The 140,167-nt window shown below is 36.9% G+C and overlaps 5 protein-coding genes across 14 annotated transcripts in view; 4 read left to right on the top strand and 1 right to left on the bottom strand.

Annotated features, from left to right (window-relative positions):
• LOC121383949 (prominin-1-A-like) overlaps positions 1-12,242 on the top strand; it is a 58,611-nt gene extending 46,369 nt beyond the window's left edge. For 3 of the 10 annotated variants that reach the window (XM_041514058.1, XM_041514057.1, XM_041514063.1), the window contains 7 exons: positions 646-726; positions 1,642-1,710; positions 2,928-3,020; positions 4,011-4,150; positions 10,388-10,406; positions 11,245-11,273; positions 11,993-12,242. In XM_041514058.1, coding sequence (XP_041369992.1) covers positions 646-726; positions 1,642-1,710; positions 2,928-3,020; positions 4,011-4,150; positions 10,388-10,406; positions 11,245-11,273; positions 11,993-12,116 — 555 coding nt within the window. In that variant the 3' untranslated portion in view covers positions 12,117-12,242. Of the gene's footprint in view, positions 1-645; positions 727-1,641; positions 1,711-2,927; positions 3,021-4,010; positions 4,151-10,387; positions 10,421-11,244; positions 11,275-11,992 lie in introns of those variants that run through there. The other 7 variants (XR_005959312.1, XM_041514061.1, XR_005959314.1 and 4 more) reach the window with 7 other exon arrangements.
• An 11,019-nt stretch (positions 12,243-23,261) lies between these two features.
• Positions 23,262-38,421, top strand: LOC121383710 (prominin-1-A-like). The gene is made up of 9 exons (XM_041513804.1): positions 23,262-23,378; positions 25,841-26,120; positions 31,424-31,479; positions 31,956-32,161; positions 34,852-34,972; positions 35,657-35,723; positions 36,244-36,336; positions 36,893-36,978; positions 38,338-38,421. The coding sequence occupies exons 1-9, from the start codon at positions 23,373-23,375 to the stop codon at positions 38,419-38,421; spliced, it is 999 nt and encodes a 332-aa protein (XP_041369738.1). The 5' UTR covers positions 23,262-23,372.
• Positions 38,422-38,999: 578 nt separating this feature from the next.
• Positions 39,000-61,178, top strand: LOC121384805 (prominin-1-like). The gene is made up of 18 exons (XM_041515392.1): positions 39,000-39,048; positions 39,466-39,551; positions 40,054-40,136; positions 40,559-40,711; positions 41,043-41,169; positions 46,010-46,101; positions 47,632-47,728; positions 47,928-48,062; positions 49,381-49,416; positions 50,478-50,498; positions 51,206-51,259; positions 52,783-52,863; positions 55,050-55,118; positions 55,874-55,966; positions 58,432-58,577; positions 59,733-59,765; positions 60,179-60,207; positions 60,925-61,178. Exons 1-18 carry the CDS (start codon positions 39,003-39,005, stop codon positions 60,939-60,941), a joined length of 1,398 nt encoding a protein of 465 aa, XP_041371326.1. The 5' UTR covers positions 39,000-39,002; the 3' UTR covers positions 60,942-61,178.
• A 578-nt stretch (positions 61,179-61,756) lies between these two features.
• On the bottom strand, positions 61,757-97,379 carry LOC121384538 (serine-rich adhesin for platelets-like). The gene is made up of 9 exons (XM_041514969.1): positions 97,333-97,379; positions 93,657-93,793; positions 92,841-92,884; positions 74,006-74,186; positions 71,461-71,720; positions 68,953-69,237; positions 65,650-66,639; positions 64,860-65,039; positions 61,757-62,599 (listed from the first exon to the last, which is right to left on the bottom strand). The coding sequence occupies exons 3-9, from the start codon at positions 92,881-92,883 to the stop codon at positions 61,860-61,862; spliced, it is 2,679 nt and encodes an 892-aa protein (XP_041370903.1). The 5' UTR covers position 92,884; positions 93,657-93,793; positions 97,333-97,379; the 3' UTR covers positions 61,757-61,859.
• A 9,140-nt stretch (positions 97,380-106,519) lies between these two features.
• Positions 106,520-140,167, top strand: part of LOC121384810 (glutamate carboxypeptidase 2-like) — a 42,471-nt gene continuing 8,823 nt past the window's right edge. Inside the window, exons 1-6 of the mRNA XM_041515401.1 lie at positions 106,520-107,088; positions 134,445-134,733; positions 135,579-135,704; positions 136,487-136,673; positions 136,827-136,923; positions 137,834-137,923. Coding sequence (XP_041371335.1) covers positions 106,727-107,088; positions 134,445-134,733; positions 135,579-135,704; positions 136,487-136,673; positions 136,827-136,923; positions 137,834-137,923 — 1,151 coding nt within the window. The 5' untranslated portion in view covers positions 106,520-106,726. The remainder of the gene's footprint in view (positions 107,089-134,444; positions 134,734-135,578; positions 135,705-136,486; positions 136,674-136,826; positions 136,924-137,833; positions 137,924-140,167) is intronic.

Here is a 140,167-nt window from a genome sequence, read left to right as displayed (position 1 = left end):
AATGTGATCATAACTAGGACATTCTAATAAAAAATGAAATTCGTCTTCAACTTTGTTTAAATTACAATATAAGCAAATTTGTTCCTGTCTTTCTTTGTTACTGTACCTTCTCGTTTCTATCGCTAACAAGAGGGCTGATAATCTAAGTTTTGTCAAGAGTATACGATTACAATTAGGAATATATTTTTGTAAATAGTACTGCAAACATAAATGATCAACAATATATTTATATAAAATACATTTTGGTAACATACTCCATAAAATTTGCTTCACCTGATCAAAAATACGTGTTTCAATTAATGACAACAAGACTTTATCGTTTTCATGTGACCGACGTATCCACAAATTACGAAACCCTAATAGCACAATCTTATTCTTCAAAAACGTCACCCAATTAAATGTTTTTATTGCATTGTCTTCAGACAGATTATAAAGTACAGAATATGCTTCTTTTAAAATACAGTTGTTTGTTGTAAGTAATTTAAACCAGTACTTGATCATGCGAAAGAAACGTGTATATTCCATAGGAATTCATAAACAGTTTAAACCTAAACAGTTTAAATGATATCATATATCAATTTATTACCCATAATCGATCTTAATTTGTATCAGTTAAACTGATATCGCATAGTTCATTGCTTACAGAAAGGACTGAATGACCTGACCGCGAAATTAACAAAGCTGGACACAGATTTGCCCAAAAAGGCAGGGAAATACATCAAGGCAGTGAGTACACATTGTACATTTAACGAATATGGAAAATTTAAGGGAAAGAAGCACATCGTATTTTGCTTATGTACATTACATAATGTCACTTGTTATTATTAGAACATAGGCCATCTTTCAGATTTGTACAGTATACTAGTATTTAATGTGAATAATGTCACACACGTGTGTGTTCTAGTTACTAAGTATATATATTTGGTTCAACTGTCGTTATACTGCCTCGCCACTTCATGTATGTTCATGTTTAAATACTGTCGAACCGTGCAAAATTGATTTGAGTTACGTGTATAAAAGAGTCACACAAAACTATTTAACGAAAATATTTCAGACATGTTTGGTATTTAGTGGCCTTGTGTAGACATTTTCATTTTAAATGATAAATAAGAATATATATTTTAAAACCATTCTTAATTACACCCCAAAATTTACGTATTGTAGTGTAACCTCTTGGTGTCATTTGATAAAACCGAATATATTATTGAGTAAAACATGGTTTAGGGTCTTGATAATTTGAACAAAAAGTATTCTCCACTTTTTTTTTTCAATTAATATATTTCTGATTAGCAACTATTTTAATCTCATCGGCATAGAAACTAAGATATATGACAATTGCACAGTAAACATATATTGACCATGGTAAATTTAAATACGATTTTGAAAATTCTTTAAATTGCATAACACTTTTATTTTAAAAGAATTAATAAACCGGTTCAACTTGAAGAATTAAATATGAAATCTTAGTTGTTATAAAAACAATACATGTATTTACTAAGTTTATTTTTTCCCCTAACACGACAATAAAATATGTTTTAAGCTACTATTGTGTTTTAATTTGCTTTAAGAGTTAGCAACACTGTATACGAACAGTCCTTATATCTGCAGAATAAGATAAAATGTGTTGTCTGCTTTTTCCAGTCTGTTGATTTGTTTACCAGGCACATCTTTGAAATCTTCGAATCGTTTATTAATGACACCATGCATCACGTAAGTTATACAAATTCTAAAATGTATATAATAAAAAAAAAAAAACTATGTAATAACCATCCTGCACATTATTGTCAGTAAAGAAATATTTTATGACAAACCAGATAACACAGTCCGAGTTAGACCTCGCTGTGTGAGCAGAGCTATCATTCTGGATCCCCGTTACTACTTCAACGAGAGTGATTTGTAACTCCCCTTAGCATGTGAGTTATTTTAAATGGTACATGAACGGATTAAATATCGGCGTCTGTGGTGTAGTGATTAAGCCATCGGACATAATGCTGCTAGGTACTGGCTTCGTCCCTCGCTACCGGCTTCCGCCCAGAGTGAGTTTAGCGACTCAATGATTAGGTGTAAAGCCACTACACAGACTTCTCTCTCACTAGGGGGCAGATCTAGCTCAGTCGGTTGAGTGCTCGCTTGAGGTGTTTGCGTCGCTGGATCGAACCACTTCGGTAGGTCGGTTTTTTCTTGTTCCAGACTATGCACCACAACTGGACAAAGGCCGTGGTATGTGCTTTCCTGTCTGTGGGAAACTGCATATAACAGATCTCTTGCTGCATTAGGGAAAATGTAGCGTGTTTCCTCCGATGACTACGTGTCAGAATTACCAAATGTTCGACATCCAATAGCCGATGATCAATTAACCAATGTGCTCCAATCGTGTCAAAACAAAAACATGTCTCTCACTAACCACTAAACCTCTCCTGGACAGAAAGTCCAGATAGCTGAGGTGTGTGCCCGGGACAGCGTGCTTGAACCGTAATTGTATATAAGCGCGAACATAACTATAAATGAGTGAATAATTAAATTAAATGCCAATGCTCAGTAACGAGGAATGTGGCAATATCTTAAATGGCTCCACATAATCTAAGTTCGATTTTGTTGAATTTGTTGAATTAATTTGTGCACAATGTTAATCAAATTTATTTAATTAACCCGCATACTTCAATGCATTATGTTAGCTAGATGTTTGATTACTGAGATGATTTGTTAGTCAGTTTGCATGTTCACATGTTCAGTTTGCAGGTATAAAAAATAATTCCTTTATCAAGCAAACACACTTTTCAAACCAAGAAATTTGTTAGTAGCTTACGATAAATACGTTAAACGTAACAATGCATCATATGTAATTAGATAGTCATACATCATGCCATGTAATGTTAAAATCTGTCTTAACCAAACCATGACACTTTGTGTTTTTAAATATTCCCCAGCTGCATACTGACCTGGGTAACTGTCGACCAATCTGGTCTGTGTACAATGTCCTGGCCCTGGAAACAGTGTGTCACGGAATCGTGGATCCTCTGGTGAGTTTGTCGTACTGTCAAATATACCCAAATAACTATACATAGGCGTACAGGCTCCCATTTTTCTAGAGGGGCAATCTGGTTTTTGCCTGAATTAAACGAAGAAAACATTTATTCATATTAGCATTGCTACCAAACAGTTATATAGGGTTGCAAACGAATCACTACGCATTTTTCCATTGATTACAAATAATTGTGATGGTAAAATGATGGAAATACATGGTAAAAAGGTCTCAGATGAGCATTTTTGCTCGAATTTTGGTTTTGTTCCAGGATTAGGGGGACAGTTGGCCCCCGCCCCCTGCCTCATATGCTTATGTAACTATACCACCATACTATCGAACGAGCAGTCCTACAAAACTGAAATTATTACCCATATGGTTAAAAATATCTTCGTACATATCAAAGTGATATGTCCCACTTCGATTGGTGCACTACAACCTTACATGAAGTAGAAGGTAAACCAAACGAGTTGCGTAATATAAATTAAGATATATTATGGGTACTAAATAGGATATTAAATTCGCTCACCATTTCATATTGTGTTTATGTCCGTCTTAAAATAGTTTTCATTGCAACTTGCTGAAGCTCGTGACAACTGAAAATTATAATGGGTGTTTTATTGCTTCTCGTGTTTATTTCTGACTCTGGATATTGGATACTGTCCGATAAAGCTGGGTGTTTCGGTTCTTTCATTTGGAGTATAATATATTCTCATACGCCCATAAACTACTATTTTGCGCATATATTTTAAAACAGTTCTGAAGATTTAAACACACATTGAGGTGTGTAAAGAAACACGGTACATTAGTGCAGAACATTCCAATTGTAATTCTTCAAAATCTCAGTCTTTCTAATCCATGCAAATGTGTTTCTATAAATTGTATTAGATTAATCGTTATAAAAAGAATGAACAGTAGTTATGTTTATATGTACCTGTTTTATTATTATTATAACAACCCCTGATCACGTGATTATTATTCACAACAGAATGGCTTCTGGTTGGCTCTAGGTTGGACGATTTTCTTTGGTTTACCATCTTTGGTATTCTCCGTGAAACTTGCAAAGCACTTGAGACGGATGAAATATGTGGACGAGTTTACTACTACGAGACCTGGAGAAAGGTCGATGTATGTATTATTATGTCATATATTGAGTGATTAAAAATAAAAAAGTCCCACATTATGTAGCTGAATAGCGAAAAAACGTATGCAAGGCAGAACATTTAACTTTTGCACAAAACGAGTGTATTAATGGCAGTATGCCCATCTTGATAAATTGCTTAAATTTAAAATGGAGTATGATACAAAACGGAATGTCAAAAATGCCTACTCAACGTTTACAGTACGTATTAAAGACGATTGTCGACTAGCATAACAATTTTCGTTTCCAAAGGCCCATGGAATTTATTGTTAGAATGAGATAAAACTTCTTTATTTCTTCGAGTGTTTTGTTTGTTTCGAGTGTTTCCACTGTAAGCACTTCTACCGGTGAACGTGTTCGCAAGACCGCCAACGACTTTCTAGGGTAGATACTCCAATTTTTAATCATCCATACGGGGGGGGGGGGGGGGGGGGGGGGGGGGGGATGTTTTTTCGAATACGTAAGGACATACGTTTTATCCTAGAATAAAAATATTTCTATTGTTTGGTATATAATTAAATTGCCATTACTTTAATTACAACATAACGAAATCCCATTGGTCCAGACGTACACACACAGCATTTGTGAAACTTCTCAATGGTATTTTTGCATATTAATTTCCTTTCATGCACCATTTTAAAAGTAAGAAATATATCACAATAAAATGTCTATCACAAACACACTACAAAATAAACTGGTCTTATTTAGAATTTCATTGGTCTACATTGTATACTTTATCTGCATTAAACTGAGGGACGTGTTTAATCACTCGATATATCTACTAGTATGTATGGTTTATGCATCTACTAATATTGCATTCCTGCTATAATATCAGTGTAACATACTGTATTATTAGCAAGAATTGCCTTTTGGATTAAAGTTGTAACACACACGCATATATATATGCATACGGATAGAAAATCCTTCTGTGTTGCTGACACCGCTCTTGCAAAGTAGCAAGGGGGCTTAAAAGGACATTCCTGAGTTTGCTTCATTGTAAGATGTTTCCGATTAATAAAATATTTCTGCGATTAAACTTACATATTAAATATATTTTCTTGTTTAGGATATCAGTGTCTGTATATTCAATATGTTTCTGGTCGTCTTAATATTTGTAAGAAGCCCAAACTGGATTTTCTCTTCAAAAAAATTCGTACGTACTAAAAAATTATATTTTAGGAAATAAAAGGAATTTATCCTAGTACAAATATTAGAACGACCAGAAACACGTTTAATATACAGCCACTAATATTTTATGCAGAAAAATATATTTGATATGTAATTACAATAGTTAAAAAATCTCTGTTAGTCGATAACATCTTTAAAATTGCAGCAAACTCAGGAATGTCCCTTTAAGATAATATATATTTTTGAAAAAGAAAAAGTCAGAAGCCTCACTGAAATGTCATATATCCCTCTTTAATTCAAATATTCGCCTGTCCAGGCTTCATCAGAAAAATCTGTCGACAACAATAAAAAACACGCACATAAAATCACTAGCAAAAACAGAGTTAAAGCTGTAACTAAAATAATAAATAATATTCTTAAGTCTATATAAGAAAAGGACATACAAATAAAGTAACTTAGATAAAACAGCAGTCATCAAGCCATCGAGGAGTGAGTAAAGCTGAACTAAAAGGCCTGTCACACCTAGCCGATTTGGCTCGCCGGAGCTATACCGGAGCACAAATTTGGCGATTTTCGAGGATCGGTACTAGTACTGCAGCGCAACGGTATCACGTCGCTAAGAACGGTAGTACATCGTCAGGACATCGTCAGGACATCGTCAGAACATCGGCGAAAAAATTAGCAACGGCAGGCGACGGTATAGTTTTGAACATGCTAAAACATTTCTGCCGTTGCGCTGCCGGAGCGAGCAACGGGACTACAACGGCAGTACAACGGCAGTACTCCGGTATGGCTTCGTTAATGTCGGTAGAGCACCTGTAGCGTCCCGTAATGGATCGGCGGCTCTCCGGTGGCCTCAATGTGTACCGTACTGGTACAGATGTGATACCGTAGTCCTGCCGATGTACTACCGTTCTTAGCGATGTGATACCGTACTACTACCGTACTAATACCATAGTACTACCGTACTGCTACCGTTGTGCATTTTGCATATAAATAGGGGCACAGACTACCAGCCCGTCATTCCTTCATTTGTCACCGAGGATGGCGGACCTGTGGCTACACGATTATCAAATAGCCGTGCTCCAACTGCTGGACGCTCTCCTATAGGGCGGAGAGGAGGGGGGTGTCCGGGTCTTCCTGGGGACGCCGCTGCTTGCGTGAAGAGGTAGGGGTAGGGGTGTCCAGCCCCACGGTGGCAGCTCCAACCTCAGCACAGGCAGCCTCAGCAGCTTTGAGGTCACCAGCATGAGCCTCAGTGGTAGCCTTCAACTGCAAAGACAAATGTAGAAAATCATAATTAAAATGAATGCAAACATTAATGCAATAATGGACATTTGATTGTCATAAAATGTTGAAAATCAGAACTAAAATGAATGCAAAAAATATGTCACTGTCATGATATTGAATTAAAATTGTAGTATACTTACACTTTTCATGGGCGCAGCCTTGGTGCGCTGGTCCACCTTCCAGAACTTGAACCGCTCCAGAAGCCAGGACTCCATTTCAGTCAAGCGTTGCGCACCAGAGCCACTCTTGGTCTTGAGGAGCTTGGTGTGTGTGTCACGGGCAGAGGTGTACCAGGTGAAAATGGTCTCGTACGACTTTCCCATGAGGGCAGCCTGGTCCTCCCACAGCTTCTTCTTCTTGTCCCGGCACTTGTAGTCCATCATGAGTGTGTTCCACAGGATGGGGTTGTCCTCCAGCCAGTCCACCATCTGGTTCTCCTCCTGGAGTGTCAGGCTGCTAGTGTTCTTTTGAGTGCCTGCCTTCCTCTTGGCCTTGGAGGAGACGGAAGCAACTGTAGAGGTGGAGGCGGCGGTGGAGGTCACTGAGGCGTTGGAGCCCGCTGAAGATTGGGAGGCCACTGAGGAGGACCGGGACTCAGGAGAAGGTTCACGGGAGGAGTCATGAGGAGGACTAGGCGATCTTGGGGCAGGTTCATCTGGTTCATCAGCAGCAGCGTTAGCCAGGGGACCAGGGGCTTGGGGTGTTGGTGAAGTGTTCTTGCCACGACCTCGTCGGCCCTTGGGAGACTTGGGAGCCGGCTTCGCTTTCTTCTTAGGAGGTGACTTAGCAGGTCCCTTCCACTTGGATGGCATGACCTGAACGTAGTAGTTGTAGTAGTATTAGTCACTGTTGTCAGCTCGGCGTCAACGGCAGGAATGGTGAGGTTCTCCAAGCGGGGCCCATATTTATTCAGATTGGTCACGTAGCCGTGGCGACACTTCGGTATCACATCGGTAGCACTTCGGTAGTTCATCGGCAGTACAACGGCAGCGCCTCGGTATAACATCGGCGGCGCATCGGTAACATTAAGGGACAGAAAAGTGGTATTCGGTAGCACATCGGCTCTTACATCGGTAGGACAACGGTAGAACAACGGGAACGCCGGTACTACATCGGTATTGCTACGGCCAACTGTGATTTTTCAAGTGCTTTCTCGACGGGGCTCTGCCGATTTTCTCGCCGTTGTTAATTGTGTGCTCCGGTTTAGTCCCGGCGAGGTACATCGGTAGTGTGTGACAGGCCCTTAAGACTGCAGAACAAATTTCTGGTCAAAGATTAAATTTATTGTAAAACTAAACCTACTATTTATATGTTTGTGTGTATGTATGTGTGTGCGTGCATCTGAAGACCACAGCTAGATTTTATGTCTTAATTGTTGCCCCAGGCTGTCTAGTGATCCTAGTTTTCCTATGGTTTTTATCCTATTTTTCCTACCTTTTCTTCAAAATACCTAGATTTTCCTAATTTTTTATTTTAAAATGCCGCAACTTGCTGATCAAATATACACATTGCATTATTATAAAAGTCAATAGTTATGGGATTTATATATATCTCCCCATTTGCGGCACCATATAATCTCAACATTTTAAATTTACACCAATGTGAGAGAAAATTTAATTTCTGGCACTCACATATTACCGTTACCATGTGGAAGTAGTGTTTCTCCTTCAATAGTCAGGTGAAGCTGTCTGCTGATTACTGGAGTTGTAGCACTACTAGTTTGATCCTGTACATGAGTTTTGAGTTATTGTCTTGATCTCACATTAATTTTTGTGTTTTTGCTTCTCATTTTTCTGTGCTGTTTTTGTGGAATTTAAGCCTCAAAATATCCACATCACTCCTTATAAGCAGTTGGTGTCAAATTTCACAATATTTATAATTTTCCACCTAAATTTACATAAAGAAGACCCAGACGATATGTGGTTATGTAAAACATTATTTGAACACACGAAAAGGCTATATAGTAAACAAAATCTTTGTAGCACTGCAGTCAGTTATCAAGAGTGTTACAATGCTAATTTGCTGCCGTACAATGATAGCACTGCTTGCAGCTATTTCCATTACTTTATATATTTTACATTAATATGCTTTCTGTTTTAGCCGAATATGAAAAATAGTTAACAGATGATATTTTTCTATTACGTTTATGTAACTGAAATATATTGTATCTAAAAAAATAAGGGCTAGTAACAGGCTACAATTTCAGTATAATTTGTAAATTGTTTTGTTAGCTGTTTATGATTTCTTCAGATATTCAGACGCTAACCATTTTTCCAATGTATAATTTGTATGTATCACTTTTATAATACATTATGAAAATTTAAATGAATCGTGTCAATCTGATTTAGTCTGCTGCAAGCTAGGTGCATCAACATGACTGTACATATAAATATATATATATACACAGTGTATAACAATTTCAAATATGTTATTTTGGATGGAACACAAAATACAGGTTACCGTATAAACTAAGCACCACATGAAAAATGTTCTCAATAATACCTCGTTTTGGATTTTACACTTTCATTGACCCAATATGAGCATGCTATTACGTACCGTTTCAATTCTACCTTTGTCCTATTTTTTCCTTCTACTTTCCTTATTTTTGGTCTATTTTTTCTATATTTTCATTTCTTCATTTGTCCAACTTTTCCATAAGGGTGTGCTGGAAAGCCTGTTACTCACTAAACGCTCATTTGAACTTCATTTCACATCAATACATTTTAGCAACACTGCATTAAAGTATGATATACTGTATAGTGAATCGGTCATTGCAGGGTTGTAACTAAATTTGAATAAAACAATGTTTCATATTTCAAACAATGAAAAATCCTAAATATATATCACTGGTTTAAATCAGCCACACAAGGAGATACAAATCATATAGGGATTGCCACTTTTCATGTAATCTAACAGTATATCAAACTAGAAATTTATATGATTAACTGCATTTCCCCAAGTTTTGTGAAAATTATATTCAAATTTGTTTTTGCCCACAAGCTTTGGCTGCTTATTAATGATTTATAATAGTTTCGTACCTAATGACACTGTTGTAGAAATCATTAACTGACGGACACCAAATGAACATTAGATTCGACTGTAGATTTTAATATTTGGCTGAGTAGGTGAACCATGTCTAACGTACTGTAGAATTCTAAGGAAACAAGTTAGGACAGATAATTATTCCAACACACAATCATTAATTACCGGTCTCGGTGGTGTCGTGGTTTAGCCATCGAACATAAGATTGGTAGGTACAGGGTTCGCAGCTCGGTACCGGCTCCCACCCAGAGTGAGTTTTAACAACTCAGTAGGTAGGTATAAGACTACTACACCCTCTTCTCTATCACTAACAACTAACCACTAACCTAGTCTCCTGGTCAAACATCACAGATGCTTATATCCAATTAAGTTTAAAGCACGCGGCCCTGGACTAACACCACAGCTGTCTGGTCTGTCTGACCAGGACAGTGAGTTAGTGGTTAGTGGTTAGTGAGAGAGAAGAGGGTGTAGTGGTCTTACACCTACCCACTGAGTCGTTAAAACTCGCTCTGGGTGAGAGTCGGTACCAGGCTGCAAACCCTGTACCTACCAGCCTTATATTCGATGGCTTAACCACGACACCGCCGATGCTGGATCTACAGATAAAACATTTCTTGATTATCAACCTTCCACATATCACTCTCTTCGTTCGTGTCTGTTGTAGCTGCTTTCTACAGATAAAACATTTCTTGATATGATTTCACTTTGTTTTTCATTTTCACATCCACGTGATTGATATTTGACACTGATATAATTGTTTTCAGGTCTGTCAATTCTTCTAAGGTAAAACCATTTGCGTGAGTGTTCTCATTTACCAATTCAGGCACGGATCCAGTGGGGTCGAGAGGGTCCGGATTCCCCTTTCTCAGAACATCAATTTGTTTGACTTATTTTAATGGCACTCTCAAATATTTGTTTATTTAATTAGTTGCATATGAACCCAACCCCTGCACAAAATTCTGGATCCGTGCCTGTTATTGGCTCTTTTTTACCAATTCCATCCAAACATTTTATTGTAATTTTTACGTGATACTGACTTTTATTCTAATTTTTAATATTACTTATAAGTAATATTTGTATTTTTGCACAGATCATTACACTGTTTTTATTTGACTCTTGAATTTTTATATTATGTTGATCATTACATTATTTGTTTGCATTTACCATAGTTTGACACCCAATTGCCGGTGTATTGTTCGTGCTGGGTTGTCGTTAAATATTCATTCATTCATCCATTAATTAATTAATTAATTCATTAATTCATTCATTCATTCATTCTTTTTAAAGATAGTTGTCTTAACTATTAAATATATATACTTGGTAAATGCTGCTCTTTCAGAAATTATTATATGAATTAAAATATAAACTACGAAAACAAAATGTATCACATTCAAATTCATATTATGTTTTCCAAGAAACAGGTCAAGAAATATGTTGACAAAACTATGACACGACTACAAGATCAATGCAATCACACACGCACTCGCATACGCAACTGGCTGCTTAATATTACGACACGTGAATTATGGAACTACACTGACTGATGCTGCTTGTGTTTTAGGGTTTTTACGAAATGCTGAGCCATGTTTGAGAATAATTGTAATGATACGTTTTTTTTCAGCAACAAAGTAGAACATCAAGATTTACAAGGTACGTCAACAAAGTATACACGATTACAATTCTACTGATAATTGCAACAATAGCAGTAGTTATACGTGATGTAGATATAGGATGTGAGTAGGGGTAATAATCATATTATTATTTTTCGTTAGCGGATATGTCGAATATATTAAATATAGCACAAATATTGAATTTGTTTTAACTGTTTTCTGTTTTAAAAAAGTCTGTTTCGTACAGAGAACAAGTTTTAACTTTCTGCATAGATGATAGATCATATTTTGTTCTGAGCTATTATCCACACCACCACTTGTATGTCTCAACTCCCTCCACGAATGCAGTCGTTGTGCAATTCCCTGAAACCAACTGACACCCTTTTCCTCTGCCACTAATAAAGTATAGTAAGTGCTTACAAGTACCTCTTAAGTATTCTAGTAGTAAGCCCTGAACACTCTTTGAAGTGGTCAGACTAAGCCGACAGCTAAACATGATGGGAAGTGTCAGATGTGTGCTACGGATGGCCACAAGAAACAAACACCTATCTTGGTAGTGGACAGCGAAATAAAGTTGAAAGATAGGAGGAGCTGCAAGATCGGGAAGAAATAAGACGTTGTTCAGAATAAGGAAATGAAAGGCGGCAGACGGATAAAGAAATATTTTTTAAAGTTTCAGTTTACTGCAATAGTTCTTATCATTACGTTATATAATTTGTGAATTCTATTGTCAGCTTTATTTTTCAACTTCTGTTTCAGGCAGCATCTTACCCTAATTGCAGGGACCAGAGACGCACAAGGCGTGATTTGTTATATTCGAGAAACCATCCGTACAAATGACTTAACTCATTTAACTCCATCTAAAACAGATACTTCTGTTTGATGTGTGCATTTTTATATTTCATGCTAGACGTTTCAATATATTATATGTTTGTTATCTCTGCCATATTTTATTTTGTAATTTCCATTTATGAAGATATGATTTGTAAATAAAGTGTTATTTTTTTAATCAGCATTCATGCGTTTGAAGGGACAATATTTGAATTTAAAACACACGATGAATTTGTATATCACTTCTAATATAGGTGGCCATAGCCAAATAAAGTATCATCGTAGTGTGTTATCATATGTATTTATCATTTGACACACAGAGCTGGAACCCGATGGGCTGATGGAAAGAAATAAGGGATCGTAAAAATACACAATAACATCAACTAGTGACTGAAACGAAAACTCTCATCCATAGCATCAGGGCTCCCGTTCCACGAAGCGATGTTAGCACTACTATCGCTGTAAATACATTGTACCTACCATCGCGACCTTAATTTTGTTGTACGATCGCCTGCCCGTTCTACCATGCGGCGTAGCTTACTATCGTCGTAAATTACTGTGGAAATTTATAATAGGTACGAGGCAGTTGTAAGCCACTAACGTAGCTGTCAAATGGCAGTTAAATGATGAGTTGATCATTTTCTAAGAAGGATACTAACTTTTTGTGTAAAAATGGATCTAATATATCAAATACCTTTTATGAAACTGCGTTGGATGAAAAACATTCTAGGCCATACGACCTTCACATGAAAATACGGGAGATAACTCACATGTCTTATGCATTCGGCAATTATCGCTTAGCAAATAAACTGACAAAGTTACTTCATGGATGTCCGATTCAAGGAATACATCCAAGATGTTCCAAAACGTCGGTAAGCAATTTATTATTTAACTAATTCGCATTTCTGCGCAAAGAGGATCTTAATCATTAAAGGGGCACTTACGACTACAGTAAGGTTGCTTTGTGGAACGGCTGTAACGTTTACGATGCCAGTTGTAAAACGCACCTTAAGTCACTACAATTAACCTTAGCTACAATTCTTTCGAGGAACGGGGCCCAGGAAGCTAACGATGTTACTGATATTCAATCCCATATCACAGACATTCAGTGAAACGCACAGCTTTGGATTTTATACAGATATTACTATGCTACATATAGTAATGAATTAAATGTCTATAATATCACGTGCTTGCATGTGTTCCCTTATTATTTCTATACTTCTTTATAGAGCATCAATGTATGAATTTTTTGACTGGGAGCTTCAAGACGAGTTCATCATATAGCAGAATAAAACTCAGTGTAGCTTTTGGGATATATTAAAGGGACAGTGTTTAGTTTACAGCCATTGTAAACTGTTTCCGACCAATAGAGCCTTTTGATGACGTAACATACAGATTAAATACATTTTCTTATTTAGAATATCAGTGTCTGTATTTACAAGATGTTTGTTGTTGTCCTAATGCTTGTAGTAGCCCAAACCAGATTTTACCTCCCAATAATTTCGTACGTACAAAAAAATATATATCACGAATTAAAGTTAAAACTGAGTGCTACAAACATTAGTATACGACGGCAAACGCATTCGATATACAGGCACTGGTATTCTAAACAAGAAAATGTATTTAGCATGAAATAGTTGTCGCCAACAAGGCTCTGTTCTCGCAAACATCTTACAATAGCTGCAAACTCAGGACAGTCCCTTTAAACATATGAAGTGTCATCTTATTGATACAATTAAAGCACACATATAAGTGACTGGACAGGACAATATTATACAGAAAGAAATTGGCGAAAGTTGGAAAAGACGTCACCTATATATACTTTACTACTTTGAAAACACATCATACATGTTCAGTTGCTATTGCTATCACGTGTGTGATGCTGGTGTAATACACGCAATAACCCTAACCCCGACATGCAATTTTAAGATTATTTGTTGCCCACAAAAAAACAAATCGACAAGTTATACAACATCAGTTAAATATATATTTTGTTTCTTCTCGTATCCTTTTTACAACTACAACTCTGACTGGAGCATTTCCCATGCATTTCATTATATTTCATGGGGAAGATTACAAATCTCCAATGCATTTCATTATATTTAATGGGGAAGATTACACATCTCGTGATAATGATGACCGGCGATATACTGGATACAACTGTTGAGCAATAACGTCATAATTATGATTAATTTATGATTAATTATTTATCTTCAGTTCCGTCCAGACTGTCTATCTATGAAATTGAACTACCGAACGAAATGCTGAAGTTAGATAATTAGGAAATGTCTTATATTCAGCTGGTGCATACCATGACATATCCTGTTGGTGAATGAGCATCGAAATGGGAGAGTACAATTTCAAGTTTCGATTTTAATCTCTGTAACGGCAGAATTTGAGTAATGCTTTGCTCACTTTACTGGTGAGTCCCTGGTTTTTCTCTTAATGATTCAAGGGATTTTCTCTTTGACGACCAAAGGGTTTCTCTCTCTGATAATTCCACGTGTGTCTCTCACTGGTACTAATTAGGTCAGGCACTGACTCTACCCTTTCCGTGGTCAGTTTTGAATATTCTGATGATTATGTCGGCGAAATTCTGCAAGTCTAAAACGACAAACGTCAACAAGAAGATAATGAGGATGGCGATACCAATGCCACCAACGGCCGCTGCCGAGATTCTTGGATCGAACGCGGTCGTGTATTTCCGTTTGAAAGCTGAATACGACCATTTTATGGGCGATCTGCTTGACGTAGTCCTGTTGTTGTTTTCGCGTCTTGTTCATCACACACGAACACTGACACTTGGTTGACCCAACTGTGTTTCTTACCTCTGGAACTAGTGAGAAGAAAACAACACCACGTTATTGGAATGCATTGGTCTAGGATTGCTTGTGCTATCTGGATTATCACAGGTTTTTCAAAAGCATTTGAGTAACAACATGTCTGAGATATGGAGGATGAAAATTGGAGATAAACAGTGTTTCTATGTTATAACAAACAAGACAGTATAGATTAAAAATGATGGTTTTGAAGAAAAAAAAGTATTTAGTATCATTAGCCGCTGATGTTGCTAAATTACAGTTAATACTAATCTAAAATAGAAAACGTATTTTTTTTTTAAATTTAAAAACAATTATATTCTTGTTGGTGCATCACACTATGTAACTAGCAGATATAAAGGTCATTTTCAAAATCAAGATGGCGGCTATTGTAAAATGAAAAGTCATATATTTTCAGAGATCTGGAGATGTTTATGCAAAGCTATGATATAATTAATCTGCTACCCCGATCCTATAAACTTAAATCCCGCGAGCGGAAAAAACACATTGTTGTGTTCCTCGTCTGTTCTCTATCAGATTACGGTTCACTTCATCATGCGTCTTAGAGGGGGCACAGGCAAAAAACTATCATTAGGCTATTGATGATACGTGGCCTCCTATTTACAAACATTTTAATGCACCGTATATAAGTGTTTCGCCTATATTTACGGTTACATTTTGTTTACCGTTTAAGGTGCGAGACGTAGCCCAGTAGTAACGCACTCACCTGATGCACGGTCAGATCGATCCCCGTCGGTCGGCCTGTTGGGATATTTCTCGTTCTAGCTAGTGCTAGTTCTAGCTGGTATATTGACGGCCGTGGTATGTGTTGTCCTATTAGAGGGATAGTGCATACAAAAGATCCCTTGCTACTAATGGGAAAACGTAGAGGGATTCATCTCTAAAACTATATGTCAAAATTACCAAATGTTTGACATCCAAAACCTGATGATGAATAAATCAATGTGCTCTAATGGTGGCTTGCTTAAATTATAACTTGTGGCAAGTGCAATGCATTTCTGATCAGCGTGGTCTTTATAAAAGTTCCAGATGGATTGTAAATGACACACAATAGGTAGATATTTAGTTTAACATGCCCATATACCACTATGGTTTCGAACACGTCCATCCCGAGTCCTGCCTCCGATAAGATCGGTGGCCTGACTCGGGATGAGGGGGGTGGGGGCGGGGGTAGAGTTGAAAATGGGCAGAATTTTGAAAATAGCAATTAGTATAAAAGTTAATCGAATTTTTAAAAAATAATAATAATAAAACGTTACAAGCCAAAAATGAAAATAATTGACTGCTCGGCCGAATATTTATATAATTTGGAGCATTTTAGAAGGACAGTCCAAAATAAATAAGAGAAAGAAGAGAGGATCAGACTATTTAATAATATTAGAAAAGAAAGTAATTTCGACATAAAATTTTGAACGGTCTAAAAGTTTAAAGTCCAATCTATATGTCCACGTGGGTGACCTCATTAAGGCCGTGTGGGTGCACAGCTTATAGGGACAAGATGGGTTGCATCCCGTCAAGAAAACCCCTATATTGACAGTCATTAGACGTTGAAGGTGTAGTGTTGTGCTGAAATACAGATCTTGAGAAGCCGGATCCGTCTGAACGAGAATATCAGACGGGTATAGTCCAGTCGTCATGGGTTGGTATAGCGGTGCGGACGGGCCCGACTTCGGAGGATACGAGATGGTATCACTATAAAGCAAAGTAAAGTCTAGAAAAGAGTAGTAGGGGCCGACCCCGCTTCCTATTTCTTCTTAGAGTGGGGTGGTCAAGGACAGTGCTGCTAGGACAGGCTCGGACATGTAGAGACCAAACGCGAACAACCGTGGCGTTCTGCAGAATGGCCGTCATACGAGTGACGAAAAAACAAGTCGACATAGTCGGAAATTGTGTCTTTAACAATTCCTCGAGCTCATTTCTCTTCCTATTGTGGCGGATTACCACTAACCAAGAATAGTAATATAGCCATGTAATTAGTTACATCACATTAATCACATAAACTTGAAACTAGGTGTAATTCTTATTATAGCACACTTTGCTGTTAGGCACTTGTTAGACTAATTGTTAGATTGCATGGACTTGCATGTCCAGAAGCAGGCAATGTATACTATACATGCCTTTGTAATAAAAATAAATTCTTCGTTTAGCTAATCTTGTAGTTCTATCAACACCTGTCGACGAAGACAAGAAAGGAGATGTTGCAGACGTCTGTTGTTGGCGAGGTAGATGCTGCTATATCGGTGGTTGTGTTCGTTGAATCCACAATATGTTGAGTTAAATTATCATCAGATGCTGGGGTTGTAATTGTAAACATTTCTACGTGTATGGTTAACGTGGATTCTGCAAGCATTCAACTTCCAGAATAATCTTTTATGAAAACGGCAATACAAAGAAGGTAGAAATGACAAGCATGCATTTTGCTTTAAAAAATATGTATTTTATAATAAAAATATTTGGAAAATATATTTGACCAAAAAAGAAAAAAGAGAAGAAACAGCCAAATACACATGTATGTATGTATGTATTTATGTATGTATGTATGTATATATGCGTATATGTAAATGTAAATATAATAATAATAATAATAATAATAATAATAATAATAATAACACGTAACTGTTTTGGTTAATTTCATATAGGGACAATCAACCAAGGCCGACCCCCATTACATGAACCAGCATGTGCGAAAACTAATATAAGTTGTAGAAGCATCACTAGGGGTTTATGGATTTTTATACCCTGTCTATGTTCTTGTGCCCCGAGTCGAGTCGGTCATATTCACAGAAATGTTCATAAAAATAAGATTAAAACGAGCAAAGAAACAGAAAGCTAGATTGAACTTATAAACATGGCATATTTCTTAATTGGCTTACCTTTTTACAATTTTCAAAGACTGTAATTTGAAAGAAAACTTAATTTTTAAAAACTAATTTTGTCTGTTCTCAGCTGTACTGATATCTATAGTCCATCCAACAGGGAACGCCTTTTTTATACTATGGAATTAAAACAAATTATTTATTTTTTGAGCCGATTGTTTTCTAAATTGCATACAAAAATTGTATTTGGTTTTTTATTTTGATATTTTCAAAACACATTTACTTTTCTTCTTACGTCAAACCAAACTTAAATTATTTACAAACCATTTTTGTAGGATGATGGGATGGACTACAGTTATTGATGAAGTCACGTGCTTGTGACGGCGTCTGATAGCACAATTCTGTTCACAGATACTTGCCAAACATATATGGTCCTTATATGTTTTAACGTAAATATTTTTTCTGGATGTCTGTTTATATATTTATTAAAACTCGAGTGCAACTTATATTTTTAATTAAACAATTTAACCATTATAACCATTTATTTTCTAAACTTATAACACGGTTGCAAGATATCAGAATGTTATATTCGTTTTCCACAAATATTATCTGTTAACATTGGTTCTCGAAGACTCCCTTTTGTAATTTGCTTTAAAATATTTAAATCATTTTAATAAATTATTATAAGTACCTAAATACCTGAACAACATACATGGTTTGATAAAACACTGACAAGTTTTGCGTTGAAAAGCTTTGGCTGTAAGCTATACCACTAAACGTTTTACTCACCGAAACAGTTAACAATATTTACTGGTGATGCATTCTGCAGTTTTCGACACACGTGCGATAAATTTTGTTACATATCGGCCAGTTTAGTGCTCATTTGAAGAGTAGAAATAGTAATAAAAAGGTAGCTGTTTGGAAAACAACTGTTTGTTTATAAATAATATTGTTATGATTTAGAATCGAATGATTATGCTCACTGAAACCTGTCTTCCTATGATACATATTTCCGAGCAGAATTATTTTAGTCCAAGAAATATAGTGAAAGACCCATTAAAAATTGCAAACGTTTTTGTTTTCCACTGTATTCAACTCTGTATTCAACTATGTATGTAATACAAAATATCATATTAAAAAAATGTAGAGCAATATAATTAGTGAACCAATCTTAAATTCAACGTTGAAAATATGCTATGTAAAATAAGGGAACACTCACATTTTTATTTTAAGTTTCTATATTCATTATGAGAATAACTTTAATAGTGTTCGAAAATTAATGTGAATTATAATTCAAAGAAAGTATGTATGTGTTATTGTAAACAGTTTTAAAGGGACATTCCTGAGTTTCCTGCATTGTAAGATGTTTCCGACTAATAAGATATTTCTACAATTAGACTTACATATTAAATATATTTTCTTGTTTAGAATATCAGTGTCTGTGTATTCAATGAGTTTCTGGTCGTCTTAATATTTGTAAGAAGCCTAAACTGAATTTTGTCTTCAAATAATTTGGTACATCCGAAAAAAAAAATATTTCAGAAAATAAAATAAATTTGACCTACTACAAATATTAGAACGATCAGAAACATGTTTAATATACAGCCACTAATATGTTATGCAGAAAAATATATTTGATATGTAATTACATTCTCCGTTAGTCAATAACATCTTAAAAATTGCAGCAAACTCAGGAATGTCCCTTTAATATGCAGTGTTAGAAAACATATCGTATACTCTACCTGCTACCTGCTGTGATTGCAATTTCATTCTCAATATCTATTATTTCACGTGCAATATGCCTTACTGGCTTCAGTGATATAGTGGTTGAGTCATTGGTCTAAAGGCTGGTCGATGCAGAGTTCGCACCCCAATAACGACTTCCATGCAGGTTTTTAACAGCCCAACAGAGGGTGTAAGGCCACTGCACCGATCTTTGTTTAACAATTAATTATTAACCCAATGTCCTTTAGACGAGTCGTATGTACAAGGCAGCATGCTTGGACCTTAATTGGATATATGCGTGAAATCGAGTTAAAATGAATGAAACAAATAACTAGGCCTATGTTTAGTTGCTAGTATAATACAAATGTACAAAATTAAGGCATATGAAAAACAATCATCAACACATATTGAAACAGCCCCTAAACTTTGTATTGCTTTCTGTAGGTAGTTTTATGCTTAAACCATACCTGTGACGTCACACTATTTTTCAACACCTGTGAAACAATGCAATTTGAACTTTTTATGTGTTCAGGTCAGATTTTCGAACCCACTACTGACAGAACTTATTAATTGTAAACAAGTACAACGCACCATCAAATAAACATGCAATTTAAGCCTCGTATCCCTGATACTAGTGATACTACTAGATTCTGGCGGAACACAGCGAAGATTGTGGGGAAACCAAATAGGAAAAATGAGATTACACACTCATTCTCAATTAACCAGTGCATTTCACTGTCAAAATGTTAGTAAAATAAGGTGTTCTAAATCAGAACATTATGATTGTACTATAATTTACAGCATATGAGGAATATAAATCCATTTAGGTCTTAACATCATCAAAGTACTTTTTCACTGGAGATGTTGTTGAAAATGACTACCCTTTCGTGTTTTAATGCATATGAAATGTCCGTTACTCTTAAAAATGTGTTATAAACTGGGAAAATATAAGTACATTTTATGTGAAATCTGTTGAGAAATCGAAGTGAATATCCTTGAACACAGTTGTAGTGTATAGAATGAATTTCCATGAGATGTCCTCTGTAATTGACGCTTTCTAGTGAATATGAACTTACGAGACCAGTGGCGGATCCAGAAAATCCATTTGGGGGGAGGGGAGGGCAATGACATGAGGCGGAATGCCAATGGAATTTTGGAGGATGTTTGGAGGGGATCGTAAAATAATGAAAATTAATATATAATAAAATTATAACTCGCAAAATTTAGGGGGGTCGGGCCCCTGCCCCCTCCCCCTAGATACGCCTCTGGAGACACATTGTAAAATTTGTTCTGGAAAGAAACGCCATGGTAAACAACAACAATCAGTAATATTGAGTACTACTTCTAATATATGAGCAACATGCTTATCACTGAACGCAACTTTAATAGTGTAGGTGATGTATTGATTTTGTTTTTCAATGGACTTAGATGTCGAAGGTCCACCACCTATTAAATGTAACGGATCTTTCATAATATCATATCAGAACCAATTTTTATATTGAATGAATGAATGAGTGAATGTTTAACGACACCCCAATACGAAAAATGCATCGGCTATTGGGTGTCATACATCAATATAAAAATTCAAGACTCAAATATCACAGATAGATACCGACTTTTACTAAAAATTTCAATTTGTGCTGTATTGGCCATTCTCAAAGAGAATGTTACACCCCTGCACCACGGTGAGGTTACAGCACGCGCAGGGGAATTTTTATATTGAAGCCAATTAAAATATAGCGATATTAGATTTTTCAAATACAATTTTTAAAAAATATGAAAGATTCGTCACCATGTAAACAAGTAAATTTAATTCTAGATAAGACTTTAAAATAGCATTAAAATACAGCTTATGATTTCTTTTACTGCAGATAATCTAAATTAAGTCATTTTGAAGTACATCCGTTCACATAATAAACAAGTCCAGGCCTTAACCTTAAGTTATTTCAGTGGTAGCCCACCAGGTACAAGGTACCAGGTTACACAATCTAGTAGCCCTCGGTAAAATTTGGTAGCTCCATAACTGTGTATTTAACTGCAGAAATGTGGATAAACGTTCTTCCTTCTTTACAGCTACCTATTTTTGTCAATAGCGAACGTGTTAGTAACACATGATATGCTACATAAATTAGAGTTGCTCTTTTAAACAATTTTTTTTCTTCATATTTTATAGTAACCAATCTTTGTGTAACGAACATTTTATTCGCTAATGTAAATTTTAAAAAAAAATCTGTTCAGTTCTAAACAATCGTAATTTTCTTTCTATCAGAAACACTAGTAAATGTCCTGATTGTTTAATACTTTTAATATGCTTAACGTGTTGATAAAAAAAATACTGGTAACGTAGCCTACATTTCTAGTTTAAAATTACGGAGCCAATCAAACGTATTTGATCCAAAAGAAAACATTTGTATTTGTAATACGGATATTTCATTCAATTTCATCTAATTCCTCAATACATTTTTCACATTAACCAACATTCGAATATAACATATGTTAAACCTTGTTTAAATTATAATCATGAATAAAGAGAGTAATGAACATTTCACAATTATCAGCGACACAAAGAAAATGACAAAAATATATATGAAATAGATTGGCATTGTAAATGAGTTTTCAATCATTTAAACTATATATAAATACATGAAATGAGCAAATCTATGAAATTAGCAAATATAATTAAGCCTGTTGCATCATTTAGTATTATAAAAAGGGGCTGAAACGTTACATTTTACAGCAGCGACAGTAATGAATCTTTAAAAAATGGTAATATTCGGAGATATATAAGAAATGTGGACGATTTCCAGGTTTTAAAACCCAGTGATGAGAGATCGTAGGAACCCTAGCATTTAATATTTCAGAAATTATTTTGCCTTCCAAGCTTTATTATTTATTACGCAAAGGGCGCATCAAATGCATCGGTTTATTGAGAATGAGTGTACACGTTTAGCACGTGCAACACGCTTAATGCCAGTCATCCACTGCTGAGGATTTCCTCACCGAATCATCCAGATTAGACCCGAAAGATCCTATCAGTTTTTGGGGTTATTAGTTTTATAAATATTATTTTCCATTTTAACTAATATTTTCATTAAAAAAAAGATAAAATAAAAGTTAAATTAGAAACCACGTACTTTGGATTAAGTTGGAGAATGCACTCGAAACTGTAGATTCATGTAAAATAATTAACTATTGTTTTCACGAATGTACACCCCGTCGTACATTCTTCATTACGTATTATTACGTTTGAAACGTGCAGCGCGCCACTGTCTGTGTGGAACAGGGTAATCAAGAGCGCTTATAAGTATATATCAAACTGGCATAATAACCTCTTTTTTCCCTGATTTAATGTTTGATTGAAACGTTGCATGTAAACGCTTTAGTCACATTTGCTATTGTCGTCTATGAGATTTGATTTGGGTGTTAAATAAAACATAAAAAAACAAAATATAGAGACCCACTTTGTATCAATTAGCAATGGCTGGTCCCCGAACATTTCAGAAGACATTGTCAAAATAGTTATACAGTTTTATACACCACAGCAATTTAGAGAAAATATTACGTTAAAAAATCCAATCTAAATACATTTTAATACTAATCAAGTGTATATGTTATGCTTTTCATTTGGCTCTCGCTGTAGTAGACTGTAATAACAATAATGCTGCGTCACATTTGTATTTAATTACATATGTAGCGAGATGACATTTGCCGTTAACACACTGACCCATAATGAATGAAAACGCCCATATTTTCATAAACACTGCGACATCTAGAAAATTAAAACATTCAGTACTTTTAATTTTTTATAATAGATGTAAAAAGTAGAGTTGAAATCTGTGAATACAACTATTGTTTCAGATTGGAACAACACGCTAACTCACATAATAACAATGTGGATCATATATTGCAAGGAGACATTACATTTCAATGTGGGTGAGTATATAAATAAATCATAATGCTGAATTGTCAAGAAATATATCAAATATGGACAATAATAAAATACGTATAAACAAATATTATGGTAGCGTAACAATTTAATACGTACAGAGTGCTTTAAAGAAATCTTCAAATTTCCGAAATTTGTTGCAATGGAATGTTATTCTGCATCTTATTTTACACATCTTATTTTAACAAAAAAATGGTTATTGTCAAAAGTTCTCTTAAATGTTCATTATAACTTACTGTTACCCTGACATTATCAGGAACGTCCTGGAACTAAAGTTCAAATTATTAACTTTACTATTAATTATATTTTTATTGTAATATTCTTGCCAAATTCTGATTGAAAAAGATTAATGCATCTGTCAATCCTGTGTGTTCTATATATTCGTCATCTCTGCGTTTGTGGTAATTTTATGAAAATGTCACTGCTTAAAACATTGCAGACACATCATATACCAACCTCATCATATAGAAAATATACGAATAGTTACTACTATCGTGAATGTATACCAGTTAGAAGCCTATATATCGCATTTTTGCATTTCCTATTTCAGTAGGTTCATGATGGCCGTCTTAGATTCCGATGTAATCTTTCATAGAACCAGGGAAACGTTATCTTCATCCAAGGAAACAAAGATGTATGCATTTATAAGTAACAGTGTCACCTAGACAGATAGAAGCTGAAGTAATGTTTTGTAGAATTTCGTTATAGTCTGTTGATTATATTGACAGACATATTATATTTATTTTATATATAACTAATAAAAACACTTCGAAGATAACATATATCAATTCTTAGACATACAAAACATTGGAATGACCAATAATATTATGAATGCATCTCAGAAGTCTGGGGGCGAGACGTAGCCCAGTGGTAAAGTGCTCGCTTGGTGCGCGGTCGGTCTGGGATCGATCCCCGTCGTTGGGCCCAGTGGGCTATTTCTCGCTCCAGCCAGTGCACCACGATTGGTACATCAAAGGCCGTGGTATGTGCTATCCTGTCTACGGGCTGGAAATCTGCTAATCGAAAAGAGTAGCCCATGAAGTGGCGACAGCGGGTTTCCTCCCTCAATATCTGTGTGGTCCTTAACCATATGTCCGATGCCATATAATCGTACATAAAATGTGCTGAGTGCGTCGTTAAATAAAACATTTCTTCCCTTCCTTCCTCAGAAGCCTAGACATTACATTTCGTGTATTAGTATATAATGTTGCGGCCAACTTGAATTTTGAAGGATAAATAATGAAAATATTAGTTGGTAACAAATATATATATATTTAAATCGGCATCCTTAATTTATGTAAGGTCAATTGAATTGCCATTTTAGTCACAAAATACCCTGGGAAGTACACTAACTCACATTAACTTTAAAACCAAATTACTATCTGTTCCAGTAACTATATGTTTCTACATTTGTAATATGTTATTCCTGACTAAATTCTGAGCAAGCACCGTTACTTTCGTTACTGATCCAATGTGTGATAGGTATACCATACATTTAGGCATAGATTGCCTGAACTATTTGTGAAACGAGCCATTCGTTTCATAATGGTTGAAAATTTGTTGACACTAACTGGCTGTCGTTTAAACCAGGGTGGTTGTCGGGTGGTGTCGTTTTAGAATTCGTCGCCAAATAGAAAGTATTATCTAGGGATGAAAAGTTACTTGGCCGAAGCTAAAAATACCGTTTAAACAGTACTAGTTTTACGTGACAGCGTTCATCATTTGTAGCCCAAGCATTTGGAGGTAGAAAAAAGGACATTCAGGATGTTTTCACCAGTACGTGTTTTTGTTTGTTCTTCGTTGTATTCGAGAAAACAGTATTGCTGCTCTCAATACGCGCTGGAATGTTATGAATGAAAAAGTAGTCCGAGAGAATTAGGTTAACCCCAGTCAGTGGACCAATCGCATTACAGGTTTATTTGTGAAAACGGTTCGTCAAAATGTGACGAACGGAAACGTTATTACACTATGGTCTCTCTCACAGGTGGGTGATAAAGGGTCTTTTTTTAGCTAGACAAAAATGTACTTTTAAATTATAAAGGGAATTTTAAGTATGCTTTGATTGGGGAAGACCCCCCCCCCCCCACCCCCCCCCCCCCCCCCCCCCCCCCCCCCCCCCCACTAGAAACCGCTCTGGCTAAAACAAACAGTTATAAGTATTAACCTGATTTTTAACACGGAAAGAAATAAACAACAATAATGATTCTATTCTTTCATAACCAAAATAATCTCCATTTACTTAATTTAGAAGAAAAAAGATTTGTTATAAAATATCAATGAAAAGAAACAAAACATAATTGGCATCTTCTTTTTATTTGTTCTAGCCCTACCCGATAAAAGGATCGACAAATTACAGTGTTTGAGCACGACGTGAGCTTCACCTTATCACTGTTCAAACTTTAACTGGGTTGTTATCTGTACACATGTATCCTGTTTTAATATTTCACAGCACAACCTCTATGGTAACCGCCCGAGCTACACGGATATGGGTGTCCAGCCGGTTACAACGGTGCTGCCGTTGCTGCTGTTGTCGCTGTTGTTGGCAGTCGGTGTCACTGGCCAGAACAATGCCACGATCGACGAGGACGGAAATATCAAATGGCCTCACCTGCCAGCTGGAAAACCTTACGTGACGGAGGGGACAACTGCCAGCACGGGAGGGCTTGACGCGTTTTACGACCTGTCTCGTAGTTTCATTGCGTCATCACTGCCAGAAACGCTCCCTCTAGGTAAGAGTCTACACCTCCTCGAATTTCTGACATCAACGGGGGCAAAATGGGGGCTAGAGATCTAGTTGCAGTGGGTGTGATATTAACGGGGTGCAAAATTAGAGGTAGTTGTGTAGAGGGTGTGATGGTGGGGGACTTAAGGGGTGAGGACAAGCTGCTTTTCACTACCTCATATCAGTTTTAAATATCGAGTTTAACAGTAGTTGGATTCATTGCAACATATAACATATCGACAAACTTTCTATATTATGGATCTGTATTCAATGTAGTAAAATATTTTATTACAAAGTATGGAAAGCAAAATTGCCAGACTCAAACGTTTACTCCAAATCATGCGCCAGTCTTTCCTCAAAAGTCACAAACATTTTTAAAAGACAAACAGGGTTGCACAGAACAGTAAAAATATTAAGTCATACATCTATAATTCCAAAAATATGAGAAAAAATGGTTTTAAATGTTCGCCAAGAGAATAGAAAATATATTATAGTATACTTCTTAAATGTGTAAGAGACACAATTGACTGTGGTTTCAATACAGAATATTGCATCGAATTCTTATAACAAATAGTTTTCTGTATAAAATACAATACTTAGTCTCCGTTTTGTAACCTCTTACCAGAAACACTGAAACACTTATTTCATGATTGCGTCTATGTTCTAAAGCTATGATACAATGTAGCGGGTTTCCTCTCTAAAATTATGATAAAATTACCAAATATTTGACATCCAATAGCCGATGATTAATGAATCAATGTGCTCTAATGGTGTCGTTAAACAAAACAAATTATCTTTTTTGTGATTGTCGTATTACTGTATAAGACGGCCCCTGGAAGACTGAATGGCTGAGTGGGCGATCATGTGACGCAACGTCATGATATAGGTCGGCGAACTTAGAATTCTGCTGCCCGGAGTTTGCCGAAACTTAGCTGAATGTGGGTGCTGTCGGGTTTCTTTCTGTAGTGCATGGGCGGATCCAAGGGGGGGGGGGGGGGGACCAGGGGGACGCGTCCCCCCAAAAAATTGTTCAAGTGCCCTCAAAATGTCCAAGTGCCCTTTTTGTTTGTAGAATTTTTTTTTTTTTAAGTAAACAATAATTATATTGTAGATAAATGAAATCAAGATTTTCGTGTACATGCGCAAGCTTGCAGATATGTGTCTGTGTTATTGAGTCTCAATGGGGCCCCATTGAGGTTCTAACGCGAGTGACGCCAATTTACTTCATTATTGCTAGTATATTATGACGTAGAACTGTAGGAATTCATATTAATTGTAAATATCAAAACTTGTAGTAAGGTGCCCTTTTGACGAGTCAATGTGCCCTTCTTTTTTGGTCCCCCCCCCCCCCCCCCCCACTAAAAATATTTCCTGGATCCGCCCATGTAGTGTGTGTATTAGTGTATTGTTTTTTTATCAAGGAACTCGAAAATTATCGATGTAAATGTATTTGACGTCAAACATAGAATTCTTGTGGTATTAGAGCCGGAATCTTTTACTAATATTTAGTGGCAGCGATTGACAGAAAATTACATAGCTCGGTCTCTTGCTGTAATGAGAGCGTATATAACTGTCAAAATGTTCGTCTAGTTATCTTACAGTCAGAGTACTCGGGCTATAGCCGACTCAGAAGATTCTCACATTTTTAAGACAATTAACTTGAAAAAAGAAAAATTCAACATTTACTGATTCAACAGAAACAGTTTTTATATAAAGTTTAAACAATAAAGAAAACAGCCGAAACCATCTACAATGTATTTAGTTTTGTAAGCATTGCCGAAAGTAGTGCAAAATGGATGTCCATGCAGCAATTTCTAAATTGCATGATTCATAACAGTAGATCTTGAATATTTACAGATTGAAATTATTTAAAATAAATAATAATTTTCTACTATACATGTTTCCACCACAGACAGCTTATACACTCTAAACTTTTTATTGACTAGCTTCGATGAGCTTATAGCTCATGGAAGCTAGCCAAGGTTGATCGTATCTATCTTTCATGATAAACAAATGGGTTTACAACTAGTACCCCTCTCTTCCTCTCCCCCCCCCCTCCTTTGTCTCTCTCTCTCTCTCTCTCTCTCTCTCTCTCTCTCTCTCTCTCTCTCTCTCTCTCTCTCTCTCTCTCTCTCTCTCTCTCTCTCTCTCTCTCTCTCTCTCTCTCCCATGTATCGAAATAACTATTAGAAATCAAATGGCTATACTATACATGTACTAGGGTGCCGTTAGACAAGTATTCCATTCCTTTCTCAAACTCGAATGGGGGTATGTTTCGTGTCAGAATAAAGCTTGTTTAAATAATAAGATTTCAACCACGTTTGTGGTACTAGGAAGTAAGATAGTATCTTTTTAATAATCGTATGCAGTAAGAACTTTACTTGTAGATAGTGTTGTTGCGCTGAATTAATATCATCAAAAGAGGTTGTGTTATCGTGTATATCAGAATGAATGAACAAATGAATTATTTACCACTCCGGTTATTTTGTGTTCCCTTGATAAAGTAATAATATATCACTGGTATTGTGCAATACAGACGTATTGGAGATTATACCTAATTTATGATAAAAACCCTAACTGATTATATCTTAGCAACACTAAAACATACTGGAGTATAATGGATCTTTATTTAATTCCACGATTAGAAAACATGCTGGTTGGAGTCGGTATGGAGTCAATAGAAAGTTGCAGACACCAGTTTTTATGAGGCCCATTTTAGGTATAATATAGGATGTTTAAAAACGCTATTAAAAAAATTGAGTTAGCCTACTTTAACTGCCACAGAAGTTGGAAGCGATCATAAACAATTTATACATGTGTGTATGTATGTATTTATGTATTTATGCATGCATGCATGTATGTATGTATGTATGTATGTATTTTTTATATTTTGAATATCTCTATTGTATGTATATCGGGTTTTGACTTAAACATATATATATTCAATGACGCACTGGCACAGGGGATATTAAAATCCTTTATTGCCTTCACAAATTTCCTCATGCCGTTACCGAGACCCGAACCTGTGGCACCCAATCGCCCGCAATTGTTGGGCCGGAACGCTACCAATCAGACCAATTACGTTCCACAAAAATAGAATGATCGTTAGTCGACCATATTCGTACCGGTCCAACAACCACGCGGTTCTAAGGAGCCATGGCTTGGCAACGTTTGACTTGCATGCAGCTGTGGACAGACCTGGCACTGGCTATATATGTATTTTTATATTTTGAATATCTTTATTGTATGTATGTCGGGTTTTGACTTAAACATACATATATTCAATGACGCACTGGCACAGGGGATATTAAAATTCTTTATTGCCTTCACAAATTTCCTCATGCTATTACCGAGTCCCGAACCTGTGGCACCCAATCGCCCGCAATTAATATCCCGGTTATTTTGTGTTCCCTTGATAAAGTAATAATATATCACTGGTAGTTTGCAATACAGACGTATTGGAGATTATACCTAATTTGTGATAAAACCCCTAACTGATTATATCTTAGCAACACTAAAACATACTGGAGTATAATGGATCTTTATTTAATTCCACGATTAGAGAACGCTCTTGGGGCACATGCTGGTATACAATAGAATGTTGCAGACACCAGTTTTTATGAGGCCCATTTTAGGTATAATAATAGGATGTTTAAAAACAGTATTAAAATTTTTTAGTTAGCCTATTTTAACTGCCAAAGAAGTCGGAAGCGATCATAAACAATTTATACATGTGTGTATGTATGTATTTATGTATGCATGCATGCATGTATGCATGTATGCATGTATGTATTGATGTATGAATATCTATATATTGTATGTATGTCGAGGTTGACTGTTACATACACAGATGTTAACGCACTGGCGCAGGGGATAATTAAATCCTTTCTGGCCTCACAAATTGCCCCATGCCGTTGCTGGGACTCGAACCTGTGGCACCGAATCGCCTGCAAATTGCAAGACTAACCACGATGCGCTCCGAGCTATTGAGACATGTATGTATGTATGTATGTATGTATGTATGTATGTATGTATGTATGTATGTATGTATGTGTGTGTGTGTGTGTGCGTGCGTGCGTGTATGTGTGTGTGTATGTATGTATGTATGTATTGATGTATGTATGTATGTATGTATGTATGTATGTATGTATCTATATGTATATACACCGGCCTCGGTGGCGTCGTGGCTAGGCCATCGGTCTACAGGCTGGTAGGTACTGGGTTCGGATCCCAGTCGAGGCATGGGTTTTTTAATCCAGATACCGACTCCAAACCCTGAGTGAGTGCTCCGCAAGGCTCAATGGGTAGGTGTAAACCACTTGCACCGACCAGTGATCCATAACTGGTTCAACAAAGGCCATGGTTTGTGCTATCCTGTCTGTGGGAAGCGCAAATAAAAGATCCCTTGCTGCCTGTCGTAAAAGAGTAGCCTATGTGGCGACAGCGGGTTTCCTCTAAAAAAAACAGTGTCAGAATGACCATATGTTTGACGTCCAATAGCCGATGATAAGATAAAAAAATCAATGTGCTCTAGTGGCGTCGTTAAATAAAACAAACTTTACTTTACTATATGTATGCATGTTGTGTGTGTGTGTGTGTGTGTGTGTGTGTGTGTGTGTGTGTGTGTGTGTGTGTGTGTATCTGCGGTGTGTGTGACGTATGTTTGTGTGTATGTATTTAAGAATGAATGTTTTTGCTTATTACACACACTTTATTAAAATCTCTGAAACAAAAACTGTATTAGCATTATGATAACATTTTACTATATACAAATAACAGGCATACGAAAACATCAACAAGTTATCTTTTATAGTTGAAATATTACAAATTGCATGAACATACTTGCAAATTTGAAACGGATTATATAAAATTGACTACTAGCTACATTATTACACCTGGCAGAAGATAACACACCTGGCGGGTGTAATGATATAACATGTTATATAGTCTGTTTGTAAGATGGTATATTTGTGTTATCTGTATTAATTATACGTTTTCCAAATCTTATTTTTCAAGGGGCGGAACGTTGTCCAGGGATAAAGCGCTTTCTTGATGCGCGATCGGCCTGGATCGATCCCCGTCGGTGGGCCCATTAGGATATTTCTCTCTTTGAAACCAGAATTCCACATACTGGTGTAACAAAAGTTGCGTTATGTACTATCCTGTCTGTGGGATGATGCATGTAAAACAAACCCCTCCCTTGTTGCTAATTGAAAAGAGTTGTCTTATTATCTGTGTGAATCTTAAACACACATGTCTATGTTGAGTCGTTATATAAAAGATTTCTTCCTTCCTTCTTATTTGTTTCAGATACGTTTAAAGATATTATTGATGGTAAACGTAGCATCGGCAGTGAATGGCAAAACGTAAGTACTGCTTTGTGGATTTGACTAGACTTGACTAGACGTATACTTGAGCCAAACTTAAAACCTTAAGAAGCACAAACTCTCTTTTTGACAAACACGATATTAACACACTCCATTGGACTAGACGTATACTTGAGCCAAACTTAAATCTTTAAAAACTCTTTTCTTGACAAACAAAATATTAACAGACTCGAGAGTTGTGGAATGATTGGTGTTTATGCGAATCTGTATGTGTGTGTATTTCTGTGTATGTTTATATATGCGCGCGTTTGTGTGTATTGGTATTTGTGTTTGTGGATGTGTGCGTAATTATATGTGTATAAACGTTTGTGCGTGTGTGCTCCTTTGCTGCTTGAATTAATGTTTTACAAAACAAAAAGCTAATGGAGACTGCATGGCTAATTCGCACGCTAGTAGTTCATCTTGCAGCTAAAGTATTCCTCTTATTCCATGCATCACTGTCGTTTCTCTTTCAGCTGCTGAAGTCATTTTTGGGATTTGCTGTATGCCTCGTAATTGGACTTCTCTTCTTCATAATTTTCCCTCTGGTTGGACTCTGCTTCTGTTGTTGTCGCTGCTGCGGCAACTGTGGAGGGGAAATGCTGCAAAGAGAACACCCAAAAGCCACCTGTCGAAAAAGAGCTTTCATGTGCATACTGTTGGTGTTAATTGCCTTTCAAGGGTAAATTGTCTTGTGGTGTTTTTTTTCAGTAATAAAATTGTGTTATTACATTTTTTTAAATAACCACAGTACGATGTATATATTTTGATTATTTCTGTGAGTTTCGTAGAAAGTCGACGCATTGATTTTGTCTATATGGTTTTATTGTATATGGTAAATCAGAGTTTAATTATTAGTGTTATATAATATTATTTATACTACAACAGTTACCATTCACTTTTATATATATATAAATAAAATCCGGATCATATTCCTTATATTAACCAGAACAGGGTCACATGTTAGATGTTAGTGAGATATAAGTCAATGGTCTGCTCTTACATTATTTTTTAATACTGGCAGCTACTTCTAGAAAATGACGTCATAATGGCCTCTTATTGGTTGGAAATCTGGTTCTTGAGAATTTTTGTAATCTACACACCAGTGTGGGTCTCTGGTGAAAACATGCCACTTTTGTCCAGCCCGTCCCCAAACAGCCCAAATTTGACATTAAAGGGACATACCCTAGTTTTTAAACACCAAAACATATTTTTTACTATTATAGCCGTTTTTGATAACTGAAATCATACTTTACTTAGATTTTATGGTTTAGATTATCAATTTCCATACATTCAAAGTGTTTCTACTCATCCTGGTGCATTTCTTACATTTTTAAAAACGCACGTGCGTCTGACAAATAACAGTTATGGATTCGAGTTTTAGTCTATTTGTAGAGGGTATTTCAACATTTCAAAGTCACAGACTCATTTTTCTTAATTAAACTTAGTGTTAATTTTTACGGGTTGAAATTAGGGTCAGTCCCTTTAACACACCTGACTATTAAAACTCATACCACAAATACGAACCCTTAAAGCAGGGGACAATATTTCAAAAGCTTGGGTAACCGGAAATCATGTCACGTGAGTTTTACTTAGGTAACCGAATGTTCGGTTACGTGAATATAGTTCTCGTAACCGATGAGTTGGGCCTAGTAATCCTAAATCACTTGAACTACGGTGCTGTGTTACATTGGTGGTTCAAATGTATTTAAAAACATAAACTGATTTTCACTTTCATTACTGATACATGACACTTTTAAGTTTAGAATACAATTGTTCACCACGTAACCGATTGGCGGTTCTTGTGATTTTAAACTTGCGTAACCGACACGTGAACAGAACAACGGTTCTCGAGACATATTGTGCCGTGTTAAAGGCGCAAACCCTAGTTTTGAATCTATGAAAATGGTCACTAATTTTGGTCAATCTACAAACCTGTAACATATCTGAATAAAGTTATAATAGAGTGAAAATAAAGTTCATGGTGACTGAACGAGGACATACCGTCTAAAAATAGACTAGAGCTTGGCTCGATAACTGTTACTTCTCAAACGAACGTGCGATTTTATAAATGTTATGAAACATGTATTTGGGAGAATTACAAAAACCTGGATGACCAGAAACACTTCGGATGTACGAAAATGGATAATCTAAACAATACAATGGAAATAACTCCTAATTTAAAACGGCCCTTATTGTGGAAAATAAGTCTTTGTGTTTAAAAACTAGGGTCTGTCTCTTTAATTAACACCCGATGCATGTTTTGTACAGTGAAGTGCAATATCGCATTATCACTAAAATATATGGCTGGTTGTATATGCGTAATTATGTAAAGAACGCTTCTGCTCGTGGGTCGACTGGTCTCACTTGCAGATTTGTCTAAATAATAGACATCAGAACACGTTATTTGTTAGATGTTTTATTAATAATCCTAAGTTACAATCGGCGTCATTAACAGATTTATTTACATGTATTTATCTACAACTTTGTTATAGATGCATGCACAAGAAACCACTGTCAATGCATGTTCTGTTATTCCAAGCAGCTGCACTAAATGTAAATTCAAGAAACAGTTATATTGTATCACATATGGACATTACGAAACTGCGCCGTTTGTTTTTCTGCAGACTTGATCATACGACTTTAAATGAAGACCACGTATATTATAATACCGAATTTACACTGTGAGCCACAGATACACCAGCTATTACATGACCTCCAGTATAATCACTTGACTTCATTGCATTCATTTACTACACTACATCTACTGTTGACCGGCCTCGGTGGCGTCGTGGTTAGGCCATCGGTCAACAGGCTGGTAGGTACGGGGTTCGGATCCCAGACGAGGTATGGGATTTTTAATCCAGATACCGACTCCAAACCCTGAGTGAGTGCTCCGCAAGGCTCAATGGGTAGGTGTAAATCACTTGCACCGACCAGTGATCCATAACTGGTTCAACAAAGGCCATGGTTTGTGCTATCCTGCCTGTGGGAAGCGCAAATAAAAGATCCCTTGCTGTTAATCGGAAAGAGAGGCCCATGAAGTGGCGACAGCGGGTTTCCTCTCAAATTCTGTGTGGTCCTTAACCATATGTCTGACGCCATATAACCATAAATAAAATGTGTTGAGTGCGTCGTTAAATAAAACATTTCATTCTTTCTTTTACATCTACTGAATTAAGTTTCGGGATGGTGGGAAGACACTTCGACACACGGGTGGGTCCCATCCACCTCAGCTTCCTTCCACTGGATCCACGCCTCAACTAGTTCGTTTTAAATGTGTTTATGCCCAAGACATAAACCAGTTACGTACGTAAAATAGGGCCCAGACTGTAGTGAATATTGTTAATAATAATAATACGTTTACTGTAGAGCCGGTGTTATCTGTACGTACGTTACCAACAATCAACTTTCCGAAACCCTCAACTCAACACCGGAAATCACCAACCACGCTGTGAGCGACCTCATGAACTTCGTAGATAACGTCGAACAGGTACCGTAAATATTTTAATATAGTGCATCATTAATAATAATAATAAAATAACATGCATAATAAATGATGACGAATAGATGCAAAATTAATGCCCATTAAAAAAACTTTTATTTAATTAGATCAGAGTCTGTAAATGCTCTCCTGTTGCTGTGACGAATTTTTCACATAATCATAACAGAGAGAGATACATATTTAGAGAGAGAGAGAGAGAGAGAGAGAGAGAGAGAGAGAGAGAGAGAGAGAGAGAGAGAGAGAGAGAGAGAGAGAGAGAGAGAAAGAGAGAGAAAGAAGAGAGAGATAGATAGTTAGATTGCTTCTTTTATTACATACGACATTTCGTCAATGTTCTTTAGTATGCATGTCTTGTTTGAAATAATGACATTGACTATCCTGATTTTCTGCCATTGTAACATATTTACAACTAACAGTGTTTTTTATCACTAAAATTATATATTAGAAATAAGTTCTTGTATATAATATCATTCTATACAATCAGGCTGTTTGTTGTCGTCCTAATGTTTGCAGAAGCCCAAACCGGATTTTATATCCCAATAATGTCGTACGTACGGAAAAAAAAAACATAGTACGAAGTACAATGCAAAATTAAATCTTTACCCATGGCTATCTGTTCACAGTATGACCACTTGGGATGTACACTGTCACGTTTGTAATTTATTTTTGCAGCAATTTAATCAGATCATCGTCAACAATGTCAATTTTGTGAAGACAGCATTGAAAGCTGATACAGACAGTATGTGTTATTAATTGGTGTCCTTTCAGAAAACTGGAATATAATTTGTGTAATGGAATAGCTGGATCTTTAATCTGACTTACTCCGTACCCTCTACTTTTGCACACCGCTATAGATATTTTTAGTTTAATTTACTAAAAAGAATATTTTATTTTCTATTCCTTTGACTTATCTGTTGGACTACTATGCAGAAGATTGCAATTTTATACGAGATTTAAAACGAACAACTGACTACCAACACATTGTCTCCAAACATTAAATAACAGTAACAACAACAACAACAACAAAAAGAACAAGAGCAATATCATCAACGATAATAAGATCAACAGCAACAATATAATACTTCACAAAAAAGACAACATACAAAAATAACAGCTAACTGATATTTATTGTTTTAAGGTGAAATACTGCTTTGTTTCATTGATGCATATTTTTATGAAAAAGTTGAATTGTTTCTTCTTCACTTAATATAACTAATAATAGCTAAATACCCATAATAATGCTCTTTTTTCTTCTTAAGAAACACGGATTTCAACACTAATCACCAAACCATTAGTTCGTGATTTAAGCAGAGACTTCAGCTTTGACGGAATTCTCACTAGCATCAAGAAAGGTCAGTATCTGTTTTTATCTTTGACGGAAACCTAAATAGCATCAAGAAAGGTCAGTAGCTGCTTTTAGCTTTGACGGAATCCTAAATAGCATCAAGAAAGGTCAGTATCTGTTTTCATCTTTGACGGAAACCTAAATAGCATCAAGAAAGGACAGTATCTCTTTTAACACGTGACTTTAACGGAATTCTAACTAACATCAAGAAAGGTCAGTATCTGTTTTTAACACGTGTCTTGAGAGTTAATATTACTCCACCTAACAATATTGTTCACGTTGACGTTTGTTCAGATGGAATATTTCATGTCCTAATGGTACAGTTCACTTGTAGGGTGAAATGATTGAGCTATTTTGTCATAAGTGACATACATGTTAAAAACTGATACTACTCGAGCATCCTTGCGTGCGTGCGTGCGGATGTATGTATGTATTTGTACATATTCACAGTCATCATTCTAAAGAAACTTACGCGCTCTGGACCTATCGTACATATGGTGCTGATGATGATTATGACGATGGTGATATTACTCTGTAACTTAATTATAATATCTTTTGTTTAGATGTGGATACCGTGATGCTCATTGTAGCTGACATGGACACATCTTTGAGGACGTTAAAGTCACAGACAACAACCATTCCAGGAATAGTAAGCATTTTACTTTCTTAGACACGCATATATAAATAAAACAAGCATGCATGCAAACAACCATACAAACAAACAATACATAAATAAACAATTATTATAACGTGAGACCGTTGACTCGATAATAATTTTGTATAAAATGTAATTAGAGATAACAATTTAATATGGTAATGGAGAAATTAAGTTTTGAAGATTCCCAACAAAATGGGGTTGGGGTGAGGGGGCTATCCAGGTGGAGAGGAACAAAATGAATATGAACAGGGGTAATTTAATAACAATTGGAAGTAGGTGTGTGCGTGTGGGAGGTGGGGGGCTAATGAAATGCTATATGTATATCGAGAACGGAAGCTTAAATAAAATATCATGTTGCGAGGCGGACGGGCTATGTCGGGTGGGGGGTGGGGGTGGGGTATCGTGCGCGACATTTCTCTTCACGACCCTCAGACATCAGAAGGGCCTAAAAGGAATGCTACATCGCGAATGTCAGCATTACTAAAAGGTTTCCTAGCGAAGAGTTGGAGAATGAGGGGTGACGATGCTGTGGGACAAAAGACGATCCATTTGGTCTTGAGTGGAAATAATATAAGTATAGTTTAACTGTGAAAATTTCTACATTTACAACCACCTAATTTTGAACCATGTGCAAAATTGAATATTTGTGAAAATCGCGAATATGTGTTGAGAAATTCAATGTAAGACCACTCTAGCTCGTCAAAGCTTTACCGTCCGAAGCATGGGTTACATTTACACCTGGTATAATTATAGTTTTATAATGTGTTATACTAGATGTAACCCGTGCTTATCACGGGAAAGTTTACTTTAGATAGGGTGTGGTGGCCTTACACTGGACTTTTCCCAAAATATACAACTACTTCTATGCCAAGTGAGCAATATGGCGGCTTCTATTGTCGTTTTATTTATGGAATGCAACTGTGTACGCAATATTTAGCACGATGTGTATACGGTACTCGACTGGACCTGAGCACGAAACGATCCCTGCGAAGTGCGGCATTGGTTAAATACAAAGATGGCCGTCGGCAGTGCAGATCAAAAGAGAAGTGATCAGAACGATCTGAAACTGTTAAAACGGCATATCGTATTATATCATAGATTCGCCAAGTGGAAGGTATAGGGGTTAAATATGGATACACCCGATGCTTCTGACAAGCATTAGTGTAATAACCTAGTATGGATAATACAATTATTATTATTAACCAGTAATGTAATGCAATGGCCTAAGCGTAATAAATTCATGTCTTGTCTTGTGTTGATAGGCCTAATAAAATAACTTTTAAGCAGTAATTAATAAAGTAATTCTAGATATCGACACATGTTTTGCTGGAGGTTGTTTGTTCATTTTAGACTGCCGAGCTTAACAATGTCGAGACAGCAGTCAACAGTCTGAAGAGTAAACTGAATGTCAACCTCATTGATGACGTAAGATGATGCGCTATTAGCAATAGAATCAATACCATAGTACACCCCTGTATTTTACAGTTAGATCAACTGTGTCTACAATAATATACATTCATGGATTATAATATAAATAGGTACACTATTCATCCTTCAATATGCAAGTCCTCAATAAACCTTGTTTGCAACTTGTGATTTATTTTGACATTTAAGTCAAAGAAAGATATTCGTATTCGTATATGGCTACACTCTTGGGAAAAGGAAGTTGGGTAGATGAAATTTGTTTGTTTGTTTTGTTTAACGACACCACTAGAGCACATTGATTTATTAATCATCGGCTATTGGATGTCAAAATGAAATGCACGAAAGAGTATAATGCATCTTATCACTGTATTTATATTCATGCTTCACTTTGGTCTATAAACATATTTTCACAAAACCTTGAATATATCGCTTAAATAAAGCGTGTGGACCTTTATTACCAACAACTATCATTTACATATGAGCAGTGGACATTTTGTTAATATGAGACGCATTGTGTAAATCTTTCAATACATTTATTATGGAATTTATTTCATTGTGTGCATGCATATGTAATGTTTCAGATGCAGACTATGATAAAGACTAAACTACAGGCGGGCGTGAATAATACTGTACAAAGTAAGTCTGTAATTATTATAAACTCGAACAGAATACTAATGCTAGGGCAGACTACCAAATGCCATCACAACGTCGAGTTGGCCAACGTCGTCGTGACAGTTGGCAATCTGAACGCTAGCATTATTCCAAGGTCAGAATACCAACTGTCGGCACAATACTTGTTTTTATTACTCATTATCACTTTTAACTAATACCCCCTACATCCACCCCCCCCCCCAAAAAGACCCTCAACAACAACCCCCCCCCCCCCCCCATCACACACACACACACACACACAAAACCCACAACAACAATAACAAAAATATTTCCCTCTATTTTCTGAGACAGTTCTACAAATCATTAGATAAAGAAGAAAGAAACAACTCGTATTCTGCCCTGCACTTAATATAAGGAAATTCTGTTTACTTGTCTTTTCAGAGATAAATGTGCAAGCTCAAATTGATAAAATGACAAGAGAGAATATTGACACGATACAAGCAGATATAAGCAACGCCATATCACAGGTATCACAGTTCTGTTGGTGAGAGAGTTGAAATTAAAGGCGACGCCACACCATACGAGTGCCCGGTACGAGAATAGCCGATTGTGACAAAACAAACATTACAATTTCATCTGTCGCGATGCAATCAGCTACTCATACGAAGCGCTCGTATCGTATGGCGCCCCAATCAGTGCCCTACGGCTGATATGAAAAGACCTTGGTATGTGCTCACCTGTCTGTGAACAAGTGCAATATAAAAGGAAGAATGTAGCTGGTTTCGTCTGAAGAGTACATGTCAGAATTAACAATGTTTGACATCCAATAACTGATAATTTATTATTTATGAACTCTAGTTTAACAAAAACTAATATTATGGTTCCACTTTTGTTTTGAAAAGTGTGATGTATGGGTTTCAATTACTGTCCTATGTATTTATGTGGCCTCAATAAATAAATATCTTGTCTTGTCTTATCTTTGTATTTCTATAATTTGTATTTTTTTATTCCTTGTAACTTTGTTCTCAGGCAAAATCCAGTATAAGGGATATGGGCATTGAGACGACCGTAGCGGACAACGTGAAACTCTTTTCACAATATGATAAGTACAGGTAGGAACGCAATGAGTAGAGCATTATAACATAAGATACTGAGAAGATACAGACTATAAAACTTCACATATTTAATACAACTATTAAAACATATTTGTAGTTATGCGATATAAACATAAACTACATAAACGGCATTTTAAAAGTATGTTTTTAATATGATACCTTATTTTTGGTTAAAAGCATCTTAAACAACAAGTTTAATTATAACTAAAAGTAACAACAACAATAAAAACACCTAGCTAACACGTTTGTCATAATTTGCAGTGGTACAACGGGAAACGAACTCAAATATTTACAGGCCTATTCTGACATTTTGAAATCAGTCTAGACTACACAACATTTTGTTTTGTTGTAACTTCATTTATATTTCATAAAAGGTCTATAATGCAAAGGCTGGTATTAATCGGGTATTTTGTTTGCAGGAACTATGGCGGAATTGGTTTAGCGTCGATTCTTCTTCTCGTGGTACTGCTCCAAGGGTTTGGGCTGGCTTTTGGTCTGTTCGGTTCTAACTCGAACGCAAAGCCCACAGAACGAGGGTGTCTGTCCAACGCTGGCGGGAATATGCTTATGGCGTAAGTGCAATGTAATTAATACAGAATGCTTGGTATAGTTTTACCTTAGCAAGTGCTTGCATGCGATTGATTGATTGTGTGTGTGTGTGTGTGTGTGTGTGTGTGCACGCGCGTGCGCGCATATGTATGTACGTGCGAGTGTGTTAAAATAACGTTTAATGGGTTATTATGCCATGTATGGGTGTTTTGTAAATACAATGTATTAATTAAACTAATCGAGAGAAAGAGAGAGAGAGAGAGAGAGAGAGAGAGAGAGAGAGAGAGAGAGAGAGAGAGAGAGAGAGAGAGAGAGATTTTCTGTCAAACATAATGTTAAATATGAACACTGCAGGTCTGTTGGATTCCTGTTTATTTTTGGAGCGATCATAATACTCATTACATCGATGCTATATCTGACCGGAAGTATCGTGGAGAGGTATATGTGTCAGTCGTTCAAGAACCCAAGCAGGATTGAGAAGGTAATTCTACATGGTACACCTTTCTTTACGATCATCACAGTTTTGTTTTTGTCTTGTAAAACTGTCTTAAAGGGACATTCCTCAGTTTTGTTGCACTGAAAGATGTTTCTGACTAATAAAATATTGCTACGATTAAACTTACATATTAAATATATTTTCTTGATTAGAATATCAGTGCCTGTACATACAATGTGTTTCTGATCGTCTTAATGTTTGTAAGAAATCCAAACTGGATTCTGTTTTCAATAATTTCGTACGTACGAAAAAATAATATTTTTGGAAATAAAATATTAGAACGACCAGAAACACGTTTAACATACAGCCACTAATATTTTATGCAGAAAAATGTATTTGATATGTAATTACAATCGTTAAAAAGGCCCTGTTAGTTGATAACACCTTAAAGGTTCCAGCAAACTCAGGAATGTCCCTTTAAGGCATATGGTGTATCTGTCATTTCAAACATGAATGTACTTGATATGTGCTACATAATTAGTTGTTTGTTTGTTTTAATTTATAATACAGAAAAATGAATATTTTACAAGAAATAAAATGTCTTAAATTTACCTACACTGTTGAAATACAGACCTCGCTATTTATGAGTTTTTGCCTTGCTCCCCATCACTCCCCTGGAATTAGTTCAAGTAGAGTAATTGTAGCTCCCTTAGCATGTAAAAGAATATGTTGTCAATATGGTCATGTTGTAAATGGCTCCCCATCATCAAATATAAATATATATTGCCTACAACATATTGTATGTAAATATAGACTATCTTCTCATAATCTATCAGTAGAAACGGGCATGTACTACAATATTCACAGGGATAATAGAATTGGTAGTCTCTGAGAAATGAATGTAGTAGAAGACGAATATCACTTCATTCTAGTGTATCCTTTTTGCAGTACCATAAGAGATAAATATATTAAAGCTTATTATTATAATAAACCATCAAGATTTACATTAACGCAGCTACTGTTCAGTGACTTGCTATTTTATTGTATATTATTACTATGCATGTATTACCCATTTATTATTTAATTTTATCGATTCTATTCCATTGTTACTTGCCATTCCTCGAAATATGCACATTTTTAAAAAGAAATATATATATATATATTTTTTTTTTTATTTGAAAAATAAAGTTTCTCGATCGCCAAGTTATAGTGGGGCAGATAAGTGGAAAATTGTTTACTTTGTGATACAAACACCAATTTTGGCATGTTTAAACCTCTTGGGCCACCTATTAATAAAAGCCCGTTAGCTCCTCAAAAATTCAAAATGTCCGCCATTTTTCAAGATGACGTCCATTCACAACACAGACAAAAGTTGATCCTGTAGACCGATTTGGATGATCTTCGCATCAAACCATATGTTCGTTAACATGCTGAAATCAAATATGTAACTGTAGAATAACTCAGAAGCTTTTTGTGCTTCTTTCTTGTTGATTATAAGAAGAATTTTTAAAACAAAAAAGAGGTCGCTACACTGCAGGCCGGATTGGTAGTACTTGCATCTGCCACGTCAGTTTGTCTTGCATGTACAAAAAACTTGATGAATTCTTGGCAATATTGGGCAATGGGTGGGAGCATCGTCCAGAAGATCTCCCACAGGTCACCATGTTTTGTCCATGCACAGTGGGATTCTGGCTCAGTGTTGACTGAATCCAGATGCAACTAGCCTAATAGGCTTCGTTGCTCGAGTTGGCGGAGTGGCGTCGTAAGGCTTCTGCTTTCGAGCAAACATATCAAGTCGTGCGGCATCGTGCAGGACCTGTCATACATAGTAACCATGCATTTTTCGAATATCGTCAGGTCATAGTCCTCCATTGTGGGTGGGTATTTGCTAAGTTTATCCTTTCTACGAACGGCAGAGACGATATCACAGCCAGTGATGCCATGGATGAAAAGAAACCCTTTGGTCTTCTCTGAACCTATTGAGGAAAATTAAACGCATGCAGAGGAATCCGCCTCAAGGTTTGTCCTTGGCCAAAGAATATCTACAGCTGCTGCATCCAGTCACCTGTAGGGATGAAAAAATATTGACTGCTATGACCCGAACATCTGTGTCACTGGCTTTGATAATGTGACTTTGGCTACCCTCTTCTGCTTCATTCTTGGCAAACAAAATATCAGCATTTTCACTTCCTCATAGCTACAGGTGTCGCCTCATCCAGACTGATTGTTTGCTTACTGAGAGCGCCATAACCCTTGGTTACGATGATTACGTTTGGTGTGTGCATCTCTGCAATCCTGTCTCCTAGAAAAAGCTCTGTCTTGTTGCCACTGTATGGCAGGAAACTGTGCTAGTGTGCCGGCAATTTGTCTTTACATATCACTTTTTGTCTTGCCGCCTGTCCTCGACTTGATCTCGTTTTTGCCTTCAGATTTGAGGCCTGGTATGGTAGACATCAAACACAATGTCAGTTATTTTGCATTTTGAGAACTAGAGCAATCATGCATACAGATAGGAGACTGGGTAGAACTGCTTCATCGACATCCATCATGGAAAGTGTCATCAAATAACGATTTGTGGTCACGATCTTGGCTGCTTTGGCAAGGATTTTGGCTTCCGAGTATTCAGAGGCATGTAATACGGATGAGCCGACATCTTCGTCAAAGCCAAGGACATCTCTTCCCTTTTTGTGGGATTCCATCTCAGGAATTCCTGCCAGTAGTCCGCCTTTCAGCCTGATTGGGTTCACCTGTAGTTTGTCCCACTCTCAACTGGTATCACTATGCATTTGACCAACTCAAAAAATGCTCTGTTTCCTGTGATCTTTGGTCTTTTTCTTCTTCCTTAGAGTTGCCAAGTAGGCCCTTTCTCTGTTGTACAGACCTTTCAAGGAAGCAGGGTATTACGTAGCTCTTGTTCCACCATATTGTTATCACTCAGTGTTGCCAAATGAGCTCTATCACTTTGGTTGCGGGCACACTCATTCAGTCGAGTGTTGATTTGCAAGGTTATGGCCTGTCTCATTTCGGATGTTTGGGCTTCCGTTTCGCATATGAACTACATAGACTCGACCTTCAAGGCTTGATCTTCGCATTTTGCTACGACACTCACATGGAGCTGCACAAGAAACTCTTTTTGTGCCCTTTCCAGCTTCGTGTTATTCAGCAAAATGCAACAGCTTTGGTGATATTTTGCTTTTCTTCTTCTCAGTGTATCTTCTATGCCTCCACCTTCATCTATATAGTTTTGCTGGAGTACATATGATAGACCGTTCATTGATGGCGTGAAACAGCGGAAGTTTGGCGCTATTACGGAGTACCCATCTTGCTTAGTAATGCATGGATAGTGCATTGGTGGTGATTTGAGATCTTCAGTTGGGCTGGCCATATTGTAGCTAATGGCTGATTAAAGGACGATATGTTATCCTTTTACCACCTTGAATGCAGTATGGTAGGCATATTGTATTTAGCTAATCTACTGGTACTGGATATTGATATAGGCTCATTGGATAACATTTGGGACACTGAACTATATTACTGCTACCACTATATTGTGCCTAACTTAGTGTCAATAGTATTGTTAGCTGACCCTGAACCATATGCCGAGTTGCACTGCAGTGATGTCACCAGTGTGCCCTGGTTGTGCTATGGCATCAACTCTGTTATTTCAAATTAATACATACGTGTTTCATCTACTGATCTCCCGTTGGGATAACAGGTCCATATAGACTTTGTTCACACTATCCGGTGGAGTCGAACGTACTCAATCACATACAATACACTGCATGCTACCCTCACCTAGTTTTGCCTGCGAACCAACGGAGTGAACTGGGGTGTGACACTTACTGTGTACTAGCAACTACTTGGAGCCATAGGTGAGAATTGGGTAAGAAGTGATGACTAGTGACAGGAGTCCATCCAGAGAATGTGGCTAAGTTCTGAAAGATAAGTGCTACTTTTACTACTACAGCCGTATACCCCATGCTACAGCATTCCACCCATACGGCATGTAAATGTTATTAGTAATAGCCTTATTTTTAAGAACATGTGTAAAAGTTATAGAAGGCAGCTTCTTCATGTCCAAAAATATATGATTTGTTGGTAAGATAATCAAAATGGACTAGTCTGACAAATTGTATAGTGAAACCATTATTTTCAGTAGAGGCAATGGCGGCCATATTGAAAAATGGCCGCATTCGTGAATTTTTAAGTGGCTAACGGGCTTTTTTTAAAAGGTAGTCCCAAGTTTGTTTGCATGCCAGCTTTGGTGCTTGTATCACCAAGTGAACGATTCTTCTAAAATTTGCACTTATCTGCCCCACTATTAGGAGAGTAGTTAATCCTACCTTAAATTATGTAACATATCGAGGACTGATAGGTCACCCCAACGTCCCTGCAGTACGCCATTGCTATCAAAGATAATTTTGCACGACATATTTCAGTGGTGGATCCAGAAAATCCATATGGGGGGCCCCAATGACATGAGGCGGAATGCCAAAGGAACTATGGGGTAGGTTTGGAGGGGGATGAAAATTAATATATGATAAAATTATAACTGTCGTAAGATTAAGTGTGGGGGGGGGGCTGGAGACCCCCCCCACCTAGATCCGCCTCTGTATTTAGTTTCATATCAGAATACATCATAACCTTGACATAAATAGTCTTTACCAAAATAATTTTAGAATGGAACCATTATTACTGATTTTAATTTATAGTATTCTTTGTTTTTTGTTTGCGTATTTGTGGACATACAGATAACAACCCCCCATCCCTCCAAAAAACAAAAACAAAAAAACCCAACAACAACAAAACAAAACAGAAACCCCAAAAGCCGAACAACTTAGATATTCTGATAGTACCTAGTTACCTGAATGAATGTTACTTTCAGTATGCAAACACGTTCACGAACATTGACCTTGAAAACATCCAGTTTGCTGTTCAAGGAAAAATGTTGAAGTTTTCTATATCAGGAATACTGAGGTTGGATGATAATGATATCTGTTTATCCTACATTTTATTTATTTATTTATTTATTTATTTTATATTTATTTATTTATTTATTTATTTATTTATTTATTTTATTTAATCATCTATCTGATTTTATTTACTTATTTTTATATTTTTCTGTTATACGTGATTTGTACATCATTCCTAATATATATTACAGCATTAAGTAATTGTTACTTTAGAGTATTTGTATGATATCCGCATCAAACGAAAAGGAAAGCGTTAGAAATGTCATTCCTAAACTTTATATATGAAACCTACACATATACTTATGAGCGCGCATATGTGAAAAAAACACATACATTCAGACAAATGAAGATAGTCCAAAGTGAAAACCAGAGAGTATAAACTATAGAAAACTTGGATGAACTGACAACCGGATTATTCAGCGGAACGATGATTTATGGAGGCACATTTAATATCAACATAAACTTTTCAGCAACAAATAATTCCATGAACATCAATAAAAGAAAACACACCGATGACGACACAGACATTGAGTGAACAGTTCTTGACATTTTTCTTCGTTGATAAAACTGGCACGCTGAAGGTTTTGTGACGTATTACGAGCAAATTAAATATTATATTGTTCGTGAATTTTAGCTATTACATTGTCTTTTCAAACAATATCATTAAAATTATAGGTAACTTTTCACTCGTTCTTTCTTATTTCTGTTTTTTAAATGAAACTATATTCCTATGTGTAATAATTGGTGATTCATCGATCTGCGTAGTAACACAGCTGACCTAGTTGTGTAAATTTAGAAATCCCCGTCATTAGCTAGCAGTGTTACAATTTTTGAACTATTATTTGGAAACAAAATTCCAATTTAGGGTGTGTAATAAATACAAAACTACATATATAGTTATCGGGGTTTCCTGCAAGAAATACACTCGTGGAATACAGAAATCAGAAAACCACATATATGTAGTTTTGTCTATTTCTCCCATCCCTAGCCATGCAAGAGAGGCGTATTCCATGACGTCAGCCCATGCTGCGGAATAAATCGGTCTTACATGACCACGTGACTTCTATTGTTTGAGCTGATATTAACATTGGGTGATGTCACGTACACGGCAAAATAACGCAAGAAATGCTTTTTATATTTCATAAAAACAAGGAAACATGCTGTCATAATAAAATTATACTATCATTTTCGGTTTATACTATTTTTGGGTACGATCTTTTCAATGGTTATGATTATTTTATTGTAAGATAAAAAGTAACAAATGTAGGTTTTTCACGTTTTCCCAAAATGCTTGTTTTTCATCTACTGGATGAGAGAAAAATAATCCTCCATTACGTATCCATGTGGGACAGGGCTATTCCACCCTCTGGTACATAACATGATGTCAGGGACGAGGCTTGCCGAGTCCCTGACAACAAATTATGTACCCTCGGGTGGAATAGCCCTATCCCACATGGACACATATGAAGGATTCTTTTAATCTACTATTATACTAACTCAATAAGTGGAATGTTTTTAATAATTACGTGTCCAGGTCGTGCAAAGAAGGAAAGACATTATATGACGCTGTGCAGCTGGGAAACGTCATCGATATACGCGACATGTTGAACAAAGTCAAGTCTTACAAGGACGTAAGTGTTGGCATTATTTTGTACCTTTGATCGCAGTCAGATAGTACAAATACTATGTATATGCAATGCTAGCATGCGTTAAATGTTAAATTAATACATCGCAATAAAATGGCATTGAATACGTCAACAAAACCGTCCAAATGTAGAAAATGATATATGACACAATTAAAATCATCGCTATTTTTTACATTTTTTTTAGAAAATGATTCCAACTGATTTTGCTAAAAATTTGGATTTGACGAATCTGCACTTGTCTGATAACGCTGGGAAACTGAAACAACAAATAACAACTCTTAAAGGATCCAGTAAACAAATGGATGATGTCACGAAAAAGGTAGGACGCGTATGATTTAATCTTAGTTAGGGTTTAAACTGAATGCCAAATATTTATAGCAATTTGCCGAATTTGATTTTAAAAATGTAGCCAAATTCAAGTAACATTTATCTATTCAAATTGTTTTAAAAAGCAATATACACCTGCAAACGACAACGTTTTGGAATTAACATTTTGGCGAATCTTAGCCAAATTGAACTTCAACTCGCGTTTGGCTATTTGTAAACGGCAGCTTAAACCCTGCTTAATAAAAGCTAGTGATTACAATGATATGTTATACATGTAGATACCTGTATTACAAAAATCAAGATCATATTGTGCTGACAAAACACGGAATCACTATATAATATATATAATTATAAGAGTACCGTAGTTACATGTGTGTGATTATTTTTAACTTTGATGACAGTATAAATACATGCAACGCATTATATGTTAAATTAATACGCCGAAATAAAACATACTCAAATATATTAGCAAATCTGTTCAGATGTAGAAAACGATATGTGATACATACATAAATCGGACACCAAAAGACCCCTCTAAACCATGCCCTCTGCAAATTGAAATTCCATTAAAAGCGGACGTTTCTCATTGTTTTTAAACATCAGTACCTTTGGTGTCCGGTTCATATATATATATTATGACGTATATAATATACTGAAAGGTATAAATAACGCAATGGTATTTCACTGATATTTTCTTATAGTAATGATATATCATATATGTTATGCATGCGGCCAAACGAGACACTGGTAACAACTATTACGAAAAGAAGATATTGTTCAAATCGGAAATAAATGCATTAAAATGCATTTTCAACAGAAAACACAACAGCATTTTGTCAACATTACTTATTGTTGCATATTAAACAAGACAGAAAAAACTAAAAACCGGTTGCTGTTACAGGCAAACGAGAGTAGGCAATGCACTTGCAAAATTTATTTTCATATGCAAAGCTGTGTTGTTGGAATAAAAACCCAAGTTATGTTTATTGCTTCAAACACATTTTATTTAATTTTTCTTCTGTTTTGAACAAAATCCTCTTTCAATACACTTGTTACCAATGTTATTAGTCCGCATGCCTAATATATTGGATGTGATATTTCTATAGGAAAACATTCAGTGAAGTACTAATTGAATTATGTATGTATGTGGGTATATATAAATGTTGGATCTCATGTGGGGTTTTCTGTGAATAGTGTTAAAGGGAGAAAAAAGACGGTATCGTCTTATATTTTCTTTTTCTTTTTGTTGTTTCAAATGACTTCACTGTTTGTTATGGATAGCTGCTTATTCGTCATTTTGACAATTTCAGATACAGACTTTAAGACTGCTGTTAACAAAACTACATGTGAGTAGAAGTGTATTTACAAATATCTTACCAAATGAATAGTTGATATAGCAGGTAGGCCAGGGGTAAGGCGTTCGCCCGATGTGCCGTCCATTTAGGATTGATCTCTGTCGGTGGAGTCATTTGGCTATTTCTCGTTTAAGCCACTGCACCACAACTGGTAAAATCAAAGGCAGTGTCATGTGCTATCCTGTCTATGGGATGATGCATATAAAATATCTCTTGCTACTAATGACAAAAATGTAGCGGGTATCCTCTCCAAGACTACATGTCAACATAACCAAAATTTTGATATCCAATAGCTGATGATTAATAAGTCAATGTGCTTTAATTTTGATATAGCATGATAGATACATGAAGCGGGGTGTAGCTACGTCGATACAGCGCCCACCTGAGGTGGACCCATTCTCTGACTGGGATGTTACACATCACAACCAGTGCCCCACAACCGGTATATCAAAGGCCGTATTAAGTACTGTCCTGTCTATGGACAAGTAAATATTAGAGAAGATCCATTACTACTAATTGAAATTGTCAGAATTATCAAACGTTTGACATCCAACAGCCAGTGGTTAATATATCAATTGGCTCTAGTGGTGTCGTTAAACAAAACAAACTTTAACTTTCTAAATAGGTACTGTATTATGTTATACCTAGTAACTAAAATCCAGTAAAATACAACTAAAACATATAATTTACAATCTTGGAGATTGACGGTAAGCTTAATAAAACAAATATTTTCAAAATGTGTTCACGAATTGCATGCAGCAAGAATTTCTTAATCACAATGAGATTGCCAAAGTAAATATCAAACATCGTTATAACATATATATTACAGGCATACAAACACAACAGCAAATATAAAGTGGTCAGTGAAGATATACCACAAGAACGATTTGTAAATTAGTAGCAGTCGCTGGGGTTAAAACAGACATGTTGGGAATTGAAATACTAATTTATATTGAATGTTATTTGCCAATGTTATGACTGTTAGTTAATATTGTTTTTTTTTGTTTTTTTGTTCATTTTGCACTTTACCAAAATAATTGTGCTTATTACAGCCAGGAGGGTTCACCAGTGTGGTAAGTGATTTTCTTTTAGTATTGTGTTTGTGTGTGAATCTGTATTTATTTAAAAAAAAAATGCTCTCTCTCTCTCTCTCTCTCTCTCTCTCTCTCTCTCTCTCTCTCTCTCTCTCTCTCTCTCTCTCTCTCTCTCTCTCTCTCTCTCTCTCTCTGCGTGCGTGTGTGCGTGCGTTCTATTTTACTCATACTACTGCTTCTTAATTTACTACTACTACTACTACTACTACTACTACTACTACTACTACTACTACATAGAGAATAACACATGAGTGGCCATTAGATACCATTTATCTTACAACGAGTTGTTTTAAAATGTATCTAACGAGCGAAAGTGATTTTGATGTTTTTAAACGAGTTGTAAATAAATGGATTGGTACATAACGGACAGGAATGTATTATTGTATATTTTTACATATCCTTAAAAACCAGGTCTTAAGCAAATTTTAACATGTTTTTTCATCTACAAGTTATTTACAGCCTTTGCACTTGTAGCTAACTTACGCGTCACAGACAAATGATTGTCAGGTTAACTATATATCACAGTGTAATCGATTTCGATCGTGCAGTTTTTTATTGGATGTATGACATTGGTGATCTGGTCGTCACATACATGTGTAAACAAGTAAAAAATAAAGAATGATGTTCTCACCAAGAATACTAATTACTACGTATTATTATTATTATTATTATTATTATTATTTCAGAATAAACTTGAAGCATCTATTAAACAACTCCAACCAATCATCACACAATTACCGGTAAGAAATATCAATACAGAGACTGTCCTGAGTCTGCAGCCATTGTAAGATGTGTCCAACGAATAAAATAGTGTAACAATTAATTACATACTAAATGTTGTTTCTTCTTAAAATATCAGTGCCTACATAATCGTTGTGTTTCTGGTTGTCCTAAGCTTTCCAAATCATTTCGTATATGCGAATCAAATATATAGTCAAACCTGTCCTAACCGTCACCTGTAATCAGCGGTCACCTGTCTTAAGCGGCCACTTTTTCCCTCCCAAACGATTTATAATGTAAATGTACCTGTAATAAGCGGTCACCTGTCTAACGCGGCTAGCGGCCACCTAAATCGGATCCCAAATCGCTAAAATACCTGTATTAAGCGGCCATATTAAATGTTTACTATTATACAAAAGGGATATTTTAACAACAGCGATAAGGTGCAGCAAATAACCGATCTTCACACCTTCAGGAATACTAGTACCCATTCAGTCCCGACATCTCTACTGTGTAGCAATTAAGAAAGTATGACTCTGCAATGCAACAAATTGCCTCCGGGCAAGTTACGCTTGACATTTGTAGATTCACTTACTATGACAATACACCGCATGAAGTAGGAATTGAATAATTAAATGGAAAAAGAAAACAAACTTGTTGAGAACGGTTAATTTAATACATTCCATTTGCTTGTTTCTGTCATAAGTTGATTTATAGTCAACTGTGAAGCACACATCCGTTGATTAGCAGTACAGATGGTAAAACAAGAAACAACAGCAAATGTTTTAAAGACAATATATTGGCAACCTGTAATCAGCGGTCACGTGTCTTAAGCAGCTACGTTTATCTAGTTCCTTGTGTGACCGCTTAAGACAGGTTTGACTGTATTAGGAAATAAAATGAAGGTTGACCTAGGGTAATCAGAAATGCATTCAGTTTACAACCACTGATATTTTATGCAGACAAATGTATTTAACATGTTATTGTAATCATTACAACATACTTAGTACATTCCCTTTAAAATACTATCCTAACAATTGGGTCGATTGTAATTTTAATAATAACAAAGAACAGAATATGGTCAGTCTGTCTGATTACAGCAGACATATTTCCATTAGGTTTATCTTAACGTATATGTTTTGTTTTTAACAATAATAAACACATTTTCATTGGGTTTATCTTATCATATGTACATTATTTTTAACACGTTAATAAACACATTTTTTAAGGCTGATATGTTTTTTTCATCTTTAACAGAATAATAAACACATTTTCGTCAGGATAATCGTATATACATGTGTATTTTATTTCGAACACATTAATATCAGGCTGTTAACATAATGGATATAGCTGACCGATTCTAATTTAAATTTACATCATTGACAAGCATGTGCTTTGTTTGGCTATCTTCTAAACAAACTATATTTCTGTATAAGGATAACATTTAATTTATTTTTGATCTACAGTAAGTATGCATTTTCGAGGGCACGATTACCTTGTTGAATCATTTGATAACTGATATAGTAGATTTTATTGCTTTCAGAAAACACTGAATGGCCTGACCACGATATTAACACAGCTGGACACAGATTTGCCCAAAAAGGCAGGGAAATACATCAAGGCAGTAAGTACACATCATACATTTGACAAATATGGAAAATGTAAGGAAAACAGGCACATATATTTTGCGTATGTACACTACATTGCGTTTTATTAAAACAATAATACTATCAATTCTTATTATTAGAAAACAGTTCGGGTCGAATTTACGAAGCCTGTATTTTCTTAAACACTGGTGTTCAATCCCCGTCGATGGGCCCATTGGGCTATTTCTCGATCCACGACTGGTATATCAAAAGCCGTGATGTGTGTTATCCTGTCTGTGGGATGGTGCTTATAAAGGATCCCTTGTTGCTAATCGAAAAAGAGTAGCCCATGAAGTGGCGACAGCGGGTGGTCCATAACCATATGTCCGACGCCATATAACCGTAAATAAAATGTGTTGAGTGCGTCGTCAAATAAAACATTTCCTTCCTTCAAGCGCTGTAGATACACGCGGGTAAGACATAAACAGGCTGTGTCTGTGTATTTGTGTGTGTGTGTGTGTGTGAGTGTCGTATGTGTGTGTGTGTGAGTGTCGTCATGTGTGTGTGTGTCGTCATGTGTGTATGTTTGTGTGTATTTGTGTGTATGTCTCTCTGTGTGTGTGTATGTGTGTGTGTGTGTGTTATTTGTTGTATCTGTGAAAATGTTCTTCACATGTGAATTTGAAAGGAGGAGGGTCTGGCAACCTCGTGCCGTACCACTATTTTTTGTACACTGTGCTGCCCCCGCATATCCTTGTGTAAACATTTTCATTTTAAATGATAAATTAGAATATCGATTTTACAACCATTTGTAATTACACCCCAACCTTTACGTATTGATGACATGTTAATGTCATGTAAGCTCATTGTCACTTGATAAAACGCTTAATATATTTTCATTGTTTAGTGTCTAAAACATGGTTTATGGTCTTGATAATTTTAACAGAAAATATTATGATTTGTGTGCTATTTTTTTTAAAGTAATCTAATTGTAATTATCATCCATTAAAGGCTTATGTAGGAGATATCGCTTGCACTATAATTTGCTATATCTCCTGCGATATTCTCCTGGGAGATATCGCTTCTTTTGTTACGTCACTGTGTATGTTGTTTCAGCGCTAAACCTATCATAAGTGATATCGCGCCACTGTCGCTTTGCTAGCTGGCCTCAGATTACAGTTATCTTCCCATTTGGTTGTCCAAAATCCGGAAGTTTGACCGCGCAAGTAGTCTGCTGTTTGACTGTGATTATTTCATGGCAGACAGCTATGAAGTGGCAACTGTTTGACTGAAGTGACAGGGGATAGCATGTAGTTTGTAAACATGTGTAACTTGTTGACATTGAAGACTTGTTTGTGGTAATTCCGGCCCATGCAAAAGTAGTGTTTTTTGTGTAAAATGGGTGTACTCCGGCCTGGTTTAGAGGGTGTGTCTGTTTAAACCAATATGCTGGGAGAAAGAGCTGGACAACAGGGGTTGTCCTTTTCAGGGTATGTGTCCCCCATGCAGGCAAAGGTACATACAAAACTTCACGGGCCTTCTGATATTAATAAAAATGTTATAGCCACTAAGGCTATATAGAAACATATAGCGAAATTAATTGTGGTCTGAGGCCAGCTAACGAGTCTACCGCTGCCGAATACATTGACATTGAACCCACAATACTCGCGTTGTTTACAATTGTCGCAAATGAAAATAATGATAATGGATGATAACAAGAATACCCCCTCGTGTCTTTGTGATATCATAATGTATCAGCACCGGTTCATTAAAGTATAAAAATCCTCGGCAAGTCTCGGCTTCATATTTTTATCAACGCGTGCTGATAAATTATGATATCACAAGACACTCGGGAAGTATCCTCTATTTAGCAACTATTTCAAGCTGATCGGCATAGAAAAATATGGAAATTGCACAATGAACATCTATTGACCATGGTATATTTAAATAAGATTTTGAAAATTATTTAAATTGCATAACGCTTTTATTGCAAAGAATTAATACACTGGTTCACCTTGGAGAATTTAAATATCCAATTTCCGGACTGGTTTTTTAAATAAAAATACATAGTGTATGTGCTAATTGTAATTTTCTTTCCAACACGACAGTAAAAGACGCTTTAATCCAATAGTGCGTTTTAATTTGCTTAGAGAGTTAGCAACACAACATATGAGCATTTCTTATTTATTCAGTATAATATAAAATTTGTTATCTGTCTTTCCAGTCAGTTGATTTCTTCACCGGGCACATCTTTGGAATCTTTGATTCATTTGTTAATGACACCATGCATCACGTAAGTTATACCAATCTTAAAATGTATATCATAAAAAGAAACACCCTGTAATAACCATCTTGTACGTTTGTGTCATTAAAGAAATATTGTGTGAGAAATAAAATAATGCTGTCCGAGTCAGACCTCGCGGTTTAAGAAGAGCTATAACTCTAGCTCCACATTACTAGTTTAAGGAGTGATTTGTAACTCCCCTTAGTATGAGGATTGTTTAAAATAATACACTAAAGGAGTTAGTATCAATGCTCAGAAATATGGGAAATGTGGTATTATTTTAAATGGTTCATTAGTCCCCTCGATTTTGTTTTCACCTTTAGGTCTGTTGAATTAATTTATGCACTCTTTCTATCAAATGTAGTTATTTCATCCGCATACTGCAATGTATTATGTTAGCTACTGGTTTGATTACTGGAGTGATTTGTTACGTTTGTAATGTTCAAATATTCACTTTGCATGTTCAAATTAACAAAAGTCTACTTGGATGTAACCATGGTCTCAAACGCAATACCTTTTTGATTGTACATATATACAAACAGAACAAGACCTATAACAAGCAAACACACCTTTTAAAAAACCCCAAATTGGTTAGTTTGTTTGTTATATAACTAGTTTTTAAAATTCAAAATAACTTACGATTAATACCTAAACTTTCTCAATACCTCACTGGTAATTAGATAGTCATATATCATGTATTTCATGTAATGTTAACATCTGTCTTAGCCAAACCATGACACTTTGTGTTTTTAAATATTCCCCAGCTGCATACTGACCTGGGTAACTGTCGACCAATCTGGTCTGTGTACAACGCACTGGTCCTCGAAACACTGTGCCACGGAATCGTGGATCCCCTGGTGAGTTAACAAGGAAATGTTTTATTTAACGACGCTCTCAACACATTTTATACTAAAAGGCAAAAGTTATTGTGACACACAAAAGACAAAGATAATTGATGATAATTTTTTATTGCCGTGTATGAAACGTTATAACATGGAAAGAGAAATGTCCGAAAGTATGGAAACGAGCAATAGTCCATCAAAAGGGCGCACCTGCCATATGCAAATGAGCCACATCACTAGAGGGGGTCCAGAGCGAAGTTCACACAATCTGGCTGGGCGTCTTGCACAGATACCGTAGATGCGTAGAAGCCGTCGGACTGTCCTCGCTCATACACCTCTGTTGCCAGGGATAGTACGGGCTGTGAGGGTTGCTGGCTGGAACCTGTTTCGCAGATGCGTGGTTCGGATCCATGTGTCTTGGCGAGGGGTTGTCACGGGTGGTCGGTCGCTACGGGGAAGGTCCCTGACCTGGTTGTTTTGTTGATATCGTTGCCATAAGTGCCATATGGTATTTCTGTGGACACTGAATTGATGTGCGACATCACGCTGCTAGGTCCCAGATTCAAGCATCCTTATGACTCGCCATCTGTCATTTACACTGAGGCGTGGCATGACGAAATTGCACCAAACAGTTCACTAATGGCGTTTTTCTGACTTCTGGACTTCTGAAGGCTACACAGAGTGGCAATGATTTGTGACTGAATGTCTGGCCTTTTATGGTTAACACTGGACAGGATTTCTCTCGAATATTCCATATTTCGCTGCAACAACTGCTTGGTTGCATTTCCTCGATCTGTTTCATGCACATTTTCTCTGGTTTACATCCATAAATCCATTCACATATTTATTACTCCAAACAATCCATGTCACAATAACTTTTGCCTTTTAGTATATTTACGGTTATATGGTTAAAGAACACACATATAATGAGAGAGGAATCCCGCTGTCTTTTCGATTAGCAGCAAGGGATCTTGTATATGCACCATCCCAAAGACAGTACATACCACGACATTTGTTAGACCAGTTGTGAAATACTAGCTGGAACGAGAAACAGCCCAATGGGCCCACCGACGGGAATCGATCCTAGATCGATCGCTGTACCACTGAGCTAAGTCCTGCCCCCTTGTGAGTTAACAAGACAAGACGTTTACAAAACAAAACTGTACTTACACTCATGCCGTTGCGCAACGTCATAGGAGGAATATATATAATATACACATTTAGTTATATACACTATTACAAGTCGTAATGTGAGATATACCCAAACAGCTATGCCACCATACTATCGAACTGATGTATTGCTCTGGGGAGGGGGCAGGACGTAGCCCAGTGGTACAGCGTTCGCTCGAAGCGCGGTCGGTGTGGGATCGATCCCCGTCGGTGGGCCCATTGGGCTATTTCTCGTTCTAGCTAGTGCACCACGACTGGTATATCAAATGCCGTGGTATGTACTACCCTGTCTGTGGGATGGTGCATATAAAAGATCCCTTGCTACTAATCGAAAAGAGTAGCCCATGAAGTGGCGACAGCGGGTTTCCTCTCTCAATATCTGTGTGGTTCTTAACCATATGTCTGACGCCATATAACCGTAAATAAAATGTGTTGAGTGCGTCGTTAAATAAAACATGTCCTTTTTTTCTGGTGAGTGGCAGTCCACTTATAGACAAAACAGTGATTATATTACAAAGACTTAAACTGTGATGTCTAAACAAAAAACAAAACAAAACAAAACTAGAGGAATTTGTTATTTTAGTCATTCAAAAGCTCCATGTGTCGAAAAAACAACAACAACAACATACAATGACAACAGACCCATTACAGTCTCTCTGAGAATATTAGAATATTAGTAAATTAGAGAAGCAGATCAATGTTTTTATCGCTTCTCGCCTTTATTACCGACTCTGGATTTGGTTACTGCCCGTTAAAGCTGGGTGTTTTGGTTCTTTCAGTGCAGGGGCGGGACGTAGCCCAGTGGTAAAGCGCACGCTTGATGTGCGGTCGGTCTGAGATTGATCCCTGTTGATGGGCCCATCGGGCTGTTTCCCGTTCCAGCCAGTGCACCACGACTGGTGTATCAAAGGCCGTGGTATCTGCTATCCTGTCTGTGGGATGGTGCATATAAAAGACCCCTTACTACTAATGGAAAAAGATAGCGGGTTTCATCTCTATGACTGTGTGAAAATGACCATATGTTTGACATCCAATAGCCGGTGATCAATAAATCAATCTAGTGGTGTTGTTAAACAAAACAAACTTTAACTTTCAGTGCAGTAGTGCAGTAGCGCAGAAAATTCCAACTATAATTCCTAAAATTCTCAGTCTTTTAGACCCATACACAATGTCTGCTATAATATTTAGTATATTATTATTCGATATCAAAAGAATGAACAATAATTATGTTTATATGTATTATTATAATAAACCCTGGTCACGTGCTTATTATAATAATAAACTGATCACATGATTATAATTCACAACAGAATGGCTTCTGGTTGGCTCTAGGATGGACGATTTTCTTCGGTTTGCCATCTTTGGTATTTTCTGTGAAGCTTGCAAAGCACTTGAGACGGATGAAATATTTAGATGAGTTTGGTACTACGACATCTGAAGAAAATGCGATGACAACGTATGTATTATTATGTCATATATCGGGTGATTAAAAAGAAAAGAAAGGCCCACGTTTTGAAGTTGAATACTGCAAAGACGTATGCAATGCAGAACATTGACATTTGGTACAAAACCAGTGAGTCATTTGGTGGTTCATTTTATTGCCTGGCATAATTAAAAATGGCTTTTGATAGAAAACGGAATGTCACAAATGCTATACCATTATGAACCTACTCACATTTACTGTACGTGTTAAAGATGATGGTCTATTGGCCCACCTTTCTTTTACAATGGCCCACATTATTTTTTTCCAGGATGAAATACACTCCTTTATTTCTTCGAGTGTCATGTTTGCCCAATATCATTTCGGAATTTTCCCTTTAAGCACTTGTACCGGTGAACATGTCCCATATCGAAAGGTCCATAGGGTTGCAGCCCGTGAACATAAAATGGAAATACCCATGTGCTGGTGGAAAAAAACTCTCGATATGAGGAAATACATTTTATCCTAGAAGAAAAACAATGTCTATATATGGTTTAAAATCATAACTGTTAATAAACACATTAGATTTGGGTAGTGAAGAATGTATCACAAATGAATCTTTTATATTAAATAGATTACAAAATAAATACAGTGAGGTTGTGCAGAATTTCAATGTTATGCATTAGATTTGGTTTTCCAGCATTAACATAAAACAGTTAGACGTTTTAATCACTCCATAGAGCTACTTTTAGTTATAGTTTTATCAAGATCACGTTTAGATTTCATGTGTTAATTGTCCACTAAACATTCATTTCAGCTTCGTTTTAGAAACACTGGTTTAAAGTATGACATATTGTATAATGATTCCATTTTATAATTACTGTTTTGTAATAGGCGTCTGAATTGGTTAAAATGCTATCACGTGATCTAAAAAAAGAAAGTTCATTCTTCCATAAACGTGAAAAGTGCACTTTTTCTGTAAACAAATAAAAACAGAATGTTATTACCGGAACTATTTTTTATTAAGTACGTCAACAACGGAATCCCCGAGGATTCCATCATTTCAATTTTTATCCAAATATCGTCTACACAGACAAAACATTTTTCGATTTAAATTTACTCTTTTTTTCTTCATTATCAGTACACCCAAGTGATTAATAACATATCTGACACTAATATGACTGTTTTCAGGTTTGCCATTTCTTCTGAGGGAAAACCATTTGCGTGAGTGTTTTCTTGTGTTATTCGCCTGTTTTCTACCAATGACAATCGCAATACAGTTTTAAAATAGGTATCTTAATTCTTAACTACACCAAAAGCTATAATATTTGACAAATGCTGTTCTTACAGAAATTATTATATGAACATAAATTGAAACTACAACAACATGCATCACATTCAAATTGACCCCCCCCCCCCCCCCCCCCCAGGTCAATCACAGTTTGTCAAAAATATGACACAACCACAAAATAAATGCAATCACGCACACACGCATACACACAACTGGCTACGTGATCAGTATTATGGCAGGTTTATTATGAAACCATATTGCCCGATGATGCACGTGTTTTCGTTTTTTGGGGGCAACGTAGGGCCATGTTTGAAAATAATTGCATTAATATACGTTTGTTTTTCAGCAACAAAGTAGAACATCAAGACATACAAGGTATGTTAACATTGTGACCTATTACACCTGAGATAGACTGATAGTAGTACGTATACGTACTGTAAATACATGGTGTGAGTTGGGGTAGTACCCAAAGTATTATTTTCTTGTTGGCAGGTGAGTAGAATGAACAACATGCAACGAAAGTATTTAATTTTGTAAGCTGTTTTGAGTTAAAAATAAACTTTCGTCCCGTCAAGAGATCAAATTTTCAACCACTGCGTGTCTCATCTTCCTCCATGGGTGCAGTCTCTGTGTACTTCCCTGTACCCACCTGGCAATCTCATCCTCTGCCGCTAATGAAGTTGGTCTGACCCTCGGGACTAACTAACGAGCGCCGGTAGTAGGGGAGTATAGTAGGTGGCTACAAGTACCTCATAAGTAGTTTTCTAGTAGTAAGCACTGAACACTGCGAAGTAGTCAAATTAAGCCCAAAGCTCAGAATGATGGGTTATATCAGGTGTGTGCTACGGATGACCACACAAAACAAGCACCTGTCGTGGACGTGGACACTGATAAAACGCTGAAAGATAGGAGGAACTGCAAGATCGGGAAGAAATAAGACGTTGTTCAGAAGAAGGACGTTGTTCAAAATGAAAGGCGGCAGTGGGATAAAGAAATATTTTTAAAAGTTTCAGTTTTCTGCAATAGCTCTTATTATTACGTCATATAATTTGTGAATCCTACTTCAGCTTTATTTTTCAACTTCTGTTTCAGGCAGCATTCTACCCTAACTGAAACCAGCCTAGACGTACAAGGCTTGAATTGTTATATTCGCGGACTCTTCCATCCAACTGAAATGACTTGTTTATATCCGTCCAAATGTGATAGTTTTGTTTGTTGTGTGCATTTTTTTTTTTAATTTACGTTAGACGTTTCAAAATATATTGTGTTATTTCTGCCGGATTTTATTTTGTAATGTCCATACATGAAGATATGATTTGCAAATAAAGTGTTCTTTTCTATCAGCATTCATGCGTTTTAAGCTACAATATTTGAATTTAAAGTACACATGGCCAAACAAATCATCATCGTGGTGGGGTATCATGTTGATCACTTATTATGCACAAAGCTGGTACTGATGGGAAGAAATAAGGGACCACTTACACAGTAACAGTGACTGCAAGAAAACCCTTTCATTCAAAAAGACAGCGCACCACATTTGAAAATCTAGTAATGGCGGACTGGAATGGAAATTGCGTGTACAGTTTACAAAAACACGTTGTATTAAACTTGAGATTATATGATAGAGTTTATTACTCTCGTGTGTTTCGGTATGTCAGTGTCATATATTTGGAATAAAAATAATGTATTATGCTCGCCAGAGGCTCGCACAATACAAATGTTCTTCCTAATGATACTGATGATACCGAAAACCACTCTGGTAATACCTCTCTCTCTCTCTCTCTCTCTCTCTCTCTCTCTCTCTCTCTCTCTATATATCTATCTATATATATATATATATATATATATATATATATATATATATATATATATATATATAGATACTATTCGACCAAAACTTAGTTGAAAACAATGCAGCAACCTCATAGTCTCTTTAATTGAAATGTAGTTACTAAAGTATATACATGTATTCAAATGTTCCAATTACTTATGTGCAATACTAAAGCACTAAATTATATGATCATTAACTATGGGGCTGGCCCCACAGTATTGTGTTTGCTGGTTTTCGCTTGCGAATGTCTTTGTAAAATAATATCGGGAATTTCACTTGGTCCTCTCAACCTGGCAAAGTTAACGTTTGGACCCTGTCTGTTGATAACTCTAAATTTAGCGCGAGGCTTCGGTTTTGGTTGTTCTATTTCTGATTTCGAAGTTAATCTCTGTAACGGCGGCAGAATACCTCCTCGTATTGGATTCGAAACGGGCAAAGCACCTGCTGGTGGAATTTGAGCAATGCTTGGTCGCCGTAATGGCGGATTCACGGGTGTTTCTCTTCGATGATTCAAGGGTTTCTCACTTTGGTGACTCAAGGGTTTCTCGCCTTGGCGATCGAAGGGTTTCTCTCTTTGATAATTGCCCGTGTGTATCTCACTGGTACTAATTAGGTCAGGAACCGCCTCTTTACCCTTTCCGTGGTCAGTTTTGAATATTCCGATGACTATGTCGGCGAATTTCTGCAAGTCTAAAACGACAAACACCAACAAGAAGATAATGAGAATGGCGATACCAATGCCACCGACGGCCGCTGCCGAGGTCCTGGGATCGGAAGCGGTCGTGAATTTCCGTTTGAAAGCAGACGTAGCGTTCCTGAATACGACCAGTTTCTGGACGATCTGCTTGACGTAGTCCTGTTGTTGTTCTCGCGTCTTATTGACCACACACACGCACTGACACTTGGTTGACCCATCTGTGCTGCTCGCCGCTGGAACTGTGTGAAGAAAACAACACCACGTTATTGGATTCTGTGATTACCACAGGTTTCTAAAACGTTTTCCAAGTAACAAACATATTACAATCTGAGATATAGAGTATTTAATTAAGAGATAAACATTATTTTATGTTACAGGGGAACAAAAAGGACAACTAATAAAGGCTAGAAATGATGGTTTTAACAACAAAAAACCCTTTAGTATCATAAGCCGCTGATGTTGATACATTACCCCCACAAAAACCAAATATACTTCAACTATGTTTTCCTGTAGGTGCATCACACTATAAAGGTCATTTTCAAAATCAAGATGGCGGCTATTGTGAAATCAAAAGCCGTATTTGTACCGAGATATGAAACTGTTTATACAAAGTTATGAAATGATTATAATATAAATACAAACGTACATTTCACCCGCACCACAATGCAGCACTATATATAATATAGTTAATCTGCTACCCAACCCCAAAAACCAAAAGGCCCCCACCCCCACCCATGAAAAACAACCAACATTGTTTTATTCCTTGTCTGTTTCCTGTCAGATCACTGTTCCCTTGATCACAGGTCTCCGAAGGGGCACATACAACAAACTGTATCATTAGGCATGTTGATGATAACCGGGTTCTTACTTGCATGAATTTTAATGCATCGACTCTAGTTACTTGGTAATTGTAAACACGTTTCGCCTATAATTAGGGTTACGGTTTGTTTACCGTTTAAGGAGCGATGGTAAAGTGGTAAAGCGCTGGTGCGCAATCGGTATTGGATCGATCCCCATCGATGGGCCCAATGGGCTATTTCTCGTTCCAGCCAGTATAGATGTACCACGACTGACATATCAAAAGCCGTGGCATGTGCTGTCCTGTCTGTGGGATGGTGCACTAGCTACTAATGCAAGACCATATGTCAAAATTACCAAATGTTTGACACTCAAACCCTGATTATTAATAAACCAATGTGCTCTAGTGGTGTTGTTAAACAAAACAAACTTTAGCAATAACTTTAGCATGGACTTCATGTGATAAATACTATGAATGACTTTGTAATAAAAGGGGCGGGATTTAGCTCAGCAATTGAGCTTTCTCGAGGTGCTTGCGTCGCAGGATCAAACCACCTCGGTGGATCCATTCAATTGATTTTTATTCTCATTCGAACAAGTGCACCACAACATCTGTCTGTGGGAAAGTGCATATAAAAGATCTAAATTAGACAAAAATGAAGTGGGTTTACTCTGATGACGTTGTGACAGAAAGAAAAAGAAATGTTTTATTTAACGACGCACTCAACACATTTTATTTACGGTTATATGGCGTCAGACATATGGTTAAGGACCACACAGATTTTGAGAGGAAACCCGCTGTCGCCACTATATGGGCTACTCTTCCGATTAGCAGCAAGGGATCTTTTATTTGCGCTTCCCACAGGCAGGATAGCACAAACCATGGCCTTTGTTGAATCAGTTATGGATCACTGGTCGGTGCAAGTGGTTTACACCTACCCATTGAGCCTTGCGGAGCACTCACTCAGGGTTTGGAGTCGGTATCTGGATTAAAAATCCCATGCCTCGACTTGGATCCGAACCCAGTACCTACCAGCCTGTAGACCGATGGCCTACCACGACGCCACCGAGGCCAGTACGTTGTGACAGAATTACCAAATGTTTGACATCCAATAGCCGATGATTAATTAAGCAATGTGCTCTAGTGATGTTGTTAAGCAAACCAAATCTTTTGTAATAAAAAGGAGCTGGGTGTATCCCACTTGTAAAGCGCTCGCTTGATACGTTGTTGGTCTGGGATCGATCCCCATTAGGCTATTTTTCGTTCCAGCTAGTGTACCACGACTGCTATATATCAAAGCGCGTGGTATATTCTATCCTCTCTTTGGAATGGTGCATATAACATGTAGCGGGTTTCCTCTTTAAGACTACATATCATAAGTACCAAATGTTTGTCATCCAATAGCCGATGATTAATACATCAATGTGCAGCATGGGCGTACGACCCGGGGGGGGGGGGCAGGGGGGCAATTGCCCCCCCCCCCCAAATTCGGGCAAAACAGTGGGAAAACAGAGGGGGGGGGGGGAATTCGGGCAAATTTTATCTGGGTAAAATGTCGGGCAAATCAACCCCTCCAGCCCCCCTAAATCAAAGAGTCCCCATACGCCCATGAATGTGCTCTTGTGGTATCGTTAAACAAAACAATTTTTTGCAATAAAACTAAATTCTTGATTTAGTTATACATTTCGTTCTACTAATACCTGTCGACGAATGTGATGTTACAGATGTCGTATTAGAAGTTACAACGTCTGTTGTCGATGTCGTTATTTCGGTGGTTCTGTTCGCAGAATCCACAATTTGTTGAGTTGAATTACCATTAGATGCTTGAGTTGAATTATCATCAGATGTAAAATTGTCTACTGGTGTGGTTAACGTCGATTCTGCAAGCATACAGGATAAAAGTTATGAAAACGGCAAGAAACCAAGAAAGTAGAAATGGTAAGAATGTATTTTATTTAAGTTTCTTTTTGTAATAAAAATATTTGGAAAAAGATGACAGTGTTCAAATATAAAATAAAGAAAGAAAGAAAAAAAAGAAGAGAAAACAACCCAAGCTTAAAAAAGGCAAAAAAACAACCACCCTCGAACAAAAAGAAAAACAGAGAAAAAGCAGAACCCCCCACCCCCAACAAACCAAACCAAACCGAAAGACACCCCTCCCCCCATCACCCCAAAACACAAACAACAAACACAGCAACAACAACAAATACCCCGCAATAAAAGCACAAAAAGCAACAAAAAGAAAAACCCCAACAAAAAACGGCAACAAAGCACAACACCACCAATACAAATAATAATAACACTTTTATAACCATTTTGTTAATTTCATACTGGGGTAATCAACCAAGGCAGACCACCATTAGCATGTGCGAAAGTGGCACCCATTTATTTTGTTTCACATACATCTGTACGTTATTCATGATATAGCAATTATATATTAATTGTTCAAACATTACACATCTCATGAACGTGGGTTCATCGTAAACATACTTTGCTTAGTAGATTCTGTTGTCACTGTTGATGCCTCTGTTGCCGATCCACCCAAGACACTACTATTAACGTCCACTGATGATGTCGACAAAGGCGATGCGCCCGTTGATGCATTCATGGTACTGTTGTTTAGGTTCGAAGATGATGTTGACGTCAGTGACGTCTTCGACGATGGACTTTGTGCTTCATCATCAGGGTCCACAGTCATGTCTTGATTTTTTAATATCGATTTTGTGGTAGATGTTAACGTAGACGTGCCACCATTTTTAGATGGGTCACTATTTCCCGCTCCAGACTTATCGTTCGACAGAGGGGTGCCATCAACGTTTGATGTAGTTGTTGTTTGTCCATTTGATGTTGCCTGTGTTGTGAATGTACTTTCAGATGTGATTTGATCCACTGCCGTAACATGACTTCCGAATTCTGATGCAGACGACACGGTTTCAGTTGAAGTTGCTGTAGGTGCCTCTGTAACCCAATCGTCTATGGGTAAAGGTTTATTCGTCACCGGTAATGTTCCTCCCGATGATGCCTGGTTAGTATCTTTTGAGTTTGCTGTACCTCCAGATGTACTAGAGGTTGTTAAAGACTTAGTGGTGACACCAGTGCCATTTAACTGAGACGTAGTACTGACTTGTGGCGAGGCACTTGAAACTGATTTGTCACTGAACTGTGGCGAACCACTGGGCTGTGGCGAGTCAGTGGGTTGTGGCGTGTCGCTTGATGGTTGTGGCGAAACACTCGTTAAGACTATGTTCCCGTCTGAACTAGTGAGCAAGTTACCAGTTTGTGTTTCGTCCGAAGTCACGGGTATATTTGATGGTGACGGTTCTGTCGCTGCTGCCGTCGTCGTTGTTGCTGTAGTCAAAACGGACGTTTGCGATGTAGAAAAAGTAGTAGTTGTCAATGGCAGTGTTGTTGCATTTACACAGTCTGGCTTTGGAACAGTTGACAAATCGTCGAAAATAATTAACGACGTGTTTAAAGAAACTGAAATAAATAATATTTAAATTATTGTATTCACTAAATTATGCAGGCAGTACTTCGCAACTGGTGTAACGAATGAATGAATGAATGTTTAACGACACCCCAGCACGAAAAATTCATCGGCTATTGGGTGTCAAACTATGGTAATGCAAACAAATAAAGTGATGATCAACATCAATATAAAAATTCAAGATTTAAACAAAACCACAGTGTAAATAACCATGAAAAACACAAATATCACAGATAGATACTGACTTTTACCAAATTTATTTGTGCTGTATTAGCCATTCTCAAAGAGAATGTTACACCCCTGCACCACGGTGAGGTTACAGCACGCGCAGGGGCTGGTGTAACGAAGGCGTTGTTATTGTGGGGTGATGAATGACTGTAAGTAATTATACATTCAAAAATATTTTCACAAGACCAGGGGAATAATTCACAAAGCGCTCTCTCTCTCTCTCTCTCTCTCTCTCTCTCTCTCTCTCTCTCTCTCTCTCTCTCTCTCTCTCTCATGTAAGTCGTTTTGTACTGCATTGAGATAGCAAAGTTTCCAACGTTTCATGAATTAGGTCCAATTCTCAAAATCTCTCAACTTTGTGATCTCGCAGGGCATTGAGAAGACATACATGAGCTTAAGAGAGGTTTTTGAATTAGGTCCTTATTTGCGACAATATAACAATTTCATGCTAAAGCCTGCATTTTAGACGGAAACACCCACACACTGCTTTAAGAGGACCAAGTACTTTTACATCTCGCCCTTTACGTATATATGCATTTTACAGGGCCCAATTTCAGAAAACACCGTAAGCCTAGTTTTGCACGTAAACGTAAATCTACGACTAAACCACAATTGTTATTACTATTATAGTTCAACAAATATAGTTAGAAGAACACATATTTCATTTTATTTTGTCTTTAAAATACTCCAGCTTCCATAATGATGTCATTTTCTACGTGAAATTAATGCCAAATACGTGTAAACGCACGACCGGTATAACTGCTAGTAGCAGACGTAAGCTTACGATGTTTAGTAAGATGGGGCCCTGGGCCCCGTTCCACGAAGCAATCATAGCACTAAGATCACCTTAAGTGCATAACTACTCTATGCACTTAAGGTGATAGTAGCGCTAAGATCGTTTCGTGGAACGGGTCCCTGGAATATATACGTATGGTTATGTATAAAACAAATCCTCCTTTCCAGGTAATATGTGTAATGTCATATTCATTCAAGAATTATGTATAATCCCTGAACATTGTAATTATTATACATAATGCCTTGATATGTATTCAGAAAGTTTATACTGAAATTGTTTCATCGATAATTGTAGACCCCCCCCCCCCCCCCCCCCCCAATACGGATACGGAAAGCCTATTAATGAGCCCGTGTCTTCAATAGGTTCAGGTACGTACCATCAACACCTCCCACCCCATCCACCCCACGTCCCCGAGGCCAACCTCTGACTTTGTCAGTAATCGAGTCCAAGGTCGGTTAAAGGGACACACCCTAGTTACGTTTATTTGTTAACCATTACGGCGTTGTTTTTCGCTATTAAACCCCATTTTTCACAAATAAAATTGCACTTTATTTACATTTTATTATTTAGAATACACATTTCCATTCACCTGAAGTGCTTTTTGGTAATCCTGATGTTTGTAAAACCACGAAATGCACTTTTTTGCATTTTTTCACAAGACGTGTTGTCGAGAAAAAACCGTTAAGCAAGCGAGGTCCAATCTATTTTTAGAGGGGATATTTCCATTTCAATGTCACAGACGTTGGTATATCACGTTTTCTCGTGCACGGTTCGCGCAATCAACATCCGATTTGTTGTTGTTCATTTGTGAGATTTTTCTTCACAGTTCGTGAACATTTTCAGTAACAATAAAGTTCAGACAAGTAAGTGTCTCAATACAAAACGTTACAAACCCTTAAAACCAATAATTTTGCTAAGTCTTACGATATCTGGAGAGGGGATAAAACCAGGACAGAACAGTTGGAACATGTCCAGGAGAGGTGAAACGAACGCACCCCAAGTCTGTGAAATTTGTCGTGACGTAGGCATTGTTGTGCTTCGAGCGACATCTACCGGTGACATCAGAATACAAACTTTCAAAATTATTTCAAGCAATTGGGACATGGGGATTCCCATGGTATTTATCAATATAAAACCTGCTTTTTCACTCCATTTGATAAAAACGTGATCTAAGTGTGTTACAGGTTTGTAGATTAACCAAATTATAATTTATTTTCGCTGGATGGAACTAGGGTGTGCGGCTTTAAAACAAATTGTTTTATTTTAAATAAATATACAATACCGTCAAAGCACTTCAGCAACATAAGCAGTGAACCAGTCTTTCTAGATTTTTTGCTGTGATTCTTTTCTTTGACGGCAAAGCGATTTTCCGATAAATAAGCTTGGCAAAAACCTGTTTCGGATTCAAAGGTGACCGCCCAGCAGCGATACCCATCCTTTTCGGCGTTGAGACAGAAGTTCTCACACATTGCAACAGTAACACCATTCCTGTGTGTTGTTATCGTTGTAGTCGACGTCGTGTTCCACACTACAAGTGTTGCGCCTTTAGTGGTTTCCATCCAGCAATCTGAAACAAAATATTAAAGTCGCAGGCCCAAGTTACAACTCGTGAAAATGGATACAACAGTTTGTTTAATCTTCAAATTTAACACATTCGGATAGCTAAAGTGAGAGTGAAACACAAGAGTCTGTGACGTTAAAGCGGGGGGGGGGGGGGGGGGGGGGGGAGAGACGTAGCCCACTGGCAAAACGCTCGCATGATGCGCGGTCGGTTTGGGATCGATCCCCTCATTGGGCCATTTCTCGCTCCAGCTAGTGCACCACAACTGGTACATCAAAGGCAGTGGTATGTGCTATCCTGTCTGTAGGATGGTGCATATAAAAGATTCCTTGCTGCTAATCGAAAAGAGTAGCCCATGAAGTGCGACAGTGGGTTTCCTCCCCCAATATCTGTGTGGTCCTTCACCATATGTCCGACACCATATAACCGTAAATTAAGTGTGTTGAGTGCTTCGTTAAATAAAACATTTCCTTCCTTGAAGCAGGACAAAAATCCTTTAAAATACTCTTTAGCTAGTCTTCATAAACTCGTGCCTTTTAAAAAAAATATGAAAAATGCATTTCGTGGTAATACTAATATTAGTAACATTAGGATGACCAGAAACACTTCAGATGTACGACATTAGATAATTTAAATCAATAAAATTTAAATAATATCCAATTTCAATTATTAAAAATGACTCTAATAGTACAGTATAGTGAAAAATACGCCATAGTCTTTAAAAATTAGGGTCTCTATCGTTAAGCTTTTTTGTTTATTTGCAGTGCGAAAATACATTGATGAGGTGGGATCGGCAGGGTAATCTGGAAAAACGTTTTGTTTAACAATATGCTGTCCTGATAACACGCAACATTGGGTTGGCTGTCAATCAACCATTTGACACTGAAGGTTCAAGCATTTCTGTTTTGGGGCACATCGTCCGAATTTCCAGGTAGACGTGTCCAAGACATGGGCGCTGTGCGTGCGTGCGTGGATTGCGGGGTGGGGGTGGAGGTTGGAGGGATAAATACCCCACCCAAAAAACAAACCCAACCCCCCCCCCAAAAAAAAAAAAACCCCACCAAAAAAACAACAATAACAAACAAACAAACAACCGGAGAAATATTTTTAATATATATAGACTAGAGCTCGTCTCCGTAAACTTTACCTCTTCGAGGTACGTGCACTGTTTTAAAATGTGAGAAATGTGTTTATTGGTATTAGAATCACCAGCATGATTAGAAACGCTTCGGATGTACGGAAATGGGTAGTCTAAACAATAGACCGTAAGTAATGTTTGATTTCAATTACCCAAAGCGGCCCTAACACTAAGAAATACACAGTAGTGTTTAGATACTAGGGTCTGTCACTTAAAGTCTGATGGCTAAACCACTGCAACTCCGAGGCGGGTTTCTTACCAACCTAAACCTCAAATTCCATTTGACTGTACCCCCCCCCCCCCCCCACCCACCCACCACTTGGTATGCGTGTATGTAGTCCGTCTTGTTGATCAAATAAATAGATTCCATTTGGTTGTCCTACGTATGCGTGCGCGTATCCGATCACTCTGCGCATTCTAGATTACGTATATGGATCACGGACAACTGTAATTTGCTCCTAAAGCTAGCCAATCCATTAATACGTGATCCGAGTTCGCGTCCACATCCATGTATGCATCCATAAATACGTGCTGAAATACGCGAAAACACAATTTTTCTCCCTGGATTTTGTAAAATATGAGAAAATAAACCCCAAATGTCTCACTGTCATTGAAGGAAATGCTTTATTTAACGACGCACTCAACACATTTTATTTACGGTTATATGGCGTCGGACATATGGTTAAGGATCACACAGATATTTAGGTAGGAAACCCGCTGTTGCCACTTCATGGGTTACTCTTTTCGATTAGCAGCAAGGGATCGTTTATATGCACCATCCCAAAGACAGGATAGCACATACTACGGCCTTTGATGTACCAGTCGTGGTGCACTGGCTGGAGCAAGAAATAGCCCAATGGGACCACTGACGGGGATCGATCCCAAACCGACCGTGCATCAAGCGAACGCTTTATCACTGGGCTACGTCTCGCCCCCACTGCAATTGATATCATCTAGGTAATGCCAAGTTTCAAAATAACGCATCTGTGTCAGTGAAAATGGATGCTGACACGGATCACGGATCATGTATGAATGGATGGCTAGCTTAAGATGTACATATTTGCGAAACTAATACAAAGAAACGTAGTTACCAATTGTCCGTTCACACACAAACGAGTGCATCTCGGCACAGTTGTTGCTCTTCCACCACAGGCGAGGTGTTTTCTGAGTGCTGGGTGTAGTGTAGTCCGCCAACACGCAGAAGTCGTGTCGTTGGTTGTTCGGTTCAATGGGGGAGTAGTAGATGTACCAGGGGGCGAACGTCCCCAGCGTGTGGCCGTCGTGCCACGTATAAAGCACCGGGGGTTGTCCGTGACCAGCGTCATATAGACCTAGCCACAATTCGGTTGATCTGAATTGTAAAAAAAAAAAAAAAAAAAAAAAAAAAAAAAATGGTAGTTTGTTTTGTTTAACTTTATTAATCATCAACTATTGGATGTCAATTTTTTTTTTTTTAAATTGAAGTTTTAGGATTTATATTAAGGATTGTTGCATTGGTATTTATGGAATATTAATTTATGTTAATTGAAACATAGCGTTTGCAATTAAGAAAAGGCCTACGGCAAAAAGCATGCCGTTGAAAAAAAAAACAGAAAAAAAAGTGCCATGGAGAATTAAAAAGTCCATGATAATCTTCACGGCACTGCTGACTGCCGTGGACAATTGCAATTTTAACCGCAGATATTACTATTGTCGTCCGTGTGATTTAGGTTGGTAATAACGGATGCCAGAAGTAATCACTGAACACTCTCCAAAATGGTAAACTTAAGTCTACAGCTAACGCTAATGGGAAATGACACGTGTGTGGCAACAAGAGACAAACATTTGTCGCTGTTTAGAGACGACGATTGGGATGTGGAGGTGGACAGCAAGTTGAAATATAGGAACATCTGCCAGATCAGGAAGAAACAAGCATTTTGCTAGAGAAAACAAAAGCCATAACTCTGTCACAAATGAAAACATCCACATGATACTCAGCCATTACCTGTAACTCTACATGATAAAGGTGCATGCAAAATGACAGCTCAATATATTTGATATGCCAGTCATGATGCACTGGCTGGAACGAGAAATAGTCCAATGGGCCCACCGACGAGGATCGATCCCAAACCGTCCGCGCATCGAGCGGATGCTGTACCATTGGCTACGTCCCGCTCCTGCTCAATATTGAAACATTACCGGCCTCGTTGGTGCCGTGGTTAAGCCATCGGACATAAGGCTGGTAGGTACAGGGTTCGCAGCCCGGTACCGACTCCCACCCAGAGCGAGTTCTAACGACTCATTGGGTAGGCGTAAGATCATTACATCCTCTTTTCTCTCCACCAACCACTGACAAGTAACAACTAACCCACTGTCCTGGACATACAGGTTAGATAGCTGAGTTATGTGCCCATGACAGCGTGCTTGAATCTTAATTGAATATAAGCAGGAAAATAAGTTAAAATGAAATGAAATAAAAAAGAAACAAACACTGCAGACAATAGTACGGTACGGAAAACTGTAATGATTGTAATATCAGCTAAATTCAAGGGCCATAATTTAAAAAAAAATTAGGAATCTCTATACAACTCGAACGCAATCTGTAACTACATAATAAAACTACTTGGGAATTTCCAGCTTAATATACTGACGTAATGCAAAGAAAAATCCAAGAAACTCTGGCAATTGTATACCCCCTACATTCAGGGGCTATGACTCTGCCAAATATGATCAAATCCCAACGACACGACAAAGTTATATAACAGAATTTCAACTCCGTATTTTGAGACATTGAGAAACACGATGCTGAAAACCATATGCAGGACAGACGGACTGGCAGACATTTGGAGAAAATACCTATAGCTCCCCCCGTTAGGGACTTAGAAGAATAAAATTCAAAGGAAAACAGGAAATATGGTAGGCGGAAAAACAATCTGATTAAAATTAGCTCTACTGGGTCTGTCTAGATGACATTTCATCGCTTTTTAAAGCGTTATTCGGGAGAAAACAAATTCTAAAATTATCGGGCGAGACTATTTATGCAATAGGCGAACTTGTTGGTCTATTTCAACATTAAAAAAGGGGGGTGGGGGGGGGAGTGCAGTAATAAACTCTGGATTGTATACTAGTATAAACAGAATTGATGGCTATACCATCACGGTTTTTTTTTTCGTATTAAAACGAATTTTATATAAATTTTTATATTGAAATTAGTTTCCAGCATACTTCGTAATTCACCCGAATCATTTCGTATACCTTCGGCATAATGCCGAATGTTTTCAAATTCTTTTCAAATCACTGGCATGATTTTGCAAGTAAGGTTTCGATTGGTCGAATGAAAGGTCAACTGGACATGAGCTTCAACGGGCTGCCGTTAGATCCACATGTACTAGTGGAGCTAATTTTAATTAGATTGACGGAAAAAATACACTATAATAATAATAATAATAATAATAATAATATAATAATAATAATAATACCATTTAGACATCTTGCGTATAAATATTGCGTACAAAAATGAATTAAATAAATACAACGTTGGTGGACGCAGCCATCGTTGTCACTTAACACAGAAGTAGCTATAAATACACGTCATCTAAACATTCCCGGACAAAGCACGTGTTACATCTAGTCCATGATACGTAAAATAATACTTACAATAAGGTGTTCCACGGGGGTTTATTGATGAGGTATTCGATGACGGTTCGGTCAGAACTGGTTTTCATCATCATCAGGTGTCTGCCGGTCATGCGACACACACATGCCGCGTCATTCCACGTCAACTTTGACGTGTACTGTGTCAGCTCATGGCCCAGCTGTATCGGTGACGTCCTGCTGGCTGTGAAGGGAAACACAAGCGTTAAACGTTTGTTTTGTGTAACGAACGGCATTTGAGCTCTGATAATTTAATTCATACCTGTGACGTCAGACTATTGTTCAAGGTGTAGATTATGTTTCAAGAATCAACGCCTGTGAAACAAAATGCAATTTGAACTTTTTATGAGTATAGGTTAGGGATTCGAACCTACTATTGACAAAAGTTGTACATTGCTAACAAGTACGACGCTTTAGCCCAGGAGGCCAAGCATCTGCATCATAAAATGATCATGTAATTTAGGTAGCACTAAACCGAATAACTTCCGGCTGGGTCAAAGTTCGAGATGCACCTAACTTTTGATATAGAAGTTAACACTACAAGTCCTGTGATTGGTTACAAATGTGTGTGTGTGGGTTGTAAAAAAAAAGTTTTATCTGGGCTAAAAATGTATGCAATTTTATTTCATCTAGTACCACTGTGTCAAGTAGCCTTGTGCTTGGAACATGTATGGAGTACCTGTAAAAAAAAAAGTGCTAAAATTTTGTGCGAAACTAGGGGTGTTGTAAACATATCTGGTTAAATCGAAAATGAGCCTTAAAAGGTACCATTATCTTCAGTTAATACTTTGAGGTAGGGGTTGTAGTACCGATATGTATGGCTCATAGTTTGATTGATATATTGCATAGAGTGTTTTTAAAAACAAACGTTAACATGGTCGCCTATGGGATTTTGTTTGATATAGTCATACCTTTAGCACATATTCAGTGCATAATAAAAAATATTATGATTTTTGTCATTTAATTAAATTAAATTATACTATTTGATTAATTAGCCGGCACTCAGCCATGCAAGTTCACAATGGCTTTGACCTTGACAATAATTACTGTACATAGTTCTGAATGGAGTTTGAATAAAAGTTAGCAACGAGGAAAAGTTGGTTTTGGCCTATAATTCATACTATAAAGATTTGAATATTTTTATTTACATTGTGTTTCCCTTGCCATATACAACTGCTCTTAATATGGTAATATATCTGGGCAACCTGGTTTTAAATAGCAATTTGGTTTTTTATTAAAAATAACATATGCCAATATTGGGTTAATGTCTTTAATTTCCATAAACATAGTTAATGTTTCATGTATGTAATTCTGAATACCTTTTTTAAAGACCTTGATTTGTATTGTCCTTTGAATAGACAAATTTGTAGTATTATGCAAAATGAATTAATTTGAAGAAAAACTTTACCAAAGCCATAATTAATTTTTTTGTCACTATTGTGCCTTCTGTTCTCATTTATACATAACAATAAGCTTGTTAAACATATCTTCAGGTTACCAGATCAAATATTTTTTTTAAAAACCTACCAATTACTTAGTTTGCTCCCATGAAGTGCATTTTAAGTGTATACTAGATTTGGAACCAATTTTTCCAGATTTGATTATCTACCTTGGTGTAAGTTTTATTGTATTTTATTGTTAAAGCTGTATTATCCAGTGATAATAGCTAAATAATATGCTGGATTACAGATTGTAGGAATACATCCAATATACATACTGTATTGATCTGGATTAGAAAATAATGCAATAAAATAGATGTTCGGCAAATATGTCATTTAAAAACAGGATATGTTTAGTAATGAATAAAAAATGAATGTGTGAAAGCTGCATGATAATTCCAGATATCGCAAATATTTAAAACCTCCAACTACAGTAGGGTATACATAAAATATAGTCAGGAATGTTGGTGATTGCCAGTGGTTTTGATGGTCCATTTTGAAAATCAGCACAGCGGATGGATTTGAAATTCCACACCTGGTAACTTGAAGACACCCACACTCAGCATACAAGATTTCCCTCCAACAGTGATGTGCAGGACATTAAATTATTACTTCATAAAGGTGCAGTCATGTTGATTTTTCCTTCCCCAGATATTGTATTTGATTAATACTGATATTTCTTTGATGTGCCTATTAAGGTCTTCATAATCTAGGGTTAATCAATTACACGTGTTTCAATGGAATAAGTATAAGAAGTTGAGATACTCTGAATATCCATGTTGTCTCTACATATATAGCTGAGCACTCACATCCATCTGACAGTAAATATCTTCAGGAGTATTATTATTAATTTTTGTTTTACAGTTTTTCAAATATGACATACTGCATTTGTACAAAACTGTACACATTACATATGCCTTGTGAGATGTACATTATATTAGGTTGCACTGTAAAAACAACAGTTTCAGTGAGGTCGTCAGTTTATGTCAGAAGACACCAGATCCTGGTTGTCATAACAGCACATGATTCGCAACCTTTTGAAACATGTATGTTATCAGTATAGGTAGCACTAGGTGCAGGCTGGTATTTGCCCAAATTAAGCGAAAATGTCCGAATCTCGATTAAAAAAAATTGTTCATAATTAGCATTACTTCCCAAACAGCTATATGGGTAATGATATTCTGAGCTACAGATTGTCTATCGGGCTTTTCAATCTGAAGATAAATAAGTACAGATTCCGCACCAATATTACAGTTAAAATAAATACTTTCTTTTCTCGAGAATACAATCACTTTAAGTCATTGTTGCTATCTATTTTATTAGCTTCAATAATAATAATACATTTTCTTTTTGTCTACCAAAGTCTATCACCAAAAACTAATTCAGTTATTGTTTTGTTGTTAATATTGCTCAGTAATGATGTAGAAAAAAATCCAGGGCATTCGTAGCCTCCGAAACAAGTTATGTGTAGCTGAATTATCTGAAATACTCACAGAAATTCATGTTTGTTTTACTGAAACACACCTCGATGATAATATACACAATAATGAACTTCTGATTGAACACTTCGATCATCCGTATAGAAAAGACAGAGCAAATTACGGTGGCGGTGTTGCGGTGTATGTCGACTCTCGTCTTGCTCGTAAAAGAAGACGCGATTTAGAATCGCCACTTGATGAAATTATATGGATAGAAATCACACTTAAGCACAAATCTCTTCTTCTAACAGTAGTCTATCGTCCGAACACAAAACCTTTAGAATTTTGGGACAGCTTTGAATATTCTTTTGATCAAGCCGTTAGTCAATACGACAACGTGATTATTGTCGGTGACCTAAATAAAGACTTGCTGTCAGCGAACCAGCACGAACTGCACAAACTGATTATGCATAAAAAATCTATCCAATGTTATAAATACGCACTGCAAAATACGGCCACACTACTTGATTCAATTTTAATAACAGATACATGCGAAGTAAATAGTCCAAGAGCTAGGTGGATTTTATTTTACCTAGAAGCTACAACAGCCATATTACACAGGCGTGATACGGGTAGCTTCCTGACCCCAAAAACCCAATTCTTAAGTGTGGCTAGTGGTGGGTGTGGTTGGGGGGAGGGGGGGGGGGCACTAAAAATACCCCCCCAAATCGGTTTTATTCGACATGGAAGCTACAAGAGCGACACATATCCCATGCGGTAGGGGTGTCTGCATTGATTACAAATATGCAACTTAATAAGAAGATTTCTGGTGGGGAGGTCACTTAAGAACAACACTAATTAGTGCTAATTACACTTTTATTTGACGTGAAAGCTACAACAGGGAAATCACATGCAAAATGTAGAGGATGGTCCCCTGATCAAGAAACAGTAACTTAAGAAGAGAATATGTGGGGGTAAGGTCACTTAAGAAGAAGTCACAGGTCACGAAACTGGAATTTTCGCACTTAATTAATGCTTAATTAAAAAATGGCACATGATACACAAATGATACAACCATGAAACTTGTGTCAGATGAACATGACGTGAGATACATTATATAAAGCAAAACAGTTTTCCACTCTTACAATTTCATTTCATCTCAATAAACAAAAACTGTTTAAAAATGTACCCATTTGACCCCTCTGACTAATTACACTTTTTTTTGACACGAAAGCTACAACAGGGAAATTGCATGCAAAATGTAGAGGATGGTCCCCTGATCAAGAAACAACAACTTAAGAAGAGAATATGTGGTGGTAAGGTCACTTAAGAAGAGGTCAAAGGTCACGAAACTGGGATTTTTCGCACTTAATGCTTAATTAGAAAATGGCACATGCTACACAAATGATACAACCATGAAACTTGTATCAGATGAGCATGAAGTGAGATACATTATGAAAAGTAAAACAGTTTTCCACTCTTACCATTTCATTTGACCTCAATCAACAAAAACTGTATAATAAAAAAAAATAAAATAAAAAAAAATGTACCCATTTGACCCTTTTGACTAATGACGCTTTTATTTGACATGAAAGCTACAAGAGGGAAATCACATGCAAAATGTAGAGGATGGTCTACTGGTCAAGAAACAGCAATTTAAGACGAGACTATGTGGTGTAAGGTGACCCAAGAGTAATGTTCATTCAATTCTACCTTGTGCCGAGATAAGCTTTAAACTTTGGTCAAATAAATGTTTTGTCATTGTGATTTATTGTTGTTTAGAATGTTTAAAAAGATAATATTGTTTAAAATTTGTAGCGGATGCTTTGTCCTTGGGTCTGAAATTACAATATACTGTTCTTTTTCAGTTGAATTTAAAATGTCCTCATCAGAAGAGCAGGTTTCGAAGATGTCACTGACCTCACTATCTGTTTCGGTATCTTCATCTGGAATAAGAGCGTCGGGGAGCTGTTGCCTATCAAACCATATGCTGTTATAGGCTTGGCCTTGAATCTCCCAGCCATTGTCTGTAGTTGGTTGTTGGACATAGGACATTTTTGTTGGCATCAGCCCACATATTTGCAATGAATGATGCACGCTGAATTTGCTGGGAGACCTCGGCTTCACACGATGGTATCATGGTTGCATCAATCCCGCAACGTTTTTCAAGTGGATTCTTTGCAGCAGCCTTTGGTGCGCATGCCTTTTGAAAAACGTCGAAGTGATGAGCATTAACCGAAAGTGATTTATTTGGCCGTATTTCATACATCCTTGTAGTGAAGGACATGATTGTGTTGACGGAATTCAGGCCCAAACTGCCCATAGCCATCTCTGCAAAAGCATCTTGGGCATCCTTATCTCCCTCGATAATTTTGATCGGGCATTTCTTCCCTTGTTTTGAAGAATGCAGATGTATAGTCTGATCCCGTAAATGCATGAAAACCAGCTAGTGCTTGGCTGAGTGATGATTCCAAGACTTTGCTTATTACAGTCATATCTATGAATCTCCTAGTGTTCCTTGCTTATGTCCCAGCATCCATCTAAATGTGTGCTCTGGACTGCCTGCAGTGATGTAGCAGAATGATACCGACATCTGTATCTCATGCTCGAACTACTATGTTCTTTATATTTTCCTTGTCAATGTGACTAACATGAGTGCAGATCAAGGTGTCGGCTTTCTCGTGATTAGGTTTCAGGTTTTCTACCTCTTCCTTCATGACTTTCCCATCTATGACGTAGAAAAGGCCTGGATTCAATCAACACAGTAACGTGCTTCACTACAAGGATGTATGGAGCACGGCCAAATAAATCAGTTTCGCTTAATGCTCATCACTTCGACATTTCTCAAAAGGCATGCACACCAAAGGCTGCTGCAAAGAATCCACTTGAAAAACGTCGCCATGATACTACCGTGTGAAGCCGAGGTCTCCCAGCAAATTCGGCGTGCATCATTCATTGCAAAAATGTGGGCTGATGCCAATAAAAATGTCCTACTTCAACAACCAACCACAGAAGATGAATGGGAGGTTCAATGCCAAGCCTATAACATCATATGGTTTGATGGGCAACAGCTTCCCGACGCTCTTATTCCAGATGAAGAAAGCGAAACAGATGGTGAGGACTGTGACATCTTCAAAGCCTGCTCTTCTGATGAGGACATTTTTAATTCAACTGAAGAAGAACAGTGTATTGTAATATCAGACTCAAGGGCAAGGCATGCACTACACATTTCAAACAATATTATCTTTTCAAACATTCTAAACAACAATAAATCACAATGACAAAACATTTATTTGACCAAAATTTAAAGCTTATCTCTGCACAAGGTAGGATCGAATGGACATTACCTCGTCTTATGTGACCTTGCCACCATATATTCTCTTCTTAAATTGTTGTTTCTTGACCAGGGGACCATCTTCTATATTTTGCATGCGATTTCCCTGTTGTAGCTTTCATGTCAAATACAAGTGTAGTTAGTCTGGGGGTCAAATGGGTATGTATGTTTTTAGTTTTTGTTGATTGAGGTTAAATGAAATGGCAAGGGTGGAAAACTGTTTTGCTTTGTATAATGTATCTCACTTCATGCTCAACTGATACAAGTTTCATGGTTGTGTCATTTGTGTATCATGTGCCATTTTCTAATTAAGCATTAATTAAGTGCGAAAATCCCAGTTTCGTGACCTTTGACCTCTTCTTAAGTGACCGTACCACCACATATTCTCTTCTTAAGTTGTTTCTTGATCAGGGGACCATCTTCTACATTTTGCATGTGATTTCCTTGTTGTAGCTTTCATGTCAAATAAAAGTGTAATTAGTCTGGGGGGTCAAATGAGTACATTTTTTAACAGTTTTTGTTTATTGAGATCAAATGAAATTGTAAGAGTGGAAAACTGTTTCGCTTTGTATAATGTATCTCACGTCGTGCTCATCTGACACAAGTTTCATGGTTGTATAATTTTTGTATCATGTGCCATTTTCTAATTAAGCATTAATTAAGTGCGAAAATCCCAATTTCGTGACCTGTGACCTCTTCTTAAGTGACCTTACCACCACATATTCTCTTCTTAAGTTGTTGTTTCTTGATCAGGGGACCATCCTCTACATTTTGCATGTGATTTCCCTTTTGTAGCTTTCACGTCAAATAAAAGTGTAATTAGCATTAATTAGTGTTGTTCTTAAGTGACCTCCCCACCAGAAATCTTCTTCTTAAGTTGCATATTTGTAATCAATGCAGACACCCCTACCGCATGGGATATGTGTCGCTCTTGTAGCTTCCATGTCAAATAAAACCGATTTTGGGGGTATTTTTAGTGGGCCCCCCAACCACACCCACCACTAGCCGCACTTAAGAATTGGGTTTCTGGGGTCAGCAAGCTACCCGTATCACGCCTGTGTAATATGGCTGTTGTAGCTTCTAGGTAAAATAAAATCCACCTAGCTCTCGGACTAAAAAGAAAGCGGAGTTATTTCATTTTCTGCAACAGTAAATGACCATAAAGGAACATACATCATATTAAATAACTTTGAAACTAACAGTAAATCATTTAAAAAAGAAGTATGGCTTTATAATAAAGGAGATTATTTTTAAAAACTAAATGATTTAATAATAAATGAACCATAACAAGAAATACTTAATCATTCCGAAAATATTAACGAGACGTGTGATATATTTCAACAAATACTAAAACGACATATAAGAGAATGTGTACCTCATTATACAGCTATTATCCGTCTTAATGATAAACCGTGGTTTAATAGTGCATTGAGGAAAGAAATAAGAATAAGAGAAAGACTGCGGAAAAAGGTTATGAGATCAAAAAGACCTACAGATGAGCGAAAATACAACAACAAAAAAAGAGAAAAAAAAAGAGTTAATAATCTTTTAAAAAAATAGTAAAGAAAGAATACACAAACACCTTAAATAGTAAATTAACAGAATTATACTCCGGAACAAAACTAGTTATTGGCAATGTATGAAACTACTTACAAAATCAACAAAATATCATAGTATCACACCACCTTAAAAAAAAAACCCCACTGATAATCTATGTCATTTTCCGACTTTGAAAAAGCGGAAACGTTAAATAAATATTTCATATCAATTTTCAACTGTAGACGATATAAACAATGCACTTCCCTTTTTTGAGAAACGATGCATACATCAACTAGCATTTTTACATATAACTATTCAAGAAATTGTGGATATAATTAAATCTCTACCTTCCAATAAAGCATGTGGTCCCGATGACATTAGCAATAAACTTTTGAAACAAGTAGTAAATTATATAGGATTACCACTACAGTTATTATTCAATAAATCACTTCACTTATCGCCATTTCCTACAAACTGGACAATAGCTAATGTAAAAACACTATTTAAAAAAGGAGACAGAAGTTGTCCCACAAACTACAGACCCATATCATTGATCAGTTTTTTAGGGAAAATATTTGAAAGAATCGTTTTTAAACATCTTTATAATTTTTCAATATCTAACAATCTCTTTTACGAGTTTCAATGTGCTTACCGCCCTAAGCATAGCGCTTTATATCAATTAAATGAACTATATACAAAACTATGTGAATCTCTCGATAACAAGGAATATTTTTGTGCGGTGTTCTGTGATATGTCTAAAGTCTGGCACAAAGCTGTAATTTACAAACTAGAGCGTTACGGTATTACAGGACGTTTACTTAGTTGGATAAACAATTACATATCAAATAGATCGCAAAGAGTTCTAATAAATGGCTCCCTACTCAACTATGGTACTTTAACGGTTGGTATAACCCAAGGGTCAGTACTCGGTCCATTCCTGTTTTTAGTTTATATAGATGATATAGCTGATGAGATAAACTGTGTTACTAGATTGTTCGCTGACGATACTAGTTTAACGGAATCATCAAATGAATTACATGCTATAGAATCTAATATTAACGAAAATTTGACGTTTAACCCCGAAAAAACACACGTAATATTATTTTCAAACAATAACAATCCACCACGTGCTATTAACCTACATTTTGGAATCACGGATATCAATATAACTGAGACACATAAATATCTAGGTTTAACATTTACAAACAATGCACTATTGAAAAGCCATATTCATAATATATGTAAATCAGCTTCGTCTATGATTTCTGCATTGAGAAAATACAAGTATACTCTAAATCAACAAATACTAATGCAAATATATGTAACGTTTATACGTCCAGTACTAGAATATGCGTCTGAAGTTTGGTATGGATTTTCTGCACTGGATGAGGAAAAGTTAGAAAAAGTCCAACTTGAAGCAGCAAGAATAATAACGGGTCTACCACTGTTCGCAGCACGATACACGCTGTACTCAGAAACAGGACTAGCCACACTTTTAGAACGCCGGAAGGCACAAAAATTATGTACTATGTATAAAATACTTAATGGCATGGCTCCTGACTTCTTAGTAGATTGTATACCACCCAGGGTTGAAGAGTGCGTTCATTATAGATTAAGAAATCAAAATGACATACCAATTCCTTTCGCAAGAACTAATTTACTTAAAATGTCATTTTTACATTCAACAATAGACCTGTGGAATGCCTTGCCATTAGAAATTTTAAACAGTGAAGGAATTTCCACTTTCAAAAAAGCAGTAGCACCCAAGAGCTGCAAGGTAATTTCGTTATATTCATATGGAAATCGAAATGAAAATAACTCCCACACTAAATTAAGATATGGTTGCAGTATTTTAAATGCCGACTTATATCGTTGTGGACTTATACCAGATCCCTCTTGTAATTGTGGATACCACTCTAAAAACTGCTATCATTATTTCTTTGAATGTAATCTTTTTACGAAACAGGCAACTTCTTTTAGATTCTTTGAAGACGTTTGAATCGGTTAATCTGCAATTAGTATTGTATAGCAGTACTGTTGTAAATGATACTATTAATAAACAAATATGCTATATTGTACATAAATATATTAAACAAACACAGCGTTTTGAATAATGATGATGCTGCTGCTGATGATGATGATGATAATAATAATAATAATAATAATAATAATAATGTCTAATTAACTCTAAATCAGTTACGCTGAAACCTGTGTGCTAAGAATATTTTATAAATTGGGTTGTCTGATTGGAAAATAAATCACCTTCGTTTGCTTTCCTTCTTAATTTTTTCATTATTCATTTTTGTATTTTTTCTGTGTTTTGTTTTTCTCTCATATATATACTTCTCTTTGAATGTGTTTTTTTTTTGTATATTCATGTAATAGTTTTAGTCGCCGTTATTGTCATATTGTCATTTTGTCATTATTGTATGAAAATAGGAGAGGGCCTCGTAAGTTGGATAACTTGTGCGCAACCCATTTGTACCTTATATGCAATAAAATATGTTTCAATCAACAGCTATATAGCGATGCAAACGTATCAAAATACATTTTATTACGTGAATTACAACTAATTTTGCGAGTAGAATGATGTAAATACATGGTAAATAGGCCTCGGGTAAGCACATTTTACCCAAATACCTCTATTGTTTTTGCCCGAATTTGAGGATTTGTTCTCGTACGTTTATGTCAGTATTGATGTATTTGCAGGGCATATGCAGTTGGATTGACAATCATGCCAACAGAGGCAATCAGCTTCAATTATTTATTTCCTAGAACGTCATGCCCTTATTCTGATTTCAGGTCAATAGTATTTTTAGACATGTAAACAATTTTTCTGTGTTAAATCCATTTTAATGAATGGATTAATGGAGTCATGTCCTACCATTTAATACCTGTTCTGTAACACGTGGCGGTGAGCGCAACTGTTGATGACTTTATTAAAATAGTCCATGATTTGCTGTCCTTTTTGTCTCTTTTCTTTTCTTTTCTGTTTGTTTGTTTGTTTTGTTTTTGTTTTTGTTTTGTTTTTTGTTTATTTTGTTTGTTTTTGGGAGATTAGTAAGGAGATTAGTGTGTGCTGACCTTAAATAACCCCGTGAAGTGAAAACAAATAACACAGTGAAGCATCTGTAATAGGCATAACCGCGTTGCAACTGAAACAAACCTTGCATGCATAATATATCAGTATACGGACCCAAGATTGACTTTTTATTTCGACGCAATTAATCAAGAACAATATCACATGGATGTCAAAGAGAGATACTAAGTTGATTTATGTTCCTGTGGGTGTACATGTGGATGAAATAATAATAGCAACTGTGTTGATTAAACAGACCACGGACTATTTATAAAGATTTCATTACGGTAGATTTCTGGCTGGTGTCGAAACACGCAACACCGGGGCAAAACTCGCGCCAATATGTAGGGAGAGCAACAGGGATAACAAACAAAAAAGCTCATCAGTATAACAATTAAACAGAATACTCAATAATTGAACAACCATGCACACTCACACGAACCACGTTTAATTGTTGACAGACAGTCGCTGGTTGTCATTTGATTCATTACTTTCAACGTATTTTCGTGCTTATATCTAATTAAGGTTCAAGCACGCTGTCCTGGACACACAACTCAGCTATCTGGGCTGTCAGACCAGGACAGTAGTTAGTGGATAGTTGTTAGTAGTTAGTGAGACAAAAGTCTGTGTAGTGCACCTACCCACTGAAATGCTAAAACTCTTTCTGGGTGGGAACCGGTACTGCCTTTCGAACCCAGTACCTATCAGCCTTATGTCCGATGGGTTCTTTGTTTAATGACACCACTAGAGCACATTGACTTATTAATCATCAGCTATTGAAAGTAAAACATTTGGTAATTTAGACATATAGTCTTAGAGATGAATTCCGCTACAGTTTGCCATTAGTAGCAAGGGATCTTTTATATGTACAAACCCACAGACAGGATAACACATACCACGGCCTTTGATGTACCAGTCGTGGTGCACTGGCTGGAACAAAAAATAGCCCGATTGGCCCATCGATATTTCCGATGGCTCAATCAGGACACCACCGAGGCCGATTGTAATTAAACTATTATTTTGTCTCTAGGAAGACTGCCACTCCCAAGAGCGATACATGTTCCAAACTTCGTCAGCAGTCGGACTACGTTTCCCAAGTTTGCTTTGATATATCTTAGCTTGCTTGTTTTTACAAGACAGAGCTCAATATATATTCAGAGAAGTCATTAAAACATAATCAGCACATTTGATTTGTTCCACTCACGATTAACTCACCCGGATGCTGTGATTATGGCTATAATATGGTACATCCCATATAACAAACTTTGTTCTGCGATGTTAACAAGTAATAAATAAAGTTTGTTTTGTTTAACGACACCACTAGAACACATTTATGTATTAATCATTGGCTATTGGATGCCAAACATTTGGCAATTGTGACATATAGTCTTAAAGAGGAAAGCCGCTACATTTTTCCATTTGTAGCGGGGATCTTATATAAGCACCATCCCACAAACAGGATTGCACATACCACGGCCTTTGATATACCAGTCGTGGTGCCTGGCTTCAACGAGAAATAACCCAATGGGCCTACCGACAGGGATCGATCCCAAACCGACCGCGCATCAAGCGAGCACTTAACCACTGGGCTACATCCCGCCCCCTTAATGTAAACAAGGCATTATATATTAGTATGGATTTTTCAGCAAGTAACGAAGAACATAGTATTTCCTATTTGACAGTGTTTGCATCCTGCTAGAACATGAAATATTCAAAAGAAGCAAACATATGACAATCAATAAATGGAATGCTTCTGTATACGGTAAACAAAGAAAGTAACAGTCAGTTGTCCAAAATAACGATTATCATTTTGTTTAACTTCGTTTTATTTACTAAAGATTAACCATAACAAAGCCCAGTGTTTTTTTAACGTAAGCCGATTTGTCTCATTAGTGAGGTTTACTAATAAAACGGGTCAGGGCCTCAGCTAAGCACCGGCATCGGGAGAAAAGAAAGGTTTTTATTAAGCAGAGTAAATAATTAATGTGAAGACAAAAATAAATTCAGAGAGTTTCAGTTTGGTTTCTTCGACTGATGTCATACTATTGATTGTATATTTATGCCATATGCAATAATTACAAAGATTCTAAGTGAAAAACAAAAAATATTTTGTGCATTCATTGATTTTAGAAAACTTTTGATACTATACCTCATACGTTTTTATGGTCTAAGTTTTTAAAATATGGAGTAAGACCTAGTTTTTTAACGATGCTAAAGCCAGTGTATACTCAAGTACGATATTGTATCAGACTCTTTGCTAATGTTTCAGACATCTTTGAGTATCACTGGGTGTTAAGCAAGGTGAACCTGTCTCGGTGGCGCTGTGATTAAGCCATCGGACTACAGGCTGGTAGGTACTGGGTTCGCATCCCAGTCGAGGCATGGGATTTTTAATCCATATACCGACTCCAAACCCTGATTGAGTGCTCCGCAAGGCTCAATGGGTAGGTGTAAACCACTTGCATCGACCAGTGATCCATAACTGGTTCAACAAAGGTCATGGTTTGTGCTATCCTGCCTGTGGGAAGCGCAAATAAAAGATCCCTTGCTTCCTATCGTAAAAGAGCAGCCTTTGTGGCGACAGCGGGTTTCCTCTAAAAAAAACAGCGTCAGAATGACCATATGTTTGACGTCCAATAGCCGATGATAAGATGAATAAATCAATGTGCTCTAGTGGCGTCGTTAAATAAAACAATTTTTTTTATCACCTATATTATATATTATGTTTCTTAATGGTATGCAGTCTGATTTTTGTTAATATTGTTGATCCAATTAGATTACTAGGGGACATTTCTTTATTTATTCTTATGTATGTAGGCGATACGATTTTATTTTCTGAATCGGAAAGTTGTTTGCAGATATTATTAAATAAATTGGCAATTTACTGTGATAAGTGGGGCCTCGAAATAAATGAATGAATGAATGAATGAATGAATGTTTAGCGACACCCCAGCACGAAAAATACATCGGCTATTGGGTGTCAAACTATGGTAAATGCAAAAACAAAGAAATAAATGAAAGCAAAACAAACGTAATTATGTGTGTTTGAAAGTCGTAAATCTACAAATGTATTTAGATGGCATTACAAAAATACAGTGTTGAATATTGTGTGATCAGTTTACTTAGGTATTACATTTAATTACACTGGTAATTTTAAATGTGCCACCATAAAATATTAAACAAAGACTTAGAGATCAGTTAATGTAAAATGTGTTTGCTGACATCGCAACTTTTTCAGGCTTAAGAAACCATTGCATGTCAAAAACTGATTACTGTTATGAAGCATATCTAGATAGTATATTGTGTACAAAATATAGGATTGCTTAGATATCAATATTGAAAAAGGTAGAACTAACAATATTCCTAGAGAAAACCGACTATGCACTCTTTATAATTTAAAAAAAAGATAGAAAATTAATATCACCTTTTATTTTTTTAAGATTCAGATTAATGAAAAGTGCATTAGATCTATCAAAATATATTTATGATGCAATGAAAGACGTAAAACGTTACTGGCATAGTTCTTGTTTCCTCATCTACCACTACTACTACTATATTATCAACAGTATTACTATTTCTAACATTATTATTAATTAATCATTAATTGTTATATACATTTCCTTGTTTGTTTTTGATTTGGTTTGTTTTATTTTGTGTTTTTTTATAAATGTAGTTTGCTACCATAATTATTTTATTTAGATGCATATTTGAAACTTATTATATTAATACCCACGCATTGTATTTTGTATGTTTCAGCTAATGGCTGATTTAAGTTTCGGCATAATAAACTGATTGATTGATATAATAATCTATATATATGGCAAATCAGGAATTATTTTTTAATATGTCGCGCTAAACTCCGAGATAATATGATTGAACCTGACAATAATTGTTATCATCCTGCCTATTATTATTATTAATAAATGTCACACCAATAAGGATTAAGGAATATTAGTAAGTTAGTGGGTAAATGTATATCGTATCTGCTCGAAAATACACGTTTTTATCTTAAATATGATCTGTTTGAGTCCCAATGGCGCACGGTGACAAGATATGTTGATTCTTTGCTATCATTTTATGTCTACCTACAATGACCTTATGGAGTTTAAAATTAACCGACATTTTTCAAATACAAAGATATACAGCCAAGATGACAAAATTAATATTTGTAAACAAAGACAAATGAAGAGAACAAAAGGAGAGAGAGAGAGAGAGAGAGAGAGAGAGAGAGAGAGAGAGAGAGAGAGAGAGAGAGAGAGAGAGAGAGAGAGAGAGAGAATGGATATAAGTGAATGGTTAAGTCCTCTCAAAACCTTTACTATTTATAATGAAGTCTTGGACAGATTTGAATGTGCTGGTATTTGTTTGGTTACTAAGTTTAGGATCACCAAATAATAAAATGTTACACTTGAAATAACAATAATTAGACAAGTGGGTATTACGAGCCACATGGTAATTACGACAATAGCGCAATAGTGTTGTGTTCAGCGCCTTCAATAGGATGCCCACACGCACAAGACGGGTTGACATTTACATATCGTGCAAACTTACGGGGTAATTGTAACGTCAGGAAAGAGGGTAACAAGTTATTTGAAAGTTTGTACATCATGCATAGTTTATGACGATTTCTCCTTTCTGATAAAGGTATAAATCAGTATAGTTGAATATTTTCAAAAGACTGAGCCTGCTGAAGGGTACAATTATCCCAAATAATATCAGCATAATCGAAAATCGGGAGAATAAATGACATGTATATTATTTTATAGTGACATTCTACATAGCCTATGTTGAAAGAACGGACACAGTTTATCATTTTACTGATTTTGGCAACAATACTTTTTTTTATGTAAATCCTATTCTCCAGATTTTTGGAATATAAGGTCTAAATGTTTGAGAACTTCAACGTCTTATACTTGCACATTGTACAACAATAAGTTAGGATTATTTGTGATTTTAATTTGACGACTAAACGTCAAGGTTTCGGTTTTTGCAAGGCTAAACGTAACAAGCCACTTTTTAGCCCACGTATTAATATGCTCTCGATCAGAGTTTAAAATGTTACAACATGCGACAAGATTGTCAACAGTTATATATAACGAAGTATCATCAGCCAACAAGCATATATTGGAAGTAATTCCACACACAATATCATCTATGTAGATCAAAAATAGGTTAGGACCAAGAACAGAACCTTGGGGACACCAGCTAGAACAGTTTTAGACTCAGACTTAGATACGTTTTTAACGTGTCCATATACCTCTATGATTTCGGGCACGCCTACCCCGAGTCCGGCCTCCGATAAGATCGGTGGTCTGACTCGGGGCAGGAACAGTTTTAGTGTTAGATGACTGGTTTTGTAATACAACACGTTGCTTACGATGAGATAGATAACAATTTACCCTTTATCCCGACAGTTTCTAATTTGTGGATTAGACTCTTGTGCCAAACTCGATCAAATGCTTTACTTATATCACAAAACACCGCTCTAACTTCTTTTCCCTCATCCATAGATTGACAATGAATGAATGAATAAATGTTTAGCGACACCCCAGCACGAAAAATACATCGGCTATTGGTGTCAAACTATGGTAATGGAAACATATAAGGTGATGATCAACGATTCAACATCAATAGAAAAATTCAAGATATAAATAAAAACAGTGTAAAGAACTGTGCAAAAATACAAATACAAATATCACAGACAGATACTGACTTTTATTCTAAACTATTTGTGTTGTAGTGGCCATTCTCGAAGAGAATGTTACACCCCTGCACCACAGTGAGGTTACAGCACGCGCAGGGGCCATAGATTGACAAATAAAATGATATAAATCAAGTAGCTAATTAACGATCGAGTCACCTGGAATGAAACCAGATTGAAATTTTATTATAATATTGTTGGTTTTAAAGAAATTAAAAATATGTTTAAAGATATATTTTTCAAAAAGTTTTGAAAGATTACTTGTTAATGAGATAGGACTATAGTTCGTTAGTTCATGAGTACTTTCCTTTTTGTTTGATAGGATTTATGTTGGCAAGTTTCCAACTGGGCGGAAAAAATCCAGTGATATAATGATACAATGAACATAGAAAATAGATAATTCTTTAGCTAAAAGTTTAAGTAGTCTATTGCTAATAAGATTAGGGCCAGAAGATTTGGATACACCAAGAGAAGTTAAAATGTCCTCCACCTCCGTTTGTAGGAACGCGATTTCATGAAGTGAATCATTAAGTGAACTGACCACTGTTGGAAGCTCTCCTGGTGGGCAATCTAAAGTAGATTATTTTATTTTAAAAACCCATTAAAACAGGCTACATCCTTGGGATCTTCAATAAGAGTGCCTTCGATAAGCAATGGAGTTATTGTTGAACTAGCAGAACCGCGATTTTTTATATAATTAGTAACAAGTTTCCACCAGTGTTTTGATCGAGTATCAGAATTATTAATTTTATTGTCAATTTTATCAAAGTATTCCCATTTGGCTTTTCGTACTTCAGCAATTACTAAGTTTCTTGTTTTCCTGAAATTTGCCCAGTCAATCAGTGTATTATTAGTTTTAGCTTTATGGTGCATATTTTTTCCTTTTTTCCTTTGTCTAATTAGTCTACGAAAAGAAAGAAATGTTTTATTTAACGACGCACTCAACACATTTTATTTACGGTTATATGGCGTCAGACATATGGTTAAGGACCACACAGATTTTGAGAGGAAACCCGCTGTCGCCACTACATGGGCTACTCTTTCCGATTAGCAGCAAGGGATCTTTTATTTGCGCTTCCCACAGGCAGGATAGCACAAACCATGGCCTTTGTTGAACCAGTTATGGATCACTGGTCGGTGCAAGTGGTTTACACCTACCCATTAAGCCTTGCGGAGCACTCACTCAGGGTTTGGAGTCGGTATCTGGATTAAAAATCCCATGCCTCGACAGGGATCCGAACCCAGTACCTACCAGCCTGTAGACCGATGGCCTACCACGAAATTAGTCTACGAATTTTTCCATTCATAAAATGTTTATCCGTTGACCGAATTGTAAGAACTTTACATGGAATAAATGTTTTAGCTGAATCTAATGAAAAATTAGTAATATTCTGTGTCGATCGACACAGAATGAAAAATATTTTTCAAATTAAACAAATACACCCAAAGAGTTCTCTGAAATGCATGTCTCTTTTTATCATGAAGTCTATGACCAGTATGAACTACAACTGGGGTATAATCTTTACAAAAAGGAGTAAGGACATCAGACATAACAACATACAAAGGACAGGAAACAAGTATCAGGTTAAGAGTACTTTTACTATTTTGTGTAATTCGTGCTATTTTTTTAATTAATTAGCACAGTTGGAAGCGTGCACACAGGTGGTAAAGTTTTGTTTATTTAAATAAAAAAAAAGAAACATTAGCGTTAAAATCTCCTGTCATAATAACTTTGTTGATCCGATCATCCATGCCACAGTTAACCGATTCTTCAGTTAAATTCCAGTAGTAATTAGTACTGGATGGCGCGGTAAAAAGTGCCAAGTAAACTTTCACAATTATTGTGATTAAATTCCACCCAGAGAGCTTCCAGACAGAGAATATCCATATATTTTCTGTTTAGATATAATATTTTGTTTTAACATAAACTGCCACCCCGCCCCAGTTAATGTAAGTTCTATTCTTACGACAAGGTTCTTTAAATGCTTTAATGACAATATCTTCGTTATGGGTATCTTGGTGTAAATGAGTTTCTGTAAGTGCAATCACGTCATAGTTGTTCAATTCAGTTTCAGTAAGGTCACCTTTTGATAAAAGTCCATTTACGCTAAGTTGGCAGCCCATTTGATTTGTTCCACCGGCAAATTAACTCCCCCGGATGTTGTACTATGGCTATAATATGGTACATCCGATATAACGTGTATATCCGTATCTTACCACGTGTCTCGAACCCCACCGCCAATCACCGTTCATCTCCACAACAAAACTATATTCTTAACTAAACAACAACAACAACAACAACAACAAAATTAAAAAAAACTCGCTTACCTATTAACAAGAGCAGAGGTATTGTTTTCCCCAGTTGAAACATGCTGAAAGTAAAGTGAATTTTGACAAATAACATAAGAACGAAATACAATGACAACGTCATCAATAACGACAACGAAGACGACGACGATGATGACAACAACAACAACAAAAACAAAAACAGCCCCAAACACAACAACAATAAATAACATTTAACAGAAGCAAAACTTTCTCCGTCGGGATGGAAAACTATAGGTTTGACCGATTCCGACTTTTCTAATGTAGTAAAATAAATACATTTTACGCGTACAGTACTCGTTTGGTTAAAGTTCGTATCACTCACTATTCTATATATGTTCAATATGTTTAGACAAAAACTCTGAACATATTAATTAACATATTAATACAAGTGCGGTACATCATAAAACTGCAGGAATAATTAACATTTACAGACCTCGTGGCGAAAAACAAATGAGTAAGATTTCGGGACCACTTAAGATGCTGATACCATATAAAATCACAAACGTGAGCTAAATATTACTCTCCTTGAACTAGTCTCAGGGGAGTGATGGAGTGCGAGGGTGGTAGCTCGCTTTAAGCGTTGAGGTCTGCCAAGAACAATATTGGTAAAGAACCCAAATCAACTAATTAATTATGATAATTTCACAACAATACATGACATCTTCCTTTTCTTTTATGATTAGTTACTTTCATGATCAGTCATCTAACTTGATTTTAGTGTTCATTTAATCATAATAATTATAAAACAATTGGTTTCATATATTATACAATAAAAATCCAATACGAACACATATGGTATTGAATATGAAACATTACCTTAATTCATAACTGTTGTTGGGAGTCGCATCCAGTTGATCTATGAGCTAAGCAGGCCTGAGGTATAATCCGTATGAGGTTGCAAGACAGTAAATCAAGTCGCAGTCCCGTCTATTCCACTTTCTGATTTGTCGGTACTGCAAATCGATGTAATGAGCGTGTGATGAGTGCACGTGTAACGTAGACCTCCAACGCCTACGTTCAATGAACCTACTAGTGGGCAAGTGGGATAGACGAGATGAATGTTTATTTGAACCTACGTAAAACGAATACAGGTCCAATCAACTGCCGAGTGTATAATTTATAATATAAGTTTATAATAACGGTTCTACATAGTCAGATAAATATATGAATGAACTGGTGGAGATATATGTTTTTGCAATACATTTAAGATATGTATAGTATTATTTCGTATTATAACCATACGGTAGATACGTAATTAAAGCGACATTCCCTAGTTTTTAAAAGCGCACGTTCGCTTGAGAAGTAATGGTTAATGAGACAAGCGCTAGATATATTTGACGGCATTTCCCTGTTTAAACATCACAGACTTTAGCCCCTCTCTATTATAACCATATCCAAATGTGTGTTGCAGGTTTGTAGATTAACCAAACTTAGTGCCCAACAGACGATGTATTTTTTGTGCTGGGGTGTCGTTAAACGTTCATTCACTCATTCAAACTTAGTGTCCATTCTTACGAGCTGAAACTAGGGTCTGCGCCTTTAATAACCATATCGGTCCGAATTTATGAATCCTGTTTATTTGCCTCTGTGGTGTAGTGGTTAAGGCTGCTAGGTATTGGATTCAGACCGCGGTACCGTCTCCCACCCACAGCGAGTTTTACAACTTAATGGGTAGGTACACCCGACTTCTCTCTCACTAACTTGATTTTCGAACTTCATTTTCGTGACTTGTTTTAGGCACGTGGTTCCAGCCAGTGATCCACACCAACAAAGATCGTGGTCTATGCTGTCCTGTCTGCATATAAAAGATTCCTTGCTGCTAGCGGCAGCGGGTTTTTCTTTCGTTATATGTGTTCAACGTCATATAACCGTAATTAATATGTGTTGAGTGTGTCGTTAAATAAAACGGTCCTTCCTTCCAGGCACACGCCTGAGTACTCTGCAATGTCTATCCTGACCATGGGTTAATTGCTAGTTATTAGTGGTTACCCGCCTCGATGGTATAGTGGTTAAGCCATCGGAGGTAATATTGGTAGGAACTGGGTTCGCATCCCATTACAGGCTCGCACACAGGGCGAGTTTAACGACAAACAAACACAAATAAGAGTAGTAATGTCAGTTGGTGCTGGTAATGATTAATATACCCTGTGACACCGGTGATCACAAACAAGCATTCCGAGTGTACTGCTAAAGCAATACAATGCCATGTCTCATACCAGGCCCAACACATTTACGTTTTTATATCCTAAGTTCAGGGCCATGGCTGTATGAACAATGGGTAAATCACCAGGAAAGTTGAACTTGATCTGTAATTGTACATGATTAAAATACATACAAAATTCCATCTCAATATCTTAGGATATTGCAAACAGAGTCTGGAAAACAAATGTTATGTTTGTACCTCATAAGTTCAACGACCATAAGTCTGTAAATAAAAATTAAATTGCCATTAAAGTCATAGTTGATCTGTAACAGTTCATGGTTCATGCTAGAACTATACACAACATGTCAGCTCAATATCTCAAGCTATTGTGGAAACAAAAACATCCGGAAACTATATGTTGGACAGACTGACCGACAGACAGAGTGACGGATAGACGGACAGAGACAAACAGAAGGACGGATATGAAATGTATAGTCCCCTCTGTTTGGACCGGTAGGGAAGTAATAAAACACATTAAAGGGACTATTCTGAATTTTCAGTTTTAGTAAGACTTTCGTTTGTTCGTACCAACAAAATAAACACATCCTGCTTTTTTCTGTGTTTTAAAATACTATCTTACCGTAACATTCTTTAAAAAATAAAGCATAAATACATTTGTAAAGACCGTTGGTCGAATTGTGTAAAATGTTGATTTGCTGTGGGAAGAAATAATAAATTCGTACGTATGAAATTATTTTAGATAAAAAATCGATATTGAGATACTAAAAAAACCCGTTACGATGTCCAGAAATGCCACGCGGTTATAGAGATATTCGTATTCTAAACAAGGAAACGCAGTTAAATTGTAATTTTATTAATGTAAAAATATTTAGTTTGTGCCGAAAACCTTTTTAAAAATGATTACAAATTTAGGATAGTCCCTTTAAAAGACAATGCCAATCCCAACAGTTCAAAACACCGATTTGGTCCGAATGCATTAACTAGAACAATTATTCTTTTAAGAAAGAATCTTCGTCTTCTAGCTGTTTTAAGTACAATACTTACAATTTTGATTGTAATTAATGTACGTTTTTTGATGCTTTTATCGTTGAAGTTAAACGTCATGATTATAATGAGAAGAAAACTGTCAATGTTTTATATATTTCTGTGTTTCACTATGATCGACGTATATAAAAGGCGAAAGTATCAGACAATTAATTGTTTGTTCCTTATTTTTCAAAGATAATATAGCCATTAACGATAGATCATGCGCCATAAAATCCAGTGTTCTTCAAACATTAATTAATTGTTCTATCTATAGATTTTTTTTCTGGTTGTGCTAATGGTCATAACGAGAAAACAAGTGTTATTTTGTGATCACTTGTGTGATAACCTGAGACAATAGATGCGAATGTTTTGTTCAGTATCACGTTTTCGTTGCGAATCGATGTCCAGCTTGGTGAACAAATTTCTGAAAGGGTTGTTTTTATGGAATAATCACGTATATACCAATACAGGCACGGCGGAGCACGGGGGAAGGGGGTTGGGTGGGGGGGGGCTATAATTCTGAATAAAAAATATTATTGGTAGAAAATCTTAAGGCAGAGATAAATTTTACTTGTATAATGTAAGGAATTGCATTTCAGGACATCTAGTTTTTAAAATGTTACGGGGGAGCGTACTCCCGAACCCCCTAAAAATTTTGCTTTGCGCCCTCGATCTCAGTTAGCCTCCTTCTCCAATGTCTACTTGCTTCCGCCGTGCCTGCGATATAAACTTTAATAAGTAATGCAAAACACAAACAAAACTACAGCTGTAATAAAATCGTATTTTGTTGTTTTCTATCAAGAACCATCTCGTCTGTTGATTGTTGGTACGACCTTTATTTATGTGATCCAGATTTAGAGATTATACTCAAAGTTTTATATGTAATTTGGGTTTAAATGCCAATATTGAATGATCGCCATCAAACGATCACCCACATCAAAGGCCGTGGTATGCACTACACTGTCTGTGTGAATGTGAATAATAATAATAAGCTAAATAATACATATAAGCCAAGATACTACAGCTTTACGATACTATCACGTAAAGCGACAGCCTCAAACTTGCATAAAGACCTAAATATTCATTTTTCTTGTGACGTGTAAAGATTATACCTTGGAAAGAAGGAAGCAAATGTTTTATTTAACGACGCACTAAACACATTTTATTTACGGTTATATGGCGTCAAGGAACACGCAGATATTGAGAGAGGAAACCCGCTATTGCCACTTCCTGAGCTACTCTTTTCGATTAACAGCAAGGGATTTTTTATATGCCCCATTCCACAGACATTATAATACATACCACGGTATTTGTTGCACCAGTTGTGGAGCACTGACTGGAACGAGAAATAGCCAAATGGGCCCACCGACGGGAATCGATCCTAGATTGATCGCGCATCAGGCGAGAGCTGTACCACTGCTATTTTAATGCATGAGTATCTTTTATGTAGGCCTACTTTATATGTTGTTTACATCTTCAGTCATGCCAATGACGGACACTGGCGAGGTATTACTGTGTATAGTCCTGCGCTACCTTTATTCCCTGCAAGGCGCGGGTCCATGGGGTAGGTGCTGGAAGTGAGCATTTCAATGGTACCTTTACATTTCCCGTTAAGTCGCGAAAATTGCCGAACACTATATAGTATATGATAGAAAAGTCAACATTCCTTTGACGTGACGTCAACAATGCTTTGGCGTGACGTCAACAATGCTTCGCCTTAATATGCTTATTGTTGTCAAACCGATACTACGCACATTCATCTTAATATAATATAGTTTAACTTCAGACGCGTACAAAAAAAACCCCACATATTTATTTTAAATGTGTTTATTTGTAAAATATCTGTGCTTGAATCTAATGCTACCTAATGATGACATCTAACTGCTATGCTATTCTGTCGCAATATTGTCTGCAAACGTTGAGTTGATATATCAACAGAGGTAAGTGTTTGATTGTTTGGTTAATTATTTGTCCATCAGAACCGATAAGTAGCAAGCTGTATTCATTGTTTGTTTGTAGTTTTGTGCTTATATCCACTTAAAGTTCTAGCACGTTGTCTTGAACTCAAACCTGAGCTGTATAGGCTCTCTGTCCAGGACAGTGAGTTAGTGGTTAGTCAGAGAGAAGTCGGCATAGAGGCCTTACTATCTACCCATTGAGTCGATAAACTTGCTCGGGGTGGGGGTCGGTACTTGGGTGCGAACCCAGTATCTACCAGCCCTAAGTCAGGCTGTTTAACCACTACACCACCGCGATCGGTCGTAGGTATTGGTGTTGCCAGGGTTTTATATTGGACAGGCCACAGGCATTGGGAGGAGGCACCCACATTGTCAGTGAGTCGTGTTTCTGCTACATATATATCTCACGGGCGTCAGAAGGTGCCAAAATGTGTGTGTGTGGGGGAGGGGGAAACACGTTTTAGCACACACACACACACACACACACACACACACACACATATATATATATATATATAACATCGTTGCTGCTATAAAGTGGGGGACATATGCCCTCCTTGACCCTTAGCTGCCAGTGTATCTTATCATTTTACGTAGAAACCAAATCACTATAATCATGTTAGTCAAAAACCAAAAAGTCCAAACAAATTGTTTATAATAAATTCATTAGGCCATTTTCGAGCTAATATTTCCTGAATAGTATAGCAGATTAATATATTAAAAGCTCTTTCTTTGTGTTACAGTGCAACTGACAATACATAATCTAATGAGAATCATTAATTATTTTCTATAAAAAAAAACCCATGTCGTAACCTAGTCAAACCACAATCGGTATTAATGTAAACACCACCCAAGTCTAATACTACACGGTGAGGTTATAAACTACGATAACACTAAAATAACACTATAATTTGTTCATTGGAAAAAAGTTTTAATATCAAAGGTCTGATCCACAACATGGTTACACCCACTCACAACTACAGCAACAACACTGATCTTCCCGGCCTATTTCATTGCCAGTATTGCAGTAACAAAATGTACATCATGAACACAACGAAGATGTCAATAAAAATTAACAAAATAAGTTAACAAAAAGATCTCCATACTAACTATCCTCATAGCAAAGCTATCAAAAGAAAACAACTATTTTCAGGAAAACCGTTTCCCTTTTGGTCGTCCATAAGGACACTGCACAGTATCTTTGCACTGTTGACAAAGAGGTAAAACAGGTTTGTATTTTTGCTTTTAAAGGTCTGATCCACAACATGGTTACACCCCCTCACAACTACAGCACTGCAGACGCTATTAAATGTGAAAAGAGTTGTCATTTCTTAAGGTTTTGGGTACTACCAGTTCATTTCAAATGCCATGGATATCATCATATTCAATAATAAATACAGGGGTTATTTGTCAAACAAATGCAAAATATTGATAGAGTTGATGTCTAAATATTTAATTTAAGTAATCTTTTCAGCATAATCGGCTATTTTCATGTTTACTCTTTATGTTTAACATTGAATCGTAACTCGGTATTTCTAGAAGTTCGATTACGTTTTAGGGAATTCCCCTACAAAAATAGACTGGAAATTTGTATCATTCTGCTTTTTAACAGTAAACTAGCGTAACATTTTGAAGATTGGATTCACAAGTTCCGAGTAGTTCCGAATGAGTACGAGAACACGTCCGAGAGCATGTGGTGTCAATGGCGTCTTCCATTTACAGAGTAGAATGTCAAAAATGTGCTCATTCAAATCAAATAATATTACACATGTATTTAAATCAATTTCAAATGAAACGACATTCAAGGAATCGGAACACCTCGTCACATTCCGCTACGCTTATATTTCGTGGAAATGTACGAGGAGTTCCGAATGGCTCTCGGAAGCTTTTCATTTGGAACTCTTCGGAAGTAAAATTGCGCGAAGTGTTCCGGGTCTTCTGGTAACGAGATCTTGGACTGACAGATCTCGTGGCATCTCTCTGCAGTTGTTGTTTTTAGAGTCGACGAAAATTAGGATTGATATTAATGGATTATTAAATAAAACAGGTGGGAAAAAAAAAGGGTGGGGAAAAGGTTAAAAAAAGTTTAGGGTCGGCACCAAAAATTTAGGGACGGTCGGGTAACCGGAACCAAACAATTTTTTTTTCTACGCCTTAGTACTGCTTTGTTAGTAACGGACTATGAAGCGGCAGCGGAATTCGAAATTGTTTCTCCACAAAATGTGGAAATAACAACATAGTAGACACCGAAGCGAACTGCCATAAACAGAGGCGGGATCTAGCTCATTGGGCTAACACAACTCGCCACAGGTGCTTGCGTCATAGGATCGAATCACCACAGTGGACTAATTCTCTGATTGTTTTTTCCCGTCCCAACCAGTGTCCCACGACGTGTATAGCAATGGCTTGTCACTGGAAAAGTGCATATAAAAGATCCCTTGCCAAATTGCTACTAATGGAAAAAATGTAGCGGGTTTCCTCAAATTACCAAATGTTTGACGATCAATCATTGTTCTCTAGTGGTGTAATAAATAATTATTTATTTCCATTAATTGATATTTAGTTTTCCAACCAGTGCACAACAACTGGACAAAGGCCGTGGTATGTGGGACAGTGCATATAAAAGGTCCCTTGCTGCATTAGGAACAATTTAACAGGTTTCCTCTGATGACTACTTGTCAGAATTACCAATGCTTTGACATCCAATAGCCGATGATTAATTGATCAATGTGCTCCAGAGGTGTTGTTAAACAAAACAAACTTTTGATATTTAGTTTTGTTTTAACGCAGTCACAAAAAGTTAACTAAGACTGAGTCACCCGATCGCAAAAAAATAAAGCGTTTCTTCCAATATTTTCAGACTTATTATGTTTCCAAATACAATGAAACGTAAGTTATGCGACCCCCAAAGGCAGTATCAAAACATGGCCTTTTAAGACAGGTGGCTGCTTAATACTGAATAGTTTGTACTATGTTAGATGAGGTAAGAAAATAAAACTGTGGTCTCACAAGTCTCACACAGGTGGCTGTTTAATACAGGTTTTAACATACACCTACCTTGATATTTATATTGTATTGTAATTTCCCCCACAGCTCTTTAAATTGTGGTTGTACATAATTATAAAAATCATATTTCCATATACTTACCTTTTCTGACACCCAGTAGCCTATGTGTATTTTTGTGTTGCGGTGTCGTATTCATTCATTCATTTATTCATTCATTCATTCATTCATTCATTCCGTTTAATAAAAACAAACTATAAATTAAACTTGTTTATTTCGTGCATTAAATTGTATATGAATGTATTTTTGTTTTTGAAACGTACTAATTATTTCAAGACCTTATTTGTACTGTCAGGGGACTATTTGAGAATAGGACAAAGTGAAGCATTTCTGTTCTTTTGGTCAGCCATTTTTGAAAACGTTGCTTATTAAAATACAGCTGCATACATTAAAAAAAATTCGCCGCGAATTCTCGCATTAAAGGGACAGACCCTAGTTTTTAAACAATAAGGCATATTTTTTTCACTTAGACCCTAGTTTCAGACTGTAAAAATGGACACTAAGTTTGGTTAATTTACAAACCTGTATAAGTAATGTTTGATTTAGGTTATCATACACGGCTCTAACAGTGAAAAATATGCCTTAGTGTTTAAAAACTAGGGTCTGTCCCTTTAATAAACGTAAGAGAGTGACGAATCCAACTCCACGAAGTTGCCAGACTTTGCAGCTGATTAGCATGTCAGACGTACCACTAAATAAGTAATCACTATAAAAGAAACTTTTATTTGTTTCACTTCTTTTCAAAACGATTGTACTTAATGGAGTGTTCAGAATAGCTCCTATCGAGGATTCGAAATCGAATTCGAAATAATCTCTACCTGGGAAATTGAAGACTTTTAATGATGATGTGTTTATGAATGAGATCAAGACCACCAATATAGAAACTTCATCTCCTAGGTAAATGAACAAGCAATTTATTCTAAAAAGTGATTGAAATCTTTAAAAATGCTCGAGACTGTATTTAAAGTTTGTTTTGTTTAACAACACCACTATAGCACATTTATTAATCATCGGCTATTGAATGTCAAACATATGGTAATTCTAACGTAGTCTTAGAGAGGAAATCCGCTACATTTGTCCATTAGTAGCAATGTATATTTTATATGTACCATCCCACGGATATGATAGCACATACCACGGCCTCTGATACACCTTTTAATGATGCTATCTGTATGAATGCGATAAAGACCACCGATTTATTAAAACATATCTCAGGTAAATGACCAAGCAATGTATTCTCAAATGTGATTGAAATGTTTAAACCGCTCCAGTCTGTATGTGAGGCTTGGGACTTAATTAAAAAAGAAGAAAAAAAAGCAACAACATGAGAGAGAGAGAGAGAGAGAGAGAGAGAGAGAGAGAGAGAGAGAGAGAGAGAGAGAGAGAGAGAGAGAGAGAGAGAGAGAGGAGCATAGGCGTCGAAATCGAATATGATGTCCTGGGGGGGGGGGGGGTGGAGGGTTGCACTGGCCAACTCTGGACTGGATCTGGAGGGTCCTGGGTATGCGTTGCCCCACCATCCACCCCAAGTCGAAAGTAGATATATATAAATACATCCGAGTTAATGAATTTGACATATATGCAATGTAGGATGTTGCTATTATGAAACTGATAGATCCCCATAGATTGTTACATGTCACATTTTTAATATGTGTACTATCTGGGTTGACTTACTGTTTATATCAGATTTATTAGTAAACATTATTGACAATTACAAAGTGAGCTGGTTTAGTTTGGTCGAACCAACTGGGATATTGTGAATGTTTACAAAACGGCGGCGTTCCAACCACCGCACCGTGACAGGTGTATCAAAGGCCGTTGTATGTGCTATCCTGTTTGTAGGATGGTCCATATAAAAGATCCATTGCTACTAATTATTAAAAATATATAGCTTTCTAAAACTATATGTCACACTTACCAAATATTTGACATCAAATAGGCAAAACTTAATTAATCAATGTGCTCTAGTGGTGCCGTTAAACAAAACAAACTTTATCCAGCACGGCGGAGCGAAGCGAATGATGAGAAATCAACAGTATAACCGTGATTGTCGTTTGATCGTAAATGATAGTCGTCTAATTCGAGTATGTGTATACATATATTTATTATCCGTGTGCATATATAGGGATTATTACACGAGTTTGTGTGTCGTACTCATTTTACGAAACGAGTGTCCGGATCATTGTATTACCCGAGCGAGAGCCAACGGCCGAGGTCAATATCAATTTCTTCGGTCCATAAAACATGATATTGCCCGAAATATGGTCAATAATTGTTTATTACATAATGACATCCATAAGAGTCGTAAATTCCTGCTTTGTTTATTAGAATCAAAATACGCCAATGCTTACAATTTCCCCGCAATGCGTTTAAAGTGATGATATTTAGTGACGTCACGTAATCCTATGACGTTGTATGACACGCAGAGGGATGCGGAAATAAACAATTGAAACATGACCAAGACAAAAAATCTAAGTTGAGACACTACGAACAGCAAGAGTGTCAAAATTATATTAATAACAAAATAGAATACAAATTGTGATAAATCTGAACATATATTTATAATGAACAGTTACCGATTACGCCCCAAAATGCACTTTTTTTTAATTTGTAACATAAAATCCTGAGAGTGTAGATTCCAACTGCATTTTGATGTATCATGTACGTTTCTAAATCTGTGAGATATTCCATACACAATTAGACGATTACTGACCTTGTTTTTGTCGTATTTGCGGAATTAAACTCAGATTGACTAAAGATGTTATCTTTTTGTTGAAGGACAGCAAAGCGTTTTGTCACAAGTTTGTGCTTGTTGACATTAGAAGTAGCAGCTGACGTTGCGTTACGTTACCTACTCATTAAAGGGACACGCCCTAGTTGTTAACCATTACGCCGTTGTTTTTCGCTATTAAACCCATTTTTTCACAAATAAAATTGCACTTTACTTACCCTTTATTATTTAGAATATACATTTCCATTCACCTGAAGTGTTTTTTTTGGTAATCCTGGTAATCCTGGTGTTTGTAATACCACAAAATGCATTTTTTCGTATTTCATAAAATGTCACGGGCCTCTGAGAAAAAACCGTTGAGCAGACAAGGTCTAATCTATTTTTAGAGGGGATATTCCCATTTCAATGTCACAGACGTTGGTATACCACGTGACCGTTATCATTTTGGTTCGGTTTGTTTTCTCGTGCACGGTTCGCGCAATCAACATCCGATTTGTTGTCGTTTGCTTGTTGTTCATTTATGAGATTTTTCTTCCCAGTTCGTGAACATTTTTATTAACAATAAAGTTCAGACAAGTAAGTATTTCAATACAAAACGTTACAAACCCTTAAAACCAATAATTCTTACGATATCTGGAGAGGGGATACAACCAGGACAGAACAGTTGGAACATGTCCAGGAGAGGTGAAAGGAACGCACCCCAAGTCTGTGCGCACTCTGTGAAATTTGTCGTGACGTAGGCAATGTTGTGCTTCGAGCGACATCTACCGGTGACATCAGAATACAAACTTTCAAAATTATTTCAAGCAATTGGGACATGGGGATTCCCATGGTATTTATCGATATAAAACCTGCTTTTTAACTCCATTTGATAAAAACGTGATCTAATTGTGTTACAGGTTTGTAGATTAACCAAATTATAATTTATTTTCGCTGGATGGAACTAGGGCGTGCGGCTTTAATTGGATAGAATTTCGTCTCATCTTTATTTTCATTGGTTAAATCTCCCAGTGCAATATCACTTTTGATGGACCGGTGGGACCGTCTCAGGTCAATATCACTATTTACGGAAGGTCATGTACTGTTTTTGGTCAATAAGAATTACAGATAATTATATATTTTTTCATTATGTAATAATTGGCAGTATTGCTCTCGTATTTGATTACAGTAGTTGTTGTCAACACAGATCAAGTAAACTGCCTGTACTCTTTTGATCAGTTTGTGCTTGGCAGGGTAGGAATATTTGATTCATACAAGACAGCTTTGACAGTATACCTATGTTACTCCAAACACTGCAAAAAGTGGTGTTATGAACGAATGAATGAATGAATGAATGTTTGACGACACCCTAGCACAAAAAAATACAAATCGGCTATTGGTTGCCTTAAAAGCTAAGTATATGGAAATATTATTTATACAATTATGTAGAAAAACACAGTGTAGAAAAGGGTGAACTGTACACCTTAACACCCCCATCCCCTTAGTGACTGCCCTGGTAAATCCTGTTCGATGTGCACTGGCGTAGTCAGGATTTTATATTGGGGGTGGGGGAACCCAACAAAACAACACCTAAAAATATACATAAATAAATAAATAAATAAAAACATGATCGGCCCCTGTTTCTAGGTAGGGTCGGGATCCTGGAAACACATACTAGTATTTTATTATTTTTATCCCCTAAGTGACTGGCATTATTATAATTATAATTGTTATAATTATTATTATTATTATGATTATGATTATTATTATTATTATTATTTTGGAACCGCTGTTTGTCTTCTCATTACGTGAATTCAGACTGAAATTGGCAAAAAATATTTAGTGGAAGCTGGTTCAGTTAGTACATATGCAGTCGGGACCTAGCTCAGTAAAGCGCCCGGTTGTGGTGCTTGCATCATAATATCGAATCACCTCAGGCATATCTGGTATTTGAAAGGTTGTGGCATCTGGTGCTCTGTCTGTGGGAAAATGCATTTAAAAGATCACTTGCAGCCAATGGAAAAATGTAAGAGGTTTTCTCTCAAGTCTAAAAAGTAAAAAATGTTAGTCATCCAATAATTCAACAGCTTAATAAATCAATGTGTTATATAGTGTTGTTGTTAAACAAATGTCTAAAACTTTAATTTAACCAATGTTATAGGCCTAATAAATGCTACAACATTCTGTTAAGCATTTCGTAAATAAATCAACCGATTGAAAGCCTTCCGCTCCCCCCTGCCCCACCCCTAATAAGCCTAGATTCACCCTTGTTTTTTGTATGCAATGTATTCGGTGGAATTGATATAATTTTCAACTCCATTCACAGTGCAATAATAATATTAATGGTTTCGTTGTGTTATTGTAATTTGCAGTTTCTTTCTTTACAAAAAACCCCAAAAAGTAGATCTACACCCTATCAAAACTAAATTCGACTTTTTAATGTTTTCCTCTAAATATAAAATGATATCTTAACAAAACATAATTATCAACTGCTCGTTATCTTGTTTTATTATCACAGCCAGATGCCACCACATTCAGTCATTGAGAATGGCTCCTGTTCCAAAAACCTAGTTAAAATGTTTATCAACATAAACTTCTTCACCATTTTTACCTGGATCACGATCATGATCAACGTGTTCTGGCGTTCTACTAACGTACATTGCGCACACATCTCATTAGCATACTGCCTGCGTTACGCACACTGCTGGCCCGAAGTCGGTCATAATGATTTTACATGCACTACGAATGACGTAATTTTGTGAAGCGACGTCATAACTTAATGCGGCTTCTCCGGTGTAAAGGCTTATCAAAATGACGTCATTGCTGAAAATGATGTCGTTTCGTAGTCTCTTTATGTTTGAAATAGTTTGACATGGTTCACATTTTGTACAGCGTATAGGTTGTTAGCTCACTAAATTAACAGAGTGCCTGGTACCCATGTGCACTTCAAGGGCTCAACTGTATCATGGCAGACCTTGAAAACACTCCCGCATTACCTGATACTCAAAAGGAAAACGTGGATTCTAAAAAGGAAAACATGGTAGACCTTGGAAACACTCCCGCATTACCTGACACTCAAAAGGAAAACATGGATTCTAAAAAGTCGCCTGCTACGAGGAAAGTTTTAATTATTGTTTCACTTGTTGGCATAGTGATTGGATTTGCTGTGGGCATTGTTATTGGCACATTCGCAATCAGTCCTGTCGATTCGACAAATGGTGTGTTTCTGCCGGGAATATCCGATCGTCTTATAACGGACGGCGACCCTGCGATCTCAGACGTATTGATTAACGAGGTTAAAAACACCAACATAGAACAGTATCTTAGGTAAGTCACGATACGCGAGGTCGTGTTATCTTTACACAATATTGTGGTAGGGCCTATGTGATTTAAAAAACCAACAACAAAACAACACCCTCTGTAGTCCTGACTCTGGGGGGTAGTTCGCATACATTTCTCTTTTATATAGAGAGTTAACTTAAATTTTCCAATTGTCGCCCAGCAGTTTATGACATTGTCGATAGATGGCGTAACCGTACAGCCACCATTAAAGGGACACACCCTAGTTGCGTTTATTTGTTAACCATTACGGCGTTGTTTTTCGCTATTAAACCCCATTTTTCACAAATAAAATTGCACTTTACTTACATTTTATTATTTAGAATACACATTTCCATTCACCTGAAGTGCTTTTTGGTAATCCTGATGTTTGTAAAACCACGAAATGCATTTTTTGAATTTTTTCACAAAACGTGTTGTCGAGAAAAAACCGTTAAGCAAGCGAGGTCCAATCTATTTTTAATGTCACAGACGTTGGTATATCACGTGACCGTTATCATTTTGGTTCGGTTTGTTTTCTCGTGCACGGTTCGCGCAATCAACATCCGATTTGTTGTTGTTCATTTGTGAGATTTTTCTTCACAGTTCGTGAACATTTTCAGTAACAATAAACTTCAGACAAGTAAGTGTCAATACAAAACGTTACAAACCCTTAAAACCAATAATTTTGCTAAGTCTTACGGTATCTGGAGAGGGGATACAACCAGGACAGAACAGTTGGAACATGTCCAGGAGAGGTGAAACGAACGCACTCCAAGTCTGTGAAATTTGTCGTGACGTAGGCATTGTTGTGCTTCTACCGGTGACATCAGAATACTAACTTTCAAAATTATTTCAAGCAATTGGGACATGGGGATTCCCATGGTATTTATCGATATAAAACCTGCTTTTTCACTCCATTTGATAAAAACGTGATCTAAGTGTTTTACAGGTTTGTAGATTAACCAAATTATAATTTATTTTCGCTGGATGGAACTAGGGTGTGCGGCTTTAAGAGAGTGAAATTCACGCAACAATAACATGTGACGTCATTGCAGCTGGGTGCAATTTCAGGTTTTATGACTTTTTTGGAACGTTTTGCAAAAGCAAAACCAGTCTCTTGGATAATTCAACCTCATTTAAAGATTGTATATTCATATCAATATTGGTGGAAATCTGTGAATGATTAAAAACATATATAATAAAGCACCTATACACGCCAATACAAAAGCATAGCAAAAAAATTAAACACACGCAAGTGTGAATAATTTTGATGGTTATTAAGTGAAACTTTACTGAATGCATCCCAAAATATAGAAAAGTATTTCAATTATGTACGTTTGTAGAAAACGTGGTGTACCATTTTGAAAAAAGATAGACTGACCTTAGATCTAGAGTAGATGTCAGCGTTTAGCTTTTACTATTATTAGCTCTGGGATATTCCAGATGTGATCACATGGGGTTGAAGTGAAGCGCAGTTAACACTGCCAAATATTTATCTCTTATTTATTTATTTATTTAATTTTTATATATATATATATATATATATATATATATATATATATACATACATACGAGTTATTATGGGTGTTAAATGTGTGCGATAACATGATAAATAATTTACTGACGTAACACGCATGCATGCCACACCGAAAATCGCACCCCACCCATTTCGTCGAATTTTTTTTATAATTATTTTTTATTTTATTTATTTATTTTATTATTTTTATTATTCATTAATTAGTAAATAATAATAAATAAAATAAAAAAATAATTAATTAATTAATTTATTTGTTATTATTTTATAATTATAATATATATTTTTAAAATTATCTTTCGTTTCTTGGAAAAAAATTGTAATTAAGTTAATCATACACAATATACAACACTAAATTACCCCGAAAATGCGCTTCTGGTTAGTCATAAAATTTTCTATATACATGTACTAGTTATTTACAAAACGAACCCCTTTGACACTTACTGGTGATGACCAAGGCAAGTACACACAAAACAGGAGCTTAAGCTGGTGGAGGTCATCTTATACCCTCGTCCGCTGAGGCTAAAATATTGTTTTAATGTTCAATACATTGGGTTATACAAGTGTCCAGGGAAATTATATTTGCTTGTATAATTTTAAATTATTCGTTATGCTTTTATATTCGTGTGTATGGGCTATATACATGCTTTATTATTTACGTTTTTAATGATTAATACACTTCCACCAACTTTGATGTGAATCTACAATCTTTAAATGAGGTTGTATTATTCGACATACTGGTTTTACTTTCACAAAATGTACTAAAATGGTAATAAATACTGATAATGCACCCAGATGCAATGCCTTCACATGTTATTATTGTGTGAATTTCACTCCCTTAATGGCGGACCGATCACGTGATTATAAACATGGCCGCGCACAGTACTTTGACATCACTGGCCAATAAACCCGTCTATATGCCAAGGTCTTCAGAAAAAGTTTGGGTAACACTTCTAGGTTAAGTATGATTTCTCAGCAGAGCACATTTATGATTTTTGGTTGGCCGCGAAAAGCCTAAAATGACGATATTAAAGTTTCATGCAATAAATAATTATTTGACACCCATAGATGATTCATTTTGATTTATTTAGATTGTTTGGATGTTACTTGCTATATTTTAGCATTATTCATTGTCATAAACCTAGGTTTGGGGTACAAAATGACCTTATTTTACATATTTTTACTCGGAAATCGCTTTCGATTTCAAAGTAGCTCAAAGTCTAATGGCTTCTCAGTCAACCAATACTGTAAGCAGAGTTCCATAAATTGGCCAAACGTATCTTCATTAAATGCTCACAGCAATACAGTTTTCAATTTGATACCTCGAATTGCTGGATGATACCCATGGAGCCCATTGTATCCCTACCCCCTAAAATAAACATTTTAAGGGCATTTCGTCAAATGACCATATCTCCTAAAGTAAATGTCATAAGAAGTTAATCTTTGTGTCTATAAATATGTTTTGATCCCCAAAAATTGATTGGTACTATTACTGTGATTTTTTTGGAGTTGACCTAATTAGCATAATTCCAAGATGGCGTCCAAAATGGCCGCGGAATACTGAATTAGACGTGACTTCGCATACAGAAGAACATTTCAAGTGAGATTACTACCTTACTAGTGCAAAAGTTTCAAACATACAAAAATACTGCAGAACTCAAGCTAATCTTATCAGACAATTACATTTTTTACAGGAATTGAGTGATGTTTTCTTACACAAAACAGAATTTGCAGCATTTGACCTCAGCCATCCTGCAAGGGCAAATTGAACTGATACACTTATCCATACATGAGCATATGACTGACCAATTAACCTCGAGGGTTTTCTACGATGTTGCAGGCATTAGTTGACCTTGGTCGTGCTCATAGCCGCAATCTTTGCGGTTTCAGTGATCCAACAGTTTCAGGGTTGAGATGGCTCTGCAAGGCATGGATGGTGGTGTGGGCATTATAGAACGCACACTATATATGAGGCAGAATACCATGACTGGTCGGGGACAGGTTGTCGAGAGAGCTGCCATTATTGAAATCTAAAGCCTGCATGGAGGTCACAAACATTTGTGGTATCGTAGCACCTTCACCAAGTAATGCTCATCATTGCGAATCATGGCTGTAGTGAGGACTGAATATCTTTGCTTGTTACCTGGTAGAGTACAATGGAGTATTGCCGAGATTCAGAAGTATTTCCACGAAGATGACGACAGATTAGTTTCTCCACAAGACAGTTGTTGTTTGAACGCCAGAAAGTCTGTTTTGGTAGAGGTGTTCCTGGTTCGATGGAACTGTGTTCAATTGGTACACTATTTGTGCGCTTCCATCTCTCATTGTCCTTTACTGACGGGTCATCCAAGTACATGTCGAACACATAGTCACATCGGCCAAACTGACGATAAACATCAGAAAATGGCATGAAAACTCAGGGGAGATCCTGACAGTTGGAAAGGCCAGTAAAACGAACCTTACGAACAGTGGCCATGATGTCTATAAGAAATGACAAGTTTCTCTGATGTGTATATTCATAGTCTTCAGTTTTGAGATGAATCTCTAATGCTACAGTCACACATCCACCAATTTGGGATAAGGCGCCCGTACGGGCCCAAATTGTGGGGAAAATTGGCATAATCTCATGGCGGCCGCAAGGGTGCTGTGGCTATCCTGTGGGCGCCTTGGCATTCTTTCCTCGCCGTAGGGCGCATAGGAAGCTATTAGCGTGGAGTTAAAAGTTCCCGATGTTTCAAAGAAATTTTTATTGGCCGTAAACCCGTAGACACGTTGTATACAGCATCGCACGGGCACTGCACGGGCCCAGTATGGCCCCCGCAACATCCGTACGGATGGCACTGAATTTCGGGCCCCTCAAATCGTACGGCGACCGTACATTTCCAAGATAATCGTACGCATATCTTACGATGTCTGTGCGAGTCCCTCACGAGCCCCGTACGATGTGTAAAAATCGAGGTTTCTCATGGCTCCTGTCCGACTGCCGTGCGGCGTCCGTAGGATTATCCCACAGGCGCCTCGCGATTGGAGTTGAGAAAACGTCAAAAGGTACTACGCGGGCCCTGCTGAATATGTGACTGCCACACATGGATGCCGCAGATCCCTGCAATACCCCCGATTTTCCGAAATCTTAGAAATCCGCAGTAGGTAGAAAAAAGTGTACGGGGCCCGGTGGATATGTGACTGTAGCATAACTCTTTTAGTAGTGGGCTTTTCTCTGGGCTGGTCATCATCCCGTTGCTGAATCTCAAAATAATGAAAACCACCAGAAACAAGCTACAACAAACAATCACGAAGATAGCGAAGGAGGTGAATATTGTGGAGAAAGGACCTTTTGAAATATGATGTCACACCGTCTCCTCTCCTGTTCAGTGATAACGATATGATGACCAACCCACCTCTACCAAAATAGGAGGAAATGTTCTGGTCTTCAAACAACAAGAAGCTTCTTCTAGAGAAGCTAATCTATCGTCATTTTCGTGGAAATACTTCTAAATTTCGTCAAGACGCCACTTTACTCGACCAGGTTACAAGAAAAGATAAGAGCTGGCAGTGTGTTATGGTTTACAAAGACAAAGAAAAAGATCTGGCCGACCTTCTATCATCATTTGAAGAAGCTGACCTCCGTATACCCATTCATGTCTTGGATTCTCTTGAGGCAGTGTGTCCTAATCTCCAATGATATAGATGTAATTGTTGCCCTGCTTTACCACATCCCCGTATTTCTGCAACATGGCCATGACGAGCTGTGGGTACGAACTGAAGTGGGATATTCCACTCGGTAGGTGTGTGTCTCTTCATACTCTGTTCGACCTCCTGTTGGTATGAAGAAGGCAGCTTTGGAAGCAGAACTGGAGAAGTTTCTCAAAAACTTTGGGAGATATTCAACCCTCTCTCCAGCCATGATTCGCAATGCTGAGCATTATTTAGTGAAGGTGCTGAGATACCACAAATGTCTGTGACCTCCATGCAGGTTTTAGATTTCAGTAAAGACAACCTGCCCCCGACCAGTCATGGTATTCTGCCTCATATCCAGCGCGCGTTATATAATGCCCACGCCACCATGCATGCCTTGCAGAGCCATCTCGACCCTGACACTGTTGGATCACTGAAACCGCAAGATTGTGGCTATGAGCACGACCAAGGTCAACTAATGCCTGCAACATCGCAGAAAACCCTCGAGGTTAATTGGTCAGTCGTATGCGTATGTCATAAGTGTAGCAAGTCAATTTGCCCTTGCAGGATGGCTGAGGTCAAATGTTGCAACTTCTGTCGGTGTAAGAAAACATCACTCAATTCATGTACAAAAATTGTAATTGCCTGATATGATTAGCTTGAGTTCTGCTGTATTTTGGCATGTGGCCTCAGACCACAATTAATTTCACTATGTATTCTCATGTAGCCCCAGTGGCTGTAGCACTTTTATTAATTTCACCAGGCCATTAGCATTTCACAGAAAACATTACCTGCCTGGGCCCAATGAACACTTAAAAGGACGACCTTTGTTGTCCAGCTCTTTTCCGCGTTATATCAATGTAAACAAACACACGTGGGCTAAGGGACCGAATCACACCCATTTCTGTGCATTTTACACAAATTTTGCATGACTTCAATGTGCTCTGGGGGACATTATGCAGTATCCAGTGTAAACCAAGTGCACATATTCACTAACTGCATCCTCTTACCTGTCAAACCCAGTGTAACAATCCAGTATACAGAGCAGCTCCCCAGCCATTAATCACATAACAAGAAAACTATATTTTCTTGCATTAGTTTCCGTATTTTGGACAACCAAATGGGTGGATAACTCTAGTCTGATGCCTATCAGACCAAAATTGTTTTCACCATGACACTCAAACTCACATATGGCATTTAAATACATATGTCAAGTTGCATACAGGCAATAAAAAGAATATTTGATACCAAATATGGCTATTGGAGCCTGTGAAATGGGGGACTGCCTGTGCCGCAAAAGGCGGCAATCTGCGTCAAATTATTCCAAATAGTGGACTAGTAATTATGCGATAACTTTAAAAGTTACAGACATTTTTCTGAACAACAAAAAGAAACTTGCTCCTTATTGTGTTCTCTGCAATTGAGATATAGCAGTTGGCAGGAATATGATTTTTTCAAAAAAAAATTCAATTTAATTTAAATTGATACATTTTCAAAAAAGAAAATCCCACAAAGTTCTTTTTTTAAGAAAAATTTAAACTTTAAAACTGTAAAATTTTGGATACTGCACACAGTCAACATATGCCAATTACAAATTAGGACTGCTCGAGTGTCATTCTGGTGAGGGTAATTAGCAAGGTGTCTGCATACCGTAACAGGTCACACCTGAATGCAGAGGAAATGGAACCAGCCTGCTAAGATGCAGTACCGAATATACAGTGAACAAAAAAAGCTGTCAACTGCCACTGCATTGAAATGTTTTAATGTATCAGAACTGAAAGTGACATCACACATGAACTGATATATATAAGGGTGGATATGCATACCACAATACATATTTCACTGTTTTATACACTACGAGTCACATCCATGGAAGGCAATACAAGACGAAAGACACAGTTCAAGAAGGGACATGCACCTTGGAATAAGGGTGAAACTCTGCTGCATGAACATGCAAGTCCAGAATCTCACACTGAGAAGTTGCGACCAGTAGTCCGGATGAATATAGACGAGTTTGCCTTGGTCACGAAGTCGAGTTCCACTTCAGCCACCATATCCACTCCAGATTGCGAAGGTGCGTCACAGCCAGTCCGCCTGCTACGTCCCATTATGAGTACATGTACTGCGTCTAAAATGAAAGAAGAACAACAGTGTAAAGACAAAAAAGGCATGAGAATAATGGACAATGACAGAATGGCAGATGCATGGAATGCAGCTTTCAGATACCACTCAACAGCTTCCCCTGAGTGCGACGAGCCTGAAATGCAAATATTAAAAGAGGTTAAGTGGGGTCTTTGTTGGAAAATTGCACTACACTGTGTGAAATGTGACTTCACTGCTCCTTAAAGCAAATTGTACAATGAGGTGAAAACAAATAAACCTGGCCCAAATGCAGCAAAAACTAATGTGGGTCTTGCTATCGGTCTCCAAGATACTCCCGTCGGCAATACACGAGCAAGAGTGCTATTGGCAAGTATGGACATTCCACCACCGTGTCGGAGCGGCATGCAGAGAACATCATACAAGGTATCAACGGCTGTAACAGATCTAAATGAAAAAGATATGGCACAAAAAGTTGAGCTACTGAAAGACATTAACATGAAACGTGGAAATGAACGTGATGAAATTAACATAGCCATGGATGGGAGATACAACTCCACGACAATAACAAGTCGGAAGAAACCGGGCCAGAATGCACCACAAGCTATAGGACTTGCGTGTGAAACAATCACTGAAAGAAAATTCATTGTAAGTGCCTGCTTCCAGAATAAACTTTGTTGGACCGGAGCCTGGTTGAGAAACAAAGGTATTCATGTGACGTGTCCCGATGGTCATCCTGACTGCACAGCAAACTTGCCGCCATTTGCTCCGCTGTCGGAATACGAGATGGGAAAACATATCGGAACAGACTTGGCTCTACAAGGTATTCTCATAAAATACGTCACAACAGATGGAGATTCCAGATCATCTGCTGGAGTTGATAGTGCTTTGAAACTTCTAGATCCAATTTGGAAAGTGCAGCGACTAGCTGATCAAGCCCACTTAGGTCAGAGTCAGTTTCGTAAGTGTTACAAAGCTAACTTCAGTCCCGACATGTTTACTGGGTCCACCCGTGAACAAAAGCGTGAAGCACAGAAGATATTCAGCCAGGATATGAAAGCAAGGTGCAGTTTAATTCTTAAAGAACTGATGAAACTACACACTGGTAATATCGGTGTACTGAAACAAAACTTACCAAAGGTCCTGCAATCGACACTTTCGTGCTACGGTGGTGACTGTTCAAAGTGTTCGCGGTACTCGGTCGTCTGCAGTGGAGGAATAACGAACAACTGGTGGCACCGATCCATGTTCCTGGGTACACACAGAATCACAGAGCTGAATATAAATGAAAATGACAAAATGTTAGTACTGGAACTTCTGAAGATTAAACTAAGTATTTCAGCTGTAGAGCAAATGAAACTGTATACAGACACACAGACATGTGAGGCTGCGAACCGTTCTCTCAGTGTTTCCTTACCTAAGAATGTGAACTATTCACGAACGATGACTGGGAGAGCTGCATCCACCATCCACAGGCTGAACAACGCCCCGGGAACATCGATGATAGAAAAGTGCAAGTATTGTGGCATCGAACTGTCAGCTCGGGTGAGGCGTTCACTGCGTCAGATGGACAAAGAGTCGGACTATCAAAAAAGATATCAAAACAATCCACAGGTGGTTAAAAGGCACTTAGTCCAGCAAGGAAGTAAAATTAGAGATCACTTACAATATAAACATTTGCACAGAGATCAACAAGCTGACTACAAGAAAAGATTATTAGATATTGACAGTCAAAGAGCAGACAATTCCTGTGACCACAGTTATTCAAAGTAATTTTTGTCACAAACTTACAAGTGATACATATAATATAGGAACTACCAGTTTGCATGATAGCATTTCTGCTGTGGACATGAACTCTAGACATTGAAGATTGACTTTAAACAAGAAAAAATAGTAATGTGAATAAATGTATGCTTTTGAATAAATGTATCATGTGATATTTATATGTGATATTTATATGTGATTTTATGACATAAAATATTTCTTTAAATTAACCTTTGTTATTGTTTTACATTCTTATATGTTATGCATTCTGAGATGCAAGAGGGGGGGGGGGGGGGGGGGGGTATTGTCCATGTCCCTGACAGACATCCCTGTTCACACATTGTATGCGCGAGCTGTTAATTGCATGTGGCTCAGCAGATAAGTGATCTTTAAACATACAAAGACGGTTATGGCACAGGTGACTGATGTCACTGCCATCTATGTCCATCTCCTTATTAAAGACCATGAAACTTAATATGTGAGCATTTACTGTACGATACTGGCCTGTGATTGATGATTTGAACTTTATAGCACCATATCCATTTGGTCTGGGAGGCCCATTCCATATTATACATTTACCATTTGGCCCAGGATCACATTTTGAAAAAATTACCCTCTGGTATTTTTGAAAAAAAAGCCTCCATTTTGACTTATTCAATTAGCCTTAATACTGTCACAGGGTGTAGGGATACATTCTGATTGAAAAGAATGACCTATGACCTGATACGGGTACAATGCAGGCTGAATCATGTTATAATTTGTGAAATTACATATTTTGAAAATATAAATATAATAAAATTTAATTTAATTGAAAAACAAAATATATTCATCACCCAAACTGATTAGTTTCAGATTTCCACCTATATGGACAATTAGCATGTACATTTTGAGTCCTGTAAGTGTCATAGTTACCTCACAATTAGGTATCAAAGTGTGTCACCCTGTGTCAAACATCATTGAAGAAATCCTCCATATTGACTTATTCAACCTTAACCTTCAAAGTGAGGCTACCACAGGGCGTAGAGATATATTCTGATTGAAAAGAATGACCTATGACCTGATACGGGTACAATGCAGGCTGAATCATATCATAATTTGTGAAATTACAAATTTTGAAAATATAAATATAATAAAATTTAATTTAATTGAAAAACAAAATATATTCATCACCCAAACTGATTAGTTTCAGATTTCCACCTATCTGGACAATTAGCATGTACATTTTGAGTCCCGTAACTGTCATAGTTACCTCACAATTAGGTATCAAAGTGTGTCACCCTGTGTCAAACATCCTACTATATCAGGCCTCAGACCACAATTAATTTCACTATGTATTCTCATGTAGCCCCAGTGGCCATTAGCATTTCACAGGAAACATTACCTGCCTGGGCCCAATGAACACTTAAAAGGACGACCTTTGTTGTCCAGCTCTTTTCCGCGTTATATCAATGTAAACAAACACACGTGGGCTAAGGGACCGAATCACACCCATTTCTGTGCATTTTACACAAATTTTGCATGACTTCAATGTGCTCTGGGGGTCATTATGCAGTATCCAGTGTAAACTAAGTGCACATATTCACTAACTGCATCCTCTTACCTGTCAAACCCAGTGTAACAATCCAGTATACAAAGCAGCTCCCCAGCCATTAATCACATAACAAGAAAACTATATTTTCTCGCATTAGTTTCCGTAATGGGTGGATAACTCTAGTCTGATGCCATGTTTGAAACTTTTGCACTAATAATGAAGAAATGTTTAAATAGTAGTGTTTAGGACAGTTATCAATCATAAATAATGATAATTCATGAAAGGTTCATTTGTACTATATTAAACACCATGTATAGGCCTGATTTTTTTAATGTTTGAACATCATTCTTGATTAATGTGGACTTTTTGATTGGATGGGGTTTTTAATTATTATCTGGGATAAGGTAGGGAGGAGGAGGGGTGGATAATTCTTCTATATGCGAAGTTATGTCTCATTCAGTATTCTGCGGCCATTTTGGACGCCATCTTGGAATTATGCCAATTAGGTCAACTCCAAAAAATCACAGTAATGGGACCAATCAATTATTTGGGGTTCAAAACATATTTATAGACACAAAGATTAACTTCTTGTAACACTTACTTTAGGAGATATGGTCATTTGACGAAATGCCCTAAAAGTGTTTATCTTAGGGGGTAGGGATACAATGGGCCCCATGGGTATCATCCAGCACACCTAGGTATGAAATTGAAACCTATATTGCTCTGAGCACTTATTGAAGAAACTTTTAGCCAATTTGTGGAATTCTGCTTACAGGATTGGTTGACTGAGAAGCCATTAGACTTTGAGCTACTTTCAAATCGAAAGCGATTTCTGAGTAAAAATATGTAAAATAAGGTAATTTTATACCCCAAACCTAGGTTTATGACCATTAATAATGCTAAAATATAGTTAGTAACAAAAACAACTGAAATAAATCAAAATGAATCATTTAAGGGTGTCAAATAATTGACCCCTCCGTATGACGAGTTAACCACGCCCACCGTGACACGTGATGCAAGGTTAGACAAACTTTCAATAATGGCTGCCAATTCGCATAGGTCGATAGCAAAATCAACCGATCTGCCGATTACGTTGTTGCCTTAATTTATTTACAAATATCGTTGTTTAAATAAAAAGCCGACAAGAGGAGACATTCAAGTATTTCACTACATTTACGATTTACGATGACAACGTGATTTAAATCGACAAAACCATTTTTACTTCAGTTAATTTTATCGAAGCACAAGAACCCGGAAGTGAACGTCGAATGCAACCAAAAGAACATTTAAAACATCCTATGCTCGTTTTTCTTGTCAGAACTGATAAATTAAAATGTCTTGTTTGTTTCTTTTTTCTTCTTTTTTTTCATCTTAATTTTTGTTGTTGTTGTTCGACTTTTATATTAATGGAATCCCGATATGCTGAGGACCAAGAGAATAGAATGTGCGGTGACGACCCGGCCTCGATCCGTTTAAAACCGTGGTGTCTTTATTTTTGGTCGGGTTGCGTTAAATGTTTTGTTTAAAAAAACAAAAGGGAGGGATGTGAGCAGTAACATTAAAATACAAGGATCGTGTGAATGCTATCGGTGTACCATAATTTTATGCACGAAAGGTTACAAAACTATAGCAGGATACAGTCGCCTGTGCCAAAATTATGCAGGCAGTGGTTTAGATTGTTGGATTGAGATGTTTACGGGAGGTGTATTCTTACATAGCTGCACTGCTTGAATCAACCGATATACGGCACTTGCCCTATTTATGAAACCAAAGCCATATACGAAATTAAAAACAAAAATTAAAAAAAAAAAAAAAAATTAAAATCACAACTGGCGTAGCCAGAGGGTGGGTTGGTGGGGACCACATCTTTGGCCCTCCAGTTATGTATACTGACATATTGGCCCGTTTCCGTTCTGACAAGATATATTAGGGTTGTTTACGTTTGGGTGCCGCATCCCGTCTTTATAAAATCAGGCTGTCCAGCACACCCTTTTGAAAAAGTTGGACACAATTAGGAATGAAAATATAGAAAATGTAGGACAAAAGTAGGAAAACGTAGAACAAAAGTAGGACTGAAACAGTACGTAGCGACATTATTCATGCTTAAAACACCTTTTTATGTGGTGCTTAGTTTGTACATGTATTTTGTGTTCTATCAAAAATAATGTGAATCTTATGTAACGGTCACGTTATATAGTTATTTCAAATTACTGTACACTATATTAATCAATATACATATTTACATGCATAGGAATGCTGATGCACAGTAAAACAGAGTTAACATGATTAATTTACGTTTTCCATAATGTATATAGATTCTGAAGTCATACATACACATTGTACATTATAATCATATTAATCATTGGAAAATATGTTGGCTTTGAGGGTGTAATTTTAATATGTTGAGATTATATGGTGCCACAAATTGGGAGATATATCTTGCTGCCAAGAAAAATTAAAATAATTCCGATAACTGATGACTTTTATAATAACATAAGGAATATGCACACTTTAACAGCACAGCCCGCCCATTAGTTATCCTACTGTCACACAAAATGTACTCACAAAGCTTTATCTGATCTAGAGGCATAGGCAGATAAAAAATAGTAATAAATATTATAAGACAACCCATGCCTACAGAACAATAATATATATATATATATATATATATATATATACATAAAACTAAACCACAGATTGCAGTTTGCACAATTTTTTAAATATTTATTATGAGAATACTTCCTAACATTTTCTTTTTTCTCAAAGAGAGGGTCTTTACATATTAATCCCCATGCAATCTGGTACAGGTAAATATATTTATTCAAAAATTTATATTTCTGTGGCATCCATCTCAAATCATTATCCTCGAAACTTGTACAGTCAACTGAGCAATTAAGGATTACCATTTGATGGGTGGTGTCAAACTGAATCCCAAGTCTTGGAAGTCTGAATTACTCCGTAGCAGCAATATGTCAAACACAATTTTTTTTTTTTTAAATATTGTATTAAATGAAATTGTTGAAAGTGTTTCATTTTCAGCAGCAATTTCACAACCTGCACCCTGCCCCTGCCCCAGTTTTTCTTTCACATATCAGTTGAAACTGTTCTATTTTCTATCATTCTGTTCTCAATATCAAGATGCAATGTAATTTGTTTAATAGTTTGTCTTCAGAATCTCATTTTCGACATCTAATCAATGACTCCACATCCATTGGTCCAGTTGCTGAAATATATAAAAACAAACATGTTAAGTATTTTACATCCATTTGAAGAAGTACATTAGTCTGTAACTTAATTGCATATCGTTGTATTAATTTAAAGTTTAATTTAATTTTAGGAAAACATTTTTTTAACAGGAAACAAAGTATAAAATTAAAAAGTATAGCAGTAAATTAAGAAAAGTAGTGAACAATGTATTTAACTTTGATGATGTTATTTGATTTCTATTAGAAAGTTGCACAAAGCTACATATAAGTGTACGTGTGGAAGAAGAAAAATGCCTATGCTTTGCTAAAATTTGGGGTATAAAATAATAATGAAAAACAAAACTCATATTTAGGGTAGGTCATAAAAACAAAACAGATGTAAGTGCCTCATCTAGGTGGTTATGGGTTTGAAATGTTTTGAAATTAGGGTTAGGGCATTACATTTCAAGCACATGACCATTTATAAACAGCAGTTCTTTTACTATCATTTATCTGAGCATTAAAAAATATATCTACTAATTTCCAAGATTTTAGGGTACATAAGTTTAACCTCAGTAGCCTCTGGCAGAAACCATTAAGTTGAAAATTCTAAGAATAACAATAAAGGAATAATAAAATGTCTTACCAGTATTTATTATAAATTACCCAAGATAGGCAATTGATCTGCTGTTAGGTGAGGAATTGTTTTAATATGTATTATGGTAAAATTGGGTTGTTTTAATTGAGGGGTGGGGTGGAGGGGGACTAATGGATAAGTTAAAGTTTATTTTGTTTAAAGACACCACTAGAGTACATTGAATTATTAATCATCAGCTATTGGATGTCAAACATTTTGTACTTTTGACATGTATAGTTTAGAGTGCAAACCTGCTACATTAGTAGCCAGGTATCGTTTATACATATATATATATATATATATATATATATATATATATATATATATATATATATACACACACACACACCACCCAACAGACAGAATAGCACATACCACAGCCTTTGATATACTAGTCATGATGCACTGGCTTAAATCGAATCAAATCGAGAAACCGTAACCGGCAGATCTCTTCCGATTGCAAAAAATCACAATTATTATTATTATTTATTTTTTTCTTCAAAACATTTCAGGGTCCCTACATACAATTTGCCTAATTTATAACTTTCCAGACAATAGGCCTACTTCCTAATCCCCCTAAAGCTCACAACCATATAGGTTACTCCCTAGAAAAAATGCTAAGACTTCCAAAAAGAAATCTCCAAAGAAAGCTACAGAAGTACTGTCTGGTAGGCTGAAAAAGATCGAACTACGTTCGGTCCCGATCAGCAATATGTATGATACTTTGGCTGATATCGGTGATGATGTTATGGAGATTTCATCTCCAGATCATTGCCGATCACAAAGACCACCAGCAAAGCCAAAGATAAAACCTATACTTCCTCCCGATGGAAAATAAAGTTATCCAGTGGAACTGTCGTGGGCTTAGGCCCAATTTTGACGAATTAAGTCTTCTAATTCAAAAGTATAATCCTCTTGCAGTGTGTCTTCAGGAAACTTTCCTAAAGGATACTGACAGTATTAACATCAGAGGATTTAATCTCTACCATAAATGTCAACAGAGTGAAAACAGAGCGTCTGGGGGCATTTCCATTATTGCAAATGAAAACATTCCCCAGAGTGAAGTCATATTAAAGTCGACTTTACAAGCTGTGGCCGTATTCTTGATCAACTCCCTACTGCCTTTATTATCATGGGAGATTTTAATGCTCACCACACTTTGTGGGGATGCGATGACATAAACACTAGAGGTAAACAATTAGAAGACTTAATTCTCAAAAATGACTTAATATTACTTAATGATAAAAGTCATACATACTTTTATCCTGCAAGTGGTTCTTTCACATCCATTGATTATCACTTTGTCTTGATTTCTCCTGGAAAGTTTGTCCAGACCCTTGTGGTAGTGACCACTTTCCAGTTATTTTGGAGAATGATGGACCTCCATCACTTGAAAGGGTTCAGAGATGGAAGTTGACAGAGGCAAACTGGGATCAATTTTGGCATCTATGCAGCACTCGACTGCAACAAACTGCCATGACTGGTGCCGATGATCCCATGTCTTTGCTCACCTCCATCTTGAAAGATATTGCAGAGGAAACTATTCCTAAGACTTCGGCAGTACCGAAGCGTTTCAATAAACCATGGTTCAATGAGACATGCAGAGATGCAATCAAAGAGCGAAACAGGACCCTCGAAAGGTTCAAGCGCGAACCTACCGGGGATAACCTGAATAGTTATCGCATTGCTCGAGCAAAGGCTCGTAAAACTATCAGACAGAGTAAGAAATCATCTTGGAGAATTTATGTCTCCAAGTTGAGTTCTCAAACATCTGTGAAATCTGTCTGGAATAGGATACGTAAAATCAAGGGAAAAGAATCCAATAATACAGTTCGCCATTTGTCTGTCAACGACACGGATGTGACATCTCATCGTGACATTGCCAATGCATTGGCAGACAATTTCTCTTATAACTCTTCTTCTTCTTTCAGTACAGATGCTTTTACATCTGTCAGAAATAAAGCTGAAAAGCAACCTATTAACTTTTCATCTGAAAATGCTGAAGTATACAACAGGCACTTTTCTTTGGAGGAGTTGCAGGACGTAGAGCCCATGATACTTCGGTAGGACCAGATGAAATACATTATCAACTCTTAAAACACTTACCTGAATCATCCTTAATGGTTCTATTAAATATCTTTAACAAAATCTGGATTTCGGGTGACTTTCCTTCTGGCTGGAGAAAAGCCATTGTCATTCCTATTCCTAAGCCTGGTAAGGATCCAACAAATCCTACCAGTTATCGCCCTATTGCTTTGACAAGTTGCATTTTTAAAACCATGGAATGAATGATCAACCGTAGACTTGTCTGGTATCTTGAGTCCCACAAATTGCTTACTAACGTGCAATATGGATTCAGGACTAGACGTAGCACGGTCGATCATCTTGTTAGATTTGAAACGTTTTGTAGAGATGCTTTTATCCATAACCAGCATTTGGTATCGGTCTTTTCTGACCTCGAGAAAGCTTATGATACCACGTGGAAATATGGGATTTTGAAAGACCTGCATGGCATGGGCTTAAGAGGCCGTATGCCTGACTTTATCTCAAATTTCTTACAGAATAGGTCTTTCAAGGTACGAGTGGGATCTACGTTATCCGATTCTCACTCCCAAGAGATGGGTGTGTCTCAAGGTAGCATCCTGTCAGTAACTTTATTTTCCGTGAAAATTAACAGCATCACCCAGTGTTTAAAACCTGGCGTTGATAGCTCGTTATATGTCGACGATTTTCAGATTTGCTACAGGTCGTTCAGTATGAGTATCATTGAACGTCATTTGCAGCTTTGTTTGAATAAACTTCAACAATGGGCAACTGACAATGGATTTCGATTCTCAAAGTCAAAAACAGTCTGTATGCATATCTGCCAGAAAAGAGGTCACCATTTAGATCCACAGCTGTTTCTGGACAAAACTCCGGTTCCAGTTGTGGAGGAGACCAAATTTCTGGGGGTTATTTTTGACAGGAGGCTATCTTTTGTTCCTCATTTACAGTATGTGAAAAAGAAGGGCTTAAAGGTTATTGGCAAGACTGAATGGGGAGCAGATCGAAATGTTATGCTCCGACTTTATAGATCTTTAGTTCGGTCTAAACTTGATTATGGGTGCATTGTGTATGGGTCAGCACGTAAGTCTTACTTGCAAATGCTAGATCCTATACACAACCAGGGACTTAGGCTTTGTCTTGGTGCTTTCAAAACATCTCCTGTGGAGAGCTTGTACGTCGATGCACACGAACCTAGTTTGGGTGCTAGATGTGCAAAGCTTTCTCTGCAGTATGCCACAAAGATTAAATCAATGCCAAAACATCCTGAACACAATGCGGTTTTTGATAATAAATATATGAAGTTATTTGATGCGAAACCTAATGCGATTTGAACATTTGGTCTTCGCATTAAGCAGTTTTTATCAGTTTCCAACATTGATTTAACAGACATTTTGGAAACGCCTTCATATTTTATTTTGCCACCTTGGTGTATCAAACCACCAAAAATTGTTCCGATCTTGTGCATCTAAAAACAGATCGCACAGATGCAGTTATTTATAAACAACATTTCATGGAAATCCAAGAGCGGTACTGTGAATACATTCCTGTTTACACAGATGGATCACGGGATGGGAATTCTGTGGCTTGTGCTACAGTGTTTCCATCAGACGCAATACTTTCCATGAGATTGCCCGATTCAGCATCAATCTTTACTGCTGAAATTTGGGCAATCATTAAAGCCCTGGAACAGATTAAGGATTCATGTGTATCCAAGTATATTATTTTTACAGACTCGCTTTCGTGTCTCCAAGCTATACAATACATTAAATTGGAGAATCCCTTAGTTGGGATAGTGATACGAAAGTGTGTCTTTTTATCAATTGCCAATAAAGATGTTATATTTTGTTGGGTACTCAGCCATGTTGGCATTAAGGGTAACGAAAAGGCAGATGTTGCTGCCAAGTCTGCTTTGAATTTGCCCCGTGTCCATGTTGGTGTCCCCTACAGTGATTTTACATTTCATATTAAGCAATATATCTTTTCGACTTGGCAAGACGATTGGGACGGTGCGGTTGCGAACAAGCTTCATTCTGTCAAGGCAGTCCTGGGGGAGTGGCAGTAATCCTAAAGGCGATGCAGGAAGGATGAAGTAGTCTTGCGCCGTGCCCGCATCGGCCATACATATCTGACGCATTCGTTTATTTTAAAGAAGGACCCTCCCCCTCAGTGTGAACATTGTCAGTGTACACTGACTGTGTGGCACATTTTGGTGGAGTGTGGTCGTCTCGGGCCGACGAGAAATGATATATTTGGCAACAGAGGTGTTTTGGAATCTTTTAAATTCCATCCAGAATTGTAAAGTTTTTTAGGCACTTTGACTTCTATACAAAGTTTTAAAATATTACCTTGATTTTATGTATTGTGCTATGCTTTTCCCCCACAGCTCCTTACACTGTGGCTTTACATGAATATATATAGATATTTCCATATGCTTACCATTTTTGACACCCAATAGCCGATATGTATTCTTGCGAAAACTTTTATTTTGGCCATTCGTCTGACTGTATTGTTTAACGACGGATTCTTAAAGACAATATATACATCGAAGACTGATTAAATGAGTCAGTAAATTCCATTACATTGGAGGGAAAGTGATTCTTAAACTCTTACCTTCGTAGAATTTATATAGCAGTTGAATTTTGATGGATTTCGGCAAAACTTCACTTTTAGTACCATGTGACGGTTTCGCAGGAAAACACTGATTTTACGTCAATCGTAGGCTCCGCATAGTTGTCATCGCTGTTAACACTTGTCAGCAGAAGTATATGTTTACTACGATTATAATTCAGTTGGAGGAGACAATTATTTTAACTAATTTTAATGCAAAATATACAAAAACGTTACACATCGAAAACAATTATGTTGTCTAACCTAATGGCGTCCAAGCAAATTTGGGCCCGCGGTTTATGAACCGCGAAACATGATTGGTCCAGCGCGGTTGTCAATCACGCCTTTCGGAGGGATCAATTACTTATTGCATGAAACTCCAATATCGTCATTTTAGCCTTTTGGCGGCCAACCAAAAATCATAAATGTGTTCTGCTGAGAAAACGTACTTAACCTGGAAGTGTTACCCAAACTTTTTCTGAAGGCCTTGAAGAACAAGAAAATGTAAGTTAACTCTCTAAAAGAGAAATGTGCGCGAACTACCCCCCAGAGCCTTTACTACTGGCACAATCACACGTTTATTTCCACCACTTTTTATATTTGTCTGTCGCCCCATAGCACGACTCGTAATTTACGACGTAAGCAATGTAGTTGCACCTCTCCCCTCTCCAATGTGGGTACCCCTAGTCGGGATCGCAGTCACCGCGGGCTCGGCTATTTTTGGAATAAACATTTGGAAGCGCCATCTAGCGTTTGTCGACATATGCAAATCGACAGAAGGGAGTATGTTTTTGACAAATGCGAACAAATCAGTGTGAAATGTTCCATTCTCTTGTGCCATTTTCACAAACCTTGAAATAGGTTTGCAAGAGGGGGGGGGGGGGGGGGGGGATACTGTTTATTACTTCCAATTCACACTGACTTTCCACGTGTCTCAGACCGGTGTAAAAGGAATGCAAGTCCTAGGAACAGTGGTCCCATCGGACCTCCATACCTAAGGAACATTAGTCCTACCCGGACTTGCATTCCGGAATTTTGAAGTTTCTATATAGTACACCTAGGACTTGTATTCCTACCGGACTTAAAATCCTTTCACAACAGTGGAAGGAACGCTTGTCCGCCAGTAATACTGGTCCGCTTGGTTATTAATAGAAATCAGTATGTTATAGGGAACGCTTCTGCACGAGTTATGAGAAAGTCATGAATTAAAAAATCGATTTCTGCCAGCTCTCTCGCGTAGTGTAATGGATAAGTGGAGTGTTCTGTATGGGTTCGAATCTCAAAGCAACGTAATTTTTTTTTTTATATATATATATTAATCTATTGACATGTTTTACACAATACACACGTGATAAAATGTCTGTTATCATATTACACTTTTATTGGAAGTTGAAACCAGTGCGTGCATCTTGCTTTTTCCAAACGTATATAAACCAACGCCTTCATACAAACATGTTCGTGCTTTCAATATGACAGAAAACACAACTCAAAAACGTTTCAAACCAACGATACAAGAAAAAAATTCATATTTGCAAGATGGATTTTACGAAAGGGGAACGACAAACTCGAAGAAACGGGCCATTAGAAGGACAGCCAAAACAAACTTCAAAGTAAGCACTATAACATAATATTATGAAGTATAGTTTCATATTTATACTATATGTCATAGCGTGTGTAACGTTTATTTCTCACAATGTTTGTCCATCAGACCTCTATTCCTCGTATTCCAAGTCCGCCGGACTCTCATTCCTAGTACCCCTAGTCCGCCGGACTTTCATTCCTAGTACTCCTAGTCCGCCGGACTTTCATTGCTAGTACTCAAAGTCCGCCAGTCTTTCATTCATAATACTCAAAGCTCGCCACACTTTCTTTCCAAGGTTGGGCACCCGTTTTGCAATTATGTAAATAAAACTTTATATATATTTTTTAAATAAACAGTTTTTTAATTATTATAATATAAAAAATTTCACTTTATAATGTGTGTATATTGTTGTCATTGGTTTTTTGTTTCAGACTGATAAAGGCATACTTTATTTTAAAATAAAAACCAAAAAGAAAAATGACGATCTTCTAGATGGAACTGACTCTTCGGGTGTTACTGACAACTGGCGAAAAGTGCTAATGAATGACACAGACATTCAAGAAGCTTTGAATTCTGTGCACGCCAGCCCATTGGGTACGTATAGGCAGGCAGCTACTTATTAAAATTAATAAATTTATAAAATGTATACATTATTTTAAATGTAATGTTAAAATACCATTATTGTATACGTCTGCATAATTATATAAAAATATTATTTTGAATGCGTATTAATTTTACCAATTAAATTATATTGCATAAATTAAAAAAATATATATCCTAATAAATATTATAAAACTTAATAAATCTCAATGTTGTTCCTTTTAGGTGGTCATTTTGGCAGAGATAAAACTCTAGACAAGATTCAAAAAAGATATTGGTGGCCAAACCTTGTTACTGACGTTAAGCAATTTCTCCAGGCCTGTGAAAGATGTCAGCGGGTCAACAGGAAACCCAGTAAAGTTGGCCCACTCCTACACCCCATTCCTGTGACAAAGCGCGAAGCTTGGCGAACAGTAAGTTATTTATAATAAATGTTTTGAAGTTACTGATTCACTCGTTCTCATACACTTTACACATTATCATTATGTTTTAATTATTCACATTAGTAATTGTCAAACCATTGGGTGAGGGGGGTGAAGGGGTGGGTTGGGGGGATGCGTGCTTATCTCAGAGGATAGAGCGTTCGCTTGAGGTGCTGCGATCGCAGGATGTATCCTCCTCAGTGGATGTCTATAATTAGGCCTTTTTCCGTTGCAACCAGCAGTGCCACATGATTATTACAACAATGGAAGTGGTATGTACTCTTCTGTCTGTGGAAAAGTGCATATAAAAGATTCATGTGTTTGACGTCCAATAGCCGATGATAACATGAAAATCAATGTGCTCTAGAGGCGTCGTTAAATAAAACAAATTTTACTTTTTGTTAAGCTATCGATGATACCAGATATTTACAAAAGGTTAACATTCTTTCCAAGTCAATTACAAAATATTACGTACATTTAAAAAAAAAAAATTGTTCATGCAAATATAAAGATTATTAAAATTATATTTTTTAGATCGACATAGATTTGGTTGGCCCTCTAAGTGAAACTGACAATGGGAACAAACATATTTGCACGGTGACGGGCTATTACACAAAGTGGGCTCAGGCAAAAGCTTTGCCAACGAAGCAAACATCTGCTGTTGTCGAGTTTTTCCTGGAGCTATTTTTATGGTAACTTTATTAAATTATTCATTACAACCAGTGCTCTACAACTGGTGTAACAGGATGTGGTATGTACTATCCTGTATGTGGGATGGTGCCTATAAAATATCCCTAGCTGCTAATCGGAAATAGTAGCCCATATGGTGGCGACAGAGGATTTCCTCTTTCAGAATATCTGTGGTCCTTAACCATATGTGTGACGCCAAATAACCGTAATTAAAATATGTCGAGTGCGTCGTTAAATGCAAAAAATCATTCCTATTATTTGAAAAATGAAATAGAAAATTCATGAGCATTATTTTAAAACAATGGTGCGTATTATTAATTTCTTTAATGCATACAAATGTGCATCTCTTATTAATAATAAAAATGTATGCAAATAATGTAGTGATGTGGGTTTTTTTACAAACTAAATAAATATTAATAAATGTAATGTTTTCACTACTGAATTTAAATGTAATACTTTAATTCAGCTTTGGTTTTCCTAAAAAACTTATCAGCGATCAGGGTGGTGAGTTCAACAATGACGTCGTCGATGCTATTACAGATGCTCTAAAAGTTGTACACTGCCGCACCACCGCCTACCACCCGCAGTGTAATGGACTGACAGGTAGTATACATACACACTGTATACATACACTCTGTACATGCCAAGTAAACTTGTTTCTACATCAGTTTGGGCCATCCTATTATAACGTTTTATTATTATTGTTACACGTTTACTGTAGTATTAAATATCGATTGTGATAATCGTTAGAATAATAACTCGAATGTCATATATAAAAACACCGCTTCCCAACATCTTGGCCAAAGACCTTTGTCAAATAAATAACATCATTATATATTAGTGTAGTTATGGTTTAATATACATGTATATTTAAATTTCTGTATCATATGTAAAAACACAATGTAAACCAACAGAATTTGTGAATTGATAAAGATACGTTGTGAAAGAACGTTTTGTTGTATGAGATGCGTGTTATCCGTTTAGATTGTAGTTAAAGTGATAACTCAATGTGTTCTATTTCAGAAAGATTTAACCAAACACTGGAGAACATGCTTTTGAAGCTCGACGGTGATGCAGAATGGGACACATTATTGCACCAAGTTGCATTTGCCTACAACACATCCAAGCATGCAAGCACAAAGTTTTCTCCCTTTTACCTTATGTACGGGAGGTGAGTGCTTTGAAAGGCGTGCATAAAAGGTCTGCTGCCATATAGTTTCCACAATGTTTTTGATTAATGAATACTATCACACCAAACTGATAAAATAATAGAAAATAATATAACTGAGTAAAGTGTAATGCTAAACGCTACTTTAAAATAATATAAATATAATTTAGCACTGTTAGAAATATCACATATCATAAATATTAAGTACACAATTATTATAGGGAACCAATGATGCCCGATGATGTTGGAAATTCAGACGATGAGATGGAGGCCACAGTTTCCGATGAAACACTTCAAGCAGAAATTGGGAAGAGAGTGGAGACAATGATGAAAGTCACAGTCAAAAGAGCTGTAAACAACATCAAGGAAGCCCAAACAAGACAAAAAAGGAACTATGACCAACGACATACGAATCAGGAGGTGAAACAAGTATATAAAAACGAAAATATTTAAAATTGGTAGCTATTCATTATGCGTACATGTTACATTATTTATGCAATTTTGCAAGTATGTCTTAAAAAGTATGTGCTAACTATATTAATGTTTTTAGAAAACAATGTGAAATAATTTTTTTAAAAACACCTCTTTCAATGAAACCATATGTTTACAATTATTATTATTATATATATATATTTAGTATGAATAAAGGTATCATGAAATGACTTTAAATGTAACTTCCTATTATTAATGTATAAAAATTAAATTGTATTTTTCAGAATTTACCAGTAGGAACAAAGGTTTTTAAAAAAAACAACTAAGACGCCAGGACCGCAAAGGTGGTAAGGGGGAGAAACCTTGGATTGGGCCATACGTCATCAGAGGTGTAACAAAAAGCGGATCATACTTGCTGTCGACAACAGATGGAATTATTTTAAAAAGTGCCATAAACGGTGCCAATTTGAAAGTTTGGACGGATGTGCCTGCAGCCAAGACACGTAAAACTGAATAAAACAATTAATAAATTGAACTGTTTTAAATTGTGTAACTGCATTTTTATTTGCATACATGTAAGCTATAGGACCTGTATTTCGGTTTTCTAGGAATGCAGGTCCGGCTAGGTCTTGAATTCCTAGTAGGCGGACCTGCATTCCCAAGGAACGTAAGTCTTAGGACTAACATACCTAGTCATGCTAGACCAGGCGGACCTCGGTTCCGGCGGACCTCGGTTCCGGCGGACCTGTATTCCGTTTACACCGGTCGTCTGCTATTTTGGTTTGTCAGCTGACCAGCCGAATTCTTTTTGTAATGACGTGTTACGGCTTGTATGGGGGCGCATAAAGGCCACATAATATTAACACAAATCTGTAACGTCACACATTGCTGGTTGACTGAATCACTTAGAGAATGAGCGACAGCATCAACATGTTTGTTACTTTAAACATATTATTTTTAAAAATTATAAACTGAAAACAATTATAAATAATAAGGGGTACTGATAATATTTACGCATCCCCTATAGTCTACCGAGGTCCATTTCTCTTCTAATTCAAACTGTAAATTCTATAGCCTTATTACCCCAACCAACCGCCCGATCTCGGACCTTCAGTGGATGTAAACACGAGTCAAATGGTTGATTGATTGATTGTTGATTGGTTGACAGTTTACAAATCTCGTTTCTTGAAAGTTTGCTAAATAACTATATTTAATACAATCTGGTATATAAAACAAAGGAAAGAGGAAATTTCTTGTCGGGATGCTTATCAGTTCTAACTTAACATGAACAGGGGTTAGATGCAAATGTCACACACGCGAATAAGAAAAACAATAAAATGTCAATAGCGGATATGGCCGCCATGTGACTGAATTAAGGACTACAATGAAGGTAGCGGGTTTCCTCTATAAGACTATACGTACAAATTTTTACCAAATGTCTGACATCCAATAGCCGATGATAAATAAATCAATGTGCTTTAGTGGTGTCGTTAAAAAAAATAAAAATAATGATAATAATAATAATAATAAAATAAATAAATAAATAAAAAATAAAAACCCAAACAAACAAGACACAAAAACCAACAATGAATGAATATTTGTGTGAAAAGGCTTTTCCCCCACCATATTTCGTTCCTAATATAAAACTCCATCTAGTGGTGTTTGTAATGATATAATTACATTCCCACAAAATGTACGTTAGACTAAAGTGTTAGCTTAGGTGACATAGATGCTGATATATCGGTACTAATAAGTGTTTACATGATGGCCATCTTGGAAATTCAAGACTGCCACAATAATATACTTTGAAGAAGTGGTTTCTATTAAAATGTAAAACTAAAGCATTGGGCATGTGCAAAACTTGGTGCTTGTATCCGGAACCACATGTTTTGCCAATATATTTTTATTGTTACTCAGTTTAAATCAAGACCTCCCCCACCAAGCCACCCCCCCCCAAAAAAAAAAAAACCCAACAAAAAACAAAACAAGACACGTCACACACACCCACCCCACCCCACCCCCAACAACATTAATTTTTCTTCAAAATATTTTCACTAGATCATTAATCACATTTGTATTATTATTATTATTTTTAAAAATTCAGCCTTTTATATTTTTTTTCAAAATGTATTTTTTTGTTGCACACCTTAAATCAAGAACTCCCCCACACAAAAAAAACCCTACCACAACCACCCCCAAAAGACTAGCTTTCATCACGGGCTCATTCAAACGCCCATGTGCACTGCCTTTATTTTTTTATGTAACATTGTTTCACTATTTATGCATAATAGAACTTGGAAATGAATGGGGTATTGTTGCATTGTCCTGATAGGCTAAATAAATATATTAAGAGAGAGAGGGAGAGGGAGAGGGAGAGAGAGGGGGAGAGAGAGAGAGAGAGAGAGAGAGAGAGAGAGAGAGAGAGAGAGAGAGAGAGAGAGAGAGAGAGAGAGAGAGAGAGAGAGAGAGAGAGAGAGAGAACGAACGAACTAGCGTTGAACACACTGTCGTCTGGTCTTTCCCTGGATACGTGACGCCTTTCCTGCAATGGACGGGCTCCATTCTTTCTGCCGAAACACCATATGGTCATGAGCTTGCAGATTTGTCATCGGTGGGTATTCTGCGGGAGGCCACATTGTCTCCATGCTGGGGTAGCCGGGTCAAAGTAACCACAAGCTGGCAATTAATCACTCGGTTCGCACCCCGGTACCGGCGTTCATCCAGAGCGAGTTGTAATGGCTCAACGGGTAGATGTAAGACCACTACACCGACATCCGTCTTACCAATCACTAACCCACTGTCCTGGACAGACAGCCCATATAGCTCTCCTAAGCACATGGGCTAATGGAGGGGATGCTACTCTCGTTAAATATATGTACCACAGGCATAGTAAACAATGGTCTTGCTTGTAGCTAAGAAGATATGCATCTGTCAGTTTGATATGCCAAAATCAAGAGGCAATGTTACCCTTTCAATATTCCATAATCATACTGTCAAGTCTGTTCAGACACCAACATAATAAAATAAAGAAAAGAGGTACTCTTTTTCATAGAACTAAATTCGTCGCCTACACGTCGCTCATTGGCTGAAATAGCGGTGTGATCCCTACAAACTCTTTCTTCCAAGAGGTTGATTTAAGCAAACACACGTACTAAACCTGGCTGGACTACATGTCACAATAAAAGTATTACATTTGCATGGGCTGGAAATACCACAAAGACGTCTTTAGTGTTAACAAATGTGCATACTACATGCTCTCCATTATCAACTTCATTCTAATAATTGCCACTAGAATGTGGGTGGGGATTTATTCTCGAAAGGTACATAAACAGGACGCAGTGCATTAAAAGAAATACTCTATCAGCTATCCCATTGAAATATCATTTCAGAGAACTGTCCTCGAGACCTCATTTAGTAGGAACACCAGTCGACCTTCAACAGGCTGAAGACCTGAAGCAGTTCTGGCTGGATGCTGGTGTTGATGACGTCAGACTCGCTTCATATGACGTGTTGCTCTCAGCGCCTGACCCGAACCATCCTAACTTCATTCGTTTGCTGGACGGACAGGACAAGATGGTGTACGAGTCTCCAGCGAAAGAAGCCAACTTAACGGGCGAGGACCATCCAGACGTTGTGCCTCCTTTCAACGCTTACTCTCGTCCTGGGAAAATCACAAACGTACGAAAATATCATCAGCGATACTCGTTATCACAAAAAATATATATTCTCAAATTGATAGATAGTCTGGCTGTAGGTCTCCATAGTATGTTTTAGGCCGATATTAGAGATGTATTAGAAACCTCATTTCAAATATATCAGGCAAAATGGAAAACTATGTATTCATAATCATTATATTCTTGCACCAATTTGTATTCAAGGGTGTATACTACGAAACCAAGTCCCATAGATAACAATAAGTACTACTACCACTCCCCCACCCTTAAAGTAAATCAGAAAAAGTCAAGCTTCTCATTTAAGAAATAACGGGTAGCATCTATGACTACCCTAGTTACGCACATAACTTGAGTACTTTTTTTTACAGGTGTCCCTAACATGTTTCGAGCACAAGTCTACTTGACAATGGTACTAGATGAGATAAAAGTACATACATTTTTGCCCAGATGAAACTATTGTATTTTGTTTTGTTTTGTCAACTTTTATCAACAATCACAGGATGTTCAGTGTTAATTCTCTATCAAAAGTTGGGTGCACTTCGAATTTTGACACAGCTAGACGTTATTTGGTTTAGTGCTAACATCAGCAATACGCGTCATAACAAAAAAATGTTGAGTTGATAGATAAAGGCTGGCTATAGGCAAAATGGAAACTATGTATTAATGATCATTATATTCTTGGATCTTTAACTTTAATGCAACAAGATGGTATGCTAGTCGTTTTAATTAGATGACATTGAAATTTGAAATGAAATGTGTATAATATGTCGGCAAAAATATGTACATTTTCTTTTTGTTTCTTCGAAGTCTTAATTCGTATGCATCTGTTTTGTGTTGTGTTATTTTAAGAATCATCTTGTGTACGTCAACTACGGTCGTGTTGAGGACTATAACTTCCTGGAAAAGAGCACGTCACTGACAGCCAAAGAAAAGATTGTTATCGTGCGGTATGGGAAAATCTTCAGAGGAAGCAAAGTAAGCACCTTTATTGTTAATGCAAAATTGTAAACAATGACGACACAGTAGAACCGTACATATTTCACGGAAGGTTGAACCGTTATCTCTTACTTGGAAGTCCGTTCGTTCTCTAGGAAGAATAGTAAGTGGTCGGCTAACGGACGAAGGCATTTAAAGAGACTGTCCTGTTTCCACTGTTAGTGTAGGGGGTTTCAGACCAACGGGGCCATTTTAAAGTATTAAATTAGAGGTATCTGTTCGAAGTTCACTTGATTATTGTAAAAATGGCAGTTACAGACTCGAACAGTCACTTAAAACGTAGCTTTTTAGCACAATGCTGCACTGAATGAATATTAAACCCTCAGACCCAAGTTCCAGAGATACCCTACGCACCCTTTCTGAATCACATAAAATATAGCTTGAACAAATCCAGACATGTTCATGAAGCCCTTGCTTGCATCCATATTTGACTGGTGCCATCGCTTTCTATCTCATCAAATTCATGTCAAGTGAGACGCGAAAACCAGTCTAGCGAACGACCGCTCAACCTACTAAATATGCCTCGGAACAACCATAATAGAATCTCAGTTACTTTGCCAAAATTGATAATTGATGTGAAAGTAATGTGCATTTAACAGTCAACAAATTGTAATAGCCGAACGTATTTTACTCTGCAAAATCTAGAATCAATTCCTTTAAAGTGGTCTCGAAAAGCTATTGACAGCAGTATGACGTAACGCTGGGGGCTTGAGGTTGATTTTTCGTTCTTGGTTTTACATAATTAACACTCGTTCTTAAAGGTGCAGATAGCAGAGAGGCACGGCGCTTTGGGAATCATAATTTTCTCAGACCCTGCTGATTATACGTGGCCAGCCGAGGACACCCGAGTTTATCCTCAAACATGGTGGCTGCCTCCATCCGGGGCTCAGTCTGGAGCTACTTTTGTTGGAAGTGGTGATCCTCTTACTCCAAATTACCCAGCTTTAGGTAAATACAACTTTTTTATAATGTGATTATACTTCTTTTTACAAGCCAGACAAAAGAAAATCACTTAATCTGGTCATTGAGTAATCATTGTTTATTAAAAATAATCGTGTGCGCACTATTACCATCTGGTAACAACTAGTTTAATATTTTCAGACACTGCATATAGATACAACAAAGGAACAGTTGAACCTCCGCTTCCCAAAATACCCGTCCATCCAATTGGATACGGTATAGCAGAAAAGCTGTTAAGGTAAGCAAGTAAAATATACTAAGATAAATATATCCACGGTTACAAAAGCGAAAAAAACCCATCCACACTCCAATGCGCCCCCCCCCCCCCCCCCCCATTTGTTTTTACAAAAATACAAAAACAACAAGCAAGAAAAAACGAAAAACATATTTAGCAATAAAAATATATACCCGCACAGACATTCCACAATTAGAATGACGTATGCCGTAAAATAATTGTTTTGAATTAAAATATGTGCTTATAACAAACATACTGACATGATCAACCACATGAGAAGAAGTAACACCCATCTGGTCCGTTGTCCGTTTTCGTGCTCTTCATAAATATATATCCTTAGAGCTACGCGCGTAACTGCAATTTAGTTCACTAGTAGACAACGCTTAGCTAGTCAATATTCCTCCAACGTTAATCCCAGTTTAACCTTCTCTATACATTTCTATAGTAATGTATTCAGGGAATTTGTACTTTCGCCTTAATCCTACTTAAACAGTTACACCAATTCTGCTCTACCGAGATGTGTCATCATATTTACATTTATTATAAAGAATCTGTCCTGTCGAAAAAATCTGTCATATTGATAAATTATTCCTTGTATCTTACAAAGATGAACTGTCATAGGTACATTCATTAACCTTTCGGTCTTACACGGACGGACGTTCATATTAATAGATGTCGTTCTTATATCCAATTACGGTTAAGCACGCTGTCATTGGCACATACGTCAGCATTGTTGACTGTCGGGCCTGGGCAATGGCTATAGATTAATACTATTGAGGCTATCTTTCCGACAAAGACGGATTATCATATTCATCTTATTAAGCTTCCTGCTGTACAGAGACGGAACATTAAGCTTCCCGTGCTACAAAGATGGACTGTCATATTTACACTAATTAATATTTGATTCTTCTAGAGAGATGGCTGATCAAGAAGTACCTCCAGACTGGAGAGGTGGAATTAACATCACTTACAGATTTGGGTCAAAATTTAAAAATCAAGCATGGTAAGCATTCCAGAAATAAACATTGTTATCTTTTATACATTGTAACCTAAACAACATAGACATTGTTGTTTAGAAAGGTGTAACGACCACTCTTAATGGACAGATTCCTTTCAGTTTCCCCTTTTCAACAAGTTTTCCCTTTACGACAAGTGCCACACGACTGTTAAGTCAAGTCAGGTCAGGTCATTTAGTCCAGGAGCCAGGTCGATTTATCTATGTCGGAGAGTCAGGAAGGTTAGAACAATGATTCTTATGTAAAATATGTGTAAATTTCAGACCTGCAATTCTTATTTGCCTAAACTTGTACATTAATTGGTAATTTGTATACTATTAGTGGTATTTTGTTCAATCTGCTGCTACCCTAAAACAAGTCCACGGGACAGACACCAAATTTCAGTTATAGGGGAGATTAAAATCTTTAAAAAATTTCTTGTGACGCTTAATAGCCAAACAATTTGATTTTCTGGAATTTCATAATTGGTCAATTTGACATATATTTTCAAGGTCAAATAAAGGTAAATGTTTCTGAATATATAATATACTGTAAATGACACACATCATTGATTTCTTTTAATTCTAATAATATTGATCAATAATGTTCATGTTATTACTTCGGTTTATAGGTATATCCATTATACATAGTAGGGTGCTTCCTGATTGACATTTCAGGGGCAAATCCATAATATGACGAAATAGGGAGATGAATAGGAAATGGTTACGTCCTCATTTTGGTACATGGTTTGTTAGAAATGGGTACCCATGCTTAATGAGGTCTGTACATGGTATGGTTTATAGTGAGTATAGGTGCGGTGTATGGTGAGGGTAGGCATCCACGCAAAGGTGATCTTTAACGGTCATTGTGGGGGTCATTTATGGTCAAATTAGGGAAAATTAACCTTTTACATTTTTCACAACCTTGACGGTAGGGCTTTTTACAAATATGCGACATAAGGTTCACTCTTCGTAGATATGAATGATTGCATTAGATCATTAGAGTGTACATGCAAACTATGGGGATTCTTGGTATTAAAATATATTTATTTGCAAGAAGTATGTTTGCAAATTACTTTATTCAAATGTAGATCAGACATTCTTGATAGGTGGAAACACCTCCAGAATTTTCTCTCCTTTCTGGCTTTGTCAATGACTCCGTATCAACATACAAATTCTCAACTAGTTCAGGAAATCAACAATGTCCACTGCAATCAGTGACATCAGTGTGTTTCAAGTGGAGTATGTCCTGCCCAGTATTTGATGACAACCCAAATGGTATCAAAGCTTTGTATCTGGGGTGACCAAGATAGCGCACCATTAATAACGTTATGTGTCTTTCTATATTCAACCAGAACTCAAAAATATGCTTCATGCTTGGAGGAATTTTTTGTATATATGTCATTGTAGCTGCCTCATAATTTCCTATCTGGTTTAATGTGCTATTTTCGATCTTCAACCATCCCCAATGACGAGCCCATATTTAAAAACTAATGTAAACATATATATGTTCCATAGAATATTGAATTAAAAAAAATCACTGTTACTCTGATCCTGCTTGATAAACTGGGATAATACTTAATGTTTGATGGTTATGTTCTGATCAAACTATTGCAAACACAGTTGTCAACATAGTTTTGGGAAAGACTGGTGGCTCCACCAGAAAAGATTATATTATCTTTGACACTCATATTGAGAAACAATACACAAAGCCACCAGGAAAAATCTAAGGACTAGGAAAGAGAAAGGTAAATTTTGCAAAATTATGGATGTGACATTCATTTGACACAAGTGTAGTTCCAATGTTTCCTTAATTATTAATGAAATCAACCCGCTGACCGGCCTCGGTGGCGTAGTGGTTAGGTCGTCGGTCTACAGGCTGGTCGGTACTGGGTTCGGATCCCAGTCGAGGCATTGAATTTTTAATCCAGATACCGACTCCAAACCCTGAGTGAGTGCTCCGCAAGGCTCAATGGGTAGGTGTAAACCACTTGCACCGACCAGTGATCCATAACTGGTTCAACAAAGGCCATGGTTTGTGCTATCCTGTCTGTGGGATGGTGCATATAAAAGATCCCTTGCTGCTAATTGGAAAGAGTAGCCCATATAGTGGCGACAGCGGGTTTCCTCTCAAAATCTTTGTGGTCCTTAACCATATGTCTGACGCCATATAAATAACATGTGTTGAGTGCGTCGTTAAATAAAACACTTCTTTCTTTCAACCCGCCGAGGTATATCTATGTTGCGTGTATG

This window comes from Gigantopelta aegis, chromosome 10, assembly GCF_016097555.1.
Source record: "Gigantopelta aegis isolate Gae_Host chromosome 10, Gae_host_genome, whole genome shotgun sequence".
Taxonomy (NCBI): domain Eukaryota; kingdom Metazoa; phylum Mollusca; class Gastropoda; order Neomphalida; family Peltospiridae; genus Gigantopelta; species Gigantopelta aegis.
Note: the sequence above shows the minus strand (reverse complement) of the source record. Positions and strands in the feature narration are given on the sequence as shown.

Bases quoted from the DNA above. Each gene is read 5' to 3' on its own strand.
- LOC121383710 (XM_041513804.1), top strand. The intron at 26,121-31,423 runs GTAAGAGTCTAC...TATTTGTTTCAG, and splicing joins GCCAGAAACGCTCCCTCTAG to ATACGTTTAAAGATATTATT. The intron at 32,162-34,851 runs GTAAATTGTCTT...CGTTTACTGTAG, and splicing joins GTGTTAATTGCCTTTCAAGG to AGCCGGTGTTATCTGTACGT.
- LOC121384805 (XM_041515392.1), top strand. From the start codon at position 39,003: ATGATAAAGACTAAACTACAGGCGGGCGTGAATAATACTGTACAAA. The intron at 39,049-39,465 runs GTAAGTCTGTAA...TTGTCTTTTCAG, and splicing joins CGTGAATAATACTGTACAAA to AGATAAATGTGCAAGCTCAA. The intron at 48,063-49,380 runs GTAGGACGCGTA...TGACAATTTCAG, and splicing joins TGGATGATGTCACGAAAAAG to ATACAGACTTTAAGACTGCT.
- LOC121384538 (XM_041514969.1), bottom strand. From the start codon at position 92,883: ATGTTTCAACTGGGGAAAACAATACCTCTGCTCTTGTTAATAG. The intron at 71,721-74,005 runs GTAAGTATTATT...TTTACAATTCAG, and splicing joins CCCCCGTGGAACACCTTATT to ATCAACCGAATTGTGGCTAG. The intron at 65,040-65,649 runs GTATGTTTACGA...GTATGCTTGCAG, and splicing joins AACAGAATCTACTAAGCAAA to AATCGACGTTAACCACACCA.